Raw genomic sequence first — 121,896 nt, 5'->3', positions numbered from 1 at the left:
AGAACAAATACAGTATAAAATCAGTCTAAGATAACAACAAATTCCAAATACTCATTTTTTAAAATGAAAATATTTACTTTCCTAAATATCCTATAAATAAATGTATCTTCTATCCCAGGTTTAGAAACACTGATAATAAACATAATTCAGTTTATGAAAGAATTATGCTTTGGTATGTTTGATGTGATGATTTTTGCTATGCATAAAGAACTTTACCAAAAGAGCCAGGCCATCATTGTTCGAACCTTGACTCCATCATGACTGCTTTATGCGAGCCTATGCTTCCATCAGTTTCTACAGGGTTCTGACTTAAAGCACCAGATCAAGAAATACTTCTCATATCTTATAGCTGTTAGGTTATACTGCAGTGTTTTCTTGAGACCTGGAAGTAACTATTCATCCCTGGCATTTGAAGGCCTCCTCAGTGAACTTCCTCCAAGACTTCAAAGTAAAGCCTGAGACCTGGGCTCATTCCCAGGAGGGCTTATTAGCCGACTTTGCCATCTGCATGCAGGAAATGCTGATGCTGTAAAACGACTGAGATTGGGCAGAGGCCCCTGGTGCTCAGCTCTGAGGCTATGTGGACTTCAGTAGTTGTTTTTAAAAAAATAAGTAGTAAATATAGGCTGAGTCATAAATGCTAGAGACATGCCAAGAAGTATATAAAGAAAATGTAGGAAAACTGAACAGTAAATATAGTTTTAATTAATTGTGGTTAGCTCACAAAAGCCATACAGTAGGATGTATCAACAGCGGGCTTTTACATTTATTGACATTGGTGGAAGCTATTTTCCATTTTGGAACTTCCCAGGCATACAAAAAAAACCACAAAACTTCTGTGACTAAGCAAAAGGGGAATAAAGTGCTTTAATTTATTTTTAATATTAATAATTACATTTTCAAAAACAATTATTTTATATTTAAAGGTATCAATACCATAAATCTATAGCTTATAGTAGGAAATATAAGTGTAAACAGCCTATACACATTCTGCATTATTGATACAGTTTTATATGCATAACCCAATATACTAACCAATAATCTCCAGAGAAAACACATAAAACCCACTTGTCTAGACAGTAGACAACAGTTTTAAAAACAAACCAAAATAGACTCCCGTTTCGCAGCTGCATGTGGTGGAAATGTACATGTATGAAGATTAAATCTGAGGCATTTACTACACTGAAGATATTTGCTCCATGCCAGCCATGAGTGACAGTGCTAGAGATTCCACTGTGGGAAGAATAAAAATCGGTTAATAAAATAGGTTTAAATGTTTGAAAATGGCTAAATAGGCTCTAATAAATGTCTTGAAAAGTATTTAGAGACACTTTCTATTTTTAATTAAAATACTCATTACTTCTAACATACAATAAAGATGATAATCATTTATTAAATACAATTGAGAAAGTATGATTTATTTCTATTTCAGATCATTTTAGTTTTGAAAACAAAAAAAATCTGGGCATTACACTGAGCAAATCACATTTTTCAAAATGTCATAAAATCTGGCCTCAATTCATAACAAAACGCCATGTTCTGAGCTATGAGTGGAATCTCCTTGCCTACCAGTCACCAGTGCAAAAATGGACAAATGTATCAATGTTTCCTCTAACACATTTCTAACACAGTATGGTTTTTTTTTTTTTGGCCAGGGGTAAAAATGGGGGAGGCTGAGAGGTGGCAGTAGGGGCTTACAACAGTAATTTGTTTTTAAATACTTGCGTAATAAACAAATGCCTCTTCGTTGTAGAAGTCACACGACACAGGAATATAGGGCTCTAAGTAAGCACTGTGAGATCAGAACTTTCTCTGTTTTCCTGCCTGGCCGGCCCCCAGCTTCTTCACCACTTACGCAGAGCATTCGGGGAGGGCTGGGGGTCAGGAGGACTGGCTCTGCGTGCGCTCCTCTAGGATTCCAGTCTGCCACACCAACAACGAGTTTCTCTATCCTGGCAAACTATCCTGGCAAAGATTATGTGCCTCTGGCCGGTCACTGCCCCGCCTACCTGAACTGTGGGTGCAGCAGGTCAGCACTGAAGGGCTCATCTCATCCCAGAATTTATTTAGATTTCTTTGCATTCACAACTTTCTGATGATATGTTTTTGTTTGTTTATTCTATGTTCACTCGTTACTCTAACAGTATTTTAAAAAATGTTCAGCTACTTTTAATGAGCATATCACAATTTGAACATACAGAAATAGGGAACAAATTAGTCCTGCATACTTTTCCCAAAAAAGCTCTGCAAGAGGTATTACTTAGTCCTTTGTGTCTGTAGATTAAATGACTGTCTTCTCCCCATGACTCACCCCACAGACCTCTGTCTGCTTCACACACTGTCTGTGTACTGAACCGTCAGGCCTGCATTTCCTTGTGTAAGAGGCAGCCTTGGGAATTTTAAAATTGCTAAAAAAAAAAACAAACAAACACCCCCCCACCCCTGCAAACCCTATCTTTTGAAAAGGAATAGTTACAAAGGCTACACATGACAGTGAAGTGTACTGAAACCTATTCTGCCATCTGCTTTAATTAACAATGGTTTTAGAAATCCATTGGTGTAACACATGATATACTAGAAAGCAAAATCTTCAGTCTCAATGTTTTACAACTGATTCACTCACCCCACTGTAATTTGGGAAAAACAATTCAACTGCTGAGGGACTTTCCAGGTTCAAAGTGGTGAAAAATTCTAATTCTTCATGAGATCAGTACCAAAACAATAACAGGTAGACTTAGTTACCAGAAAATATAAAAGCAGTAATATTTTAACATAATACTCACGATGGGGAAAGGATCCTCTACAGACAGCTTTGTTTAAAACGGTTACAAGAAACATATGGCAGTTTTTAAAATCAGACTCCATTTTCTCTATAGATTCCATTCTAGGAAAGAAAGTAAATTTCAATTTAGGTAAATGCATAAGGAGTTACTAGGTAGGCTATAAAATACCTTTGGAGTAATTTCAAATGTGCTTCAGTTTAATTATGTAGAATCCTAACTCTAAAGATTCTAAAATAAAATATAAAATTTCCTGCCAAACTTTCAAAGAGTCTGAAGGAAAGTGTCATTAGGATACAAAACTGCTGCTTCAGGATGGTAGTAAGTTCTACAGTGAGGATAACTGAGGATATTCCCTTTTCTATTGTACAGTTCTATACTTTTACTTTTCACAGGCACACCTTCTTTCAAATAAACAGCACATTAAAGATATAAACCCTTACATTTTAAACTTACTAGAAAACTGTTATTATGGGAAATAGCAAACACCCATACCCAGCTTCAGTAGTCACCCCGCTGCAGGCAGTCCCAATTATACCCTTAGCCCCATATCTTTAGAAGCAAAGTTGAGACATTATAGCATTTCAGTCATAAATATTTCAGTGTGTACACACTAAAGATAAATACTCCTTTGAAATCATAGCCACCATACCATTTGCTTAAAAATTTCACCTTGCTTTAAAAATTTTTCACTTTCTGCTTTAAATGTGAATCAAGATCAGTTAATTTCCATAAACTGTGATGGTTAATATGCCTCTTAAGTCCTCCTCACCCCCTTGTTGAAGAAACAGTTCAATTTTAGCCAACAATATGCAGCAGTGTTATTACCTTCTCCTCCACCTGACAGTGACATGGAGGGGGAAGTCTGCTGCACACACTTGAGACAGCAATAATAAAGACTTCTGTTTTCACCCCTGCAATGAGGAATTTTATCTACCATTCAGAGTATTCTGACACAGCCATACGTTAAGATTTTAGATTAGTGCTATAACGAACTTTCGGCTCCTTACTAATAACAACTAAGTACAAGCTATTATCCCAACAGCCCAGTCAACCAGACTTGCTCTTTTAAATATATTTCAAGGAAGTAATAATAGCAAGATTACATTAATTTTATAAACAAGACAGGGACAAACTATTGAGCTGCACATTCAAGGTAACAGTAGAGGATGGTACTCTGGATAGGAAGAAAGAGCTCCTGGGTCCTCTTTCTATGTGATAGGTGTAGATAATAAACACCCTAAAAGTAAAATATACAATCATTCTTTTAGAGCTCTCTAAAATACAATTTTGGACTAGGATCTAGCATGATGTCCAGAATTTGGTTGAAAATAATTGAGTGAATGGGAGTGGGAGTGGGCAGTAAACACAAAACAGAACTGATTGTCACTGGCATCTGCTGAAGTGGAGTGATGGACCCCAGGGTCTGTTATGTTCCCCACCCGCTTCTGTGTATGCTCGAAGGCATCCATTAACAAAAATTTAGCAAACCTATACAACAGGAATGTAATTTAAGGATATTTGCTTGTTCTAATCAAAAGACTTCAGATTTTTCTTGTTTTACCGCTCAGAAAAGAATTGCATAATTCTTGATGTTGCCTAGTTTAGATGAACAAATTCAATTCTTCAATTCTTTCCATAATTATAAGTGTATGTGATGTGTTGCCAAGAAGAAAAACAAGGCTCCCAGAATGAAGCCAGCTAAAAGTGAAACTGAAATGGTGACAGCACAGAGGCCCCACAAGCTGCGTACTTACTGCCATGCCCCCAGGCCAGCCTGCCAACCATCTGCAAACATGAGGGCCAAGTTCAACACCTTCATGATGGCTTCCTTCACAAAACTGACCTGGAGAGAAAGCCATGGAAGAACATAGGCTCTGTGACCATGTTTGGACACTGACACCAACACTTTCACCTAATTTAAATGAGTCACAGAAAAAGCTCAGTGCAATCATTGCCTTCTAGGTATAAGGAAGGGTACTAGGCTCTGAACAAAATGCACTTGGAATTGGACCACACACCTACTGCACCCACAGTACAGGTATATCAGCAGCGGAGTCTGACCAACAGAGCCAGCAAGCTACCTTTTCCTGGGACAGCCATTTGAATTCACCAGTGAAATGGGGCAAGTTATTCCAATGGCTGTAAGATGACTTAATATATTCACATCAAGCTGGACACATTTCCTGACCAAAGCACTATTATTCCATAACTGCAGATAAAATTTTCGTATTGAATCCAAACACAGTGCTGAGTGCAGACTGTCACAATAAAGTTGTCAGCTGTTTCTCTTATATGTAATTTCCAGTCATATGGCACAAATTTGTAACCTATTTGATCTGGTCCTTCCTTAAAGAATATTTTGCAATGTCATGAAGAACCTAGGGGTAAGACAGGAATAAAGACACAGACCTACTAGAGAACAGACTTGAAGATATGGGGAGGGGGAAGGGTGAGCTGTGACAAAGCGAGAGAGAGGCATGGACATATATATACACTACCAAACGTAAGGTAGATAGCTAGTGGGAAGCAGCCGCATAGCACAGGGAGATCAGCTCGGTGCTTTGTGACCACCTAGAGGGGTGGGATAGGGAGGGTGGGAGGGAGGGAGACACAAGAGGGAAGAGATCTGGGAACATATGTATATGTATAACTGATTCACTTTGTTATAAAGCAGAATGTAACACACCATTGTAAAGCAATTATACCCCAATAAAGATGTCAAAAAAATATTTTGCAGATCAGAAGCTTAATAAGTATAAAATTCCAAAGTAGAGAGACAACTTCCCTTGGCTGGCTTCATTCCTGCCTCAGTGGCCAAGTTCACAGGTGACACCTCACATACCTTTTCTCTCAGCAGACATCGATCATGGATGGTTGACAAGTATCTATAGTGAATTTTAATCAATTGATCTAAATCCTTGGCTTCTTCGACTTGATGTTGAAACTCCAGCCCTGTACTGTGAAGAATCTTGAAAGATGACAAATTTAATCAATAGATTTTTTTCTTTGAGAACTAATGTGCCACACACAAAACTTTTTTTACCAACCTCTTCTACATTCACTTGCACAGGGAGGGAATGCCTCACTCTGGACTAACAGACTGCTCCTGTGTGGAGGGGCAAGTATATGAACTGTATAGGATATGCATTGATTTTTTAAAAAAAAGTCACCAGATAAATTGAATTTATATGTTTTAATAAATTCCACTGCTTACATAATGGTCTTTCTTTAAAAGGAATATAACTGTACTTCAAGTAGAAAACAAAAAACAAATTAAACAAAAACTTAACCATTTACTCTCAACAATTAAGGGCTTAAGGTTGGTCCTCTGAAGGCCACTAGTGCACGGGAAAGAGAGCACCTCTGCCATGTGTATCATGTATAAAACACAGGCTTCAAAGGCTCACTTCATCCAAACAAAAGTGGGTTCTTAGAACCTATCTATCAGAATGACTACAAATTTTTTAGCAACCATTATAATCCCAGTGAGTACTGTCCTCGAATAACACTGCTACTGTTCAAACATCTGAACTCCTCTTCAGAAGTTCCTCTAGAACTGGTTTTGTTTTAGTTTTTTTTTTTTTTTGGTGGTACGCGGGCCTCTCACTGTTGTGGCCTCTCCTGTTGCGGAGCACAGGCTCTGGACGCACAGGCTCAGCGGCCATGGCTCATGGGCCCAGCCGCTCTGCGGCATGTGGGATCTTCCCGGACCGGGGCACGAACCCGTGTCCCCTGCATCGGCAGGCGGACTCTCAACCACTGCGCCACCAGGGAAGCCCTAGAACTGGTTTTAATATGTGTAAGAAAAGCAGTTTTATTTACTCTACGAGTTACTTCTTATATTTAAGAAAAAAAGTATATAATCTGGCTGCATTTTCCTCCTTACACCCCATACTAGCCTGACAGATTTGTTTTTAGGCTTCCATTACAAAAAATTGAAGCCATTTTCCAGGGACAGCCCTGTTCCCACTGCTGACATTTAAAGGACTATGTGGCAAGTTCTGATGGCAAGTCCAAAAGAGGCGCTCTGGATGTGTCATCCCAAGGGGTCACTAGACAGGAGAGACACAGTGTCTGGAAAACATGTGCTCTGGCATGTTTTAAAAAACACTTCCCCCTGCTCCCATGTTATTTTATGATCAAGTTTTTAGTATGTGCTACCTTCACATTTACAGTCTATTAAGTATCTTGTGTGCTTGTTTGTATTTATAAATATATTACAAGTAATTCTCCACGAACAGATGTATACACGGTGACAGAACTGAGTGGATGGACAGACACGAACCCTGGTCATGATGTAGTTGTGTAAGCTGTTCACAAAGTGCATGAGCTTTACTCTTAAGAGGAACATACGATGAATCTGCTGTCTTACTGGCTCCTTCTGTGGTCCAAAATTAGTAGCTGTGTCTTGTCCACCTAAGAGTCCTTCAAGTTGTGGTTTTTCAGCAGGACTAGCTAGTTCTGTAAAGGAACGAAGAGAGGGGGTGGGAAGAGCATCCACTCAGACCCCACCTGCACCACTGCACAGAGCAGGACTTGCAATGGTGTGGTCGTCTGCCCTGTAAAGGGCACTCGGCTGGATGCACAGCAGGGACCCCATCCTCCCTATCTGGAAGGTGAAGCAGTTAAAGCTGCCATATCACCCTGATTATCACTGTCATCAAAAATATAAAAACAAAGTCCTATTAACTTGTCATTAAAACTTTTTCACATAACCTAAGAATTTTTATTCTGGCTAAATTCCTAATTTAGTTATTGTATTTCAGATTAACTGTACTCATTCAGGGAAGTTAATTCTGATGTCTGTAAAGCTATGGCCATAAATACATATCATTTTGGCACTTGTGTATACATAAAAAATGACCTAAGACTACCAACCTTTTTTTCAGTGCTAAAATTAAATTATAATTTATCTGTTGAAAACAAATCTTACCACCAAATAGTAAAACATCCAGACTATATTTTGCCCATTTTATTTGCAATAAGAGAAGAAACACCTGATTATAAATTTTTTGACATTCCAAACTTATAACAATGTCCACAGGCCATGGGACCTATGAAAACAAAAACAGAAAATTAGAATAGAAAGTAACCTATTACTCATATGTCTCAAATTTTTTTTTTTTTTGGCTGTGCCGCACAGTATGTGGGATCTTAGTTCCCCGACCAGGGATCGAACCCACGCCCCCTACATTGGAAGTGCGGAGTCTTAACCACTGGACCGCCAGGGAAGTCCCTTGTATGCCTTAATTTTAATAGAAAATGTTCTTAGAGTATCAGCACATACCTTATAGCTCAGGGTCAGACCATCTAAGATATGAACAGGGAGTTTCTTCTTAGCTGTGTCAACATTTTCAAAAGATATAGATAGACTAGATAAAGAAATATAAGTTTTAGTTATTTAGCACTTTGAGTTATTTAATTTATATATTCCAAAAAGACATTTCATAAAAGGAATGCAGATATTCCATATTTTTCTAAGCATATATTCCAGAATAGAAATCAGGTTTTAGAAATAAAGAAGGGGGGCAAAATTTTTAAATAATGCGTTTAGCTATAAAAAAGAAGATACTTATAGTAAATTACTTAGGAAAAAAGACAAAGTCAGGGAAGGTTAACTGTATTTGGCAGGTGCCTAGTCCTGGTAGAGTTCAGCGAGAGGCTCAGGAGACGGACACTCTGTTGGGGGTGGCAGGAGAGAGGGTGGGGAGAGACAGAGAGACAGAGAGAGAGAGGGAGAGAGAGGGAGAGGGAGTGTGTGTGTGTGTGTGTCTGGTGGCGGGAGAGGCTGTTCTCACCCTGGAGAGCAGGCATATGCAAGTGTGTGGGCAAGAATGGGGTCTGAAAGTGAGAGAGTGGCATGTACATATATACACTACCAAGTGTGAAACCGATAGCTGGTGGGAGGCAGCCGCATAGCACAGGGAGATCAGCTCAGTGCTTTGTGACCGCCTGGAGGGGTGAGATAGGGAGGGTGGGAGGGAGGGAGGCGTAGGAGGGAAGAGATATGGGGAAATATGTATGTGTATGGCTGATTCGCTTTGTTATGGGGCAGAAACTAACACACCATTGTAAAGCAATTATACTCCAATAAAGATGTTAAAAAAACAAACAAACAAAAAAAGAATGGGGTCTGCTTCTAAAGCAAAGGTGTCACACATGGCTTCATCCACTCCTGCCCAACTAGTCTGAGTGTGACTCTCAATAGAATGCAGCTACCATAGGGCATGGAAATGTTCTCGAGCCAGGCACTTATTTCCTTCACTCCTCAGAGCAGTTCTGTCACTGTGCTGAGAAAGGACGTGACTCTCCCAGGATACAGAGGCACCTGTGACGATGCCTGGATGCAGCCCACGGAAGGTTAACTTGAAGGCCAAGGCAGGAGTTAGCCTTACAACCAGAGATGTAAGGGTCGGTGTGTGATTTACGAGTTTAACCAATTCATTCCATGTCACAGACTAGTCAGAATTTTTTTAGCTTGTAAGTCTGTTACACGTGCATCTACCAAGTACTTAGTAGGCAGCTACTGAATACCTTGTCAAGTGCTGCACTAAGCAGGTGATAAAAAGCCAATCCCTGCCCCCCTCCAGGGGCTCATAGCCCAGAGCATACAAAATGTGCAGTCACCCTCCAGTCACCAAGCCAGAGGGGCAGAGCTTTGCAGGAGTGCAGACAACTGCTGGCCATGCCCATGGGAGAGCAGCTAACTCAGGTAACTGGAGGGTGCAGACACGTGAAGGCTCCTGGGGGAGAGAGTACAGCTCTCGGGGGAAAACAGAAATGTCCCAAATCCCTGAAGTGGGAAGTATGGTGGAGAGAGAAGGTGATGTGTCTGTCTCTGTGTGCACAAGAAGCGAGGTGGGGAGCCAGACAGTGAAAAGCTCTCTCTCAGATGAAGCTCGGCCCATCTGCTCCGAGGCGCCAAGCAGCCCAAGCGTGTGTGGGGGTGGGGCGGCTAGTGTCCTGTGTGGCCCTGGAGGGCCAAGTGGAAGGGAGAGATGCGGAGACAGCTGGTTAGCAGGCGGCAGGGAGGTGCTCTCCAGTGAGCGCTGAAGGGCATGGGGAATGTCATCCAGGAGGCAGAACCGAGGGACCAGGGTATGTGGGGGCCAGCAGAGAGGAAAGAATCTAAGGTGAGCTACACTGGGCACTGGGATGAACAGTGGTCCCATCCAGAAGAAACAAAGGGCTGAGAAAACGATGAAGCTCAGTTTTGGACACATGGCATCTGAGGAAAGTCACGAGGCACTGGTTGTGCAGACACCTGGGCTAAAGGTACTGACCTGCAGGTCACTAGCGGTCGCTGAAGCCATCGACATGGAACGAAGGTGCCCCAGGCAGGAGAGCGAGGAGCTATGCTAACGGTGGGCGGAGGGCAAGGGGCTCACAGGGAGGATGCAGAAGGAGCACCAGTGACAAGGGAGGGGTATGGGCAGGGCAGGGGAGCTTGGAACCGGGAAGGAGACCTGTGCGTGCAGACTCAGGGAGCCTGAGGGCACAAGACAGGCACCTAGAACACATGGAAGCCATAGGAGAAGGGGTCCCAATGGGGTGGCGCATTTGTCCTGAGTTAATCTATGAGTGGGAATCTCAATAAAAATATCACGAATGTTTTTGTTTTTGTTTTGGTGGATGGAGCTAGACAAGATGATAAATAAAGTACATTTGTTAAAATAAATAAGCAAGAATAGCCAGGAAAACCCTATTAATAAAACAGAAAGCTATTGGCATGTGAATAAACAGAACAGTGAAATAGGATGGAAAATTCAGAGAGAGACCCAATGCATATAACTCAAGTGCATATGAAAATTTAATGATAAAGGGGTATCAAATAAATGGGGAAAGGTGGGTTTTTTTTTTAAAGAAATAAGTGATGGCAACCAATCAGTCACTTGGAAAAAAGATAAAACTGGATCTATTTCTCATGTTTTTTAGCTGAATAAATTCCAAATGGATCAACACCTAAATGTAAAAAAATCCATTCAAGCATTAAAAGAAAACATGGGTGAATTTCTTTATACACTTGGATACAGTAAAACTTTCTTAACTATTACTTAAAATTCAGAAGTAATAAAAAAGATAGATACATTATAAAACTAAAAAATATCTTCATGACAAAACAAGAAATTGTTATACCATAAGCAGAACAAAAAGACAAATGCCAAACTGGGAAACCTATAAAAAGAGCTTCTAGGGAATTCCCTGGCAGTCCAGTGGTCAGGACTCTGCACTTCCACTGCAGGGGGCGTGGGTTTGACCCCTGGTTGGGGAACTAAGATCCCACAAGCCACGTGGCACAGCCAAAAGAAAAAAAGAGCTTCTAAAAATGGAGAGGATGAAGACCAACAACTTGATACTGACAGAAATAGTGGCAAAAGATATGGAGAGTTCACTTTTAAACAAATGCAAAAATAAGCGTATGAAAAGATAACTACGCTCACATGGAAAAATGTAAATTAAAACTACACTGAGACATCATTTTTCATCATCAGACTGGCAGAAATCCAAAAGTCTGACAACATACTCTGTTGGTGAGGCTGTGGAGAAAGCCTCATTGCTGGTGGGAATTAGAAAAAATACGGCCTTTATGAAGAGGAATTTGGTAACAGCTAGCAGACTTACACAGGTGTTTACCCTTTTATCTGGCAATCCCATTCTAGAAAAATACTCCAAAGTTACACTGGCAAAAATAAGAAGTGAAATGCACAAGACCAGTCACTGCATACATACATCGCAGAAGAACAGAATCCACGTGTCCACCAACAGGACACCTGGTTGAATGAACACAATCAGCTGTAAAGTAGTGAGGACAAGCTCTCTAGCCTGCAATGCAGTGGGTCTGGGATGTATTATCTACTTAAGAAAAGTTAAGCAGGTGTTACAGAGTGCACACTGTGTGCTTCCTTTTCTGTAACATGTGAGGAGAAAAAGGAATATGTACACATACGGTTTTGGTTCCAAAAAATAAACACTGGAAGGATAAAATAAAATCTAATAAAAAAGGTTATGAGGAAAGGGAGAAAATGGACAGGAATAGGAACAGAAGCCAGAGTTCCCTAAAAGTAATTTTGTATCAATGATTTTAACTTAAGAAATATATAGCTGTTTTATACAACTAAAAAACAAAATGGAATCAAGAAAAATAAAAATGAAGTGATTCCTAAAAGTAGAAAATAAAACAAATGAACCCAGCCCTATATTTGTGGTATAATCACATTGAGAATTGTTCCAGGTGACCCTGAAATACAGGATTCTGATGACTTGAAAGTACAGGAAGAGAATATAGTCACAAGCATGTTTTAAACTCTCAGTGGGCTTGTTGCTGTTATTGTTACTTTGGAACTATTATGATTTATTATAGAATAAATATAATAAATATTTATGTTCATGAGTTAGTAAGCACTCAAGGGAAGATACAAAAGAAAATCAAAAAAGTGAAATCCTATAATCTTTAATACATACTGGAAATATCAATATGAGCTTATGATTCATCTTCCTCTTTCTACATATCTCCTAGCTCCATCCACTGAGTGAGCCCAGAAGTACTGATAATCCAGTATAGACGAACACTCTGGGACACAGACCAAGGGCTTTTAAAGCCACAGAACAGACAGGACCAGTGATCCTGGAAGAGGTGCAGAGCCTGGGGCAGGAAGTGCACAGGATGAGTCCAGACATCCAGTCCTGAAAGCAAAGATGCTCTCCAAGATTACTAGAGTCAAGTGAAGGAGTTCCGTCTGGGTAAAGATGGGACAGTCTGAGCAAGAAAAAAAGAATAACTGTAATAGATTGAAACATACTAAAAATAACAAAATTCATGAGTTTCTATTGATAGTGAAAAATATAACTTTAGCCTTCCCTGGCCCCCCCTGGGGATTACTAGGCACTAATTCCTTACTATGAAAAGAATCTAGCGGTTACTCTGCTTTTACTAATCATATAATTGATGAAAATTCTACTTCTATGGAATCATCAAAGGTAACACATGACATAAATAAAAGGAATTATTTTATCTACTACTAAGTAGTAGATGGTCAGTAACCTGGCATGGCTGTGAGGAAAATAATGTCCTAAGTGGCATGTAATAAATGTTAATTATTATCATTATTACTTTTCAAGGGCCACTGAGGGAGCCAAGAAAGGTAGCCAAGCAAGGACACGGAACAGGAAAAAGGACGAACAAGCAGGGTGGAAAATGAGCCTCTGTTATACAAAGATTTAATGGCATCAACCCACAGACCTGGCCCAGGTGCTCAGCAGGCCGACTGACAAGGAGGAGGGAAGGTGAGTTCCCGAGCCGGGGATAAACCAGTACAACAGCTTGAAAACAGGCAATGCTGTCTGTGAAAAGTGGTGGAATCTATTTCCCCTCTAACTGGGCTGGCCTCTGACTTGGCCTGTGGTGGAAGTAAGGGTCTGTGAGGTGAGGCCTGCAGCTCAGGCCTTGGCCAGTGCCAAGGGCTCTGCTCTCACTCTCTCAGAACACCGCCTGTGACATCACAATGAAGGCTGGTGCAGCCGGCTGGAGGGCAAGGGTGGGGCAGGAAGGCGGCCAGTATGGACTCCAGCCATGTGAGCAAGGCCATCAGACCCTGAGAGACCACACGGTGCCATCTCACATCTCCTCTCATTCAGTGGGCAAGTCGCTGCTGTCTCAGCTTTTTTTTTTTCTCAAAATATTTATTTATTTGGCTGTGTCAGGTCTTAGTCGTAGCACGTGGGATCTTTGCTGTGGCATGAGGGATCTTTTTCGTTACGGCATATGAACTATTAGTTGCGGTATGTGGGATCTAGTTCCCTGACCAGGGATCGAACCCGGGCTCCCTGCACTGGGAGCCTGGAGTCTTACCCACTGGACCACCAGGGAAGTCCCTGCCTCAGTTTTCTAATGTGTAAAATAACATTAGTAAAACTCATAGGGGTTGGTGTGAGGATTAAATAAGATAACATATAAAAGAGAAGAGTTCGTGACACATGGATGATCTTATAATTTTTAAAATAAAAGGTCCTCCCATATTTTACCGTGAACTGTCTTCAGGATAACGCTGTCCTACTGCTTCTTGAAGCTGGACATTAAGAAAAGACACATTCTGCCAGGTTTCCTTTTCTCTTATTTTATCAAAAATTGACGTGTAGAAGTCATACATGGTATCTCCCCCTTCCATTAAGAAGAAATTCCTCATGGCCTGTAAGTACTCAACCAACCTGAATGAAGAGAAAATAAGTGACAGAAAAATCTTAGGCTCATAAGATAGGATTCTAGATCAGGATCAGGTATCATTTTTAGTGAAACGCGTTTACACTGTACATTTACTAAAATTAGAAATACTAATACATCTTAAAGATTTTCAAAAATAATAAAAACAGCATATGGTTTACTTTTAATAATCAGAAAGAAGTTATTTTTCTATAACATTGAAGAAAATTTGGCAAAGTCACAAAAGTGTAATAAAAAAAGTTAATCCAAATCTACTATTCATGATGAATTTCCACTGTTAATATTTAGGGTATTTCTTCCCAGTCTTTTTTCCATGCATTAAAAAAAATAGTTCCTACTATAATATATATCCTATTTTTTAAGATTTAAGAAACTTTACATTATTTAAAACTCTGTATAAACATAATTTGTATGAACTTTACAAAGTTCATACATGGAAATGAATATGCCATATTTTAATATGGATGTGCATATTTATGGATATGCCACAATTTAAAGAAGTTACTAAGTAATTTCATGTTTTTTCTCTGATAGCAAACTTCGTGACAAGCATTTTTGTGTAACAAGCTTTTTCTGTATTTCATTTGGGATAAATTCTCAGAAACAAATTTCACAATAAAGTTAGGAAAACACTGATGGTCTACTGATCTTCTCAAAAGAAAATTGTTTATTGCCTATCCATTCCCTACTCTAATAAAAATTAGCTTGAAATCTAGGTTTAAAAATAACTTCCGCTATTCTTGAAGTACAATAAACTACCGACTACCTCCCAAATGAAACCACTCCTCATACCTGTAATCTTTTTTTAGAGTTCGCATGAGGTTTCCACAGCAATCTAGATACTGTTTGTCAATATGAGGATAGAGGCAAGATCTCAGCGTTAATTCAAAAGTCTGGCAAGTCACAGATTCTGATGATCTATCCACACATATGTCTCCACCAGCAAACTTCTCGTGAAAGTCACTCTGTTCCAAATACAACCTTTAATATAAAAATATTAGTCTTCTTTGTAAGAGTTGCTGTCAACAGAATTCTCTTTTTAAAAAAAGACATCAATTCTTTTTTTGTCTTTTAATGGAGGTACAGCTGATTTACAATATTATATAAGTTTCAGGTGTACAACAGTGATTCACAATTTTTAAAGGTTATACTCTAGTTATTATAAAATATTGGCATATTCCCTATGCTGTACAATATATCCTTGTAGCTTATTTATTTTATACATAGTAATTTGTTATCTCTTAATTCCTCACCCCTATCTCGCCCCTCCCCCTTCCCTCTCCCTACTGGTAAACCAATATTTTGTTCTTTGTATCTGTCAGTCTGTTTCTTTTTTGTCATATTCACCAGTTTCTTGTATTTTTTATTTTTAAAATTTATTTATTTATTTTTTGGCTGCGTTGGGTCTTCGTTGCTGCGCATGGGCTTTCTCTAGTTGTGGCAAGCAGGTGCTACTCTTCATTGCGGTGCACAGGCTTCTCATTGCGGTGGCTTCTCGTGTTGCGGAGCGTGGGTTCTAGGCACATGGGCTTCAGAAGCTGTGGCACACGGGCTCAGTAGTTGTGACTCATGGGCTTAGCTGCTCCGCAGCATGTGGGATCTTCCTGGACCAGGGATTGAACCCGTGTCCCCTGCATTGGCAGGCGGATTCTTAACCACTGACCCACCAGGGAAGCCCTGTATTTTTTAGATTTCCCATATAAGTGATATCATACATTATTTGTTTTTCTCCATCTGACTTACTTCACTAAGCATAATACCCTCTAAGTCCATCCATATTGCTGCAAATGGCAGAATTTCATTCTTTTTAATGACTGAGTAGTATTCCACTGTACACATATACACCACATGTTCTTTATTCATTCATCTCAACAGAATTCTCTTAAATCAAAACTCTGGAGTCCCATATTTACCTTTAGTCGTAAAATTACCAATTACAGAAATAAAAATCTTTTTCCTCAAAGTATTCTTTGTGTGAAGCAGACCTTCACAGAGTTGCTTCTGCCTAAAAGATCAAGTACTGAGTAGGTCTTTCTAGCCCTTAGGGTTAAAAGTAGTGAATGACGGTCATTAGACAATAAACAGGGTATTGTGTGGGTATTAATAATTTATTTCATTGGGGCAATTATCTAAAAGCCCCTGAGGGCCAAGATACATCGGGAGGGTCTGACTCAACATGTCCCAGGACCCCTAACTTCCATGAGCGTCTTCTGTATGAGTGACAGCGCTGCCCATGGGCCTAGGGCTCATGATAATCTGTGGACTTTCACAAATAATAAAGAGGCTAAGTTATGTATCTGAAATAAGTGAATGCAATATATTCTTGTATTTCATTCATTAGAAAGGAGAGGCTACAAAGGTTTCTATTTTTAAGGCTGGAAAGCCCTACCTGGCAGAGATAAACAGTTACTAAATATTGCAGCACAGATTCTGCCATTTCAATCATTGAAAATCCTGCAGGTGCGTATCACCTTGCAAAATTAATCGCCAGCAGTGGATCATGAACATCATCCAGTTCAAGATGCCTCTCGGCAATGGACTGCATCTTAATGAGGGTCTCTCTGGTGGCCTGCTGCTCAGTGAGGGCCTGTGCAGTGGAGTCTTCTCCGTGTCGAAGACGAGACTGCACAGACTCCAGAAACAGGGTATACAGACTTTTTCTTTCTGCATCTGAAACATAAAGAAATGTGTAAGGTGCATTATGTTCTAGTAAATAACTAACATTAAGAAATATTAAGTAAACTTATCTAAATATATTATAGCCTGGTATTTTTCCTTTGGCCTATGAAGGTCTATCCCTGTTTTGTTACCCTTACAGTATAGTACCCTTAGTACAACTAAACATTTTTATAACCTCTGTTAGACAATTGCAAAGTTCATGGTTAAACATTCAAAGTATAAGCTAGTTTTTTTCTGAACAGAGTAACAGCTTAAGCAGGAAGCCTGAAAGTAAAGTTACCATTATACTAGATAGTACTATGATAACACTAATAGGAGTCATAATTACATTGGGAAAAACACTTTGAACAGTGGCCCTGGAAAGTTCTTTACGTTTTATTATTCAGTTAAAAAGGAAACATTCCACAAAGTGAAAATATTACTTAAAGTAGATATAATAATTTAAACTAATTAACGTAACATTAAGATGATTTACAAACAAAACAACTAAGGTCACATCTATACCTCTCAAAGCCTTTTTAGACAGTTGATAAAACCTTAAGTGTATTGCTTAAATTACATCCAAAAAGACCAGAAATTATATCAAGATTTTCTCAAAACCTATGATCAAGTCTGAACCGCTCACCAACAAATTCCTATCTGCCAGAGTTCATGTCCTCAGGTGCCAAATGCTGCTCTGCATTAAGAAATACCAGAGAATTATTGTCAAAGGACCAGTCCTAAGGCATCAAGAATAAGTAAAATGCATGTGGAACGTATTATCACTGCCTTTCAAACACCGTGATAAAAGTTTCCAACGAGGACAATCTTTTTTCAGTCAGAGCAGCATGATCTATCAATTTGATCATGGTGATCAGTTCCATGAAAATAAAATGCTTTGATTATTTTCAAACTGCAAAATAATGTCATATCTCAGAATGGCAAGCGTGAAGATTGGAGCAGCTGCTCCACCACTAAGGGGTTACCTCTGGCTGTGGCTTGGCACGTGGTGCTCTCCATGCACTGCAGGTTCTTCAGCAGCTGCATTGACTTGCCAGCCATTATGATCTGCTTAAGGACGGGTTTCAGGAAGGACACCATGGTGTGCTGCCTGCTGGAGGGCCCTTGATCACTGCCAGAACTCGCACTAGCGTTATCACTCATTTTTTCTTCGTTTTCTGTCTTTTCCGATACACTGTATAGCGTGTAAGTTGCATACCAAAAGTCTCTGTGATTTACCGGAACATTCTTGTTTCTATAGGGATTCAAAAGAATTTTAAACTTTAACTTCTCTTCCTTAAAAACAACAGTATATCTATTCTAGCTTAGGCATGTTGTCCAAACATTCCAAAACACAGTAATATCAATTATTAGTAAAACAATGCAATCTTTAGGTAAAATGGGACAGATGTTTTACCTGACTTCAGCTTAACATAGAAAAGTGGACAAATATTCTGAATGGCATAGGTAAAATCTAACTATGCAGAAAGTTTCCTGAATTGGAATTAAACAAAATATGATTAATTTGGTTCTCTTTAAAGGTAGAATAAAAGTTTACCCATCTCCTCTGAAAGTAAATTCCAGAATTCCACATCTTTTTTTCCACAACTATTTCCACTGGACTATTTTAACAATGAAACAAGGTGTACTCATCACCCCCTAAGGATAGTCAGAATCCCATTTTTACAAAAATCCTCATGTGCAACAGAAGAAACAAGACATAATGAGACCCAAGATTCAGCTAAAGAAAGGCCAGTTCTTTTATATGAGCACTGTGTAAACAGGGTTACCTTTCTGTAGCTCTAAGTTACTCTCCCTGATGAGTTAAATGGATAGCTATCAATAAAAACATGTATCCAGGGACTTCCCTGGTGGCGCAGTGGTTAAGAATCTGCCTGCCAATGCAGGGTACACGGGTTCGAGCCCTGGTCTGGGAAGATCCCACATGCTGTGGAGCAACTAAGCCCATGCACCACAACTGAGCCTGTGCTCTAGAGCCCGCGAGCCACAACTACTGAAGCTCGCATGCCTAGAGCCCAAGCTCTGCAACAAGAGAAGCCGCCGCAATGAGAAGCCCATGCACTGCAATGAAGAGTAGGCCCCACTCGTCACAACTAGAGAAAGCTCGCATGCAGCAACAAAGACCCAACACAGCCAAAATTAAATAAATAAATTAATTAAAACAAAACAAAACAATAAACATGTATCTGTACAGAGTGCAGAACTTAAGACTGAGTTAAGAGAGTACAAATAGTTCTACGTTGCAGTTTCCATGATTCTGTTCAGAAAAATCAATTAAGTGAAGGGGAATCATCATAGATTTTATGATGATCAAGATTTTCCTTAATTGTTTTATTAAATATTATACTAAAAAGGTAAAAAGAGCAGCTAATTAGGAGAAATAAATATATTAGAGGCATATTCTGTAATATTTTCACACCTTTTGTCTCATAGATAATTTATTCCCATTGGTTCCCTTTAATGAAGCCATCTGACATCACCTAATTCATTTTAAGGGACTCAGTGTGACTTTCACCATACCAGCCAGCCAAAAACACACTATCACTCAAAAATATAATTTGCTAATAAGCAAAGCTGTGATTGACATAAAACTTGGAAAAATATTTTTGCACTGGTACCTGATGTCTTCTATAAAAATGCAAAAGAACCTGCGTATGGATCAGGTGAAGCTAACAGAAGTGTACGATCTCCACATGGGAGAAGAGAGGTAAAGCCAGCTCCTGCTGTGCCTCCCTCACCTCTGGATGATGAACTCCCGGGCACAGTCGCACAGGTGCCCATGCACGATCCACTCATCTACAGTCTGCAGGTAGGGCCGCACGGTCTCCACCCAGAGCGAGAACAGCAAGGAGACCTGAGGAGACAGCGCAGCATGCACATCCATTCTCAGAACTCCCTCGTCTCTGGATTAAATGAGGTTCGAGCGTTTCTGAAGCACCTTTTAAAAAGTGATCCAATTTCTATGTTTTTTGAAACAAAGTAAGAAATTAAAAATCCTAACCATATGCTATAAAATCCTTATGAAAAACCTCACCTAAATATGAGAAGACCATATTGTCCATAGCAGGACCCTCTTAGGAGTGAAAGTTACCCAGGGACAACAGGTCTAAACTGGACAGTCCAAACTGGTATATGGTTATCCTATACAAATAGTGCTATTAGCAAAATGTCCATTAACAACAAGGAAGTGATTCTGTTCTACTACAGTTCCTAATAAAAAGAAATTACAGAGCTGAAAGAAATCAACTTTGTATTGAAATGCAGTATCAAAATGGTGAGGAAAAAGAGTCACACCAACAAACTAGGCAAAATGCCTAAATTATGTCCCCAAAGAAACATGCGGTTTTCTAGATTAAAGTCTAGATTTGTATTTTTTAAAATTATGGTAAAAAAAATACATAATATAAACTACACTGTCTTAACCATTTTAAAGTGTACAGTTTGGTAGTGTTAAATGTATTCATATTGTTATGAAAACAGACCTCCTAAACCTTTTTCAGGCTACAAAACTGAAACTCTGTACCCATTACCTATCCCATTTTCTCCTCTCCCCCGGTCCCTGGTAACCACCATTTTCTTCTCTGTTTCTATGAATTTGACTACTCTAGATACCTCATATAATAGATCTGTATTTTTATTTAAGAAAGAGTTATTACAAATATCTATAAAAATCAGCTAGGTATTTTTCACATCTTGCTTTTATGTTTTGTTTTATTCTTGCCTCATCCATCTGGTGATCTTGGCAATTATAGATGAAAAGCTGGTTTCCTGCAGCCTCAAATTTAGAATCTAATTTGAAAACTCACAACAACTGTCTGACATACTATTTTTACAAATATCTATGACAGGCTATTGACCACTCCTATGGCTGAGCAGAATTAGTCACACACGGTGGACTAGACAAGGATCCCCACATACAGTTTGCTCAGAGGCTTCTCCAACATTGTCATATTCAAGGATGGCTTTGTACAGGGTGTTGAGCAGGTGAGATGCTCGAACGACATTTCGAGTGTCAGGTGGAACTTCTGCAACTCCAGTACTAAACACTTTGTGCAGAACCTTGAGCTGAGCCAATCGAGGTGACAACTTGTCCACCACTATTGCAAGAGTTATTGTAGTATCTGCAAATATCAAGAAATCAAACTCATTAGCAAGGAAAAATATCTGCATTCAAAATGTGATATAAATGCTAACCTACTTATGGAAAGGCATGGCAAACCAGAGGATGGCAGGTTTTTTATTGGTTTTTTGTTTTTTTTTTTTCAGTACGCAGGCCCCTCACTGTTGTGGCCTCCCCCGTTGCGAAGGACAGGCTCCGGATGCGCAGGCTCAGTGGCCATGGCTCATGGGCCCAGCCGCTCCGTGGCATGTGGGATCTCTTCCCAGACCGGGGCACGAACCTGTGTCCCCTGCATCGGCAGGCGGACTCTCAACCACTGCGCCACCAGGGAAGCCCAGGATGGCAGGTTTTAATCTCATGTTACAAGGAACTGATTTCCCCCAAAAAAGAACCCCCTAAAGAAGGAAAAGACAACTCAGCAGAAAAATAATGAATAAAGGAAGTGACAATTCATGGAAAAGGAAATTCAAGCAATTCTTAAACATACAGAAAGATACTCAACCTCACTTATGAAAAATGAATGCAGAATAAAACTACTCTGGGCAAATACAAAACAGACTACAATGGGCTCCTGTTTTAGTGAGGGGAGGCGGAGAGGGTGACTACTAAAGGTAACAAGAGCAAGTCCCTTCGTCAGGATGGCACAGCTCTGAACCCTAAATATGGAGGTGGTCATAGAGATCTACACATGTGATAAAATGTAAAAGAACGGCAGAAAGATACTGCTTACCTCCTTGCAAAAAAACAAGGCCCTGCAAAACTGGTGAAACCCATGTCAGACCTGCAGACTAGTTAATGTACTACGCCAATGTCAATTTCCTAGTTTTGATAATGTCCTATAGGTGTCAACACTGGAGGATGCTGGGTGATGGGAACATGGGACTTCAATGCACTGTTTTTTGCATTAGTTGTAAATAAAAGTTAAGGGGGAAAACCTGCACTGGGTTACCATTTTCACCTGTCATATTGATGAAGACCCAAAAGTTTGATAACACACTGCTGGCAAGACTGGGAACAAACGGGTACTCATATATATTGCTGGCAAGGGTGTAAAGTTATTTATCTGTACCTCCGTGGAGAACAATGTGGCAATATCTACTAAAATCACATATGCCATCACATACTCTTTGACTTAGCAATTCCACTCTTAAGAATTTGTGCTATAAAAAAAAAAAAAAAAAAAAAAAGAATTTGTGCTATAGCTAACTTGGTGCACATGTGTACAATTACTTATATGTAAGTGGTTATCACTGCAGCACTGTTGCCAACAGGAAAAGATCAGGTACAGCCCAAATGTCCATCAAAAGGGGACTGGTCTATGATACATCCATACAATAAGATGCTCAATATGTAAAAAAGGACGAGGAGGCTCTTTCAATACTTGTATGGTATATTCCTCAAAATTTAAATTAGAAAGCAATTTGAAGAGAGCAGTTAAAAGACTACTAGGCATGTGTATATGAATACATGTTGCTTGCATATGTCTATAAATTATTTCTGGAAGGATGTACAAGAAATAGATCAGTTGGTTGTCTCTGGGCTGGGGAACTAACGCAGCAGGAAAAAATTTCACTGTAAATCTTTCTATACTGCTTGGATTTTTAGAGATATGAATGGCTTAAAAATACAAATTTAAAATAATTTTAAAAAATGAGTGTATCCAGGAGAATTACTTATTTGCCATGTAATTTTCAAATCTTATATTAATTATTAACCTAAATGGCATTCAAAATATGAGTTACGTGTGTTATGCGTAAAAGGGAAGAATATTTAAATACCATTATTGATGATGCACTTCTCAATTTCTGTAAGTTCCTCTTTGAAACTAATGAAGTATTTGTACAGGGCCCACATGAAAGCCTGGTATGTTCTAAAAGGTGCTTCTGTCGACTTCTTAGGAATGGAACCATTTCCAGGTAACATGCTTTCAGAGCTGTGCCCCATGATTTCATCAATAAACTCCTGGAGTCGAAACACAACCTGGCCATATGCTGCTATTTGTTCTAGCACTGATCGTAAACAGCTCTACAACAGAAGCAAACCAGAATGATTTAAAGTCAGTCTTCTGTAGGCATTCTAATTAATATTCCCCCACTGTAAAATATTTCTTTTGTGACTTTTTTAAACAGTATGCTTAGTAAAAGACAAAGTAATAAAACGAGTATTTAGTTTTACATTCAGAGGAAACAGTGTAAGCATTAATTTTTATAAAATATAGAACTGTGGCTTACACTTTTTAAAAACACAAATATAAGGTAAATGTACTGTAGGCAAAAAAATTACAGTAGACAGCTTTCTCAATAAAGAATGACAGAAAATACAAATCAAAACGAAATATGAACACCACAAACAATATAAAAGAATTCTCTAAGCACTATAAAAATACACACTTAATTTTGCCTTTTGGAACTTAAATATATTTAATAGTTAATTTTAATTTTGCAAAATGTTCTAAAGTTACATAACCATGATTTACATAAATCTTATTATTTAAATTTAATTACAATAAATACAAATAACTTACATTTGTCAAATGAGTTACTATAATGTTGTTCCTCACAGTTACCTTTCCATCTATCAGCTGAAATATAAAGAGCTTTTTTACCCCTGAAAGTAACCTGAAATAAAAAGATGAATGTACTTTAAGTTTAGAAAAATATACACTACAGTAATGCCTAAGAAATTTTAATAAAAGATTCAGAAGGGGAGGGTAAGGGAGGACAAAGAGGTCAAATAATTAGAAAACAAGACATCAGTCTTTTTATCTGATTACTTTAAGACTGATTATTTCAATACCATCTTTAAGAAAGTACAAAACAGTATTGTCAAAACATTTCCTCACATACATGATGGTCCAAACAGATCTTCCCACTTTTAAGCATGTCAGTATTATATTTTATGGCAGAGAGAACCAGAAACTGGAAATCTCAGTAGTAAGAGCACTACATGTTACATTCTTCATCTTCATTTTTGTGTGAACACAGTCTAAATTCTGAGATTCCTGGTTCCTAGGTACAGGGCACAGGTAACTCTCACTGATGTGCTCTGCCTAAAAAGCAGTAAGCAGAAAATTAGAAACCTTAACTTGAATTCAGATATTTAAAAAGTGATAGTCTAATCTTGGTTAAATCATATATGACAGTATTTAAATGGAAAAGAGGTAAATATACCAAAATCTCCATGGTCGACTCTAAATTTTGGGCTTACTGAGTCTCCCAATCCAAATTTAGGTGTCCACAGGGACCTGATTTGGGTTCATACCTAATGGTCTATTTCTAATATGCATGTGAAAAACCCTCAAACACCTTTCTTCAGAAAACCAAAATTCTGCTTCTCATTAATAAAGTCTTTAGACTATGAATTAGGTTAACAGGTCTTACCACAGGGTTTCCCGAATAACCTGCGTTTCAGTAACAAAAACTCTGTCATCTGGAACATATAATGGGTCACTGGTGTACAAGTGTTGGTCCCTATTAGATAACAAACATCAAATGTCAATGAAAAGATTTCTCATTAAGTAAAAGTAGAAGTCTCAAAGAGTATGTGTAATTTAGTGGTAATTTAACCAGTAATCGATAAGCAAATAAACATAATACATACTTTAAATTTCCTCCCATATTCATTTTCACAAGTCAACTGAAATACTCTCAGAGAAGCACTTTCAGAGCAATTTTAAGTTTATTGCCGACTTAAGCAAATATTTAAAACTATGTATTGTTGTTTTGGAAAAATAGTAACTATTTTTGCAGTAAGTACACTAAAACAGAAATCAAATAAATGGCCTAATATAAACCAATCCATTCACTTTGAAAATAACAAATCAAAAGACAGATCATAGTTAAATAATCTCACTTTAAAAATAATAATTAAATAACAAAACTGCTTAGGGCTTCCCTGGTGGCGCAGTGGTTGAGAGTCCGCCTGCCGATGCAGGGGACATGGGTCCGTGCCCCGGTCTGGGAGGATCCCACATGCCGCAGAGCGGCTGGGCCCGTGAGCCATGGCTGCTGAGCCTGCGCGTCCGGAGCCTGTGCTCCGCAACGGGAGAGGCCACAATGGTGAGAGGCCCGTGTAGCGCAAAAAAACAAACAAACAAACAAACAAACAAACAAACCCGGCTTAATTGGAATTGTTAAAAATTTCAAGGAAAAGCAGATTTGAGATTTGTTTTCCCTTCTCACTTGGCTGCCTTGTGAATAAACCCTTTCTGCTGCAAACCTTGGAGTTTCAGCATTTGGCTTGCTGCTCATCAGGCAAACGGAGCTAGTTCGATGAGGAACTGATCACAGGTTAAGTGGCAAGTGCAAAGTGTTATGAATAATAAGTGACTGAGGAGAGCGGCCAAGATGGCAGAGTAGAAGGACCCTAAGCTCACATCCTCTCGTGAGCACAGAAAAATTACAACTAACTGTGGAAAGAAAAACTGATAAAAAACACTGAAACATACCAGAAAATATTAAAGAAGGAACCACAACAAGACAGGTAGGAGAGGCAGACTCGTGATATAATCAAATCTGACACTCCCCAGGTGGGTGACCCACAAACCGGAGAATAATTATATTATAGAGGTTCTCCCGCACGTGAGGCATGCCCTAGTCTGGGGGGTCTGGCACCGGGAAGAGGAGCCCCCAGAGCATTTGGCTCTGAAGGCCAGTGGGGCTTGACTGCAGGAGCTCCACAGGATGGAGGGAAATAGAGACTCCACTCTTAAGGGCACAAACAAAATCTCATGAGCACCGAGACTGAGGGCAAAGGCAGCAATATGATAGGAGCCAGGGCCAGACCTACCTGCTGGTGTTGGAGGGTTTCCTGGGGAGGTGGGGGATGGCTGGTGACTCATCCTGGGGACAAAGACACTGGTGGTGGCTATATCAGGGAGCATTCACCTGTGTGAGCTCTCATGGAGGCTGACCTCTTGGCACCAAGACCTGGTCCCACCCAGTAGGCTGTAGGCTCCAGTGTGGGGATGCCACAGGTGAAACAAACTGGGCAGGGACACAGCCCCTCGCCTCAGCAGACAGGCTGCCTAGACTTCCTGAGCCCACAGCCACCCCTACACATGCCCGCAGATACAACCCTGCACACAAGAGGGACAAGACCCAGCTTCACACATCAGTGGGCAGGCACCAGTACCTCCTGCAGGAAGCCTGAAGAAGCCCCTGGACCAGTCTTACCCACCAGGGGGCAGACACCAGAAGCAAGAAAACCACAGTCTGCAACAGCTCACTGATGAAATCAAAGAGGAAATAAAAAAATACCTGGAGACAAATGAAAGTGGAAACACAACGATCCAAATCTACTGGACACAGCAAAAGCAGTTCTAAGAGGGATGTTTATAGTGATACAAACCTAACTCAAAGAAGAACAAATAAAAACCAAAATTAGTAAAAGGAAAAATCATAAAGCTCCACAGTGGAAGTAAATGAAATAAAGACAAAAACATAATAGAAAAGATCAATGAAACTAAGAACTGGTTCCTTGAAAAGATAAACAAATCTGGTAATTTGCTTATCAGACTCATCAAAAAAAAAAAAAAAAGAAAAAAAAGAGAAGGCCCAAATCAATAAAATCAGAAATGAATAAGAAGTTACAACTGACACCACAGAAATACAAAGGGTCACAAGAGACTACCACGAGCAACTGTACGCCTAATAAAATGAACAACCTAGAAGAAATGGACAAATTCCTGGGAATGTACAATCTCCCAAGACTGAATCAGGAAGAAATAGAAAATATGAACAGATCAATTTCCAGTAATTAAATTGGATCAGTAATCAAAAAAAGCCCCAATGAACAAAAGTCCAGGACCAGATGGCTTCACAGGTGAAGTCTACCAAACATTTAGACAAGCGTTAACACGTATCCTTCTGAAACTATTCCAAAAAATTGGAGAGGAACACTTCTGACTTCATTCTACGAGGCCACCATCACCCTGATACCAAAACCAGACAAAGATATCACAAAAAAAGAAAATTACAGGCCAATATCACTGATGAACACAGATGCAAAAGTCCTCAGAAAAATACTAGCAAACTGACTTGAACAGTACATTAAAAGGATCATATACCATGATCAAGTGGGGTTTATCCCAGGGATGCAAGGATGATTCAACATTTGCAAATCAATGTGATACATCACATTAATAAATTGAAGAATAAAAATTACATGACCATCTCAATAGATGCAGAAAAAGCTTTTGACAAAATTCAAATCCATTTATGATAAAAACTCTAAAAAAAGATGGGTATGGAGGGAACATACCTCAACATAATAAAGGCCATATACGATAAGCCCAGCTAACATCATACTCAAAGGCGAAAGCACTTCCTCTAACATTAGACACAAGACAAGGATGCCCACTTTTGCCACATTTATTCAACATAATTTTGGAAGTCCTAGCCACAGCATCAGAGAAGAAAAAGAAATAAAAGGAATCCAAATTGGAAAAGAAGTAAAACTGTCACTGTTTGCAGATGACATGATAATATATATAAGAAAATCCTAAAGATGCTACCAGAAAACAACTAGAGCTTATCAATGAATTCAGTAAAGTTGCTGGATACAAAATTAGTATATAGAAATCTGTTGTATTTCTATACACTAAAAATGAAATATCAGAAAGAGAAATTAAAGAAACAATCCCATTTACCATTGCATCAAAAAGAATAAAATACCTCGGAATAAACCTACCTAAGGAGGCAAAGACCTGTACTCCAAAAACTGTAAGACACTGATGAAAGAAACTGAAGAGGATACAAACAGCTGGAAAGATATACCGTATTCTTGGATTGGAAGAATCAATATTGTTAAAATGACCATACTACCTAAGGCAATCTACAGAATGCAATCCCTATCGAATTACCAATGGCATTTTTCACAGAACCAGAACAAGAAAATTTTAAATGTGTATGGAGACACAAAAGACCTTGAATAGCCAAAACAATCTTGAGAAAGAAAAATGAAGGTGGAGGAATCAGGCTCCCTGACTTCAGACTATATTACAAAATTACAATAATTAATACAGTATGGTACTGGCACGAAAACAGACACATAGATCAATGGAACAGGATAGAAAGCCCAGAAATAAACCCACACACTCATGGTTAATTAATCTACGACAAAGGAGGCAAGAATATGCAATGGAGAAAAACAGTTGCTTCAATAACTGGTGCTGGGAAAACTGGACAGCTACATGTAAAAGAATGAAATTAGAACAGACTCTAACACCATATACACAAATAAACTCAAAATGGATTAAAGACCTAAATATAAAACTGGACACTATAAAACTCCTAGAGGTAAACATAGGCAGAAAACTCTTTGACATAAATCGCAGCAATATTTTTTTGGATCCATCTCCTAGAGTAATGGAAATAAAGAGAAACATAAACAAATGGGACCTAATTAAATTCAAAAGTTTTTGTACAGTAAAGGAAACCATAAGCAAATCAAAAAGACAACCTACTGACAAGGAGAAAATATTTGCAAATGATGCAAATGACAAGGGATTAATTTCCAAAATATATAAACAGCTCATACAGCTTAATTTGAAAAAAAACAAACAACCCAATCAAAAAATGGGTAGAAAACCTAAAGGCACTTCTCCAAAGACATACAAGTGGCCAACAGGCACATGAAAAAATGCTCAGTACACTAATTATTAGAGAAATGCAAATCAAAACTACAATGAGGTATCACCTCATACCAGTCAGAATAGCCATCATTAAAAAGTCTACAAATAGGGCTTCCCTGGTGGCGCAGTGGTTGAGAGTCCGCCTGCCAATGTAGGGGACACGGGTTCGTGCCCCGGTCCGGGAAGATCCCACATGCCGCGGAGCGGCTGGGCCCGTGAGCCATGGCTGCTGAGCCTGTGCGTCCGGAGCCTGTGCTCCGCAACGGGAGAGGCCACAACAGTGAGAGGCCCGCGTCCTACAAAAAATAAAAAAAAAGTCTACAAATAATAAATGCTGGAGAGGATTTGGAGAAAAAGGAACCCTCCTCCCCTGCTGGTGGGAATGTAAATTGGTGCAGCCACTATGGAGAACAGTGCAGAGGTTCCTTAAAAAACTAAAAACAGAGCCCCAATGTTCACAGCAGCACTATTTACAATAGATAAGACATGGAATCAACCTACATGTACATCAAAAGATGGACAGATGAATGGATAAAGAAGATGTGGTGTACACACACACACACACACACACACACACACACATATATACACACAATGGAATATTACTCAGCCATAAAAAGAATGAAACACTGCCATTTGCAGCAACATGGATGGACCTAGAGATTATCATACTAAGTGAAATAAGTCAGACAGCGAAAGGCAAATATCCCATGATATCACTTATATGTGGAATCCAAAAAAATGATAGAAATGAACTTATTTATAAGACATAATTGCACTCATAGGCATAGAATAGAAACTGCTACCAAAGGGGATAGCAGACGCGGGGAGAGATAAATTAGGAGTTTGGGATTAACATATACACCCTACTACATATAAAACAGGTAAACAACAAGGACCTACTGTATAGGATAAGCAACTATATTAAACATCTTGTAATAACTCATAATGGAAAACAATCTGAAAAAGGATTATATATACACACACACACATATATAAATGTATGTATGTATAACAATCACTTTGCTGTATACCTGAAACTAACACAACACTGTAAATTCAATACTTCAATTTTGAAAACTGTTAAAAAAAAGTTCAAGAAAGCATTTGATTTAAGTCACAATTCAAAACCAAATATTAAAATATCCAAGTTTCCTCTATCAACACATGAAACGGAAAATAGCTTCTTACCAGACAGCAGCTAGATTGGAGTGCAAATGTAAACTATGAGGAAACCTCGAGGACCTGACTGTCCAGTACTGACGGACCACATGTTGTTCCAGCCAGCTTCGGGCATCTGACTCATCTAGTGGAAGGGAATTTATTTACATTTAAGTTATAAGAGTTAACAACAAAATACTTGATCAGCTTTGCTACAAAATCTGGACTTATGATTCCATTCAAATATTCAATTGACAAAGGGTCTTTAAAATAACAGCTACCCAACATTTACATATGTAATCATTTACTTAAAACCATACACACACACACACACACACACACACACACACACACACACACACAGAGAGACATACAAAATTTAACTGTCACTGCTAGAAAGTAAAAAAAAAAAAAAAAAAAAATTACTCGATTTTAAAATGACCCATGAATAAAAAGACACAATCAGTATACTTGAATAATTCAATAATCATAAAAGAAATTGAAATGGTAACTTAAGATGTTCCCAAGTACCCCCAAAGCCTCAGGACTAGTAGCAGGGTTTGAAGGATTAGCTATCTTATACAGATTGTAGTAGAAAACAGAAAAAGGGAGAGCTGTCTAACATTTTATGAGGCCAATATAACCCTGCTTCCCAAACCAGATAAAGACATGATAGAAAAAGTAATTCATCGAAGAATAAAGATTAAAAATTCTCAATTAAAAAAGGCTAACCCAATCCAATACTATAGTAACAAAATAACAGAATGATCAAGGAAGTTTAGCTCAGGAATTCAAGGATGATTCACTATCAAAAAAATCTATCAGTAAAGTACTAGAGTAAAAGTGATGAATTATAGAATTATCTCACAGATAAAGAACAGCACTTGATAAAGTTCAATACTTATTTATAATTAAAGACTCCTAGAAAAACAGGAATAAAAGTCTTAATTTTACAAAGGACACATATCCAGAACCTATGCCAAAAACTATCACACTTAATTAAGGAATTTCAGGGGCAACCCTCTTGGGATAAAAACCACTCCAGGAAACCCATGCTCATTGCCACTGCTTCCTCTGCAGACTAGAGGGCTGGCCAGGAAAGAGACACGGTTAACATGTTATTAAGAAGATATAAGATATAAGAACTGGCAGGAGGGGCTTCCCTAGTGGCACAGTAGTTAAGAATCTGCCTGCCAATGCAGGGTACACGGGTTTGAGCCCCGGTCTGGGAAGATCCTACATGCCACAGAGCAACTAAGCCCGTGTACCACAACTACTGAGCCTGTGCTCCACAACTACTGAGCCCACGCGCCACAACTACTGAAGGCCACAAGCCTACAGCCCGTGCTCTGCAACAAGAGAAGCCACTGCAATGAGAAGCCTGCGCACCACAACAAAGAGTAGCCCCCGCTCGTCGCAACTAGAGAAAGCCCACAAAGCAACGAAGACCCAACACAGCCAAAAATAAATAAATAAAATAAATAAATTTATTAAAAAAAAGAACTGGCAGGAGATAAAACTGTCAATATTTGCAAACAATACTGATTGTGTACGCAAAAAACCTAATGGAATCAACAATATATAAGCAGTATGAGAGTTCAGCAAGAATGCTGGATATAAGAACAATTTACAAAAAACAAGTGTCCCCCTACTCCAGCAATAAATAAAACAAAAAAAGACACTATTCACAATAAGAACTATTAACATACATAGAAATTAACAAAGACTTAAGGTCTTTACAAAGAAAATTTCCAAAATCTGGTAAGACATTAAAAAATTAGAATAAATGCAGATATTTTCATAGTAAAGATGTCAGATCTCCCCAAGCTAAATCTATAAATTCAATGCAATCCCAATAAAAATTCCAGCTGGATTTTTAAAAAGGAACTTTTAAAATGTCTTTAGAAGAATAAAAACCCACAAATAGCTAAGCCTATTTCGAAAAAGAGTAAAGGAGGTGAGGGGGAAACTTGCCTTCTATGTGTTGAAACACAGTACAAAGCCATATAAATAAAAAGTCTGTTCCTCCACAACTCACACTCAGGGAAGAGAACTGAATGTTCAGAAATAAATAAGTGTATAGATACATAACAATGTTAGAACCACAAAGCAATGTGGGAAGAATGGACTGTTGGGAAATCTGCTCATGACATGGGAGAAAAATAAGCTGGACCTTTTAACCTCACTTCATACATAAAAGAGGATCTGGTGGTCACTAAAGAGCTAAACACAAGCTCTAAAAAAGCAAACAGAAGGAAAATACAGGGGAATGTTCTTTTAGAGAAAAATATCAAGGCCCAAATTCTAACCATATCATGAAAAATTCAGATTTGAGTACAATAAGGTATTTTTAAAAATCACAGATTCTGTTTGAAGGATACCATGAACATACAGGTGACTAACTAGAGGAAGAAAATTGCAATGTCTAAAACCTAGGAATTACTATCTAGATATACAAAGAACTCTGAAGTGTGGGGATGGGCAAGAATGACATGAAACTCCAAAGAAAAGCAAGCAAAGGATGTCAATGGATACATCGTAGAAGGGGCAAGACTGATCCCAAGTACTTATCCTGTGTAGTCAGACAAATGCAAATGAAAACAGCAGACCAAATCAGAGGCGGGGTCCTAATCAAGTAGGGATGAGATTGTGGACCAGGTCCATGATTGGGCATGGCATTAGGGAGAATGGCTGAAGGCAGTTCAGGCCTGTCCACGAGAGAAGCAATTACAGAAATGAGGTACTGCAAACTGCAGCATCCTACTCAGCCATTAGGAACAACAGAAGAGATATGCACAGAGTGACATGGACAGATTAAAACAGAGTTAAATGAAAAGAAGAACAGAACAGAGTTTACACATAGCATAATACCAGTATGTAATTTTAAAAAAGGAATACAACCAACCAAAACAATGTACTTTACAAGAACTCAACATGTTTGAGAACAGATATCAAATACATTAGAACAGGAGCCTGTCACTGGGCTGGCAGAGAAAAGGAAAGGGGAGTGAGAATCAGAAAGGGCAGAAGAGAAGAAATAAACTAAACCAAAAGGCCCTGCACGGGCTGCTGCTGCTGCTCACATGCTCTGAGCTGATTAACCCACACTCTACCCTAAAGGTCCAATTCAAGAATAAAAAAGAAAGGGAAGAGAAAAGAAAGCAGAAAATCGTTAGCATGCTAAATCAGCTTTAACTACTTTATGTGCATTTGGCAAGGTTCAGGTACAATGAACAGGGCTAGGTCACAGACCCCAGTTTCTGGGGTTAGCTTCCCGGCTGTGACCGTGGGAAAAACACTGTAACCACGCCTCTGTTTTTTATCTACAAAATGAGAAGTAGGATTAGATGTTCTAATCTCTAAGGTTGTTTCCAGCTCTTTCTGGATTCTACCAATTCATATTTTTTTTACTAAAAACTGAAAAAGCAGACATTCAAATTTAAAATTAAATTGTATGGATCTTTTCCTTTTATTTAGTCACTAACTTTAGCAAAGCCAATCCTTCTCAAAAAAAAAAAAAAAAAGAAAAAGAAAAGAAAAGAAACAACCATTTAGGACTAACAAAGTTCTCAGAACTGTATTAAAAAAAGACCAAAATTGCACTGTAAATGCCCTTTCAACATTAATTCTATAGAGCTACTTCTTAGGCACTACAGAAGAAAGATCTACTAATGGTTTAAAAAGGTTTGTTTTTAAGGACGGCAGAGCTTACCAATATTTTAAACCACATGGAACTGATTCTCAAAGCTTGCCTTTCCTTCTAGAGAATTCTTCTATCAGAAAATGATGCCAGTATCTAAGAACACACACTACCTTTCCAGCTGACTTGAAGTCCCAGCTTTTTGTTTTGATCTTGTTCTTCTAATGGTGTCCTGTCCACCTGAATCCCAGAGTCCTCTCTGCTTAAAGGCTGTTGATCATCTTCATCTTCACTTTCTTCAGACCAATTCTGATTAAAAGAAGGCAATACACCTTACCCTTAGAGCACCTAACAACTGGAGCTATTGAGACTAAAAGATCAAGAAAATTTCAGAAGCAAAAACTTTATCAAATAAAACCTTTTTCTACATATCTTGAAAGTTACTATTATAGGATGGAATTAGTTTTGGTGGCAAAATCCCAAGATTTACAGCTCCTTAAGGGATACATATATTTTCTGATCAACTTCCTAGTACCGATGTTTGGGTGCAAAATCTTAATAAAACTTCCATAATAAACCACTCTAATTTAGTGAAGAGTGTTCCTGTTTTAGATAAGTTGCTGTAGGGCAGAAGGACCCATAAAAATCATCTAAATAACTTGGCATGTATTTATATTTTCAGTAGCAAAACCACTGCTACTTACTGGTGTGTCTACATTTGGGCCAAGGTCAATTTCTTCACCTTCCATCAAGTATTTTCCCCAGTCGAAATCGTCTTTCTTTTCTAAAATACAGCAGAAGAATTTCATCAGCTTGATCAAAAATATGTGGGAAAAAAACCCCAAATTACAGTAAAAAGTCCAACAAAACTCATAATAAAATACACTTGGGAAATGAAAGTTCAAAAATATTGAAACATTCAATAAGTTGACATTCTAATACATTAAAAAATTTAATTTCTTTATCTTCAAAAGTGATTTTTCTCTTTATATAACTGAAAGTTTAACTTACAAAGTCAGAACTCATATTTTAAAAGAAAATTTACAACTATAATTGCACTTAAGACAACAGAAATATTTTAGTTTCAGATTTTTTTTACAACTTTTTATAAAATCTCAAAGTCTGGTAATTAAGTCATAAAACCAATTTCTCTTTTATTTGTTATATATATGAAAAGCATTTGGTAACATACCCACTTCTTTATCTCTTGGTGTTTCCACATAATTGCTGTTTGAAGGAGAATCAGACAGACATAGAAGAAGTGACAGTATGGAATAATGTGCATCTGTCTTTAAAACAAGAAATGAAAAATATGAATCACTGAGGTTGGTAAGAGCTTTCTAAACTAGTTTGAGTAAAGAAAAGATAACCCCATGACAGTTATGTCCTCAATTTTTTTTCCTGGTTTAAGAAAACACAAATCATACCTAAATAAATCTCAAACTCTAAACTTGTTTTTATAGTTCAAACATGTACAGACAAGGAACCTGTCAAATAATGCACTACCTGAATCATAATGAGGAATCTCAGACAAACCTAAACTGAGGGACAAGCTACCAAATAATTAGCCTGCTCTCTTCAATAATGTCACGGTCAAAAAAAGAAAGGGTGAGGAATGTTCCAGATCAAAGGACACCAACTGGTGAACCCAACCAAAAAGTACACAGGAGTTCCTTTTAGTATTCTTCAACTTCTAAGTTTTTTTAAAACTTAAATTGTATTTTAAAAATCACATTTAAAAAAGCTGCCAAAAATGAAAAATACTCCAAATATGCAAATAGTCATAAACTATGCATGGAAAGGAGAGAGGAGGTGAATTAAAATCAAGGAAGGTAAGGAAGTCTCAGGTTACCTCTCCCTATTATATGTTCTATAGTACTTTATGTACAGCTTCATAGTGTTTATCGTAATTATAATTAAATAGCTATTCACAACTACTTGGGTAGTGATGATCATGTCTTGTTTATTCCGTATTCCTACCACCCAGTGATGACAGGGACACAGTAGACACTTGGTAAACTTTCCTGGGAATGATAAGGCAATATATCACAAATTCTCTGCTTAGAAATGCGTTAAATTCCTTTAACAAAAAAAAAAAAATTTTCATTCCATAGAGAAGAGTAGTCTAAAATGTAAATACTTGAAGAAAATAACTCCCAATATATAAATCTATTATTTAGTAATAATTGCTAACATCAGATTGCTTATTTTGGAAGAATTCTGCACACCTGAAACAGGTGAATGTTACCAGTGAAAGAGGAGAGAACTATGTACAGTAAAAGCAAGAGCACACACAGTGCCCTTGCAGACCTCCCTACTTTGCCAAGGACCAGAACTACCGCCCTGTAGCTGCATGGTGATGCACAAAAGCAGCACATGGTCCTGGGAAGAGGACCTGGATGAGGCCATTCCCCTACCCCTTGTTCATTTTTTTTGCTAACATCTGTAAGGGAGCTTGACACCTAGAAGACTGATTAATTGAGGTAATCACTGAACTAAAAATTAGCATTAATGGCTAAAACATAACCTATCAATCAGCTAATATCACGTTTTAACTGAAGTCACTAATAGCATTAAAGAACAAAGAAGACTGCTGCTAAAAGTTAGGGCCCTGGAACTTAACATTTAGATGATACAGGAGACTGTCCAAGATGGCAGATTGGGAAGACCTGCACTCACCTCCTCCTACGGGCACACCAAAATTACAACTATTTACAGAGCAACTATCAGTGAGAATGCTCTGCAGACTAGCAGAACAGATTTTCTGAAGCTAAAGATACAAAGAAGGAACCACAATGAGATGGTTAAGAGGGGTGGAGACATGGTATAGTCAAGACCCATGCTCCCATCCCAGGTCAGTGACCCACAAATAGGAGGATAATTATAACTGCAAAAGTTCTTCCCAAGGAGTGTGGGGTCTGAGCCCCCTACTGAGCTCCCCTGCCTGGGGGTCCTGCATTGGGAAGACAAGCCCCCAGAATGTTTGGCTTTGAAGGCTAGTAGGGCTTATATTCAGGTGACCCAGAAGGCTGTGGGAAATATAGACTCCACTCTTAAATGGCACACACAAAATCTCACATGCTCTGGGACCCAGGGCAGAAGCACTAATTTGAAGGGAGCCTGGGTCAAACCCACCTGCTGATCTTGGAGAACCTCCCAGAGAGGCAGGAGGTAACTGGGTCTCATCCTGGGGACACAGATGCTGCTGGCAGCCATCGTGGGGAGCTTGTTCTACCACAAGGACATTAGTGTGGGCAAGCACCATTTTGGAGTCCTCCTCTAGCTTATTAGCACAGGGGGCTTACCTGTCCACCAGCCAGTCTGTAACAATTCCAGGGCCCCCAGGCCAGCTGCCAGCCATGTGGAGACCCAGCCTTGTCTACCAGTGTGCCCACGACCCAACCCCACCCACCAGTGGGCCAGACCCAGCCCCAGGACCTCCTGGGTCCTGCAGCCAGCCGTGCCAGGACCCGGCATTGCCCACCAGCATCCGGGCAGACCTAACTGAGGCTGAGTCTGGCAGCCAACTGTGCTGAGGACCGTCCTGTGTACCACTGCACCCACAGTAGTCAGCCCACCACAACAGAAGGGTCCATGCAGCCCATAGAGGGGGCACCCACAGAACAAATAGCTCTGGTGACCAGAGGGGAGTGGTCTGCTGGGCCCCATAGGGCATCTCTTATATAAGGCCACTTGTTCAAGTTTGGGAAACGTAAGCATTCCACCTAATGAACAGAAGTGAAAACAGAGAATTAGGCAAAATGAGGTGACAGAGAAACATGTTCCAAATGATAGAACACAATAAAAGGCCAGAAGAAAGAAGCAAAGTGGAGATAAGTAATCTACCTGGTAAAGTTTCCAAGGCAATGACTGTAAAGATGCTCAACAAACTTGGGAGAAGATTGAACACAATGAGAAGCATAACAAAAAGTTAAAAAATACAAAGAAAAACCAAACATAGGTGAAGAATACAATAACTGAAATAAAAAATATACTAGAAGGAATTCACAGTAGATTAGATGATACAGAGGAATGGATCAGTGAACTGACTGCAGTGGAAATCATGCAAACTGAACAAAAAAAATTAAAAATAAGGACTGTTTAAGAGACTTCTGGGACAATATCAAGAGTACTAATATTCACATTATAGGGGCCCCAGAAGAAGGAGAAAGGGGCAGAGAACTTATTTGAAGGATAACAGCTGCAAAATTCTTTAACCTGGGAGAAAGGAAACAGACATCCAGGTCCAGAAAGCACAGAGAGTTCTAAACAAGATCAACCCGAAGAGATCCACACCAAGACACATTGTAATTAAAATGCAAAAATTAAAGTTAAAGACAGATGGACTTCCCTGGTGGCGCAGTGGTTAAGAAACTGCCTGCCAATGCAGCGGACATGGGTTCAATCCCTGGTCTGGGAAGATCCCACATGCCGCGGAGCAACTAGGCCTGTTCGCCACAACTACTGAGCCTGTGCTCTAGAGCCCGCAAGCCACAACTACTGAGGCCCACGTGCCTAGAGCCTGTGCGTCACAACAAGAGAAGCCACCGCAATGAGAAGCCTGTGCACTGCAATGAAGAGTAGCCCCGACTCACCACAACTAGAGAAAGCCTGTGCACAGCAATGAAGACCCAATGCAGCCAAAAATAAATAAAATTTAAAAAAAAAAGTTAAAAAGAGAATCTTAAAGGCAGCAAGGGAAAAACAAGTTACTTACAAAGGAATTCCCGTAAGGCTATCATTTGACTTTTCTGCAGAAACTTTGCAGGCCAGAAGGGAGTGGCATGATGCATTTAAAGTGATGGAAGGAAAAAAACCTACAACCAATACTCTACCCAGCAAGGCTATCATTCAGATTTGAAGGAGAGAGCAAAAGTTTTACAGACAAGCAAAAGCTTAAAGAGTTCAGTACCACCAAACCAGCTTTTCAAGAATTGTTAAAGGGACTTCTTTAACTGGAAAAGAAAAGGCCACAACTAGAAATAAGAAAATTACAAAAGTAAAAGCCTCAGTGGTAAAGGCAAATATACAGTAAAGGTAGTAGATCAACCACTTATAAAGCTAGCAGGAAGGTTAAAAGATAAAAGTAGTAAAATGATCTATATCCACAATAAGTAAATTAAGGGATACACAAAACAAAAAGATATATCATGATGTCAAAAACATTAAATGTTATGGGGAGAGGAAAAATGCAGGGTTGTGAAAATGTGTTCAAACTTAAGAAATCAGCAACTTAAAATAATCACGTGTATATATTAGCTTGCTATATACAAACCTCATGGTAATCACACACCAAAAACCTATAATAGATACACACACACAAAAAGAGAAAGGAATCCAAACATAACACTAAAGATAGTCATCAAATCACAAGAGAAGAGAACAAAAGAAGGAACAAAAAAGAAATAAAAAAACAATCCCAAAACAATTAACAAAATGGCAATGAGAACTTACCTATCAATAATTACTTTAAATGTAAGTGGACTAAATGCTCCAATCTAAGGATACAGAGTGGCTGAAGGGATACAAAAATACCCATATATATGCCACTCCTAAGAGTCTCACTTCAGATCCAAAGACACAGGCAGACTGAAAGTGAGGAAATGGAAAAAGGTTTTCCATGCAAATGGAAATGAAAGCTGGGGTAGCAATACTTAAATCAGACAAAAACAGACTTTAAAACGAAGACTGTAAAAGGAGACAAAGTACATTACATAATGATCAAGGGATCAACCCAAGAAGAATATACAATACCTGTAAATATATATGCACCCAACATAGGAGCACCTAAATACAGAAAGCAAATAATAACAAACATAGAGGGAAAAACTGACAATAACATGATAATTGTAGGGGACATTAACAGCCCACTTACATAAATGGACAGATCATCCAGACAGCAATCAATCAGGAAACAGTAGCATAAATGATACGTTAGACCAGATGGACTAAATAGATATATGTAGGACATTCCATCCAAAAAAGCAGAATACACATTCTTTCAAGTGCACATAGAACATTCTGCAGGATACATCACACACTAGGCCACAAAACAACTCTCAGTAAAATTAAGAGGACTAAAATCATATCAAATATCTTTTCCGACCATGCTGCTAAGAGACTAGAAATCAACTACAAGAAAAAAATTTGCAAAAACCACAACCACATGAAGGCTAAACAACATGCCACTAAAGAACCAATGGCTCACTGATGAAATCAAAGAGGAAATAAAAGAATACTTGGCGACAAATGAAAGTGGAAACACAATGATCCAAATCTACTGGACATGGCAAAAGCAGTTCTAAGAGGGATGTTTATACTAATACAAACCTAACTCAGGAAAAAAGAAAAATCTCAAATAAACAACCTAACCTCACACCAAAAGGAACTAGAAAAAGAAGAACAAATAAAACCCAAAGTTAATAAAAGGGAAAATCATAAAGCTCTACAGCAGAAGTAAATGAAATAAAGACAAAAACATAATAGAAAAGATCAATGAAACTAAGAGCTGGTTCCTTGAAAAGATAAACAAATTTGGTAATTTGTTTATCAGACGCATCAAAAAAAAATGAAAAAAGAGAGAAGGCCCAAATGAATAAAATCAGAAATGAATAAGAAGTTACAACTGACACCACAGAAATACAAAGGGTCACAAGAGACTACTATGAGCAACTGTACGCCTAATAAAATGAACAACCTAGAAGAAATGGACAAATTCCTGGGAATGTACAATCTCCCAAGACTGAATCAGGAAGAAACAGAAAATATGAACAGATCAATTTCCAATAATTAAATTGGATCAGTAATCAAAAAAAGCCCCAATGAACAAAAGTCCAGGACCAGATGGCTTCACAGGTGAAGTCTACCAAACATTTAGACAAGAGTTAACACGTATCCTTCTGAAACTATTCCAAAAAATTGGAGAGGAAGGAACACTTCTGACCTCATTCTACGAGGCCACCATGACCCTGACACCAAAACCAGACAAAGATATCACACAAAAAAAGAAAATTACAGGCCAATATCACTGATGAACACAGATGCAAAAGTCCTCAGCAAAATACTAGCAAACTGACTTGAACAATACATTAAAAGGATCATATACCATGATCAAGTGGGGTTTATTCCAGGGATGCAAGGATTCTTCAATATACGCAAATCTATCAATGTGATAAACCATATTAACAAATTGAAGAATAAAAATTACATGATCATCTCAATAGATGCAGAGAAAGCTTTTGACAAAATTCAACACCCATTTATGATGAAAACCCTGCAGAAAGTAGGCATAGAGGGAACTTTCCTCAACATAATAAAGGCCATATATGACAAGCCCACAGCCAACATCATCCTCAATGGTGAAAAACTGAAAGCATTTCCACTAAGATCAGGAACAACACAAGGTTGCTCACTCTCACCACGCTTATTCAACATAGTTTTGGAAGTTTTAGCCACAGCAATCAGAGAAGAAAAGGAAATAAAAGGAATCTAAATCGGAAAAGAAGAAGTAAAGCTGTCACTGTTTGCAGATGACATGATACTATACATAGAGAATCCTAAAGGTGCTACCAGAAAACTACTAGAGCTAATCAATGAATTTGGTAAAGTAGCAGGATACAAAATTAATGCACAGAAATCTCTGGCATTCCCATATACTAATGATGAAAAATCTGAAATTGAAATCAAGAAAACACTCCCATTTACCATTGCAACAAAAAGAATAAATATCTAGGAATAAATCTACCTAAGGAGACAAAAGACCTGTATGCAGAAAGTTATAAGATACTGATGAAAGAAATTAAAGATGATACAAATAAATGGAGAGTTGTACCATGTTCTTGGATTGCAAGAATCAACATTGTGAAAATGACTCTACTACCCAAAGCAATCTATAGATTCAATGCAATCCCTATCAAACTACCACTGGCATTTTTCACAGAACTAGAACAAAAAATTTCGCAGATTGTATGGAAACACAAAAGACCCCGAATAGCCAAAGCAATCTTGAGAACGAAAAAAAGGAGCTGGAGGAATCAGGCTCCCTGACTTCAGACTATACTACAAAGCTACAGTAATCAAGACAGTATGGTACTGGCACAAAAACAGAAAGACAGATCAATGGAACAGGATAGAAAGCCCAGAGATAAACCCACGCACATATGGTCACCTTATCTTTGATAAAGGTGGCAGGAATGTACAGTGGAGAAAGGACAGCCTCTTCAATAAGTGGTGCTGGGAAAACTGGACAGATACATGTAAAAAAGTATGAGATTAGATCACTCTCTAACACCATACACAAAAATAAGCTCAAAATGGATTAAAGACCTAAATGTAAGGCCAGAAACTATCAAACTCTTAGAGGAAAACATAGGCAGAACACTCTATGACATAAATCACAGCAAGATCCTTTCTGACCCACCTCCTAGAGTAATGGAAATAAAAACAAAAATAAACAAATGGGACCTAATGAAACTTCAAAGATTTTGCACAGCAAAGGAAACCATAAACAAGACCAAAAGACAACCCTCAGAATGGGAGAAAATATTTGCAAATGAAGCAACTGACAAAGGATTAATCTCCAAAATTTACAAGCAGCTCATGCAGCTCAATAACAAAAAAACAAACAACCCAATCCAAAAATGGGCAGAAGACCTAAATAGACATTTCTCCAAAGAAGATATACAGACTGCCAACAAACACATGAAAGAATGCTCAACATCATTAATCATTAGAGAAATGCAAATCCAAACTACAATGAGATATCATCTCACACCAGTCAGAATGGCCATCATCAAAAAATCTGGAAACAATAAATGCTGGAGAGGGTGTGGAGAAAAGGGAACACTCTTGCACTGCTGGTGGGAATGTGAATTGGTTCAGCCACTATGGAGAACAGTATGGAGGTTCCTTAAAAAACTACAAATAGAACTACCATATGACCCTGCAATCCCACTACTGGGCATATACCCTGAGAAAACCAAAATTCAAAAAGAGTTATGTACCAAAATGTTCATTGCAGCTCTATTTACAATAGCCCAGAGATGGAAACAACCTAAGTGCCCATCATCGGATGAATGGATAAAGAAGATGTGGCACATATATACAATGGAATATTACTCAGCCATAAAAAGAAACGAAATTGAGCTATTTGTAATGAGGTGGATAGACCTAGAGTCTGTCATACAGAGTGAAGTAAGTCAGAAAGAAAAAGACAAATACCGTATGCTAACACATATATATGGAATTTAAGAAAAAAAATGTCATGAAGAACCTAGTGGTAAAGCAGGAATAAAGACGCAGACCTCCTAGAGAACGGACTTGAGGTTATGGGGAGGGGGAAGGGTGAGCTGTGACAGGGCAAGAGAGAGTCATGGACATATACACACTAACAAACGTAAGGTAGATAGCTAGTGGGAAGCAGCCGCATGGCACAGGGATATCGGCTCGGTGCTTTGTGACCGCCTGGAGGGGTGGGCTAGGGAGGGTGGGAGGGAGGGAGACGCAAGAGGGAAGAGATATGGGAACATATGTATATGTATAACTGATTCACTTTGTTATAAAGCAGAAACTAACACACCATTGTAAAGCAATTATACCCAAATAAAGATGTTTAAAAAAAAAAGAAAGACAGTTTAAACCCAGAAAAAAAAAAAAACCTAGAGACAAATGACAATGAAAACACGACGATCCAAAACCTATGGGATGCAGCAAAAGCAGTTCTAAGAGGGAAGTTTATATCTATACAAGCCACCCTCAAGAAATAAGAAAAATTGCAAATAAACAATCTAACCTTAAACCTAAAGGAACTAGAGAAAGAAGAACAAACAAAACCCAAAGTTAGAAGAAGGAAAGAAATCATAAAGATCAGAGCAGAAATAAACGAAACAGAAACAAAGAAAACAAAAGCAAAGATCAATAAAACTAAAAGCTGGTTCTTTGAGAAGATAAACAAAATTGATAAACCATTAGCCAGACTCATCAAGAAAAAGAGGGAGAGGACTCAAATCAATAAAATTGGAAATAAAAAAGGAGAAGTTACAACAGACACTGCAGAAATACAAAGCATCCTAAGAGACTACTACAAGCAACTCTATGCCAATGAAATGGACAATGTGGAAGAAATGGACAAATTCTTAGAAAGGTATAACCTTCCAAGACTGAACCAGGAAGAAATAGAAAATATGCACAGACCAATCATAAGTAATGAAATTGAAACTGTGATTAAAAATCTTCCAACAAACAGAAGTCCAGGACCAGATGGCTTCACAGGTGAATTCTATCAAACATTTAGAGAAGAGCTAACACCCATCCTTCTCAAACTCTTCCAAAAAACTGCAGAGGAAGGAACACTCCCAAACTCATTCTATGAGGCCACCATCACCCTGAAACTAAAACCAGACAAAGATACTACAAAAAAGGAAAATTACAGACTTATATCACTGATGAATATAGATGCAAAAATCCCCAGCAAAATACTAGCAAACAGAATCCAACAACACATTAAAAGGATCCTACACCATGATCAGGTGGGATTTATCCCAGGCATGCAAGGATTCTTCAATATACGCAAATCAATCAATGTGATACACCATATTAATAAATTGAAGAAAAAAACCATATGATCATCTCAATAGAGGCAGAAAAAGCTTTTGACAAAATTCCACACACTTTTATGATAAAAACTCTCCAGAAAGTGGGCATAGAGGGAACCTACCTCAACATAATAAAGGCCATACACGACAAACCCACAGAAAACATCATTCTCAATGGTGAAAAACTGAAAGCATTTCCTCTAAGATCAGGAACAAGACAAGGATGTCCACTCTCACCACTATTATTCAACACAGTTTTGGAAGTCCTAGCCACGGCAATCAGAGAAGAAAAAGAAATAAAAGGAATCCAAATTGGAAAAGAAGTAAAACTGTCCCTGTTTGCAGATGACATGATAATATACATAGAGAATCCCAAAAATGCCACCAGAAAACTACTAGAGCTAATCAATGAATTTGGTAAAGTTGCAGGATACAAAATTAATGCACAGAAATCTCTGGCATTCCTATACACTAATGATGAAAAATCTGAAAGAGAAATTAAGGAAACACTCCCATTTACCATTGCAACAAAAAGAATAAAATATCTAGGAATAAACCTAACTAGGGAGACAAAAGACCTGTATGCAGAAAACTATACGACACTGACTAAAGAAATTAAAGATGATACCAACAGATGGAGAGATATACCATGTTCTTGGATTGGAAGAATCAATAATGTGAAAATGACTATACTACCCAAAGAAATCTACAGATTCAGTGCAATTCCTATGACATTACCAATGGCATTTTTTATGGAACTAGAACAAATAATCTTAAAATTTGTATGGAGATACAAAAGACCCCGAATAGCCAAAGCAGTCTTGAGGGAAAAAAACAGAGCTAGAGGAATCAGACTCCATGACTTCAGACTATACTACAAAGCTACAGTAATCAAGAGAATATGGTATTGACACAAAAACAGAAACATAGATCAATGGAACAAGATAGAAAGCCCAGAGGTAAACCCACGCACATATGGTCAACTAATCTATGACAAAGGAGGCAAAGATATATAATGGAGAAAAGACAGTCTCTTCAATAAGTGGTGCTGGGAAAACTGGACAGTTACATGTAAAAGAATGAAATTAGAACACTCCCTAACACCATACACAAAAATAAGCTCAAAATGGACTCGAGACCTAAATGTAAGACCGGACACTATAAAACTCTTAGAGGAAAACATAGGAAGAACACTCTTTGACATAAATCATAGCAAGATCTTTTTTGATCCACCTCCTAGAGTAATGGAAATAAAAACAAAAATAAACAAATGAGACCTAATGAAACGTCAAAGCTTTTGCACAGCAAAGGACACCATAAAGAAGACCAAAAGGCAACCCTCAGAATGGGAGAAAATATTTGCAAACGAATCAATGGACAAAGGATTAATCCGCAAAATATATAAACAGCTCATGCAGCTCAATATTAAAGAAACAAACAACCCAATCCAAAAATGGGCAGAGGACCTAAATAGACATTTCTCCAAAGAAGACATACAGATGGCCAAGAAGCATATGGAAAGCTGCTCAACATCACTAATTATCAGAGAAATGCAAACCAAAATTACAATGAGGTATCATCTCACACCAGTTAGAATGGGCATCATCAGAAAATCTACAAACAACAAATGCTGGAGAGGGTGTGGAGAAAAGGGAACCCTCTTGCACTGTTGGTGGGAATGTAAACGGATACAGCCACTATGGAGAACAGAATGGAGGTTCCTTAAAAAACTAAAAATAGAATTACCATATGATCCAGCAGTCCCACTACTGGGCATATACCCAGAGAAAACCATAATTCAAAAAGACACATGCACCGCAATGTTCACTGCAGCACTATTTACAATAGCCAGGTCATGGAAGCAACCGAAATGCCCATCGACAGACGAATGGATAAAGAAGTTGTGGTACATATATACAATGGAATATTACCCAGCCATAAAAAGGAACGAAATTGAGTCATTTGTTGAGATGTCAATGGATCTAGAGACTGTCATACATAATGAAGTAAGTCAAAAAGAGAAAAACAAATATCGTATATTAACGCGTGTATGTGGAATCTAGAAAAATCGTACAGATGAGCCGGGTTGCAGGGCAGAAGTTGAGACAGAGATGGAGAGAACAAACGTATGGACACCAAGGGGGGAAAACTGTGGGGGGGTGTTGATGGTGGTGTGAATTGGGCGATTGGGATTGACATGTATACACTGATGTGTATAAAACTGATGACTAATAAGAACCTGCTGTATAAAACAAACAAAAAAGCAAAAAAACTAATACTAAACTTTCCTTGGGTTATTTGTATGGAAATATATCAATATAAATGTTTCAGCCGTTACATGAAATTCCTAAAAATCTTATATATTCTGGTATAATGTTATAAATCATAATTCTAGTTATTACTTTAAAATGTATATCTCAGAAATAACTAAATTTCCTTGTCAACTGTATTATTATGAACTTTCATCAAATCTTTAACCGTGGTCATTTTTAAGTGTTTTGTCATTTACAGACAGTTCTGGGTATACTCTGATGCTTTTGCAAAAATGTTCCTGTAAAAGGGTTTCATCTTCAAGGAATTCATGGAAAAGACTCTGACAAGTACAGGTTTCTGGCAACTGACTATACTGCTGAAATATAGTGCTGAATGAATAAGCATTTTCAGAACTCTAATGGAAAACTGATGAATTCATAAAAGTGCTAACAAAAGATCAAGATGAAAAAAAATTAATTAATGGGACTGAGTGAACTGATGAGGATGATTATAATTTTTGTGACTTTGTTTGAATTTTAAAAAAAAGTTAAAAAAAAAAGGCAAAAGCATTTCCTCTAACATCAGACACAAGACAAGGATGCCCACTTTTGTCACTTTCATACAATGTAGTCCTAGCCACAGCAATCAGAGAAGGAAAAGAAATAAAAGGAATCTAAATTGGAAAGGAAGAAGTAAAACTGTCACTGTTTGCAGATGACATGGTAATATATATAAGAAAATCCTAAAGATGCCACCAAAACACTGTTAAAACTATTTCATGAAATCACTAAAGTTGCAGGATACAAAATTAATATACAGAAATCTGTTGCATTTCTATACACTAACAATGAACTAATGAAGGAAAAATTAGGAACTCAATCCCATTTACAGTTGCATCAAGGAGAATAAAATACTTAGGAATGAATCTAACTAAGAAGGTAAAAGACCTATACTTGGAAAACTATAACACACTGGTGAATGAAATTGAAGATGACACAAAGAAATGCAAAGATCTACAGTGGTCATATACTAGAAGAATTAATACTGTTAAAATGACCACACTACCCAGCAATCTGCAGATTCAATGTAATCCCTATGAAAATACCAAGGCATTTTTCACAGAACTAGCACAAATAATTCTGAAATTTGTACAGCAACACAACAGACTCTAAATAGCCAAAAGAATCTTGAAAAAGAAAAACAAAGCTTGAGGTATCACATGCCCTGATTTCAAACTATATTACAAAGTGATAGTAATCAAAACAGTATGGTACTGGCACAAAAACAGACACACAGATCAGTGTTACAGAACAGACAGCCCAGAAATAAATCCACATTTATATGGGCTATTATTCTATGACAAAGAAAGCAAGAATATACAATGGGGAAAGACAGTCTCTTCAATAAATGGTGTTGGGAAAACTGGACAGTTACATGCAAAAGAATCAAAGTGGACAACTTTCTTACATCATGAACAAAAATAAATTCAAAATGGATTAAAGACTAAATATAAGACCTGAAACCATAAAATCCCTAAAAAAAAATAGGTAGTACACTCTTTGACATCAGTCTTAGCAATATTTTTTGGATATGTTTCCTCAGGCAAGGGAAACAAAAGCAAAAATAAACAAATGGGACTGCAGAAAATAAAAAGCTTTTATACAATGAAAGATAATATCAACAAAATGAAAACGCCACCTACTGAATGGGAGAAGATATTTACAAACCATATATCCAATATGGGTTTATATCCAAAATACACAAAGAACTCATACAGCCAATATTAAAAAAAACAATCAGATTAAAAAATGGGCAGAGAATCTGAATACACACTTTTCCAAAGAAGACAAAGAAATGGCCAGACACAGGAAAACATGCCCAACGTCAGTCATCATCAGGGAAATACAAATTAAAACCACAAGATATCACCTCACACTTGTCAGACTGGCTATTATGAAAAAGAAAACAAATAAGACGTGTTGGCAAGGATGTGGAAAAACGAATTCTTGTATACTGGTGGTGGGAATGTAAATTGGTATAGTCACTATGGAAAACAGTATGAAGCTTCCTCAAAAAATAAAAAATAGGGAGTTCCCTGGTGGCCTAGTGGTTAGGATTCTGGGTTTTCACTGCCATGGCCCAGGTTCAATCCCTGGTCGGGGAACTGAGATCCTGCAGCTGTGCAGCACAACCAAAAAAGAAAAAACAAAACAAAACAAAAACTACCATAAGATCCAGCAATTCCACTAAACAGAAACACTAAATTCAAAGAATATATGCACCCCTGTGTTTATTGCAGCATTATTTACAATAGCCAAGATATGGAAGAAATTTAAGTGTTCATTGACAGATGAATGGATAAAAAAGATGTGGTGGTGGTATTAATGGACTATTACTCAGCCATTAAAAAGAATGAAATCTTGCCTTTTTCGACAACAGGGATGGATCCAGAGGATACTACGCTTAAGTGAAGTAAGTCAGACAGAGAAAGACAAAGACTGTATGATTTCACTTACATGTGGAATCAAAAAGCAAAACAAATGAAAACCAAAACAAACATACAAAAGAGAAACTGAGTCACAGATACAGAGAACAACAGGTGGTCACCAGAGGGAAGAGGGATGGGGAATAAGTGACATAGGTGAGGGAGATCAAGAGGTACAAACTTCCAGTTACAAAATAAATGAGTCATGGGGAAGAAATGTACCCTATTGGGAACATAGGAATAATATTGTAATAACTTTGTATGGTGACATACGGTAACTAGAAATATCAAACCACTGTACTGTGCACATGGAACTAACATAGTGTTGTAGGTCAATTATACTTCAATTAACCTTTAAAACACGGGTTAATTTGCTCTTTTATGCTACCTGTTCGCAAAGAGATGAAAGTAAAGAGTTAGAGCTTCATCTCTAAATCAGTCACGTGTCCCTTCATAGTCTGTCTTATGAAGACCTGCACAATCCCTGCTACTTTATGGAAAGTCAAGAAATACATGTACATATATATTGAAAGAGCAATTCCATGTGCTATACATTCATTATATCAGAGGTGGCCTTGAATCTCAAAGTTAGAAATAATTTTCTACTTCCACATCCTCTGAAGTCCAAAGCTACAAAGAGCCAGAATTCCTAGTTCCAGTGGCGTTTTACAGATATGCCAAAGTCTTTGCTTATTTCTTCTAGAATAACAAATAACCCTAAATTCTCCTTTGCCAAACATCGTTTCAAGCCTGGAGGTAAGGTGTCCTTTACTGAGTAACTCCTATGGAAACTACGTCTATCTATTTGTAAATCTAAGTAAAGTGGGGTTAGAGATTCGCTTCTGGCATGATGGAGGAAGATGGCCTTCAGATCTTCTCCCCAAAAAGTAACTGTAAGTCTGGACAAGATTGCCAAAGACAACCATTTCAGTGCTCTGGATCAAGCATAGGTATACAAATGCAGTGTTTATCCATGAAAATAACCTCAGGTAAGAACAGTGTGAGTTTGAGGCATGTATGCCTAAAGCTATCTCCCTTCTCCCACCAGCTCCATCAGAGTGGTACTTCAGCCAGGGCTGGACAGCAAGTGAACACTAGCAGCTTTGCTGCCATTGTCTTAGTGGTGATCGCAGTGGCAAGTGAGTGGGGAAACCAGCAGTTGCAGACCTGAGTGTCGGGCAAGCAGTGGACCAGCAGAACAGTTGAGGGTTTATCAGGGAGCTCCTGGATGCAAGACAATGAAAGGGGGCTTGCTAAGCTCTCCACATGTCTTGGGTTGACTAGAAGCTGTGATGTGCACAGCAGAGACTGGAGTGGACCCAAGCCACCCACATCTTTGGCCGATGGAGACTGAGTTCATGTGCAGAGATGAGAGAGCCCACACAAAGTATAAGCCAAGACAGTCTTGAAAAGAGCTTAAGTAGGAATGTACTTCTCAGTCCACACACAAGTAAATCAGATTAACAACCAAAAATCATTTAATGTAATACACTATATCTTATGAACTGAACTATGTCCCCCTCAAATTTATATGTTGAAAATCGAACTCCTATTGTGATGGTATTTGGAGATGGGGCCTTTGGGAGGTAATCAAGTCATGAGGGTGGAGCAACTGGTCCAATGGGATAAGACCAGAGAGCTCTCTCTCTCTCCACCATGTGAGAAGGCAGCCACCTACAAGCCAGGAACAGTCCTTACCAGGAACTGAATTGGCCAGCACCTTGACCTAGACTCCCAGTCTCCAGAAGTGTGAGAAAATAAATTTGTTTTTTAAGTCACCAAAATACCAGCGTGTGGTATTTTGTTACGGCAACCTGAGCTGACTAAGACACATGAATAGGATTCAAGGCAAAAAAAGATATGATATCTCAAAGACACAGAAAAAACTGTGACAAAATCCAACACTCATTCATGGTAAAAACTTTCACCAAACTAGGAATACAAAGGAACATCCTCCTTCAGATAAAGGGCATCTGTGAAAATCCTAAAACTAACATCATAATAAATGGTTGAAACTAAAGCTTTCCCTTTAAGACTGGGAACAAGGCAAAGATGTGAACTTTGGCTTCTGTTCAGCATTGTATTGATACCAGTGCAATAAGACAAAAAAACAAAAAGACACCTCCCATTGGAATGGAGGAAGTCAAACTGTCTTTATTCAGAGATGACACAATCCTAAGTGTAGAAAATACTAAGGAAATCCAGAAGAAAATTACTAGAATAAATGAGTTTAGCAAGGCTAGGCATAAAAAAAATCAATATAAAAATGAGTTCTATTTTTTACATGCTAGCAATAAGCAAACCACAAATGAAATTAAGACAATTCCATTCATAATAGCACCAAACAGAATAAAATATTTAGGAATAAATGTAAAAGAAATGAGGTAATTGGTGAAAAAATTAAAAATGGTCTAAGTAAATGGAGAGTTCATATTTGTGGATTAAAAGATTTAATATTGGGGGCTTCCCTGGTGGCGCAGTGGTTGAGCATCTGCCTGCTAATGCAGGGGACACGGGTTCAAGCCCTGGTCTGGGAAGATCCCACATGCCGCGGAGCAACTAGGCCCTTGAGCCACAACTACTGAGCCTGCGCGTCTGGAGCCTGTGCTCCGCAACGAGAGAGGCCACGATAGTGAGAGGCCCGCATACCGTGATGAAAAGTGGCCCCCGCTTGCTGCAACTAGAGAAAGCCCTCGCACAGAAACGAAGACCCAACACAGCCAAAAATAAATAAATAAATAAATAAATAAAATAAATACACTGCATTATTAAAGAAAAAAAAGATTTAATATTGTTAAGATTGTGTGTTAGTTTCCTAGGGTTTCCTTAAAATACTACAAACCATGTGATTTAAAACAAAAGGAATTTATTCTCTCTCAGTTCTGGAGGCTAGAAGTCTGAAATCAAGGTGCTGGCAGTCTATGCTTCCTCTGAAGGCTCAAGGGAAGAATTCTTCCTTGACTCTTCCTAGCTTCTCATGGTTGCTGTCCATCTTTGGCGTTCCTTGGCTCATAGCTGCATTGTTCCAATCTCTGCCTCTTTCCCTGCATGGTGTTGCCCCATGTGTATCTCTGTATTAAAATTTCTATTTTCTTATAAGGACACCAATCAATGAATTAATCCAGTTTGACTTCATTTTAACTTGCTTACATTGTCAAAGACCCTATAGTAAGGTCACATGCACAGATTATCAGGGGATAGGATTTGAACATATCTATCTGGGGGACACAATTCAACCTAACAAATGGCAATACTTCCCAAACTGATTTATGGATTCAATGCAATCCCTGCCAAAACCCCAGCTGGCTTTTGCAGAAGTTTAGTTGACCCTAAAATGTGTATGGAAATTCAAAGGGTCTAGAATAGACAAAACAGTTTTGAAAAAGAAACAAGTTGGAGGATTTATATCACCTAATTCCAAAACTTACTATAAAGCTACAGTAATAAAGACAGTGTAGTATGTAGTATTTGTGTAAGGACAGGCATACAAGATTAATGAAATAATTGAAAGCCCGTAAATCCTTATATGGTAAATTTGTTTTTGACAAAGTTGCCACGACAATTCAATAGGAAAAGAATAATCTTTTCAACAAATGGTGATAGGACAGAAGAATATATTCGTAGGCAAAAACAAAAAAACAAACTTAGATCCTTTCCTCACAACATATACAACAATTTACTCAAAGTGGGTCACGAATCTATGTGCAAGTACTAAAAGTGCTAGAAGAAAACAGAGGAGAAAAGTATATCTTTGGGTTAGGCAAAGAGTTCTTAGATATGACATCAAAAGCATGAGTCATGAAAGAAACAAATAGCTAAAACGGACTTCATTAAAATGAAAACATTTTTTGAGTTTCAAAAAAACATCACTCAGAAAATGAAAAGATAAGGTAGGGTCTAGAGGGAAATGTCTGTAAATCATTTTCCTGATGAAGAAGTTGCATGAGAAATACACAAACAACTCTGAGGATTTAATAAGAAGACAATCCAATTTAAAAATGGTTAAAAGACTCGAATGAATATCACAGAGGCATACAAATGGCTAAAAAGCACATGAAAAAATGCTCAACATCGTTAGTCACTCAGGAAATGTAAATCAAACCATAGGAGACATTACTACCTACTCTCTAGGATGTCTACAATCAAAAAGACAAACTATAACAAGTGTTGGAAAGGATGTGGAGAAACTGGAACACTTAAACACTGTTAGTGGGAATATAAAATGATACAGCCACTTTGGGAAATAATTTTGCAGTTTTTTTAAAGGTTAAACCTAAGCTTACCATTTAAACCAGCCCTTCCACTCCTAGAAATCTACCAAGAAGCGTGAAGAAAGCTCATATGAGAATATACACAGCAGTTCATTACTCATACTAACCAAAAACTGGCAGCAATCCAAATGTCATCCACTGGTGATTAAGCAAAATGTGGCCATATCCATACAATGGAATACCATTTAGTAATTAAAAGGAATAGAATATGGCCACATGCTACACATGGATGAACCTCAAAAACATCATGAAAGTAAAGCAGACACAAAAACTGGATATTGTACAATCTCATTTATATGAAATATCCAGAAGGGCAAATTTATACATACAGTAAGTAGATCAGTAGTTGTGTGGGGTTGGGGTGAGAGCAGGCATTGACTGCAAAAAAACTGGGCTTGAGGAGAGCTTCTGGGGTGACGGAAATGTTTTAAAACTGGACTGTGGTTGCATAACTACGTATCTACTAAAAATCAGTGAACTGTACATTCAAAATGGAGGAACTTTATAGTAAGTTATATATCAATAAAGCTGAAGAAATGTGACGTTATTGCTGCACTACAAGAGATGTGTCAAAGACACCACAGCAAAGGAGAAAAGGGCAACCAACCAACTTTGCCTGTGTAAGTGGGGAAGAAGCCAAGGACAGAGAGGAACAGCAAGGCAGAAAGGAATACACAGATTTATTTCCTCAACGAATATCTATTGTCTACTCTGTTCTAGGTGCCTGAGAACACATCAGAAGCAAAGTCTACACCTGTAAAACTCCTATGTTAATGGGAAGATAGGAAATAAACAATAACAAACATGATAAACAAGTTAAAAGTATGTATAGGCAATATTTGAATTTAACATTAAATGATGAGATTCCTCAGGCACAAGGGGAAGGGCAGGTACAGGACATAGGATGTGCCACAGAAGAACTAGGGTATGTGGTTTCACTGTGTTCAGTGAGCCCTGTGACTGGGGGTGTACAGAAAAATAACCAAAGATGGCAACAAAAAGGTCAAAGTAGGAATCAGAAGTGACACTCAATGTTTCATTTAATTATTCTGCACCACATAGGTATTTTCATTGGTACAGATGAAACTGAGATTAGGGCATTTGCCTGGCAAAATGATAGTAACAGTATGCACTGAAGATGGTCTTTATTGGACTAACAGTGCTTGGCACATAGTAAATGCCCTAAAAATGCTTGCCTTTATGTTTATTATTAATATTATGGTGTCATAGTGCCTAAATTATTAAGTTCTATGGTCTATCCAGAAAGCTATACAAAATGAATCAAGAAGAGATATAAAAAAAGATTTGCCTCCTTCTCTTTCAAAATGATCCTTGCAGGAACAGTACACAGAAGTGTATTTCTAATCCTTAGGGCATGGGTTCATAGCACTGCAGTTCTCTCCTCCAGAAATACCTTTATAGCCCTTCCTTAAATTTATGGACAGTTTTAAAAATTATCTCAAGCTTTCTTTCTTAGGCCACAAACTCAGTGCAGACAAAGGGAAAGTCTATCAATAACAGAATACTCCACAGAGGTTATTGTGAAGATTGAGTTAATATATGTATGCACTAAAGGGTTAACTCAGGAGGCCTGGGTTGCCCAAACCCTGAACATCTCAAAGATCTTCAGGACTGGCCCTTGACCGGCTCCTGAGATATCCTCTGAGCCCTTGGAATACCCTGCTAGTACAGTATATTTGTATGCCATTCTTTGGGCCACACTGTTATCAGCCTGACCAGACAGTTTATGATAACAATGTGACTTATGGTGAACGATTTTGTAGGCCTGAAGTCCTTGGTTTGACCTCTGGGAGTGCTGGAGATTGAGTAGCTAAGGTCAGCCACATGGGCAAGAAAATCCTGGACACCAAGAAAATCCTGGACACCAAGACTCAGGAGAGTTTCCCTAGTTTGCAACATTTTGTCACTGGGAGAGTTAAGTGCATCCCCATGCAAGTTCACTGGGAAGGGACATCTGGAAGCTTGTGCCTGGTTTCTCCCGGACTTCACCCCATGCCTTTTCCCTTTGCTCATTTTAAATCTGTATCCTTTCACTGTAATAAACCATAACAAAAAGGAGAGCAATTTTTTGGGGGGGAGCTCTGCGAATGCTTCCAGTGAATCATTGAGCCTAAAGGTGGTCTTGGGGACCCATGACAGAATATGGAAGTCCTTAGAAAAGCACCTGGCATCTAGTGAGCAATATATGGATAATTATTATTGCCAAGTACAGAGAAGTCATTTAAAAGTTTAAGGATAGCCAGAGAGTGCTATTATTTCTGCCAATCTCTGATCTCAATTTCCATAGTAGGTTGGGGCTAAGATGATTATACAAGAACATACTTCTTTCATCACAAGCTTGAGACACACTGGATTTGATGGCAACACTTAAGTCAATTTCCAGGAGATTCTGGTTCTAGTTAGTAGACAATACTAAAACAGAATGAATGTTTAAATGTTAATAGAAACAGGCTGACAATAATCAGATTAGAAACAGTAAAATACAACAGAGATCTCACAATATAGCATACCTTGATTTCCTTTATGCTTGGAAGTGATGCATTTAGAAATTCCTCAGTTAATCTCTTCCAACTAGCAGCTTTGCTGAGATCAGAATGAATGATGAATTTTTCATAAATCCTAAAACGTTAAAAAAATATCAACCGGTAACTGTAAAACTATATTAACAAAAAGGTCTATAAGAAAATTCATATATATCTGAACATGCACATATATATACACACATATAAACTTACCCTTCTATTGTCTTTTCTACCTTGTGGCTGTTGACATCTAAGAAACGATGAAATCTAAATGAGAAAATGTAATTCTTATAACAATCTTGTCATATAGCTATGCAGATTAGTCTCACAACCATGCACATCTCCCCGACACCCTATCCTCAGCTATATGTTTCCAGTGAGTGCACCTCTCTCCCTGTATCACCTCTATCATTCATGCAAACCACCACTGAATCTGAGAGACTGCTCAAGCATTCTTTCCATAGGACACAGGCTGTCCTGAGCTACCCAACCCTGTCCTCTGGCTCCTCTGTCTTTTCATAATGCCATGTGTCTAAGTCCAGCACAATACATTCTATAGCAGGGGTTCCTAACCTTTTTATGCCAGCGAAGCCCAGTGAATCCTAGGGACCCCTTCTCAGGGGTTAATTAATTATGGGGTATGATTAATGCTTTTAATCATAAAATGAAATACAAAAGAAGCCAAGCATAGTGAAATACAGTTGTGAAATATTTTTTTTACTTTTTATTTTTTTTGCGGTATGCGGGCCTCTCACTGTTGTGGCCTCTCCCACTGCGGAGCACAGGCTCCGGACGTGCAGGCTCAGCAGCCATGGCTCACGGGCCCAGTCGCTCCGCGGCATGTGGGATCTTCCCGGACTGGGGCACAAACCCCCAGGGAAGCCCTATATTTTTATTTATTTATTTATTTATTTATTTGTGAAATATTTTTTTAAAGTTTGTGATGCAGTAAGAGACATATATCTTTGTTACAGCATTAAATAACAAAATCTAGCAGTGGGTTCATAACTATGTAACAGTAAATGACATTTAAAAATATCTGCAATAACTACAATATGGCAGTGAAATATGTGATTTCTGCTGGTGATACAGTCATATAATAAGTAACGGCCTGTTGCTTTCATTCATAGTTGAAGGAAATGCTACTTTTTAGTTAGAGATTAGTGTAATTTTTTTCTTGTCCAAATCCATAACATCTGAATTCTATCTTCAGGCCCTCAGGTTAAGAAGTCCTATTCTACATCATATGTAATTAATTTTTGTCTGTCTTACCGAAGGACAGAAGCTTTATTTTGCCTATCTATGAATTTCTAAGGCCTAGAATGTGGTCAGTTTTTTAAAAAACAAACATGAATTGTTCATTTTTCTGATGGATTAAAGCATCATGAAATTATAGTATAACTCACTCAACTCTAGTTTTTCATCTTTTAGTATCAAAGCCACATAATCTGTACTTGAAGTAAATTATACTACTAAATAACATATCAAATTCGAACCCAGTAAATGGCTGAGTGAAATACCACTTTACTTATAATAATTTAGTTTCTCAGTGTGCAAAAGTAGGTAATAACTGCTAATGTCTCTCTCAACACTAAAATAATGTCTACTTATCTACTGTCATTTAGAAATAATAACATAAAAAATTATTTGAGATACAGCATTTAAATTTCTCTATTTATATCACCTATTCAGGCATTGTTATATTTATAAGTTACATTTAAGAACTGAGTATTTTATTTCAGAAACTTGGGGGGGCTGTTAGACTCATCTATTCTTATTATAAACCAGGTAGGCACTTTATGATCATTAAGGTTGATAATCAAGATTACAGATTTTGCAAAACTGTTTACTATTCAAGAAGATTTCTATTGAAATTAAACAGGTAGAATATTAACAATGACTAACATTCTTCTGATAATTTTTTAAAAATAATAATTTAATTACAGGTAATGATCAAAACAGTATCGTCTAATTTACATGTTCCATAAAGAAAAATGGGAGCTCTGACTTCACCTAAGTACCTAAACTGAATAAATCTTTAAAAATTAATTACATGAAAAACTGTATTAGAAGTTGCATTAGGTGGCCTGGTGTACTCTATGCCAAGAACTGTTCTAGGTGCTGGAATAAGAACTGAACAAAACAGACGAAGATCCCTACCCTGGTGGAAGCTGTATTCTGCATGAAGGTGGGGGAGGAGACGACAAACAGTAACAACAGGTAAGTTATCCCATGTGTCATGCTACGCGTTTTGGAAAAAGAAAAAGAGCAGGGTAAAAGAGATCTGGAGTGGCCCAAGCAGTGAGGGAGAGTCAGCGAGAATACAGTTTTAAATTGGGTATGGCCATTATTTTGCTCTAAAACTTTACTCACCCATCCATTCAAAAAATTATTTGATGGGCAGTGGCCCGCGCTAAGCGCAGTGGGCGGGGCAGGGAACTGGATAGACAGAACCCTTCCCTAGGGGCGCACTTCTAAGACTGGAGGACGACCCCCAGCAACCCACAACCCACTGTTCGAGCTTGCGTGTGTCACTGCGTCAGGGACCCAGAAGGCGCGAGGTCACCAAGCAGCTGGAGCGGCAAGGCGCGCTGGGGCTCTGCCGGTCGCGCCACGCGCCGCACACCTCACCAGACCCCTTCCGTCCCCGGCTCCGGTGCCGCGCCCGCACCTGAAGTTGGACCAAGCGAAGTGCAAGGCGAGCTGGAAGTTGGGGTCCGCCTCGTCCTGGACGCCCGCCACAAGGCGGACGAGCTCGCGCACGTCGCGTTCTTGCCGTCGGTCCAGCCGGCTCCAAGACGGCGCCGGAGACGCCATACCTCCGGCGCTCCCGCAGTCCTTCGCCCGGTCGCGCCCGCTCTCGCGAGTGTTCGAGCTACCGCCTAGTTGAGCGAGGCTGCGGCCTCTCTCGCGAGAGTTCGCGCTGCAATCGCGTTGAGCCCTGGCTCTGATATTTGTTGGTGGCTTGGGTCTCACGTGGTTAAGTTTAGGAACGTTTTAAAAGGGGTAGACGTTATTAGTAGTTTTATTAATAATAGTCTCTGGCTAACCTTGGTTGATGGGTAACTCCTAATGTTTTGAGAGCAGCCACTTCTCATTCGGTGTATCTGTTTGCACCTGAACTTTCAGGTACCATGATCCGTTAGTTGCCCATTGTTCTCTAAGCTTCAGTTTCTCCTAGAGGTGATCTCCAGTGATCTTTCGGTCCCTCTCTGCCTACAAGGGCCACAGTACATGGCCCACGCTCCGGCAGGTGTAAGGAAAGTGCGTTGTCCCCTACACAGGCTGAGTGCTACACCTCCTGCTCTTGCCAGTGACTCCCAGTGGCCAAAGGAGAATTTGGTAAACCTCGTTGGCCAGAGGTAGAGTAATGTCTTTGCTGTTGTTCGTAATTAAAACTGTACTTTAAAACTGTTTCCGTTAAGAATTGCTCGTAACCATTCCAAGACTTGTTACATAGAACTCTTTAATTTTTTCTTTTAGGGATCTACTGGGTTTTCATGTGGTTTATTACATTGCATTACCGTAGTAAAAGATAGCTGATACACCACTGTCTCAGTCTGTTTGGGCTGCTGTAACAAAGTACCACATACTGGGTGGCTTATAAACAACAGAAACTTATTTCTCATAGTTCTGGAGGCTGGATTTTGAGATCAGGGTGCCAGCATGATTGGGTGAGGGCCCGCTTGCTGTAAGCTGACTTCTGGTTGTGTCCTCACATGGTGAAAGGGGTAAGGGAGCTCACTGGGGCCTCTTTTATAAGGGCACTAATTCCATTCTTGAGGGCTCCACCCTCCTTTTCTAATCACCTCCCGAATACCAGCATATTGGGCATTAGGATTTCAAATTATGAATTTTGAGGGGACACAAACAACTACCTAAAACATAGGCTGCACACAACTGCATAAATCCCACAAGAAGGTGAAAATCATAGCAGTAGAAATGATTCTGTGAAATGGAATTTATACTCTCTCCCTAGGCAGTCTTTTCTACTCCAGTCTCAACTATCATCTGTGTGTTTATAACTCTCAAATTTGTGTATGCAGCTCACATTTTCCTTAGCACTCCAAATCTATAATTGCTTATTGTACATCTCCAAAATCAAAGTATACATACACACTTACATGTGTCTTTCCTGCCTCCCTATGTAGCTGGTTGGTCTTGACCTCTGGAGGGATACTTAGAAAACTTTCCACAGGGCGCTCCCAATGACTTGGACCCAGTAGGGACTGAGCTACTCTCCCAGACCTCCCTGGCTGGCCTGGGCCAATGTTCCCATTCTGGAAGGGGAATTGGAAATTTTTTCTAGAGGTGCCTCTGATGACTGAGCCCCATTCAAAATACAGTTGGCCCCCAGATATCCTCTGTGGGCCTCAAAGGCTGGTCACCCACTCTGCAGGGGATGTGGAAACATTTTTGGAAAGAACATACAAAGACAGGATAGCAAACAGGCTGGGTGCACTGCCATGTGTCCCTTGCTGGCCTAGTCCAGTGCAGCCCTCCAGAATGGCCCTTGGATAAATTTTCTGGAAGTGCATGCAAAGAATAGGCCCCAGGCACCACTGCAGCCTGGCTAAGGGTGCCATCCCCATCCTCCTGTCCAGCCTGTCCCAATGTCCCCTTTGGAGGGACTTAGAGATATTTAAGGGGTGTTTCTGTTGAATGTGCCATATATGGGACTGTGCCAGTCTAGGGATGCCTACCACAGATCTACATGCCCAGCCAAGTTGGACTGGCTTTTAGAGGGAACTTACAAAAATTGGGGGGAGGTCCAATGCCCTTCCCTTCATCCATGGCCAGCCTGAGGTGATGCCCACCTCTGGAGGTGAAATTGGAAATGTTTGGGGGAGATATAGCCAGTGACCAGGACTGATGCAGGATTGTGGTCAGAGTGCCCTCACCAGGCCTGTCTGTACTAATGGGGCTGGTCCTGGCCTTGGAAGGGCAATTAGAAACTTTGGGGGTGGGGATCCCAATACCAGGACCTATCCAGGCTCCTTCTCCAAGCCTCCCTGGCCTGCCCAGGCCTTTCCACACCAGAGAGAGGCTTAGAAATGTTTTGAGGTATCTCCAAGGACCAGTCACCAGGCAGGAGCACAGCCAGGGCCAAGGTGCCTCTGCAGCCTCCAGGCTTGTCTTGGTGATGACCCCCCTCAAGAGGGAGACATCAATATCTTCAGAATGTGCACCCACCTTTTAGTCTCCAAGTGGGACCATGGCCAGAACTGGGGTGCCCCCTGTGGCCTCCCTGTTGACCTGGGCTGGTACCTGACTCTGAATGAAAAGGGTGCCTCCCCAAAACGTTTCTCAATCCCCCTCCAGTGGCTGAGATGTGAACGGCCTGCCAGGGAGGCCTGGGGAGGGCTCTGGGCTCTACCACAGTCCCACAAAGGCCCGGCTGTCAGCAGCACCCACCTGAGTGTTCCTAGCCCCACTCTGGCCGAGACTGGCCCGAGCCAGATGGGAAGCAGGGGAGGGCAGCGTGGACACAGCTCTGGTCCTGCATGGGCCCAAGTCATTAGTGTGCCTCCAAAAACATTTCCAAGTTCCCCTCAAAGGGTGGGTGTGTGCCACCATGAGCCTGCCAGGGAGGTCTGAGAGGGCACTAAGGGTCAGGCCCTGGTCCTGTGTGGGTCTGGTCATTGGATGGCCTCTGGATGTTCACCTCTGAAGGACGTGGGCACTGGCCCAGGTCAGCAAGGGCTGCCCAGGGAGAGTAATGTGTGAGGTCCAGTTTTTGATGTGCCCCCAGAAAATTTTATGTCCCACTTTGGTGGTGAACACCAGCCTGTGACCGACATGGAGGCTCCAAGAGGGAGTCTTCATCTCAGCTGTTGTTTCTGTATCCCCCTTACAAATGGGGATTGGTCTGAGCTGGCCAGAGAGGCCCCTGGAAGGGTGCCTTATGGGGCCCAGTCGTAGAAGGCACTCCTAAAACATTCCTAAGACCCATTCCAATGATGGGGAGCCAGTGAGAATCAAGAAGGACGTGCCCAGGCCTGGTGGTATCCCATGTGGGCCTGGTCGTTTCATGCAGCCCCCCAAATGTTTTCATGTCCCAACCAGAGAAGGGGGCACTGCAGGCAGGTCAGATGCACCCTGAGATCCCACCGAGACTCCATGAGGTCCTCTGTAGGGCAGGTCACTGGAGGCAGCACCCAACCACTTTCCTAATCTCTCATCAGTGGTGGAGACTGGCCTGGGATGGCCAGGGAGCCCCACGGAGTGTCCTGAGCATGGTCAGGCATGGGCCCTGGTCAACTGTGGAAAATATCTCCAAGTCTTCTCTATGCGTAGCACTGGGTAGGGATGCCATGGGGTGGTACTGGGGCCTAGACACAGTCCTGCGTGGGGCCTGGTTACCACATGTGTCTGTTGAAATTTTTACCAAGTCCCTTTTGGAGTCAGAGACTGATCTGCGTTGGACAGGGAGGCCCAGTGATAGCACCGTCCTGACCACAGTCCTAGGTGTGGCTTGGTGGTCAGATGTGCCTCCAGAGACACACAGAGATGTGTGTCTCTGGAGTGGCCAGCCAGAGATGCCTGTGGAGGGGCAGATGGTCCAGCCACAGTCCCACATGGGCCCCTGTCATCACACGCCCCTTTAGAAAATGTTTCCATGTCCACTTCTGGACCTAGGGAGGCTTGGAGAGGAAGTCTGGGACTGGCTTCCCCAGCGTTGGGAGCACCTCACACAATGTTTTGTACAGTCCTGGAATGATTCAGGCAGAGAGGGGCAACTGTGGAAGCTGTCCATGCACACACCACACCACTGCACAGGGCCCACTCTCTGAGGCCCAGAGAGTAAGAACTGCAAGAACTCATGGCACAGAACAACTCCATCCAAACCCTTCCACTAAAAGACTTGAGCAAACTGTGGCTTGTCTTTTGGCAGCATGTGTCTCTAGGATGACCCCATGTCCCACCCACCACCCACCCCAAACAAAATACCTGCTTGGGAACGCCCAGTGCTGACATGAAATGTTCCAGCCGACACCTGACGATTGGCCCCTGCCCTCCCTTTCTTAGAGGACTTACTGAAAGGAGTCTGTAATTGTATCTATCTCTTGCAACTCAGAAGCATCTCTCTCAAGGACCTGAGAGCCATTCCTTGGAAATGTAATCACTAAGATAAGGCCTCTGTCTCCCAGTCTCTGTCCTAACTTCCAAAACTGCCAGTGAACAAACACAGATGAACACGTTGCATCTGCACTGAGCAACCCTGTGTACTTCTTCAGCTCTCTGACTGTGCCCAGTCGTCACACGCCCCTCCATCATTCTCCCCTAAAATGCCCAAATCAGCTCTGCACTTATTGGAACAGAGCTCAGCTCTATCCCCTACTGTCAGAAGTTACTGAGTAAAACCTGTTTTCTGGCTTTAACTAATGTCTCGCTGTGTTTATCTTTGACAGGGGGCACCCGGGCCTGGCTGACTCTGCTTGGTCAGTGCGTTTCCCAATGTTTTCTGTCCCCCTCTGGTGGTGGGGACAACCCAGGATGGACAGGCAGGCCCTGGGGGCACCAAGGTGAGGTGAGGGGCTGGGCACGGTTCCACCTGGGCCCTGGTGAGCGTATGACTCTCCCTTACCATTTCCAGGCCACCCCCTGGAGTGGGGACAGCGGTCTGGGTTGGCCAGGGGTCCTAGAGGTTGCACACCTGGTCATGCCTCAGTCCTGTGGGGTCTCAGTAATGAGCAGCCTCCACCAAAAAATGTCCAAATGGCGGGGGGGGGGTGGAGGACCAGGACTGTTCAGAGAGGGCCAGGACTGGGCCAAGGAGGTGCCCCAGTCCCACCACGACCCTTCACAGGGTGCAGGTGTTGCACACCATGAAGATGTCTCTGTCTCTCTCTGGAGGGGGGCCAGGAAGTCCTGGGGAGGGTGGTAGGGACTCCACCAAAGTCAGCTTGTGTCGGGTGTAGGAGGATATGGGACCCTGTTGCAGGATGCACCTCCAGAAGGTTTTCTGTGTTGCTTCAGAGGGGAGATGAAGCCAGCCAAGACGGGCCGAGAAGTGTCCACGTGGCCCTTTTTATTGAACCACCTTCAGAAGATGTTTCCAACTCACTGTTTAGAAACACACGTATATGAAACTGTATTTAGTGTTGTGTGTTTGTGGCAGACACTGTGTTGGGTGGGCTTTGTGTGTGAGACACTGTGAGTATGAGGGCTCGAAGCTTATTGGAGTGGAGTGTGTGTGTGAGAAAGAGAGAGACACTGTGTTGAGTGGTTTGTGTATTTGTGATCACTGTGTTTCGACCCCAGGAGGGCTCTTTTAGCTGTCTCCACCCTGCTTTGGGTGGTGAGCCAGCTGGCCATAGTTTGCTCCTTGCTCTTAATTAAGAGGGTGATTGTTTTCAAGTATCCTTGGTCACTTCTCTGGGTGATGGGTGGACAAAGGAATCCCCCAACTGCTCAGCTGCACAAACCAGGAAGTTAGCTTCTTTACTTGGAGTTGCAGGGGATGAGAAATGCTGATTCTCCCAGTGAAATGCTGGTCAGTGGGGGGCTGAGGGGAGTGGAGCCCTGCCTTCTTGGCCACCACCTGGAGAGGAGCTTTCAGCACACTGAGAAGGCTGGGGAGGAAGAGAGCTGGTTGTGCCTCAAATGCTGTAGACTGTTGCTGTTTTTATTGAGTGTTAATTGATTTAAAAAACAAATGTTGGGAATTTCCTGGTGGTGGTTAGGACTCTGAGCTTTTACTGCCAAGGGCATAGGTTCGATCCCTGGTCAGGGAACTAAGATCCTGCAAGCCACACGGCACAGTCAAAAATTAAAAAAACAAAAGTTTCTTCATTTCCTGTACAGTATGTCCTTAGGACTATTTTCAGATATTTTAAATGTTTTCACAGCTCCGCTTGTTTTGATGGCCCACAGAGCCTCTCATGCCAGCATCACATAAGTGGAACCCTTGTTCATCTTTCTTTCTGATTTATCTACTTGTCTGTGTGTCTGAATGCTTAGTTATTTTCTATTTATCTGCGTCTGTATTCTGTTTCTCTGTCCATCCATTTATACATCTATTTGTCTATATCCCTTCAATATGTCTGTCTTCTGTCTGTCTAGATGTCTTAATCTCTGTTCACCTATCTGACCGTCTGTTTACTCTGTTGGTTTTCTGTCTGATTCTCTGCCTATTTTTCTGTTTCTCTATTTCTAAGTCTCTCTCTGCTCCCTGTCTATCTATATAGCTGTCAATATGTCTCTCTGTCCATCTGTCAATACGTCTATTTATCCATTTCATCGTCTATCACTGTATCATAATATTGATCTGTCCTTCTGTCTCTTTTTTTCCTGATTTTTTTTCTGTTTCTGTATCTTTCTGTGTGTCTGTATCTCTGTCATTCTGTTTGTCTAGATCTGTCTTTCTGTCTGTCAATCCTAGTAACTGTCTATCTGCAGGTCTCTGTATGTCTGTCATTTTGGCTTTCTACCTATCTTTTTGTCTATATTTATGCCTACTTTCTATCATCTCTGTTTTTGTTTCTTTCTTCCTATTTACCTACCTGTCTGTCTGTGTGAATGCTTGTATGTCCATCTATCTATCCCTCTATCTAGCCATCTGCCTGTCTCTCTATCTATCTAACTCCCTATGCAAGTATGTACGGAGTATCTACATACTCTCTTTCTATATGTGTTTCTATGTGGCCACTTGTCCATCTGTCTTTGTCTACCTTTACACTATTTGTTTATCTGACTGTCTGTCCATCTTTCAACTATATTTCTGTTCATCTGTCAGTTTTAAACCTATTTTTGTATTCATAAGTTCATCTGCCATTCTGGTTTTTTAAACAGTTATAGTAAGATATTAACTCATCTACATATACTTCACCCATTTAAACCATATGATTCAATGGCTATTTTAGTATAGAGTTGTGCATCCTCACCATAAACAGTTTTAGAAAATTTAATTTTCTAAAGGAAATCCTGGATCTCTTAGCTATTATCTCGCAACCTCCATTCCCTCCAGCTTTAGGCAGCCACCAATCTACTTTTTTGTTTGCTTATTCTGGACACTTCATATAAATGGATTCATGCAATAAATTGTCCTTGATGACTGGCTTTTTTCACTTGGCATAATGTTTTTAGGTTTATCCACGTAGCATATATTAACTATCAATACTTAATTTCTTTTTTTCCAAATAATTTTATGATACCACTTTTTTTTTTTTTTCGCAGTACGCGGGTCTCTCACTGTTGTGGCCTCTCCCATTGCGGAGCACAGGCTCCGGACGCACAGGCCCAGCGGCCATGGCTCACAGGCCCAGCCGCTCCGTGGCATGTGGGATCCTCCCAGACCAGAGCACTAACCCGTGTCCCCTGCATCGGCAGGTGGACTCTCAACCACTGAGCCACCAGGGAAGCCCTATGATACCACTTTTTATTTACCCATTCATCAGTTGATAAACATTTGAGTTGTTTCCACTTACTGGCTCTTATGAATAATCTTGCTATGCATAATTGTGTACAAGTTTTTGTGTGGCTATATGTTTTTATTTCTCTTGGGTATATGCCTAGGAGTGGAATTTCTGGATTATTGAGGGAAAGTACAGAAAGTGTACCCCATCTCTCCTCACCCCTGTACAGTTTCCCTCTTATTGACATTTTGTATTAGTGTGGCACATTTGTTACAATTGAAGAAATGATATTTATACATTATTATTAACTAAAGTCCATCATTTACATTAGGGTTCGTTCTTTGCATTAAATAGTTTATGGATTCTGACAAATGTGTATGTCACTTGTCCACCATTATAGTATCTTACAGAATAGTTTCACTGCCCTAAAAATCCCCTGTGCTCCAACTATTCACCCCTCCCTTCCTGGAAACCTTTGGCAAGCACTGGTACTTTTACTATCTTTATAGTTTTGTGTCTTCATGAATATCATATAGTTGGAATCACACAGTATGTAGCCTTTTCAGATTGGTTCCTTTCACTTAGTAATATGCATTCAAGTTTCCCCCATGTCTTTTCATGGCTTAATAGTTCATTTCTTTTTATTGCTGAATAATATCCCATTGTATATATGTATCATAGTTTTTTTAATCCATTCACCTAGGACATTCACCTGTTTCCATTTTTGGCAGTTATCATGTTGAGCATCTTTTCACGTGCTTATTTGCCATCTATATATTTTCTTTGGTGAGGTTCTGTTCAGATCTTTTGCCCATTTTTATTGAGTTTTTGTTTTCTTATTGTTGAGTTTTAAGAGTTCTTTGTATCTGGTTTCTCACCATTAAGTATAATGTTAGCTGTAGGTTTTTTTGTAGATGTTTATTATCAAGTTAAGGAATTCCCCTCTATTCTTATTTTACTGAGAGTTTTTAATATGAATTGGTGTTAGGGAATTCCCTGGCGGTCCAGTGGTTAAGACTCTGCACTTTCACTGCCGAGAGCCTGGGTTCAATCCCTGGTCATGGAACTAAGATCCCACAAGCCACGCAGCATGGCCAAAAAAAAAAAAAAAGAATTGGTGTTGGATTTTGTCAAATGTTTTTTCTGCATCTATTGATATAATCATATGATTTTATCTTTTGCCTGTTGATGTGATGAATTACACTGATATTTCAAATATCAATTACTTGTTGAATTAGACCTGCATACCTGTGTTTAAAAGACATGTATAGGTAGAAAGTGAAAGGATAGAAAAGGTACTCTGCACAAACAGTAATCAAAAGAGAGCAGAGGTGGCTATCTAATATCAGACAAAATAGACTTTAAGTCAAAAACTGTTATTTGAGACAAAAAAGGACATAATATATTGATAAAAGGGTCAAATCACCAAGAAGATATTAACAATTATAAATATATGTGCACCAAACATCAGAGCTCCTAAATATGTGAAGCAAACATTAACAGAATTGAAAGGAGAAATAGTTCTACAACAGTAGTTGGATACTGCAATACCCTACTTTCAATAATAGTTAGAACATAACAGGTATATACAGAACACTCTGCCCAAGAAAAGCAGAATACACATTCTTCTCAGGTGCACATGAAACACTCTCCAGGATAGACCATATGTTAGGATACACAAATCTTAAAAATTAAAAAAATTGAAACCATACAAAGTATATTTTCTGATTGCAGTGGAATGAAACTAGAAATCAATAGCAAAAGGACAACTGAAAATTTCACAATATGTGGAAATTGAACAACATACTCCAAATAACCCATGAGTCAAAGAAAAAATCACATGGGAAATTAGAAAATATCTTGAGACAAAATAAAACAAAAACAGCGCATACAAAACCTTATGGAAGGGGCTTTCCTGGTGGCACAGTGGATAAGAATCCGCCTGCCAATGCAGGGGACACGGGTTCGAGCCCTGGTCCGGGAAGATCCCACATGCCACGGAGCAACTAAACCCATGTGCTACAACTACTGAAGCCCACGTGCCTAGAGCCCATGCTCTACAACAAGAGAAGCCACTGCAATGAGAAACCCGTGCACCACAACAAAGAGTAGCCCCTCCTCACTGCTACTAGAGAAAAGCCTGCACGCAGCAACGAAGACCCAACGCAGCCAAAAATAAATAAATAAATTTTATATTAAAAAAAACCTTATGGAATGCAGCAAAAACAGTGCTCAGTGGGAAATTCATAGCTGTAAATGCTTACATTAAAAAAGAAGGAAGATCTCAAATCAACAACTTAATTTCACACATTAAGGAACTAGAAAAAGAAGAACAAACTAAACTCAAAGATAGTAGAGGGAAGGAAATAATAAAAATTAGTGCAGAGATAAATGAAATAGAAAATAGGAAAACAGTAGAGAGATCAATACAACCAAAGTTTAGTTATTTGAACAGATCAACAAAAGTGATAAACATTTTTTAGCTAGATTATGAAAAAAGAAGACTCAGATAACAAAAATTCAAATAACTAAAATGAAAGTGGGGATATTAATATGGATTTTACAGAAATGAAAAGGGTTATTAGAGAGGTATACAACTGTACCATGGACAGTTGTATGCCAAAAATTAGATAACCTAGACGAAATGGACAAATTTCTAGAAAAACAGTCTACCCAAACTGAATCACGAAGAAATGGAAAATCTAAATAGACCTATTACTAGCAAGGAGATTGAAACAGTAATCAAAAACTTCCCAACAAAGAATGTATTTTACCACATTTTTTTAAACAATCACAAAACCTCCCAACAAAGAAAAGGCCTGGACCAGATAACTTCACTGGCAGAATTCTACCCAACTTGTAAAGAAGAATAAACACTAATCCTTCTCAAATTCTTTAAAAAATTGAAGAAGTGGGGATACTTCCAAACTTATTCTGAAGCCAGAATTTCTTTTATACTAACACTGGACAAAGAAACCATAAGAAAAGAAAACTACAGAACAATATTCCTTATGACTATTGATGCAAAGACTCTCCACAAAATGTGCTGGAGGAAGTCATTGAGAAGATGTCACTGCTGATTGACCCATGAGCTAGACCCAGGCAATCTGAGGCTCCTCATCTTCTACCCAGTCCTTGGATTGTTTATTCACTTGCCTTCCCCATACTAGAAGTTGCCACAGGGACACAACTTTCAGATAATAAAGTGCTGTTGAGACCATCTGGATGGCATACGTCTGACGGAACTCAGTTAAGACATCTATATAAACTTTTAAGATTCTAGTGGGTGAGTATGGAGGTCTACTTGTGGCTGCCCAAGACAAGCCTTGTATGCAAGTTCCCTTCCTTATTAAACCTGCTACCTACCAATTTAGAGTGTCTGCCTCTTTCTTTATTCTCTCCGTACCATCTGTGTATGGGGGCCCATTTCAAATTTCACCCAGGAAACTCCTGAGTGTGTGAACGAACAATTGGTGAGCCAGCCAGGCGACCAAAGAAATGGGCCTTGGGAAAGAGGCATACTCAGGGGAAATCCTGAGTTGGCCATCAGTCTCTATGTGGGGAGGGTGATCCGTATGTTAGGTGCTTGTGAACTGCCACGTGAATATGGGGATGCACCAAATGCTGGCTGGTCTAATTCACTTGTTTGAGGAACTGTGCAGAGCTCACTGTGGCAGAGAAGTGGAATGCATGGCTGCACAGTGGGCTGGCCACCAATGCCCAGCTAGAAGCTGAAGGTCAAGTTAGAATGTTGGAAGAAGAGCTGAGGTTAGAGAATGACTTGTGGTGTCCACTGCTCTGCTGGCTTCAGAGTTAGCAGACTAGGTGGGAAAGCAGGATAATAAGTTGCAGACCTTAGTGTGTTGTTTTGCAAAGCTAGGAGGGTGCAAGCTGCTAGGGATGAAAATCCAAGCATTTGTGATAAATCCTGATTGGGACACTAAGAAGTGAAATCCCTGGGAAAGTGAGGAGAGTGAATTGTTATATTAACAGTGAAATGGTTGGAGCGCCCTGTGCCCTAATACAAAGGAAAAATTTAAATAGTAATTTCCCTAGACTTCTGATAGTAGAGGAATATACCCCAAAATTCTTGGGAGAAAACCTCATTGTTTCCCTGTCCTTTGCAGTTGTAAATCTTATCATGTCTTTGAAATGTAAACATGCCAGGAGATAACTCAAACACTGCTCACAGATTCTCAGGGAAAAAGGGGGTAAAGAGACTTTTTAAAATACAGAAGCTTTCTCATCCCAGATTTAGTCCACAGCCTCCATAAGGTTATTTGTCATGAGCAAATACAAATATTAAGTCTTCTCTATAAATATTAGTAAAATCTTTAGCTGTATGAATGGGTAACCTTAACTCATTCTGCCTGCTAGGGACACAGTTTGGATTCAACCGTTATTTATAAACTAATGAGTTTTGTATTGTTATACCTGATGTATGGCTAAGGTTTTGGAACGAATGCTATGGGGTCTCTGTGTCTGTCTCTACGTTTATGTATATCTATGGATATATGTTATGTATATGTGATTTTTTTTAACCTTCAGAGGGTATTGCCAAAATTAATTTGTAAAAGGTCTCTAATTGGTTTAAAGGAAAAATAAGCTTTGATATCAATAGTGCACTTATGTAAAACTAAGAAGTTAATTTTCTTTCATCTGCTAGAAGCACAAACTTTTATTGGACTATTGGTCTGTTCTTGATGGGATTTTGAATGGCTTTTTTTTTTTTACCTTTTAAGTAATTTGCCTAAAAACAAAGATTCTGTGTTCTAGTAAAATAATTTCCTGTGCTTCATGTTGTCTTTATCAGGTTTTTGATTACTTAAGAAAACTGTTAAAAGAGTTACTTTTTTTTACAACTATGTAACTTTCTATATTTGCCTAGTTAAATGGATAACTAAATATTGTTTCACAGTGAACGATGATCCTATTTAATCAAGTGTTTTAAAACCTTTTGATATTTTTGACAAGCTTCCCCAAAATCAAATTCTAAATGAGGTCTTGTTGACCTTGAACTAACTTTGGGATTTTCCAGAGGGTCCCTGAACTATCTCAAAAGATATGTTCTTTTTCCTTAAAAGAGAGATATTAAACTAATTGGGCTTATTTTATATGTTAAATTACTTGGGAAGCAGATGCTAAACTTTGTTTAGGGTATATTTGTATGAAATTCCTAAAAATCTGATATATCCTGGTATGATGTTATCATTCATAATTTTTAATTGTATGTCACAGAGATAAGGAAGTTTCCTTGTCAATTGCATTATAATGAACTCTCATCAGATCTTTAACCATGGCTATTTTTAAAGTCTTTTCTCATTTATAGACAGTTATTGTTTATTTTGCTGTTTGCAAAAGTTCCTGCAAAAGTGCTTCATCTTCAAGGAGATTCATGGAAAAGACTCTGACAAATACAGGTTTCTGTAACTAAGATCAATTTGCCTTCATGTGAGAGGGACAATAGTGGGCCTTTCAAGTGGTTCCTCAAGGCTGCCTGCACAGCCCCACCATATGTCATGGATAGTAGCCTGAGACCTGCCCCTGTTCTCCTTCGCACATCAGTAGAACAGGCCCCTTACATTGATGATATTATGTTGAATGTAAAGACTTGCCTGTGCTGCAGGACACTCTGCAGACTTTGCTAACATCGGCAAGGGAGAAGATGGGTGGTGAGCCCACAGAAAATTCAAGGCCCAGGCAACATGATAAAGTTTTGGGGAGTTGTTTTGTTGGATAAGATGTACATTGTCTCAGAAGCTGTGATTGGTAAGGTACAAACCTATCCAATCCCTAAGAATGTAAAAGAGGTGCAAGCTTTTGTAGGAATTTTGGGGTTTGGAGGACTTTCATTCCCCATCTGGCACAATGCCTCCATCTCTCACCATCTGGTAAAGAAAGGCACATATAGGACTGGGTATCAGGGCAACAAGCCACCTTTGACAAGGGAAAGATGTTAGTGAAGCAGATTAAAGCTCTAAGCACCTCCCAGTCAGGGGTACCACTTGAATTAGATGTATCTGTGACCCTGGAAGGTATGTGTTGGGCACTGGGGCAGACAAAACCAAAGGAGAGAGTACCCCTTAGGCCTCCAGAGAGGTCTCAGCTCTGGAAGGGGGCAGAAACACAATATATCCCCATAGAGCAATACCTCCTAGCACAATGCTTTTCCAGGTAGAGCCTCTCACAGAGAAACAGTGTCTCATAAGAACTTTCCTTTGAGACTTCCCTGGTGGCACAGTGGTTAAAAGTCTGCCTGTCAATGCAGGGGACATGGGTTTGATCCCTGGTCCGGGAAGATCCCACATGCCGCGGAGCAACAAAACCCGTGCGCCACAACTACTGAGCCCGTGAGCCACAACTACTGAAGCCCACGCACCTAGAGCCCGTACTCCGCAACAAGAGAAGCCACTGCAATGAGAAGCCCACACACCACAATGAAGAGTAGCCCCTGCTCACACCAACTAGAGAAAGCCTGTGCATAGCAACGAAGATCCAACTCAGCCAAAAATAAATAAATAAAATAAATATTTATTAAAAAATAAAAAAATAAACAAAAACTTTGAAGTTTTTAATTTTTTTTTTTTTTTTTTTGCGGTACCCGGGCCTCTCACTGTTGTGGCCTCTCCCGTTGCGGAGCACAGGCTTCGGACGCGCAGGCCCAGCGGCCATGGCTCACGGGCCCAGCCGCTTCGCGGCATGTGGGATCTTCCCGGACCGGGGCACGAACCCGTGTCCCCTGCATCGGCAGGCGGACTCTCAACCACTGCACCACCAGGGAAGCCCCTGAAGTTTTTAATTTTTATGGGGTCCAATTTGTCTATTTTTTCCTTTTGTTGCCTATGCTCTTGGTGTCATATTCAATGCCATGAGGTTTTCCCCTGTGTTTTCTTCTGAGTTTTATACATTTAGCTCTATGTTGAGTTCTTTGACCCATTTTGAGTTGATTTTTGTATGTAGTGTAAGGTAAGATTTCAGCCTCATTCTTTTTATTTTTTTTTATTTTTATTTTTTTGCGGTACGTGGGCCTCTCACTGTTGTGGCCTCTCCCGTTGCGCAGCACAGGCTCCAGAGGCACAGGCTCAGCGGCCATGGCTCCTGGGCCCAGCCGCTCCGCAGCATGTCGGATCTTCCCGGACCGGGGCACGAACCCTTGTCCCCTGCATTGGCAAGCGGACTCTCAACCACTGCGCCACCAGGGAAGCCCTCAGCCTCATTCTTTTACATGCGGATATCCAGTTTTCCCAACACCATTATATAATCCTTTTAATAGTCTGTTAAATTATGTTTGCTAGCATTTCGTTGGTTCACACACTCAGGGGCTTCCTGGGTAAAATCTGAAACCTGCCCCCTTGGATGGAGGGCAGAGAGAAACTGAAGCAAGAGGCAGACCACTCCAGACTGGTAAGTGACAGGTTTCATAAGCAAGGGAACTTACATACCAGGCTTGTCTTGGAGCCCATAAGACAAGTGTAGATCTCTGCCTGCCAGAATCTTAAAAGTTTGTAAAGAGGCTTTTCTTTTTTCTTTCTTCTTTTCAGGCATTTCACATAACAAAGAATATAGTCTTTACAAATATAGTTTAGAAAAGTCACTAAGCAAACACTCTACAGTGAGTAGCAACAAGAAACTCTGGAGAGGAGGGAATATCTGATTTCTAGATTTGCCACATTATAATATTCAAAATGTCCAGTTTTTAACAAAAAAATTGTGAAGCATGTAAAGAAACAAGAAAGTATGGTCCGTTAATAGGAAAAAAGAAATTAACAGAAACTGTCCCCAAGGAAGCTCAAACATTGGACATAATAGACAAAGACTTTAAACCAACTGTCTTATATATGCTCAAAGAATGAAAGGAAACCATCCACAAAGAAATGAAGGAAACCAGGAGAAACATTTCTCACCAAATAGAGAATATCAGTAAAGAGATAAAAATCATAAAGGAACCGAAGAGAATGCTACAACATGGATGAACCTCGAACATTAAAAAGAACAAATATTGTATGATTCCACTTATATGAGGCATCTAAGATAGGCGGATTCATAGAGCCAGAAGTATTGTAGAATAGGGATTAACTTGGGGTGTGTGTGTAGTGAAGAGTGGAGGGTTATTGTTTAATGGGTGCAGAGTTACTGTTTAGGATGATTAAAATGTCCTGGAAAAAGATGGTGGTGATGGTTACACAACATTGTGAATATACTCAATGCCACTTGTAATAAAGTTTTTATAAATGCCTTCTTGACCTAGTTTTGAGACCCTGGCTAGAGGCTGGTCAGTTTCCCTTCTTGAGCAGCCAATGAATTCCACACCCCCAACTACCTACCTTATCTGACTCTCACACTCTGACTATCGACATGCCCTAATCACCCAGGGTGAGGTACCAGATAACCAGGGACAGCCCCTATGCCCCAGAGCTGGTGAAAGTATTCAAACTAGCTAATGAGCCTGCTTATTCTGCCCTGCCTGTTCCTTCCTGTGGAAACCACAGTAAAGTGCCCACAGTTCCCCTATCTCTCTCTGCCTCCCGACTGAACCCGATACTTCCCCTGAATGGGCCTGTGTGGCATGCACATTCTCTCAGAGGACTCTGAGTATAACAAACTGTAAAATTCTTCCCATTTTCCCTCCCTTGATCTGCCCTTGACCTTACCACACCTCACCCAAGGTTTTATGGTTAAAACAATCTGCAGTGAGCAGGGTGGTTTGTCCCCAGAGACAGATGACACCTGATTGCTCTTGCCTTACTAACAGGATTTGCTGAATGGTGGAGGCAGCCTGGAAGGCATCACTCCCCGCTGGAGTGCTTGTGCTTTGACCACTGCCACCGTTTGCTATTTGTCTGAGGTTTTGCCATGACCTGCACCCTAACTGTAGCACTTGTAAGCTGAGTTTTTCCTGAGTTTCCACTGTTGTAAACACAGCAAAGGAACTGCTGGCCTCAACAACATTGTTTTCTTTCCCAAGGTGCCCTATCAAATCCCAGGGAAAAGGTGCCCCTGTGGACTCAGGGCTTCCAGATGCTCTGTGGGCAGTCTTCCAGTGCTCTATCAGAACAGGCAACAGGGAGCTAGAATTTGACTCAGATATGCCCAGCTGCTTGCTGGTGGCTCAGTGATCTGATCAAGCCCTTCAATGGCATGAAGTGGGCAGCCCCACTCTGCTCCCTTGTGAGAATGGGGCGCTCATCATGGGCCCCTAATCCCTAAGTGCTTAGGTACCAGTTGCTAGGTGAGTTCACGTTACCTGTGCTTAGGCAGTGCAGTGCTGTTGAGGTCAGGGGCTCCATGTTGCCAGCCTTGTGCCTGTTACTTCTGTCCCAGACCAGATGGGCTCTTGAGGCACACACTGGGGTGATTGTTGAGTTGTGATTTGTACTGTTTTTTTTTTTTAATGAAACACCATTTTTACTCAGAAGAACAACTGTGATAAAGTATTGTAATAGGGAAGAACATTTTGTATTCTATTACAAGCTAATCACTACAAGGGATGTTGCCTATAAGCTTAAATAATACATAATTGTCCATCTCCGGGAATCTTCCCAGGTAATGAGCATTAAGCTCAAATACCTTTGTTTAGCTTACAGGAAACATCCTGACCAGGCCAACCTGTGAATGACTGCAGAGAGGAAGAAATTAAACTCTCGCTCTGGAGGCTGATGGGAACCAGGAAGTGTTTGACTTTTTTTTTTTTTTTTTGCGGTATGCGGGCCTCTCACTGTTGTGGCCTCTCCCGTTGCGGAGCACAGGCTCCGGACGCGCAGGCTCAGCGGCCATGGCTCACGGGCCCAGCCGATCCGCGGCGTGTGGGACCTTCCCGGTTCCGGGCACGAACCCGCGTCCACTGCATCGGCAGGCGGACTCCCAATCACTGCGCCACCAGGGAAGCCCCAGAAGTGTTTCACTTTATTTCCTCCCCTTCTAGTATAAAAGGAGCCTCAATTCTAACTCAGGCAAGATGGTTCTTTGGGGCATGGGCCCACCATCTTCTCGGTTTGCTGGCTTTCCAAATAAAGTCTTATTCCTTGTCGCAAAAACTCGTCTCGATTATTGGCCTGTCGTGCGGTGAGTAGTGCGAGCTTAGACTCCGTAACACTGTGAATATTCAGACTTGGGTGTTTGGTAGTTATTTTTTAAAAATAATCAGAGTCTCTGACTTCAAGGAAAACAACTGAAAGAATGTGTTGCCAGTGTTAAAATCTGGGCTTGGAAGGAAAAATTATAATTTTGAAATACTTGTATTCACCATGAGCTTGACGGCTTCCCAGTCCTTAAAGGCTTTTCTATTCAACAGTGAAGCAAATGTAATTTTTGATATTGGATAAGGAAGTATATTAATACTTGGAATATCTGCATAACTCAGTGAACCCATATTTTTCAAATGACCAATGCATGCTTATATTAGTTGGGGTTCCCCAGAGAAACAGAATGTTTATGAAGAAATTGGCTCGCGATTATGGAGGCTGAGAAGTCCCAAAATCTGCAGGCTAGAGAGAGACCCAGGAGAGTTATGTATCATTCTAGTCTAAGTCTAAAGACCTGAAAACCAGGAGAGTGGATGGTGTAAATTCTAGTCTGAGTCCGAGTCTGACCAGAGGAACTGTCCCAGCTCAAAGACTATAGGCAGAGAGAGCAATTCTCTGTTGCTCAAATTTTTGTTCTATTCAGACCTTCAGTGAATTGTATGAGGCCTGTCCACATTGTAAGGACAATCTGCTTTACTCAGTCTACTGCTTCAAATGTTAGTTTCATCCAGACATACCCAGAATAATGTTTAACCTTATATCTGGGCACCCTGTGGCCCAGTCAAGTTGATACATAAAATTAACCATCACAGTGATGTTTTACAATAATTTATGGGTAAAAAATCCATCTAAAGTGCAAGATAAGCCAAACCGTAATATAACAGAATCCACAAAGTTCATTGTTAAGGCTTCAGATTCCACACTGTAATTAACCTTTAAGAAACTACAGCTAGTTTTGTTTTAGTGTCATATCAAAGAAGAGTATCCACAGTTACCTGAAAAGATAAGTTAAAGTAAGCCAATCATTAAAGAGATTTGCAAAAATTTAAAACATTGCAACTCTTCTTACTGATTTTTGTTTTGGGAAAATAGCTTTTCATTATATTACTATTTTTTGTTAACATGTAATTGGTATATATAATTTTTACACAAATCAGTAAATATTTTAAAACTTTTGTTTTAATTTCTAATTTAGTAAACATCCATAGATATATCCCACTGCATAGTCAAAAATTTAACTTTGCCCAAAGAAAGTTCTGCCCTTTGCCCTTAGCTTCCGGGAGATAACCTTTGTTTGCTTGCAAACCTTGGGTCCCACTGGATAGTCTAACAGTATGATTTAGACCGGGCGCTGGCTACACCAGAAAGACTATCAATGTGTGAGTGGGGTCTTTCTTTGTGTCACCCTCGGTGGGGCTGGAGCCTAAGATCACCCATGCCTATTTAATACATCCCCAGTAAAGACGCTGAACACTGACACCTGAGTGAGCCCACCTGGTAGGTAGCACTCTGTGCATGCTGTCACACATGCCAGGAAGGTGAGGCATCCTGACCCCATGGCGAGAAGACTGTAGAAGCTCCAGGTGTGGTATTTTTCCTGGACTCTGCTCTTTGCACTCTTCAGTAAGATGATTTCAATCTGTATTCTTGTAATAAGCTATAATCATGAGTATAACTGCTTTCAGTGAATTCTGTGAGTCTTTCTAGGGAAATATCACACCCAAGGGTGATCTTAGGGACCCCTAAACTTGCAGTTGTTGACAGAAGTAAGGGAAATCTTGTGTACTGTGTTCCCTCTAATTTCAGAGTTGGCTAAACTCTTGTACTCACATAAACCTCTTTGGAGTATTTACTACCACTACTATTACTACTAGAGGTTCAAAGAGTTTAAGAACCACCAGTCTGGGAGTAACACTGATAGGTTTATCTGGCAAGATGTGCACGGTTTTTGCCTGTTTCAAAGTTACATTTTAGTAGGTCCCCTTTGGTCCTGTCCTTCCTGCTCCCTTGAACTGAAGCCACAGGCTGAACCTCTGAGTTCATTTTGGCATGGGGACAGAGGCCTAGTAGCTCAGGATCCTTTCTACCCACTTAGAAGCTATTTCTGCCTGGGGCATTGTGGGGTGGGGCGAAGGAAGGCATGGTGGAATAGATTCACCCTGGGATGGCAGTCAGGTACATGAATGCCTTTTAATTGAGCCAAAGGGATTCAGGGGTGGGGAGTATGAAGTGGGGACAGCACAGGGGTCAGGCAGCCTTTGAGCCAAAGCTTGAGGGATGGCCAGGCAGTACACAGGTCTGAGGCAATCTTAGGTACACTGGCTTTATCCCGGTAAAACCACTTCAGTTCTTAGACAAGAACGTTGTCTACTCTACTGCCTTTGTCTACTCTTTTTCCATCTCTATGTCTCTTCCCATAATGAAACATCATTCCCATGACTCCTTAGCATGCCTTAGAATAATGCTATTATCAGAAGCGTATTTGGAAATGCTCTGTGTGATTTGAGACTGAGAGTAAAGCCTCGAGATTAGGTGATATTTGCACAAACCTCCCATGAAGAGACCATAGGCACTGGAATAGGACAGAGCTCTGTTGGAATTCTGGCTTTCCTCTGTCCTTAACCTGGGATCTTGAGCAAATTACTCAAACATTTTAAGCCTGTTTCCCCATCTGGAAGGTAGATATAAAGTGGTTGGGACAATTAATCAGAACATCCATGGTAGCACAGGGCCAGGGACGAGGCAGTCACGTGGTAAATACTGATTATTTTCCCTCCTTTCCCACCACCTCCCTCTCTCCTGCAGAGACACTCAGTCTGGGATTCAGTGATGACCAACCACAGCTGTGAGGTCAGAGCCATCCTGGCTTTAGTTCCTGGGTTAAGGTAAGAAGTTAACTAGACTAGAAAACAGAATACATGCCATATGTGAATAGCCACTTTAGTAATTTTCTTTTAGTGACAAGTCAGTAGAGCACAGAGATTATTATCAGAATTTGTGGTGGGATAATGAGGCCACATTTAGTCTGCTTAAGGCATATTCAGGGAGTGGGGACTTAACTTGGGATTTTATGGAGACAACAAAAGGATTAGTTGAAAGTGGCTGAGAGTCTTCAAACAGAACAGGAGCTACATGCAACTGTCCGTACAGTTAACTTGGAAACGATATTAGACATACTATAAACAATTTTCCCAGAGATTCTGGTTTCAATTCCAATTTCCTAATGAATGTTTCTGTATTGTGCCTCTGCTTATATGTTTGCTCAAAATTTAAGAACAGAGTCCTAACCTGTGGTGTTACAGAGAAATCTGCTTCTACTAGTTCTTTCAAACGTTTATTGCTACTTATTCTCCAGGGAGTGGCCTCTCTTTTTCTCTTTCTGTCTCTGTCGCTTTCTGTCTCTGTCTCTCTCTCTCCTATGTCTCCTCCTCTCTCTCCTCCTCTATCTCTCTGTGTCCACCACCTCCCCTGTATTGTTGACCCTGAGGCTGAAGTCAGAGGTTTGACCCTATAGCCAGCCATTCCTGCTTTTTGTGAAACTCTTATTGTACTGTGGTGAAGGAAAGGATTTATCTGGTTCACTCTTTGGTAGGAAAAAGAATTTCCCAATTCGGGGTAGGAGCTGAACGTGAAAACCCGTCAAAAAGAAGGACATCACAACATTTTCTGTTTAGTACCATTTAAAAAATCCCCACCCGCCGTCTTCTGCAAGGGCTCCAAGAGGATGACTGCTTAACTATTTTATATCTACCAGTGAGTACTATGGAAGCACCAAAATAAGTAGAAATATCTTGCCTGTCTTCATATCACACATAATCATAATATGGTTTTCAGTTCCTTTGGCTCTGTAACATCAAGTGGCAGCAGCTGTAGCATATGTTTCTCCATTAGAAATGACTGAAAGAGGGCTTCCCTGGTGATGCAGTGGTTGAGAGTCCGCCCGCCGATGCAGGGGACACGGGTTCGTGCCCCAGTCTGGGAAGATCCCACATGCCGCGGAGCGGCTGGGCCCGTGAGCCATGGCTGCTGAGCCTGCGCGTCCGGAGCCTGTGCTCCGCAACGGGAGAGGCCACAACAGTGAGAGGCCCGCGTACCGCAAAAAAAAAGAAATGACTGAAAGAAAAAAAAAAAAGGCATTAGTAAAATGGAAGCAGCCAATAGGAATAAGTCCCAAAACGAGTGCTTGCCTCTTCAGAACTGAAGTGGGCAGGCATGATGGACAGCAAGAATGGGTAGGAGAAGAGGCTCCTGAGGGTGCAGGGCTGTGAATGCAGAGTTTGCATACCTGTGCTAGAAGGCCCAAACCTCAACTTTCTACAAGAGCGTCACTGCCCAAACCAAATTAAGTTCTCAGTGAAAGAGGCCAGTACTATTATAAGGAGTTATGATTATCCCTATGGTTCAGATGAGGAAACTGAGGGTTAGAATGGCTAATAACTCACTTATTGTAGGTTCTGTGGCTGCTATGTGTCAGGTCTTACTAATTCTAAAGCCTCTGATCTCAGTTACTGTTCTCTGTGGCCAGGGGCTGTTTTTGTGAGGGTGGAAGGATGCAAAGAGGACTTGGAACAGCACATCATATTCAATGGCCTACCTAGGTGGGAAGCTCAAGGTCCTGGGGGCTGGGTCTTCACTTGGCAGTGCCTCAGTCTCAGCATGGGGTTGGTGGGAGCTTCAGGTTGTCTCTGAAGAGAAGGAAGCAGCTTCTCCAGTGATGCAGCTATCCTTGGACCATGGGGGAGGAGAAAGCCTGTAGTCCTGGGGAACATCAGGCCTGTGGGATCACCACCACCTCTTTATGCTCCTCTTCCCAATGCTCCAATGAGCCCTCTTAAATCTTTCTTTCCCTGCAATTGAAATTCTCCTCGTCCTCAACTTCCTTCCCAATTTCCTAAAGTCCTGCTCTACCTCCTGGTTTTCCCTGAGGGTATTGTTCCCTTGAAGCCCTCTGGAACAAGTCCTGATAATTTTTCTGCGTATTCCCAAGTTCCATGAGCCCAGCAGGGCTGTTGTCTTTCTTTCCTTCCCACTTTTTACTTTCAAGCCATCATTTACCTTGCATTAAGCAATAGCCTCCCTCCTTTGAGGTTCATACTATTCAGCTCTACCTACCCTCCTGTGGGCTGCTGTCTGCCTCCTTGAGTCAAAAATGATGAGGCGACGTAGGGGTCAGTTATGGATAAGACAATGTACTGATAATGGAAACACAAAGAGTCAAAGTAGAGCCTATCTCCAAACATAATATTGCTGAAGCCAATGTAGTCATGAAAAAGAGTGATCATATGGAAAAGTTTCCATAGGATCATCATTATTTGTCATTAAAATTTTAATATATTATCTATATTTTTTAAATCTTAGAATATAGATGCTCATAACTTTACCAAAATATGAAATATGTTAGGCATTGAGGCTAAGAGATTAAATTTATCCAAGAACATTATCACCCAGAATTCATTGAACAGAGACATCGTAGAAAACTACTTAAAGGGACTGACGCTGACTGATTTCTGAGGGATCTTCTAATTCTAATGAGGACCTCAGGGAGCAGAGCTGGGTATCCTTCCTCACTGTCCGCAGGGCACAGAGCCGCTCAGCAGGATTCTAGTCTACTCAGAAATCTTTCTACTTTGTGATATTTGATGCTATTATAACAAGGAGAAAACTAGTAGTTTATTAGTATTCACAAGCCAAATAAAATTTGAATTGCTTTTTGTTATATTTTCCTGCCAAATTGCTGGTTCTTTGACTATGACAACCCCATCAAGTCTGGGTTGTGTGAACTCCCTGGTTTATATGTGTTGCATTTTAACACTGGCTTATCATATGAGAATGTGGATCTAAGATATGGTGTCCAAGTGTATCTTGGATTAAAATAATCACCATAGGCCCAATCTAAAAATGCATCTTTATTGCCAGATTGTTGGATTTATAGAGCTCTGGAGTCAAGTGCACCAGACACAAAGCATCATGGATTGGGACAACCACCAGAAAGACAAAGGAATTTTGTAGAGATCTCAAGATTGGAATCACAATTTTAAGACATATACATGGTTTGAGAATATCAGCCTTATGTAACATTAGGTGAGTTCATAAAATTGAGAAGGTCTAAAAGTAGAGTGATCACCCATCCTGGTTTGCCTAAGGCTGATGGGTTTCCTGGGATGCAGGAAATTCGATGCTAACTGAGAAAGGGCTAGGCGTTGATAATAGAAACACAAAATATACTCTGAAATATGAGTGGTTACCCTATCTAAAATACGCCCTCATGAATTACCAATTAGAAGTTGACTTCTAATCTCAAAGGACACATAGTTTCATAAGAAATTAAGATTTTTTTTTTCTAGAATGGGAAAGGAGGTTGGTAGCAGATATGCCAAGAAGAGCTCACAACTTTTCCAGTGCTTTATAAGTTGAAACAAGCTCTCTGGGAACTTGGTTGTTGCTATGAAATTCACAATGAAGCAGGCTTTGAAGTCACTGCTGTAATACTGAATAAACTTGAAGGACTTACCCGGTGGTCCATTGGTACATTGGTAAAGAATCCACCTTCCGATGCAGGGGACATGGGTTCGATCCCCGGTCAGGGAACTAAGTTTCCACATGCCGCGGGGCAACTAAGCCCATGCACCACAACTACTGAGCTTGTGCCTCAACTAGAGAGCCTGACTGCCGCAAACTACAGAGCCCAGGCACCCTGGAGCCTGTGCACCACAACTAGAGAGAGAAAACCTGCACACCACACTAGAGAGAAGCCCGCACACCACAAGGAAGAGCCTGCGTGATGCAAATAAGATCTGATGCAGCCAAAAAAAAAGAGAATAAACTTGAGAAATCCCTGAGATGGATTGTGGCAGCTAGTCTCCAAATATGTCTCCCTGCCCGGTCAGTCCACACAACTCTGAGAAATAATAAGAGAGTATAATTTTAAGCCAGTAAAAATTTTAAATTGTGGTAAAATATGCATAACATAAAATGTACTATCCTAACCATTTTAAAGTGTACAGTTCAGTGGCATTAAGTACATTCATAATGTTGTGCAGCCATCACCCATCCATCTCCAGAACTCTTTCACCTTGCAAAACTGAAACTTTAGACCCATTCAGCAATAATTTCCCATCCTCCCTCCTGCAAGGCTCTGGCAATCACTGTTCTCCTTTCTGTTTCTATGAATTTGACTCTTCTAGGTCTTCTGGAATCACTGTATTTGTCCTTTTTTTTTCTTTTTTTTTTTTGCGGTACGCGGGCCTCTCACCGCTGTGACCTCTCCCGCTGCGGGGCACAGGCTCCGGACGCGCAGGCTCAGCGGCCGTGGCTCACGGGCCCAGCCGCTCCGCGGCACATGGGATCCTCCCGGACGGGGTGACGAACCCGTGTCCCCTGCATCGGCAGGCGGACTCTCAACCACTGTGCCACCAGGGAAGCCCTGTATTTGTTCTTTTGTGACTGGCTTATTTCACTTAGCATAATGTCCTCAAGGTTCATCCATGTTGTAGCATGTGTAGAGTTTCCTTCCTTGTAAAGGCTCCGTTTTATGGATATACCACATTTTGTTTATCCATCCATCTGCCGATGGACACTTGGGTTGCTTCTAATTTTTGGCTATTGTGAATCATGCAGCTATGAATATGGGTACAGAAATATGTATTTGACACTCTATTTTCAATTCAAGCCACCAAATTTGGAGGTGGTTTGTTACATAACAATAGACAAACAGCATGCTGAGTCATGATTAGATCACACCATTGAAATGGTACAAGGATGATGATTGTTGAAGGAGAGAAATGTGTTTCTGTGTGAGTGGATGGAGGTCAGCCTGAAAACTGTGTGCTGACTTAGTGTCCCTAGGACCTCTGCTTTGGAACCCCTCACTTCCCTGGCTGCCCTGGAGAGAGGGTAAAGCGGGCTGCAAAGTAGCAGCATTTATATACTGGATTGAAAGCTGTGTGTCAACAGTACGGAAAGACTACTCCATGTTTGTACTCAGATTGGACAGTCTGCTAAGGTGCTTCCTCCACCAGGATGGTGCTAGAGCCCAGCTTGGAAGACAAAATAAACAAATTGTGACTGATTGGGTCAGTAGTGCAGGAGAGGTGAGAACAAAGAATGTTGAATCAATCTCGGATTCCATCACAAGCCAGAGTGGCTAAAATCTCGCTCTTGTCCAGGTTAATCAGGGCTGAGGAAGCAAAAGAAGAAACCATAGGATTTTCCTGGAACAAGTTCAACAAATGAAGGTCAGATCTAGGTACCTAGGTGCACTTGGGGATCCTGATGTGATGCAGGTGAGCCTCACCTTCTTGAAGGTGGACCCCTGACACTGATAATAAAGATAAGTGGTTTTCCAACTGTTAAAAAATACAGTGTATTAGTAGAAAATTTGAGGGTTTTAGTAAGGGCAACAGATCAGGAGACAATTAGCATTGAAAAGATACTTGTTACTCACAGTTCCCAAAAGGAGGGGGCACACCCTGCCACAGGGAGTCACACGGGGAAGCACCAGCTTCAAGAGGCAGGGGGAGTGAGGAGAAAACTTTTATTGTGGTTTCCATGGCAAGTAATGGGCAAGGCAGGGGAAGCAGGATTAAGATTGACTACTTTGAATAATTTCAGTGGGCTCTGGGGCATAGAGGCTGTCCCTAGTTGTCTGGTACCTGGACCTGGGGTGATTAGGACAGGTGGATATTGATATTGACCCAGATAAAGTAGATGGGCAGTGGAGGGTTGGTTGGTTTGCAAATGAAAGGTACACTTTGCAGAGAAGTCATTTACTATCTCTAGGAATTAGCGAGCCCTGAGAGAGGAGGCCATCCCTCCAGAGTCAGCAAGGCCCCAGATGTCAAAGCATCAGAAAACAGAAAATAAAAAACATGTTTAATACATGCTACAACATAGATGAAACTTAAAAACATTATGCTTAATTCATTTTGATATGAAATTCACAGTGAAGCAGGCTTTGAAATCACTGCCGTTAATAGTGAAGAAATCCGAGAAATTCCTGAGATGGATTCTTGAGCAAACACACAAAAGGCTACATATTGTATGATTTCTGTTTTGTGAAATGTCCATAACAGGGGACTTTATAGAGCCATAAAGTAGATTAGTTGTTGATAGAGGGAAGGGGGAGGGGGGAATGGGGACTGCTGATGGGTACAGAGCTTCTCTTTTGTGGCGATGAAAACGCTCTGGAATTAGATAAGAGTGATGGTTGCACAACATGGTGAAAATACTAAAAAACCACTGAATCGGCCACTTTAAAAGGATATATTGTGGTATGTAGACTATATTTCAATTAAAATAATGTGAAAAGAGAGAGGTGCTCCTACGGCTGCTGGAAACTGGAATAAAGGTAGTAATGGTGATGGAGCAGGTTCTAGAACTTTTGAAACAGTGGAATAGAATTTGGTGACAGGTTGGGTATGGGGCAGGAGAGACAGGAGTGGAGGCTGGTTCTCAGGATCCCAGAAGTGGTAGCCTGTGTGGATGGGAGTGGCATTGGGCCAGGCGGGTGAGGAGCAGATTGAGTGGGCACTTCAGGAGGGGGCGCTGCATGTGCAGGGAAGACTCACGGATGCACTGCTTTGAGGTGGAACTTTGATGTGGCGGTGGCCGGTGGACAGAAGCAGCAGTCTGCCTGAAATGTAGATCTGGGTGCTGTTAGCAGGTGAGTGGAACCCAAGCCAGAGAGTCAGGGACATCTCCCAGGCCACCATCCTGTTTGTTCCTTTGTGTCTTAGGCATGTAGCCCCCTCCATCCTGAGCACCTTTCTCACCTTCTTTACTCCAATGCCGAAAGTGAATATTTTCACCGAAAGTGAATTATTCACCGAAAGTGAATGCTGAAAGTGAATATTTTTTAGTCTGTATCCCCCACCAGGACAGGGATCCTTTTTTTTTTTTTTTAATTTTTGTATCCAGAACCAAGTGTCTCTGACTCCCAGGCTAGAGGTCTCACCCACCATCCTACACTACTCATTTGCCCATGCCAGAAACCTCAGGGTCGTCCTCAATGCCTCCCTCTCACCACTTTTGCCCAACCCAATGCCAGAACCTGAAGATTTGAGTGGCTCTCATATTAGCTCCTGTTCAAACCTCTGCCCTGACTTACTTCATTAACTCCCATCCTCACCTGGATGCAACCATCTCCTAACCAGTCTTCCTCTTGTCAAGTCAGTCTTACATTTAGAAAAAGTGATTTTTCTACAACACAGATCATGTCACTCCCATGCTAAAAGCTTTCAGTGACAATCCCCAGCTTTCAAGATAAGAGCAAGCCTTTTCACTGAGCAACAGGCCTCTGTTTCTCTAGCATTATTTTTTTAACATCTTTATTGGAGAATAATTGCTTTACAATGGTGTGTTAGTTTTTGCTGTATAACAAAGTGAAACAGCTATACATATACATATATCCCCATATCTCCTCCCTCTTGCATCTCCCTCCCACCCTCCCTATCCCACCCCTCTATGTGGTCACAAAGCACCGAGCTGATCTCCCTGTGCGATGCAGCTGCTTCCCACTAGCTATTTTACATTTGGTAGTGTATAGATGTCTATGCCACTCTCTCACTTCATCCCAGCTTACCCTTCCCCCTCCCCGTGCCCTCAAGTCCATTCTCAACATCTGCGTCTTTATTCCTGTCCTGCCCCTAGGTTTGTCAGAACCATTTTTAGATTCCATATGTATGTGTTAGCAACCGGTATTTGTTTTTCTCTTTCTGACTTACTTCACTCTGTATGACAGACTCTAGGTCCATCTACCTCACTACAAATAACTCAATTTCATTTCTTTTTATGGCTGAGCAATAGTCCATTGTATATATGTGCCACATCTTCTTTATCCATTCATCTGTCGATGGACACTTAGGTTGCTTCCATGTCCTAGCTACTGTAAATAGTGCTGCAGTGAACATTGTGGTACATGACTCTTTTTGAATTATGGTTTTTTCAGGGTATATGCCCAATAGTGGGATTGCTGCGTCGTATGGTAGTTCTATTTTTAGTTTTTTAAGGAACCTCCATACTGTTCTTCATAGTGGCTGTATCAATTTACATTCCCACCTACAGGGCAAGACAGTTCCCTTTTCTCCACACCCTCTCCAGCATTTATTTTTTTATTTTTATTTTTTAATTATTTTATTTCATTTATTTTTGGCTGCATTTGGGTCTTCGTTGCCGCGCGCAGGCTTTCTCTAGTTGTGGCGAGCGGGGGCTACTCTTCATTGTGGTGCGTGGGCTCCTCATTGCAGTGGCTTCTCTTGTTGTGGAGCACAGGCTCCAGGTGCATGGGCTTCAGTAGTTGTGGCACATGGGCTCAGTAGTTGTGGCACACGGGCTTAGTTGCTCCGCGGCATGTGGGATCCTCCCGGCCCAGGGCACGAACCCGTGTCCCCTGCATTGGCAAGTGGATTCTTAACCACTGCGCCACCAGGGAAGTCCCTCCAGCATTTATTGTTTGTAGATTTTTTGATGATGGCCATTCTGACTGGTGTGAGGTGATACCGCATTGTAGTTTTGATTTGCATTTCTCTAATGATTAGTGATGTTGACCCTTTCATGTATTTGTTGGCAATCTGTATATCGTCTTTGGAGAAATGTCTATTTAAGTCTTCTGCCCATTTTTGGATTGGGTTATTTGCTTTTTGACATTGAGCTGCATGAGCTGGTTGTAAATTTTAGAGATTAATCTTTGTCAGTTGCTTCATTAATGTAGGTATTAATCACTATAAACTTCCCTCTTAGAACTGCTTTTGTGGCATTCTATAGGTTGTGATATTTTTTGTTTCTATTTTTCATTTTTTCACGATATTTGACTTTTCCCTTGGATTTGTTCTTTGACCCATTCAGGGGTGTGTTGTTTAATTTCCAAGTATTTCAGAACTTTCCAGCTTTTGTTCTGTTATTGATTTCTAGTTTTATGCCATTGTGGTTGGAAAAGATACATTGTATGATTTCAATCTTCTTAAATTTTCTGAGACTTCTTTTGTGACCTATCACATGACCTATCATAAAGAAGGCTCCATGTGCATTAAGAAGAATGTGTATTCTGGTGCTGTTGGATGGAGTGTTCTGTACATGTCTGTTAGGTCCATTTGGTGTAAAGTATAGATCACATTCAATGTTTACTTATTGATTTTCTGTCTGGATGACCTATCCATTGTTAAAAGTGAGGAATTGAAATCCCCTACTGTTATTGTCTATTTCTCCCTTCAGCTCTGTTAGTATTTGTTTAATGTATTTGGGTGCTCTGATGTTGGGTGCACATATATTTACGAATGTTTTATATATATAATGATAAAGAGGTCAATTCATCAAGAATTTGTCTTTCTCTTGTTACTGTTTTTAGTTTAAGATCTATTTTTGTCTACATGTAGCTGCTTCTTCTCTCTTTTGTTTACCATTTGCATGGAATATCTTTTTTTCATCTCTTTAAGTTCTCTTCATCTCTGATAAATTACAATTTCTTTGGTCTTGCTGCTTTTAAGATTCTCTCTTTGTCTTTGTTTTTTGAGTTATATTATAATGTGTCACTGAGAGGAACTCTTTAAGTTGATTTTGTTTGGTGACCTGTGAGCTTCATAAGCTTGGTTATCCAAATCTCTCCCCAGATTTGGGACATTCTCAGCTATTATTTCTTTAAATAAACTTTCTGTCTCCTTTTCCCTCTCCTCTCCCCTTGGAACTCTGATAATTTGCAAATTGGCTCTATTGATGTCATTCCGTAGATCAAATAGGCTTTCCTCACTCGTTTTCAGTCTTTTTTTCTTATTTCTCCTCTGACTGGATAATTCCAAAGTTCTAGTCTTCTATCTCACAGATTCTATCTTCTGCTTGATCCATTCTGATGTTAATGTTCTCTATGGCATTTTTCATGTCATTCATTTTATTCTTCAGGTCCAGAATTTGTGTTTTTTTATGATTTCTATCTCTTTGTTAAACTTCTCATTTTGTTAATGTATTATTTTCCCTCTTTTATTGAATTGTATTCTGTGTTTTCTTGTAGCTCACTGAATTTCCTTAAAATAACTATTTTGAAATTGTATTTGGTAAATTGCAGATCTCCATGTCTTTGGTGCTGGTTACTGGAAGATTATTGTGTTCCTTTGGTGGTGTCATGTTTCTTTGTTTTTTTAAAATAAATTTATTTATTTATTTATGGCTGCATTGGGTCTTTGCTGCTGCACGCAGTCTTTCTCTAGTTGTGGTGAGCAGGAGCTACTCTTTGTTGTGGTGCTCAGGCTTCTCATTGTGGTGGTTTCTCTTGTTGTGGTGCACAGGTTCTACGCGCGCGGTCTTCAGTAGTTGTGGCACATGGGCTCAGTAATTGTGGCTTGCAGGCTCTAGAGTGCAGGCTCAGTAGTTGTGGCACATGGGCTTAGTTGCTCTGTGGCATGTGGGATCTTCCCAGACCAGGGCTTGACCCGTGTCCCCTGCAGCGGCAGGTGGATTCTTAAACACTGCGCCACCAGGGAAGTCCTGGTGTCATGTTTCTTTGATTTTTCATGTTCCTTGAAGTTTTTCATTGCTGTCTTTGCATTTGAAATAGCAGTCACCTCCTTCAGTCTTTACTGCCTTCAGGAGAGAAATACCTTCTATCAGTGCTGCTAGTGATTCTGAGGCTTTCTCCAGCCTTTTGTGGTTACACCTTCACCACCCCTCTTGTTCCCTCTTGGTGGTAGAGGGAGTGTAAAATTCTTAAGATTGTATGCCTGCCCTCAATCCTGCAATGCACCAGCCTGGATTTTGACAGTCTTTGTTTTCCATAAGGTGGCACTAAAACTCAAGTTTGTGGTCTCTTCCTGGCCTGATCTGGTTCCATTATCTGTGCATGCCCACCAGCTGTCTGCCAAATCTCACTCTTGCTGCTGCTGTCTGGAGTGTGCCTGTGTTGGGAGCTAGCCCCAGGGGCGGAGGGGTGAAGGTAGAGGAAAAGTGAGGCATACTGAGTGCTGGGATGCCTGTGGGCCATTCAGAGTATCTTCAGGTAAGGTGCTCCCAGAAGCTTGTGGGCAGGCTTCTTGATAGAACTTGTGATGCAGTTAGTAGGATCGGTGGCCCTTTAATTCTCTCAGAGAGTGCCATCTGCCACTCTCCTAGTCTTTTCCCACCGTCCATTCTTGCAGCTCATGACTCAGTACTCCTCTCCATTGCACCCAAACTCATATGTTTTTGTTTTTGTTCCAGTGGTGTGCTGGAACTTCTCTTCTGGAAACCTGGATTTCCACAAAAGCTCTCTCATTCTTGGGTCATTGTCTAAAATATTGTTTTCCAGAGGGTACTGGACCATGGCCAAGAGCAGTTAGAGCTGATCCATGGGCTAGGACCACAGCTAGGACCGAGGTCTGTATGCCTATTACCCGATTCATGGGTGGGTGAGATTCTTCCCAGGTCTCTTGATATATGGTGCTGAATTCCACAGCTCCCTCAAAGGCACTTGCATCCATGGACAGATGCCAAATAATTCTTGTTGAGAGGGGCACAAAAATGAGACATTTTATTCTGCCATGATGCTGACATCACTCCACAGTAGAAATTTCTCAAGGTGCATATGGGTTAAAATGTACCATAGATGATTATACTAGAGTGACTGATCATTCCACTTTGCTTGGGACTTTCCCAGTTTTACTATTAAAATGAAAACTTTAAAATATTTTTATGTTATTTGATTTTTATTCATCTTGAATGGCTCGTAGTTTTAAATGGTAGTTTTCAACCGTACAGAAGGAAAATGTACCAGAATTAATAAGCTAACTTTTTAAAGTGCAGAAGACCCCACTCCCCACCCAACCCGGGTAATCTAATGTTTAGATCTACATGTGTGAAAAGGCTCCCTGTGGTTGTGCATACATTATTCATCCTCCAGCTCTGATCCTGCCCCCTTCCAACTCATACACATACACTCATGTACATTGGAGGTTACTAATAGTTTTGTGAAGGGATAAACTAACTTAAAAAAGTAAATTTGAGGCCCAAAGTGTTCAATCCATAACTATTATCATAATCATTACTATTTTAGTGATTATCTCAATTGGTTTTATTACCTTAATGGGATGGAGTTTTGCTCTGAGAGGTCTAAGAGAAGTAAATTATCTTTTCCTTTCTGGTTTCAGATTATTACCATTACTGTCCAGTTCTTAGGGGAGAAAAAGAAAAGAACTGATGAAGTTGTGTTATGCAATTTATTTCCTTCTGTAGTATCCTGTTTTTTAAAAAAAATCCGGAGGGTTTTTTAACTGTAAAAAACTTTTATACATACCATAACTGAAAGATTTGTGTCTACTTTAATCTGAACTACATTGATTTTATTTCCATTAGAAAGTAGTTTTGTAAATTAAGGGAAAAGCATTAGTAAAGTGTATATGCATTGAAAGCCTTTTAGTCTCTAAGGCAATCATTCAGTTGGTCACATCGTGTATTTTGAGACCATTTATTGAAATTCCAGAAACAATAAAAAATATCCAGAAAGTAATTCAAATATTGAGGCTTTCATCGTTTTAGACTTTCTTCCAAAGTAGAGGCTAGGCTCATGGTTCTCTACTCTGGCTGCAATTTAAAATACTCAGGGTAAATATTTAAATATGCTGCTATCCAGCCACACTGCTGGAGACTGCTCTAATTGTAATGTGATGTGATGTGATTTGATGGGATGTGATGGGATGGGATGGGATGGAGTCTTATATTAAGCTTTATTTGTTTGTTTGTCTGTTTTTGTTAGTTTCCCCTGGGTGATTCTAATGGGAAGACAGGGATGAGAACCACTAAACTCGGAGCGAGAGGATAAGAAAAGTGTAGCTGATCTCAACTTTTAAAACTATGTTTGTTATCTCTACTTTGTCCCTTCTGTCTCCAAAACATAAACACACAGACACAAACCTCTCCTATCCTCACCAAGAATCCTTCCTCTAGATTTCATTATATTTGAATGGCTGTATTCCAATCAGCAATGCTAGATTCTAATGGGTTTTCCTCTCTTGTCTCTCCCATCCATCTCTTGTTAGACTTTTCCCACTGAACCCCCCCTCACAAATGTTTACCAGAGCACAGGGTCTGTGGCCACTCTTTTCAGGATTTCACAGTGTCTAACAAAGGGACCTGCCCAGACGAAATCATAAATATTTGTTGCACTGAATTATTGAACTGTCTATTTGCAGGGTCTTGCTAGTTGTTTTTTCTCTGTGATGGGATGGCAGAGATATGTTCTCATTTTCTGGTTCACTCTTAACACATCCCTTAGTTTCAGGCACAGAGATGCTATGATCTCTCTTGCATACATACAGATATATATTCTCTTCCCTGTTTATGTTTTCTCTCTGTCTTTCAGCAGTAGAAAATAAATGTCTCTTTTCAAACCAATGCATGAGAAGAATATCATGGGATAAGAGAATGCATTATCCACAAATCCTTGATCAATACCCTGCCTGATTTGTATCCTGTCTCTGCATCTCACCTTTTGACCCTCTCTCCATTGTTCACTATCCTCTGATCATGCCAACTTTCTTGCAGCTTCTTGAACACACCAAGTTCTTTCCTATCTCTGGTACTATCCTCTCTGCTTAGAATACTCTTTTTCCTGCTCATCACCTGCACATCCCGCAGGTGTTATCATTCCCTCAAAGAGAACTTCTACACACCCCTTATGTGGAAAGGAGGCTAATTTAAATGGAGAAGTCAGGATGGCCTCTGACCTTTTAGCTGGTAGCTGTGCAGGTCCTCCCTCCACCTCAGTGCCTGACACAGTTTAGGTGCTCGACTGATGTTAGTTGAATGGATAAAAGACATGGACATTCTGTTGGAAAATTAGTCCCTATAGACATGGAGGAAAACCTGAACTCAGTGAAAATGTGAGTGTTGATTTTCTTTTTTTTCTTTTTGTTTTTTTGCGGTACGCGGGCCTCTCACTGTTGTGGCCTCTCCCGTTGCGGAGCACAGGCTCCGTGGCCATGACTCACGGGCCCGGCTGCTCCGCGGCGTGTGGGGTCTTCCTGGACCGGGGTACGAACCCGTGTCGCCTGCATCGGCAGGTGGACTCTCAACCACTTCGCCACCAGGGAAGCCCTAAGTGTTGACTTTTTAAGCTTTATCTTTAGTGTTCTAAAAGAGATCAAATGTAAGGGACTCAGCTATCCTTCAATCTAATTTTCAGATATATCAGTAAGCAAAGGGGAAAAAACAAAGTAAAGGCTATCAATATTTTGGATTGAAGGAAGGTCAATATTTTGGATGTAAAACAGTAGTTGGTGAACAATTTATGCTATGTTATTTCTTTTCTTTGCAACTTCATTACTTTATTATTGTTATTTCTTAATAGTAATTAAAAATGCCCTGTTAGAAACACTGACTGACCAAATGAGAAACTGAAATTTCATAAACTTATTATAAAGACTTGGGTTACCTGGAAATAAAAACACTTAGAAGGGAATTGTAATGTTAAAACATTACCTATTTAATGATCACTATGAATTAGTTAATTAATAATTAAGTTGGTTTCGCTACCACCTATATGTATTTATTGAATTTTAATAAGTATTGTTTACAGTTTAAAATTGTTTATGAAATTCCAAAGATGAGTTATATAATTTTAGTGAACTACTAACATGGAATATAAAAGTGTATATTGGAAAAGAAGTTGGAAGAATAAAATATATAATTAAAGTTTGCTGATAGAACATCTACACAAAAAATCAATATGTACATAGAAGGTTTCTGAATGACACTATTAATCTTGACACAATTGACTTTTATCGGCTATTCCACCTAACTACTGTAGAAAAAAATAACATTTTTTCATAGTAAACATGGAAAATTCACTGAGATATTCTGGGTCAATGTATACCAATATATTAAAATATTACAAATTATGTTCTCTGACCACACTGGAATTAAATTAGAAAACAGTAATAATAAGATGTCTAGAAAAGCCCTAAATATTTGGAAATTGAACAATACACTTCATAAAACTCCACGCTTTAGAGAAGAAATAACAAAGAAATTATATAATATTTCAAATAATGATAATAAAAAGGTAACATATCAAATTTGGTAAGATGTAGCTACAGTGGTGCTTAGAGGGAAATGTGTAGCTTTAAATACTTACATTAGAAAAAGAAAAAAGGTAAGTTTAAAACCAGTTATCCAAGTTTCCTCTTAAGAAGCTAGAAAAAAAAAAGAGCAAATCAAACCCAAGTAAGTGAAGTAAATAAAAAGAGCAGAAATTAGTTAAATAGAAAATGAATAACCATAGAGAAAATTAACAAAGCCCAAACTTGATTTATAAAATCAATAAACCCCTAGGAATAATGATCTGAAAAAAGAATGGTTGGTGTAGTGGTCACCTGCTGGAGTGCCCATGTACCAACTCCTTGGTCTCTAAGAACTTTCTCATTCTGACAGACCTTCCTGTTTTTGTAAATAGGTTAAACCAGTTGAACTAGTGATTTTAAGGAAACTATTTCCCCTTGTGTTTTCATATTCACTTGGAACCCAGGATAGTGACAAGGAACCAGAATGTAGACCAGAAAAAAAAGGAGTGTTATGTACTAAGGAACTGTACTTCACTGTTGCAGCAATAAAGGGTACTTTTTGTGGTACGCAGGCCTCTCCATGTCGCGGCCTCTCCCGCTGCAGAGCACAGGCTCCGGACGCGCAGGCCCAGCGGCCATGGCCCATGGGCCCAGCCGCTCCGCGGCACGCAGGCCGCGGAATGTTCCCGGACCGGGGCACGAACCCGTGTCCCCTGCATCGGCAAGCGGACTCTCAACCACTGCGCCACCAGGGAATCCCTGGAAAGCCCTAAGGGTACTTTTTAAATAAGAATTCAAGTAAGCACCCGAATGTTTCTCGACCACCTCATATATGGGTCAGTGAGGTTGGATTTAAAGTCTAGGTGGACAGTGTTAGCATATCAAGTATCCAAGTGGCTGATGCATGCCTTTGAAAAAACCATAACTAGCTGGTTTCTTATTCTGGATCTGTTGACCTTGGACTCATCTCTCACACTTTCATTTACTTATCTATAAATTGCAGTTCAAATGATCTCTTGAACTGCAGTAATGATACTTAAAGTGTGACACTTCACAAAGTCCTCAGAGACTCATGGAACTGAAACAAAGAGAATCACACAGGGTCATTCTCCTTCATGACTAAATTGCCTGCACTTATCACTGCAATTATATGAGTCACATATGAACCATTTTATTCCCCTTAATTTGAAGATGTGGGATGGAGGTCACTTTCAGCACATGGAAACTACATATTTAATGGTAGTTGTAAGAAGTATTCCAAATTTCACGTCAGCCATTGGTTCATTTTGAGCATACAGTTTGCTAGCATTGAGTACTGTGTTCCAGTTCAGCTCAGACTTGCTCCACCCAATGGAAGCCAGCCAGGAAGTCCAGAGGGCAGTAGCCCAGCCTTTCCTGCAAACCCACCATGCAACCCACCCAGACCAGAACCCTGCCCACAGGTGGCCAAAAGAGGAGAGAGGAGGGGAGAGAGAGAGAGGGAGAGAGGGCAAGCTGTGGGGGAGAGGGCAGCTCCCCGAGGGAGGGCTGTCTGCTCTAGCTGGGCCAGGAAGTGTTGTGGCTGCCCCTCACAGGGTGCCTGCCAGCCCCACCCGCTGCTCTGTAAGAGCGATATCCATGAGCACGCCAGCGGGGCCTGAGGCCTCAGATAGGTCTTATGTCCTTGGGACCTAAGGGCACACAAAGTTTGTACTATGGGGTCCAGGTGCAAAAGGACATTCGTTCTCTTGGCTTGTCCCTGTCTTGCCAAGGGAACGTCTTTCCCTTGGGAAAGGGAATGACTGTGTTGGAGTCAGCTGTGGCCTGCAGCCCCTGCCTTGTGAATTTCTTGGAGCTCCCAGTATAGGAAGAACTCAAGGACGTAGGGAGCCTGCTGCCCGCACGTTAGGGGTCCCCTCAGTCAGTGCCCCCGCCCACCCCATTGCCCTGAGTCTGGGTGGGGCTGTGAGGTTGAGGGGCTGGAATGCTGCCTCCTGCCAGTGTTGCCGTAGGGGGCCACCGAAGGCCACTGGGATGTAGCGGGCAGGTGGGATTTTAGGATGGGGAGGGCAGTGGCTGGAGGGCGGGGAGGGAGGACGGACGGGGGGGGGGTCTTTGGAAAGAGCTGCGGGAGAGGGAGGGGGTGGAAGGCTAAAGCCTTCAGCAGCTGGTGTCCCCAGGAGGTCTGCAAACCAAGTAATAACCAGGTCAGTAACCCTGCTCCTGAGGTCAGGGGAGATTGGGCAGGTTCCAGGTGATATGTTCTGACGCCAGGGCCCCAGAAGCCCATGGCCTGCTCTGGCCACTCTGGCTCCCCACGTGGCTCTGGACCAGGCACAGCGAGGTCCCTGCTTGCCAGGTCTGGGCGCACCACCAGCCGGCCCAGGCGCTAGGCCTCGCTTCTGCTGCCCATGCCTCCTACTAGCTGCGTCTGGAAACTAGCAGGCAGGCCAGCCTGCTGTGTGCCTGAGACCAGGGCCTCAAGCATTTCGAGGTCCTGGTGTTCTCCGTGCCCTCCCATCATGGGATACTCCAGATCCAGCCCTGCTGGGTTCCGAGAGCTCACGAGGTCCAGCTGCTGGGGCTGAGGGGGTAGGGACTTCAGGGCCTTGGGCCCTTGGTCGTATGAGCATCCGCCGGGCCATCATGCAGCCCAGCCAGAGCCCTGACAGCCTCTACTGCAGGGCGCCACTTGCCCCAACCCACCTGGAGCCAGCAGGGCGCAGAGGGCACTGCCCAGCTCTAGGGCCCTTCCCCACTTTTCTTTTTCATTCCCTTCTTCTCTTTCCACCAGAACAGGCAGAACTGAATGATGAAGGAATGAGCAATCCCAGACCTTACATAACCTGGGTTATCTTGTCGACCTGTCCTTGCACAGTGTTCTGAGAGGCTGTTCTTCAAGAACCTTCTCTGCCTGAACTCTCACTCCCCTTTGAGGCTTATTGAAACCTAAGGAGCTCTGTGAACTCTGTCCAGTCCAGGCCTTTCTCTTGCTCTGGAAGCCTGTTTAGCACTTGGTCATTCTCTAATTGTTCTATGAGTATTTGGCTGGTCTCTCCAGTAATGAAGTAGGACTCTCAGATGCAGGGACCCCTGGGTCATGCTGACCCAAAATATGCCTCCACCCCAAACTGCTCACTCCTCTCCAAACATATTCAGAACTTTCTTTTTTAACCATATTTCTGATGAGTAGAAATGAAAGTGAAAAGTTATTTCTGGGTAAGCAAGATGTAGATGTACCTTAAAAAAAAAATTTTCCCCCCAGCTGGGTCCAAATTCTACTTTAGAAATTTCAGAGGCTAGTAGAAAACAGGGAGAAAAAGTTTTGAATTTTGAAAAAAATTGGAAACAAGAGTTTCCAGATGCTGGACCAAGGTCTAGTAAGGATTTTGAGGTGCCAAGGGCCACCCTCCAGGAGTTTGCTATGCCTCTATAGAGGATCCAGCTAACTTCACTGCCCACTTAATCTCATTCTCTTGAGCCCGGCATACATTCTCTAGGAGCATAGGCTGGGCTGAAAGTTCTGGCCCACCCAGAACAGCGCCAAACCTCCACAGAAGACAAGCCCACCAGTTCTGGGGACTGGTCCTGAAGATTTCCTGCTAATTATTAAAAAAAATTAACATTGAGAGGGGGGCCAAAATGATTTCCTTCCTTTTTATTTAACTGGAATTACAGGCTGTTAGGGCTAGAAAGATCATTAGGGTCCTGGCATCTGTCCTTTCCACTCAAGCAAAGACCCAAGCTGAGGGAGCTGAACACAGGCAAAACACTCTTTGACATAAATCATACCAATGTTTTCTTAGGTCAGTCTATGAAGGCAGTAGAAATAAAAGCAGAAATAAACAAATGGGACCTAATCAAACTTATAAGTTTTTGCACAGCAAAGGAAACCATAAACAAAATGAAAAGACAACCTACAGATTGGGAGAAAAATATTTGCAAACAATGTGACTGACAAGGGCTTAATTTCCAAAATATACAAACAGCTCATACAACTCAATAACATAAAACCAAACAACTCAATCAAAAAATGGGCAGAAGACCTAACTAGACATTTCTCCAAAGAAGACATACAGATGGCCAACAGGCACATGAAAAGATGCTCAACATCGCTAATTATTAGAGACATGCAAATCAAAACTACCATGAGGTACCACCTCACACTGGTCAGCATGGCCATCATTAAAAAGTCTACAAATAACAAATGCTGGAGAGGGTGTTGGAGAAAAGTGAACCCTCCTGCACTGTTGGTGGGAATGTAAACTGGTGCAGCCCCTATGGAAAACAGTATGGAGGTTCCTCAAAAAACTAAAAATAGAGTTACCATGTGATCCAGCAATCCCACTCTTGGGCATATATCTGGACAAGTCCAAACTCTAATTTGAAAAGATGCATGCACCCCTATGTTCATAGCAGCACTATTTACAATAGCCAAGACATGGAAACAACCTAAACGTTCATTGACAGATGAATGGATAAAGAAGATGTGGCATACACACACACACACACACACACACACACACACACACACACACACACACACACACAAAATGGAATACTACTCAGCCATAAAAAAGAATGAAATAAGGCCATTTGCAGCAACATGGATGGACCCAGAGATTATCATACTAAGTGAAGTAAGTCAGAAAGAGAAAGACAAATACCATGTGATATCACTTATATATGGAATCTAAAATATGACATAAATGAACTTGTCTACAAAACAGAAATAGACTCAGAACAGACTTATGTTTGCCAAGCAGAAGGGGGGTGGGGGAGGGATGGATTGGGAGTTTGGGATTAGCAGATGCAAACTATTATAATATATATATGTATAACTAGGGACTTCCCTGGTGGTCCAATGTCTAAGACTCTGCACTCCCAATGCAGGGGGCCCAGGTTCAATCCCTAATCAGGGAACTAGATCCCACCTGCCGCAACTAAGAGTTAGCATGCCGCAGCTAAAGATCCTGCACGCCACAACGAAGATCCCGCATGCCACAACTAAAACCTCACACGGCCAAATAAAATATAAATAAATATTTAAAAATATTTTATATATGTATAACTGAATCACTTTGCTGTACACCAGAAACTAACACAACATTTAAAATCAACTATATTTCAGTAAATTTTTTTTTTTTTTTTTTTTTTTTTGCGGTACGCGGGCCTCTCACCGCTGCGGCCTCTCCCGTTGCGGAGCGCAGGCTCTGGATGCGCAGGCCCAGCGGCCATGGCTCACGGGCCCAGCCGCTTCGCAGCATGCGGGATCCTCCCGGATCGGGGCACGAACCTGCGTCCCCTGCATCGGCAGGCGGACTCCCAACCACTGTGCCACCAGGGAAGCCCCTCAATAAATTTTTTAAAACAGAAAAAAAAATGGTTATGATGGTAAATTTTATGAAGTATATTTTATCTCAATAAAAATTTTTTTTAGGGCTTCCCTGGTGGCGCAGTGGTTGGGAGTCCGCCTGCCGATGCAGGGGACACGGGTTCATGCCCTGGACTGGGAAGACCCCACATGCCGCGGAGCGGCTGGGCCCGTGAGCCACGGCGCTCCGCGAGCCATGGACGCTGAGCCTGCGCGTCCGGAGCCTGTGCTCTGCAACGAGAGAGGCCGCAACAGTGAGAGGCCCGCGTACCGCAAAAAAAAAAAAAAAAAAAAGCAGCTTTGGCTACAGCAACAACATGCCAGCCAGCAGCGTGCGTGCTGCTGCTATCTGGAAGACCTGTTAGAAAGTCAAGATCAGTCATTCGGTCTGAGATCAAGCCATTCTGCTTGCTGGACCAATTGTTTAAATGTTTTATTATTATTACTTAGGTATTGTAAGGCCAACAGATCAGGAGACAATTGCCACTGAAAACATAGTTTATTGTGCTCAACATTCCCAAGAGAGGGAGTAGGGACGCATGTGGAGGCATGGGACACAGAGAATGACCAAGGGGAAGTCAAGAGGCAGAGGCAGAGGCAGGGCAACGGGATATAGGATTGGCTAGTCTGAATAATTTCAGGGGCTCAAGGGCATAGAAACGGTCCCTGTTTTATCATCTGTCTTTTAAATTTTTGTTAAGAGCTACACATGATGTATCAGGTAGAAAGAACTGAGGTAAATAGGCTTTTAGTGTGAGCTTTTGTATTTTTCTGTCTAGGAACCAGGCTGTATTTATTGTTTGCTCTAGCTGTAGGTGTCAGAGGCTAAAATTTCCTCCAGTGTTCTTATTTTTGTGTCTTGTGTTGTCTTTGGCTTTCCCATTAGACCTCTTACACAGATTCTGAGCCTAGCAGTTCCTTCGGCTATAGTCCCCTATTATTGTAACGCAGGAGCTTTAGTTATGTGGTGGTAAGAGCTGGGCGGAGGGGAAGTGTCTAGAATCCTATGGTTAGGGCTTAGTCTTTTACTGAGCATCTGCCCCTGGGCTGTGACGTTCACAAGTGTTTCTGAGCTTCTGTTCCTCCCTTTACGACGAGAGAGGGCTGGAGTTCAGTATCTCCCTTCCCCCAAGTTGGGTATGCTCTGGTAACAGTTTCCCTGAGGATGGGCCTTTGTTAAGGAGGACAGGCTGCGCTGGTTCGTTTCCGAACGGTTCCTTTCCCCCTCCCCTTGCCAGAAGCACCGGGGGCTTTTTCTCCAGTCCTGACCCGGAGCACCTGGTAGGGCTCCTGGAGTAAAACCCACAAGTGTGACGCTCAGTGAGCCTCCAAGTTTTCCTACAAGTTGCTGACTCTGGCAGCCGCTTCTGAGGCTGGTGAGGCCTGGCTCTCTGTCCTCACTCTTCTCTCCAGTTTTCGAGGCAGCAGTTGGCCCCGCGACCTCAATTTCCTCATGATCCAAGACGAGTGGCTAAACTGTTGTTTTCTCAGCTTTTTCCTTATTGTGAGGACAGAAATGGCTTCCAAGCTCTCTGCATGCCAGATCAGAAACCACTGTAACCTACTGTAACTTCCACGCTTAAAATTAATATGATTATAGGATAATCCCCGCCCCCCCCGCGCAGAAGTGTGAATGAATACACGCGTGTGGTGGTGCGCTACTGGGGACAGGGCCTCGGGCCTGCGCGTAAGCTCCCTGGATTAACTGATCCGACAGGGTAAAGGGATGGAAAACGGAGGAAGGCGTTTTCTGACTCATGTTTGTGGCTTTGGCTCCCCTTTCGAAGGGAAGTGTGCCCGGGCTGGGATGCAGAGGGCGTGGCGTGCGGGCGCGGCCCGCAAGCCCGCGTTGCCCCCGTGAGAACCCAGGACCCCTAACCACTGGACCACAGGGCAAACACAGCGGCCGCCGGGACAAAGAGAGCTAAAACTGTCGGGGAACGCTCCGGTTCCCTCCGCAGCCTGCCGCTCGCCCCTCCGCGGACACAGCTCCGCAGCAGCGGCCCCACCCTCCCCGCAGGCCCGGGAGCCAGGCTGCGGCGGCGCCGCCCTCGAGGGAGGGGCCGGGCCCGGGGCGCCCTTCACGGCGGTGGTCTAATACATACTGGAGTAAACATTTAACCTGTAACTACTACTATTACTCACACCTGTAGTGGATATGGTACCGCATGTAACTCACTGGTAGAACTAGTCAATGACGTGATGCAAAATCGACACTTCCGATTAATACGCTGACGGATGGGGCCCAGAGCTTCCCGGGCCTCAATTTCTCCAGGTTTAAATGCAGAGAGACATTTAATTTGACGTGAGGTGTGCTAGTGGAAAAAAACCAAACTGTGGCAAGTTGAAAGAGTAAGAAAAACAACTGAACGTTCCCATACCGGGAGTCGAACCCGGGCCGCCTGGGTGAAAACCAGGAATCCTAACCGCTAGACCATATGGGAACTTCCGAAAGTCTATCTTCCTCGATGCGACATATATTATTTGCGTCAGCTTGTCGTCAGCACCAACACACCACATCTGCGCACCTCAGGCCTTGCCCCGGCTGGTAGAAATCTGTGCTGACTGCGGCTGCGCAAGCCCGAACTTCACGGACCCGCCTGCCTACGCAGCGCCGGCCGGCACATCCGGGCCCCTCCCAGGAGCGGGAACTCCTCCTCCCGGAAGTGTTCCCAAGAACCGAAGCGAGGGTGGCGCTAGTCGTAGTCACCGTGCGTACTAGCACACCTCGCTGGGACCCTGGCCGCGCCGCCACCGAAACCCAACTTCAACAGTAAATAACGGAGGGCTAGTGCTTGTCCTTCGATGTCAACTGACATCTAAAACAAAAGACACCTCTTCTCCCCCCGCCCCAATACCGGGTTCCCCGTGAAAAATCTTTTCCTCAAAAAGCAAAAACGGGGTGTTATCTTTAACTCATTTAAGCTTGAAGATCTCACAGGTTGGCACTTCGTTGGTAACAGCTTTTGGCCTGAAATTCAACCTTTTGTGTGGATGGAGGGATGCCCTTTTTTCCTCCGGGCACATCGTTTCCTTTTCAGTGCTTCGATTAGGCTGTTTCACAGACAACTCAAGCTCAACGTAGTGCCCCGCCCAGCCCCTGCCCGGCCAAAAAAAAAAAATTCCCTCCAACCAGAAAATGTGCGCTTACAGCGGTTAAAGTATGTATTAAAGGCTCAAGAATTAAAACAGTGTGGTTCCTGTGTCTGACATTAAGATCAATGAAACAGAATGGAACCGCCAGAACATGGTACAGGTATACAACATTGGGATTAATCGAAAGAAAAAGGTGGCATCACAAATCAGCGATAAGGGTGGTCCCCTGTATGTGGATCTGTGGTAGAAAATAGGAAGTTGAGTGCAGGACTCACCCTGTACCTCACCTGAAAACACAAAAGTTCTTGAGGAAAACACTGGCGAATTCCCTTACCGTCACATCAACTACAATCCCAAAGCAGGAAATCATAAAATAGCTGAGTGATAAATTCAACTGTACTAAGAAAACTGACTTAAAAACACAAGAGCTGAGAGATGCTCATGATAGTTTTCACCTTGCTCTTTGAGCTATTCATTTGGTCTGTGCAGTTTAATGTAATGTGTTTTATTTTATAATAAAAAGTTTGCTTTGTTTTTTTTTAAAACCACCATAAGCAAAATTAAAAGACAAACTGGGAAAAAAAATTTACATCTCATATTATGAACAAAAAACTAACATCCACCAAACATAACAATCAGCTCCTAGAAACTGCTAAAAATATCAACAAGCCAGTAGGAATATGAATTGACACAGAGTTCCTGGCCCTTCAACAAATTAAAAGACTCACTCTTGGAAAGATAAAGGCAAGTTTTTAAAAACCTGAATGGTCTCTTGAAAGATTTCCCTTGAAAATCTAGGTCCGATCCTTTTTACTTTCTGGCTTAAAACCTGCCAAGCGCTGCCCATCTACTTGGGTGTGTGTGTGTTTTATCGATGAGGAATCATTCTGTCCTCATCTGTTAGCTGTGTATGGTTTATTCCTCCACCAAAATCACTTTTAAGGATCTAGTGAAACCGAAGCACCTACTTCTTGTCCTTCCCTGCCATTAACTGTTCAATATTTCATCCTTTAATGAAAAACCACAGCTGATTTATGCATCAGGTTGTTACAGTTGTTCAGTGATACGAACTAACCTAACAGGTGTTTGTGCCTGCCCCACATGAATACATCCTGAGACAACAGAAGTCTAGAAGTGGTTTCAGAGTAGTGGCTTTCAACATTACTCACTTTGTCCCTTCAAACTTCCCCACCTAACAAAGTTGGAAACATGCAGACCAGAGAAGTATTAAGGAGGGAGGAATAGCTGGGGTGGGGGGCAATCTGTGAAGGAAGAAGGCCGGAGATAATGCAGCCACATCGAAGAACAGCGGTGCTCACTGCCTTGCTTTTGTGGTGGCAGGTCAGGGAGCCCCGGGCTCCAGCTGCTTGAGTTTCTCCTGCAGCCCCTGGAGCTGGCTTCGACCCCAGTCGATGCGGATCTGAAGGTTGGCCATGTCTGCAGCCAGCTGCAGACCTAGAAGAAGAGGAGAGACTGTCACCATGGTATCTGTGGTGACAAATGACTCAGGGGGCTCTGGACATCCCCAGGCCTCTCTGGCCTTCACACTCTTCCTAAAACATTCCAGGTATAGCCTTGCATTGGCTCCTCGAGAACCTCACTGGACCCATACCCTCATGTCCTTCAGGTCATTGCTAAAATGTCACCTCCTCAGGATACTTCCTTGACCCCCTTATATCACCCACCAAGAACTAAAAATTCACAGATCATAATATAGTCTCATGCCCTTATTTCCTTCCTTGTTTTCTCCATTATCACAGCCCCTCACTGCTCTTGTCCTCTCTCCTTCTACCTGTTTTCTCTGCCCCCAAGATTGGTCCACACTCTGGATCCACCTCTACGTTGCTTTCACCTGATGCTTCTCCTGGAGCAGCTGCTGTCAAGTCCTCTGGGCCATCCACACCACCCAGTCCACTGGCCAGTCCTGTCTTCAGCCTAACTGCCTGGCAGCAGAGCTGGCCACACACCTGATCACCTCCCTCCAGGGCACATCTTACCCTCTTGGTGTTGCTCCTGCCTCACTGTTGCTTCTAAGTCTCCTCGACTGGTTTCTTCCCTTCTTTTTTCTCTTACTTCCTGTCCACATTCCCAGGACCTCTGCTGATCTTATCTCATTTCAACCTTAATGCTGTGTCTGTTAGCAACTTGGGAATTTAAAACCAGTGTTATGCAGTGGGTTCCCAAATCTCTCTCTCCAGCCCAGTCCTCTTCCAAACTCCAGATGCATGTGGCCAACCATCTGATCAGAATCTCCACCACACAGTACCAGGAACACCCCCACACCACTCCTGACTTCCCCTCGGCTGTTGCTGCTCCACAGCCCTCCCACTCAGGTGAGGGTATCCACCCTTTTAAGCATTCTGGCTAGAAACTGTGGGCTCATCCTTCACTCCACTCCTTCCCTTACTGCCCAGTTGATCTGTCAGCAAATCCTGTGGCTTTTACTTGAAAAAACATGCAGCTTTCCACCACTTACCCGATCCTCCACTGCCCTCCCCCCGCCCCCCTCCACTAGACCACTGGCCTCCTCTCTGCTATTCCAGATCCAACCTTGCCTCAGAGCTCTGCCCTGGCTGGTCCCTGCACCTAGAACACTGTCCCCCCAGATCACCAAAGCTCTCTCCTTCATCTCTTCAGAGGCCTTTCCAGGCTACCATTCAAAAAACAGCTTCCCCAGCCCACTCCATACTCTACCTTATTTTTTCATAGCAAGTCTCATTACCTGGTATTATATTTAGGGCCTACTTATTTGTTTGCATGTTGTTTTTCTGCCCTCAATAAAATAAACATCCAATGAAGCTGTCTGTCCCTTTTGTTTACTGCCAGCACCTAATATGAACCTGGAACTCTGCCAACAGCGAATAAACGCTTTTTGAAAAAACAGAAGGTGTGCAACAAAAGTCTGCAATGGAGAAAACCTGCAAAGCCCTTTGCAGACTAATCCCAGCCTTGGCATTAGTGCTCAAGTGCTCCCTGTAGATAGGGGGTCCACTCACCCTCCCGGAAGCTGGCTTGAGCTTGCCGTAGACTGTGAGGAACCAGGATTCCAAACCAGTTCAGAGGGTCCTGGGGAGCTGGGGAGGGGTCTGGCTCCGGGGTCCTCGTGAGACCCTTGCGCCTGCGAAGAACTGTAAAAAGAAAGGCTGGAGGTTGGGGGGATTGTTACCTGGCCTTTGTTTTCTCAGTGACACAATGTTAAACTTCATTTGAGCTCATGATCCTAGAAAATACCGATAGTTGGAAAATCCTCTCAACCTTTTATGTTCTGGAAAACAGCTTACTACAAAGAACCACCCTTCCCCTTGTGGTTCATGTGAATCTGTCCACTCTTTCCCTTGACTATCATAAAACCAGCAAATGACACCCCTTGTTTACCCGTGAAAAAGCCACACACTGACTTTTCCCATTTCGCCTGAACATGCTGAAAGGCCAGACAGACCCTTCAACTCCCTGTTCTTTGTCTCACGAATGATTAACTGAGATTAGAAGCTTGTCCCGCTGAAACTAGCTAGACAAAAATATCTTCTGCGCAGCTGAGACTTCCTCTGATTGCAAAACAATCCCAACTGTAAAGGACCTCACCTATAACTTTCTCTCTCTCCCTGTAAAAGTCTAAGGCAAAAAACCACTCTGCTGAGACATTCTACATTCTGATCTTCAGGTCTGGGGTGCTCTCTCTATCGTTAACAGCCTAAATAAAATCATCTCCCCTGTTGTCCCATGCCTTTTGTCTTTGACATCGGAAGGGGCCCTACGGGAAGAAGGGGCGGGGGGACTCACCTGCCTCGCGGGGTCCCACCTCCTCTGGAGTCTGGGTGCCGCCTCTCACCATCCAGAACTTCTGGGGTCCGTCCTGGGCCTCGCTAAAGAACGAGAAGGGAGGCTAGACCTTTGGCGGCCCCGACCTGGCCCCTGCCTGCCCACCCGCTGCAGCGTGAAAGGGACCTCACCTGGTGCAGACGCGGACCTGGGGCTCCATGCGGGAGGCATACTGCAGAGGCCCTACCGACTTCGCACCCATGGCGTAGCGAGCTTTGGAGAGCGAGAGCCAGCCCTGGGAAGAGAGAGGAGAGCGGTGAAACTCAGTAACCTTCACGTGCCGGCCCGCCCGCCCCAGGCTCCCACCTCCTCCACCCGGGCGTTCAGCGCCGCCCGCTTCGCCTCCAGTTCCTCCAGGTCCCCGAGCAGCTGCAGGAGAAGGGAGTCCAACTCGGCTCGCGGGTCCCGCGCCGCCATGGGCTCCACACACAGTCAGTAGCCGGCTCCCCAGGTTGCCCAATCAGCGTCCGCCGTGCCAGAAGGACAGCCAATAGGCGCGTGAGGTCCGTCCCCCGAGGGGGCGTTCCCAACCTTGGGCCGAGACGCCCACTGGGTGGAGGCGACTCGCTGAGTTCCTTTCAGGATAAGCACCCTCAGAGCAGCGGCCCGGGGAGGTGATTAGCGCCTCGTCACGCGAGCACCGGAAGGGGATCAGGCAGCCGGACAGTCGGCGAGAGCTGTGGGTGTCTCCGAATCGCTTTTGGAATCGGCCGTTTTTTAAAGTACGGCTGTCGCAGTGGCGATGGAAGGAGGCATAGCTGTTCGGCAACCATTTTAAGGGAGGAGCGGCTTTAAATTCAATTCTAGAACCGGCCGCTAGGCGATCATCCGGTCAATCGCTGTGCAGCTTTTACAGTTGCTGCACTATTTCGAGCCTACAATTATGATTATTTTAGCTGTTCGTCGTCTTCTAATTAACATCCCGTTCCGCACGTTAGGTAGTGAAACCATGACCGACGCCTTTATTAACGGCCGTTCTAAGCCACGTGACAGCACCTTGACCACCCCACCCCACCCCCCCCCGCCTAGTGGTTGCTCCAGCTTCGGGCTGGCCAATCGCCTTGCGACTCCCAGCCATTTTAACTTTGGGCATTCTCGGCAGCAGCAGAGTCTAGTGAGGCCTCTAGCGGCCTTCTCGGTTGAGGGCGGAAGGGACGACTGCGTGGTGCCCGCGGCGCCAGAAGAGAACTCCTGGACTCACGTGGAAGTTGCGCCCAGGATGGTAGGAGGGATGTTTAAGCTCCTGTTTTGGAGGTCGGGGGCTCGCGGAGGCTGGGGATGTGGCCTGTGGGCTCGGGGCGGGTGTTTCCCGGGCCCGGTCTTGCGCGGCGAAAAAGGTTTGCCTGAGCGGATCTGCTGTTTCCCAGCTGCGCCGCGAGGCCCGCCTTCGCCGCGAGTACCTGTATCGCAAGGCCTGTGAGGAGGCTCGGCGAACAGCCCAGGAGAGGAAGGACAAGGTTCGGCGTGCGCTCGAGGGTAAGTCTGTCCCCGCCCCCCAGTCACGGTAAAGACCCTTGGGCTTTCCTGTTAAAACCCAATGGGAAAAAGGCCAGTGGTGTCAAACGCTTTTAATTAGCATTTAGTTGTGTTAGTATGGTGAGTGTCTTTTCAAGTATTTACTGGTCATTTTCCTTTCCTGTTGGATCTTCCTGATGGGTTGCAAATGTCGTTTGCATGATGGTGTGAATTACTTGTCATTTATGCTGCAGTATCCAGATTTTACAACTTGCGTAGTGATTTTATTTACAGTGTCTAGGTCTTCCCAAATTTAAACATTTCACGTGGTCCTATATTTATTTCCCCTCTGTCGTTTTTATTCTTGCTACTTTTTTTCACTACAAGAAGAATATCTTATTGTCTTTTAGTGCTGTTATGACTCCCTTGTATTTTAAAACTGTTCACTCGTGTAGAACTGAATTTTATTTGCGTTGTAAATTAGGAATTTAACTTTGCAATATTTTCCCCGCTTTCCATTTGCCGTACTAATGAAGAGCCTGTCACACATGCCTGATTGGAAATGCCGTATTTATCTGTATTTTGTTGGTTCTCATGTTGGTGGAGCTCTGTTTCCTATCTGATAGTACATCAACTCCATATCTCTATTTTAGATTCACTTTGATTTTCTTAGGTTTTAGACATATAAAGTATATGAGGTATGTGTATGTAGTACTTATGTCAAGCATAAAGTTAAACACCTGTGACCTATCTGCCCGTGTTAAGAAATGAAAAATGATCAATATATTTAAATTCAGAAATATTTCCCCCAATTTAGATAAACGCAGTATTGAATATTGATTAAAAATGAACCATTTCCTTGCTGTTCTTTTTGAGGATTATCATGCTTGTTTGTATTCTTAAATCATATGGGTCGATTTTTAGTTGTAAAGGTAGTATTAGGTTGCGTGTATTCTTTTGCAGCTTTCTGTTTTGGTTCAGTGTTGTTTCTAAGATCCATTGAATGTAGGTGGGGCTCCTGCAGGTTAATATTCCATGGGGTCTTCATCCGTTTCCCTGTGGGTGGTGTTGAGCTTATTTTTAGTTTGGGGCAGGCCTGCTGCTGTGAACATTCTCTTCCATGTGCAAGAGTTAGTCCAGGGCATGTTGGAGGGACCTGCTGGGTTCAAGGGCATGCTCCAAAGTGGGCATGCCCACAGCCTAGCTCCTCTGCCAAGTCTAGCATTAGTTCACAGAGGAAACCTCTGACCCAGAGCATCACGATTAATGATTTTATTGTAAGAGGGTTTCAGGGTTTCTGGTCCACCTTTGTATAGAAAGAGCAGTTTCCATTTATTCTTTAAAAATTAATTGTTAGTTTTTTTCTAACTACGAAGGGAGTGCATACTTGTGATTAAGTATTTTAGAAACCCTTCAAGTCTTGAGACTCAGGAACCATAGTAAATGAAATCTCCTATAACCACTGTTAGCAGGTTGGCATGTAGCCAAAAATAGTTTCATCCCTCTCCACCAGTTACGTATCACCTCTCTGCTCAGAAAGGAGTAAAAGGGGTATTTTTCCATCAAGTTTGTTCAGTGTTGTATAAACTGAAGGCTCCATGCATGTGTCTCACTAGCCCCTCTGTCTTCCCTCTGCAGAGAACCGCCTGATTCCCACCGAGTTACGCAGGGAGGCTCTGGCCTTACAGGGTTCCCTGGAGTTTGATGATGCCGGCGGTGAAGGTGACCTTCCCTGACCCTGTGAGCCAGCCTCACTCCCTGCCGCTGAGCCCACTGGCTTCCATGTCATTCCTCAGACACCTTGAAGAAAGGTTGTGCAGCTCCCACTCCTGAAACTGTCCCCCAGGTGCCCTCGTGGCTCTGTACAGATGACACCTCAGGGGACCTCTCCCTGAGTGCTTCCAATTCCATTTACATGACACAGTATTACCCCACTTTCTGCATTGCTTTGTCTGTTGATTGTCTCCCTTACTAGGACGGTGGGCTCTGCTGGGGCAGAACAGTGTCCATTTTGTTCATTGCTGTGTCCTCAGCTGTCAGCACTTCATTGGCACTCAGGTGTCTCATTCACTGCATCATTCAACAAATATGAAAGGAATCACAAACATTATAAATATTTGTTATGAGAGAATGGAGCCTGATACCTTTGGCCTTAACAGAATCTGGACTTGTGCTAACGTGGTAGCTACTAGCTCCATGTGATTACTACAGCTTCAATGAACTAAAATTAAATCAAATATAAAGATTCAGTTCCTTGGTCACACTTGTGTTTGTAGCCAGTGTGGCTGGGGGCCACCCTGTTGGCCCAGAGCAGGTAGAGAGCCTTTCCATCCTTGAAGGTATCGTCAGTGCTGTTCTAGGTGGATTTGGCCACCCCAAGTTAGCATTTCACTTCTCTAGACAACGTCATGTTCTTGCGCCTCACACTCCTAACAGGTGTGACCAGCCACATGGATGATGAGTATCGATGGGCAGGGGTTGAGGATCCCAAGATCATGATCACTACTTCCCGAGATCCCAGTTCCCGCCTCAAGATGTTTGCAAAGGTACCAGTAGGTGGGAGTTAGTGGGAGATGCCCAGGCCCCAGGAGCCCCAGTCCTAACCAAAGGGAGTTCATATGCAGGAGCTAAAGTTGGTGTTCCCAGGCGCCCAGCGCATGAACCGTGGCCGGCATGAGGTAGGGGCGCTGGTGCGAGCCTGCAAAGCCAACGGGGTCACTGACCTGCTGGTTGTCCATGAGCATCGAGGCACACCTGGTAAGACTGAAGGGAGGGAGCAGGGTGCTGCCATGATGGCTGGCTGGGAGCAGAGGGTCTCTGACGGCTTACCTGGCCCTGCCAGTGGGGCTCATTGTCAGCCACCTGCCCTTTGGCCCAACCGCGTACTTCACGCTGTGCAACGTGGTCATGCGGCATGACATCCCCGACCTGGGCACCGCGTCGGAGGCCAAGCCTCACCTGATTATGCATGGCTTCTCCTCCCGCCTGGGTAAGCGGGTGAGTCTGAGGCCGTGGGGTGAGGACTGGGGGCCTGGAGTGCCAGGCTGGGCATTTGCCACTTTTCTTCCTTCTGCTCCAGGTCTCTGACATACTCCGCTACCTGTTCCCTGTGCCCAAAGATGACAGCCGCCGGGTCATCACCTTCGCCAACCAGGACGACTACATCTCCTTCCGGTGGGTCAGTGGGCTGGGCCCGAATGGGGTCTTGACCTTTGTGTCCCTGTGCTGTTTGTTGTTGACCCCGAAGCTGCTCCCTGCCTCCCCTCACTCCTGCCCTGCCCCCCTTGCCCCAGGCACCATGTGTACAAGAAGACAGACCACCGCAATGTGGAGCTGACCGAGGTTGGGCCTCGCTTTGAGCTGAAGTGTGAGTTTGCGGCTTTATCCCACATCTGGTGAGGGGCATGCTGGCTGTGTAAGTGACCATATCTCATCCCCCTTCGCCAGTGTACATGATCCGTCTGGGCACGCTGGAGCAGGAGGCCACAGCAGATGTGGAGTGGCGCTGGCACCCCTACACCAACACCGCGCGCAAGAGGGTCTTCCTGAGTGCTGAGTGAGCCCACTCACCAGTCAGGATGTGGACCTGGACCCGGGAGCTGGGGAGAGGTCAGAATAAAGTCTGCTTGCCACAGCACCCTGCTAGCCTCTGAGTGGCCAGGACAGGGCTGTCAGGCTGAGCGTGAAGGATGCGGGGTCCCCTCAGCTGGGGACCTGATAGCTCTGGGACATTCTCAGGCCTGGTGGTGACATCGTGTCTAGGACAAGGCAGGCCTGATGTGCTTTCTTGCCCCTGGGCCACAGAGGGTTTGCTGCTACCCTGGGAGATTTGGTGCTGCTCTCTGTCACTCAGGAGTCGGGGGCCTGTGACTTCATCTGGGAGTGGGGATAATAATGTGAGCACGGAAGTCTCACTTAGAGCAGGGCTTGGCGCTGGGGCCAGCTCTCAGCCAGAGACAGACAGAAAATAAACAAGAGGCAAACCATTTATTCACTTCATTGTGGCCTCCTTTGAGTGTAATTAAAGTTCCTCAGAGAACTCAGTGCACTTGGACTCACTAGCAGTGGAAAGCTTTATAATGACCATCTTTCCCTTTAAGGATCTCCTTAGGCTCTCCCTGGATTACCGAGGATATTTCTAGGTTATCTAGGATGTCTGGTATGTGTGGATTCACCACTCTTTGATGGTCGCACACTCAAGTTGTTTCCTATTTTTACTACCACAAACGTTGCTTCAAGAACATTGAACATACCTCTGTGCATATTTATGCGAGTATATCTGATGAGTAAACTACTGCAAGTGGAATTGTGTCTTGCAAATGATTATAGATGCTGCAGAATTGTCCTCCAGGAGGCTCTCTCTCCCAGCCACTATCATCAGATCTGAGTGTTTCCTGTGTCCTTGTAGGCACTGTGAACTGTCAGACTTTGCATCTTGCCCGAGCTCTAGGTGCAAAATGGGTCCTCAGTTGAATTTGCATTTCTTTAATTATGACAGAGGTTATGCATCTTCAAATACTCATTGACTATTAGTGTATGTGTATTCTCTGTGACCTGTTAGCTCTTTATAGAAACAGTTGTTCACCTCTATGTTGATTGATTGTTTTAAGTCTTTTAATTGTGGAGAATTCCAAACATAAGAGCTGAGAGGACTGTACAGTGAGTCCATGAGCTCATCTCAATGTTGACCAGTCTGGTTTCCTTCATAGCCCCACCCACTCCCTTTATCCACTCCATTCGTTTATTTTGAAGCAAATCCCAGACACCATATCATTTCATCCATAAATATTTCCATATATCTCTGAAAGATAAGACTCAACAGGAATAATAATACCACTGTCGCACCTAAAAAATCAACAATTATTCCGAATTCTACATATTAATGTTCAGTTTTCCCTGATTACGTTATGTTTGTTTGAACTAGGATCCAACTTGGGTCCATTCATTGCAAATGATTGACAAGTCTCTTGTCTTTTTAAAAACAGCTTTATTGAGATATAATGCACATGTCCCACACAGTTCACCTGTTTAAAGTGTACAATTAAATATTTTTTTATCATATTCACAGGGTTGTACAACCATCACCACAGTCTAATTTTAGAGCATTTTTGTCCCTCCTAAAAGAAACTCCGTACTCTTTAGCTGTCACTTCCCATTCCTCTCCAACCATCTCCCAACTCCCAGCCCCCAGCCCCTTGTAGCCACTAATCTACTTTTGGTTTCTATAGACTTGCCTATTCTGGACATTCCATAGAAACTGTAATAGGAAAGAACCTTCTGTATTCTATTACAAGCTAATCACTAAAGGGATGTTGCCTATAAGCTTGAGTTATACATAATGGCTTATCTCTGGGAACCCTGCTTCCCAGGTAATGAGCTAAAATACCTTTGTTTAACCTACAGGAAACATCCTGACCAGGTCCACCTGTAAATGACTGCAGGGAAGAAGAAATTAACACATCCTCTCCAGAGGCTGATGGGAACCAGGAAGTGTTTGATTTTACTTCCTCCTCTTTTAGTATAAAAGGAGCCTGAATTCTAACTCGGGCAAGATGTTTCTTTGGGGCATGAGCCCACCATCTTCTCGGTTTGCTGGCTTTCCAAATAAAGTCTTATTTCTTGTCCCAACAACTCGTCTCTCGATTATTGGCCTGTTGTGCGGCGAGCAGTATGAGCTTCAACTTGGAACGGAATCATACGATATGTGGTGTTACTTAGCATTGTTTTCAAAATTTATCCATGTTGTAGCATGTGTCAGTACTTCATTCCTTTTTTTATTGCTAAACAGTATTCTATTGCGTGTGTATACCTTATTTATCCATCAGTTTATGAAATTTGGTTTGTTTTTCACTTTTGGGCTATTTTGATAATGCTGTTATGAGCATCTGTGTATAAGTTCTAAGTCTCTTTTATCCTATAGAATTCTCTCCTTTTAATTTTTTTTCTTTGTAATTTATTCAGTTAGGAAATTGGTTTGTCTTGTGGAGCTTCCAGAGTCTGGAACAAAAGCCCTCCCAAAGGCAGCTACCTCCAATCACTGGTGGATGCAAGCTGCCACTTGTAACTGGAGAGACTGGCATTTTTCCTTTTTTGCCAAATGCCAGACTTGTAGGTGGGCCAACAGGTCAGCCCACACCCAATCCAAAAGTTTGTAAGAGTGGAGCAGTGGGAGAATTTTTTCAAATTTTTTGTTCCCTTTTGTGGCCTAGCAAAAAAGGAAGTCAGAAGAACTGTTCAATAGGGATGTCAGTAGTCTCAGACTATCTGCGCATAGGCCTTCTAGGTGAGGGTGGTGTCGGCCAGGTTTCTCCACTGTTTAAAAGTTACTATTTCCCCTTTGCAACATCAGCGCAGGCTGGGTTCTTCACAGTATTGCAAAAGCTTCTCCGAGTACCTTCCAGCACCCTGTCCACTTGGCTCTGTTGGGTGGCCTAGCACTCTGAGCTGGGAAGCAGGTGGCAGACTGGCATGTGGCATGCGGGCGCTGGGGTGCTCAGGATCTTCAGGACAGTGCCAGCTGCTCCCACTGCTTGGGACTGCCGCCAGTAGGGTGCGCAAGAGGGCCAGCAGCAGCAGTGAGTCCCACTGCAGGAACACAGCTTGCAGTTCTCTGGGACAATGGAGAGGGGTGAGCCAGGGCTGCTGGTGGAGGTCTTGGGGGGTCTTTCCATCCCCTACACCCAGCCTGAGCTGAGCAGAGGGAAAACCAGGAGAATTTGGATGTTGGAGAGACATGGAGGGATGCTCAGTGTCAGGATGGTGGTCCGGTTAAACAAGAGGAGGGTGTGTAGTAGGAGGTGGACGTGCAGCTAGAAAGACAGACACCCAACCCTGGTGGAAGCATGGCAGGTGGACTAAAGTCTCAGCCACTCTGTTCACAGGCCAGATAGGCAGAAAGATTCCCAAACAGGCAGGCAAACAGACACATAGATCCCTGGCAAGACAGACTTCTAGATAGAGTCCCAGGGAGAGAGAGACTACAGCAGGACAGCCAGACAAATGGACAGATTATTGGACAGGTGGGAAGGTGTTCAGCCAGGCATCCAGAAAGACCTGTGTCCAGACACATGGACACCCCTCCCACCCCACTTCCAGCCAACCAAAAGACAGAATTCCTCAAGGTTAGACAGAGCCCCACAATTGTACAGAGAGACCATTAACTCAATGGAAAGACATTCCACTACCCAGTCAACTAGCCAGCCAGACCTTCAGCTTGACAGACTTACTCTTTGCCAGTAGGACCCAGCCTATGAGAAAGGCAGGTGGGTCCTCAGGATAGACAGATGTCTCCTAAGCCAGGGGGACAGATAGACATATACACCCCACCCCATCAGACAAATAGACCCTCCGCCCCTAGTGGAACAGAAGATCCCAGAGTGCCAGAACCCAGTTGCTGGGTTAGTTGCTCTGCCTCCCAGTCATCACCATAGGTGATATGGATGGCTCACTGACCCTCAATGTTGCCTCTGCTCCCCAGGTAGCACTGGTTTCCAGTGATCATTGACATCCAATGACATTCACTACCAGCAGGGTCCATAAAGCCCTTTCTTGATCCCACAGTGGCTGTTCCCCCTTTACTCTGGTATCCACTATACCCAAATGACTGCCATTAGTATCCATGATTACTCAGGGACTTGAGTCTCTGTGACTCCTCCAGTGGGCCTCCATATTTTCTCAAAGTTCACTGATACTTCTGTATCCTGCCACCCTGAGTCTCCAAGAACCCATGACCATCCAAGAAATCTCAGTGATTCCACTGACATTCACTATTGAGCCCTGGTTGGGGGTCCTCAATGACCTTCCCTGACTCTTTTGACCCCTCAGTTATTTAGTAAACTAACATTCCAAGTCCCAATGGCTCCTCAGTTACTTTCAGTCTCTCACTGACCTCCCAGTGACTGCCATTGACGTCTACTGACAGTCTCCATGAACATCCAAGGAACTCTCACTGGCCTCCAATGAATTCACTATCAATGTCCATCCTCAGTGATCACTGCTGACCACCTTTGAACTCTCAAAGATGACAGTGATAAACACTGAGTCAACAGTGACTCCTACTGACCCCTCAATAAGTGAAACATCCCCACTAACTGGCTTTTTGACCTCTCAGTCACTTAAACTGGGGTCAGCAACCCACAGCCTGCAGGAAACACACACACAAATCGTGACACATGAAATTAAAATTTAAAGTCCACGAAGTTTGGGACAAAGCCATGCTCATTCCTTTACATGTTGCCTATGGTTGCTTTCACCCTGCATAGCGGAACTGAGTAGCTGGGACAAGGACCAGAGACCCAAGCCCTTTAAGAAACAGTTTGCCTGTTCTTGACTTAACTCTGATGAATTAGGTCCACATTCCTCACCCCCTAGGTGAAGGATGGGCTAGCCCATCTACACTGGCCAATCCTTGGCAGGGGCCGTAGGCTTCTCTCTGCTCTCTCCAGCCTCCCCTTGGTAGCCCTGGGAGCTGGGACAGCAGCTGTCCTCCAGTCTTCTCCACATTTTCTGAAGACAAGGGACGAAGGAAAATAAGCCCCTTAAAAGCACTGAGAACACCTAGTCCCTTGGAACCCACTCCTAGAGCCTCGATTCTCAGTTTCCCAGAAGGTTTATGCGGGTTGAAATCCTCAAATTAGGACTGGATGCTGGCGCCCCCAGTTCATCCTAGCCCGACCCAGAAAAAGAAGGAGCCTCAGGAAATACACGGATTCAGTCTTTCTCACAGCCCAGGTGCCCGGGTGTCATTTTCCCCCTCGGCTACCTCCCCCGACCTCCCTCGGACCCCGCCGAAGCGCAAAGCGCGGGATGGTCCCCACCCGGGGTCCCCCAGGCAGGAGTTGCAGCTCGGTCTCGGCGACCGTCTTTACTCACAGCTGCCACGCCACCCCGGCTCGGATCCGGACACAGCCTAGCTCCCAGAAGACACAGCCGGGGAGGCCGGGCGAGGGCATGCAGCCATCCGCCCTGCCCGGGCGCGGACCCCGGGTCCAAGAGAGAGGAAGTGGCCATGGAACCGTGCGGACTCAGCCAGCTCACGCGGAGGCCATAAAAAAGGGAAGAGCCAGAGCAGGATCCACGTCCCTGGCCCACCCCGGGTGAACCAAGCGCTCAGGCAGCCGCCCCGGTCCGGGAGCCTGTAGGCGAGGCTGGGGCGGGCTCTGAGTGTCATTGGCCGAGGGGAGCGCCCTGTCCGCCGCTGCGCACTTCCATTGGCTGGCGAGATCTGAGGCGGGGCCTCGGCAGCCTCCCACGGAGTCTACACTAGGTGGGAGCGCGGAGTGCCACAGGTGGACTGGGCATCGCTAGCCGGCAGCGCCATGAGCTGCAGCTTGGACGCGGCGAGGAGCTTCTTGGAGCAACTGGAGGCACGGGGAGTCCGGGAGGGGGCGGTCCTCGCCTACGAGTTCAGCGTGAGTGGCCGAGTTGGCCGGCAGCGCGCCGCGCTTCGGCTCCTTGCCCAGGATGGTCCAGACGTCTGTTCTCCTGTGCGCCCTGCTGCGCTTTGCCTCTCTCTCTCTGTCTCTCTCTCTGTCTCTCTCTCGACCTCCAGGGGCATCTCCTCGCCTCGAGATCTCTCTGTTTTTCTCTCCCCAGCACCTCTCTCTGTCGCCCTCTCTCCCTGTCTGTCTTCACCCTCTGCCAGTAGGTCCCAGAGGGCTATGTCCACGGCCGGGTCGGGCGGGGCCGCACACGCCCTCGGGTCCCTGCGCCCTTGCCGCGCTCCCAGAATCGTCCGGTTGCTGAGCAGGGCAGGCGCTCACCTGCGCTGGACACGCGACGCCCGGCCGCTCCAGGCGACCAGGCAGTCACTCCTGTGGTCCTGGGGAGGAAGGGGCTGGGGAAAGAGGAACCAAGAGGCCCCGCTGCGGCGAGTGTGTGGACGCCGGCTCTAATAGGCGCTGTGGCCTGTGGCGCTTTATCCGGTCCCTCTGGCCTCAGTTTCTCCTTGGGTGAAATGCGGACATTGATGACTCAACTGGCCTGAGGATTAAAACAACCGGTGTGGGTAAAAAGCATTTAGCACATCTTGAGCTCTCACTTTGTAGGCGCCTTTGTCACTAGTTATAAATATTCTAAACTTTACAATGGGGTAGTGCAAGCTGTATGTAAAGAATGCTAACGCAGCAGCGGCGTAGGCATCGCATCTACATGTACTGAGGTATTTTAAATATAATAACATGGAAACGTGCTATGCAAATACAATATATGGTGACATCTCAAATTTAGAAATAAGTTTGGTAAATATATGTATGTATCTAATAAATGACTATATATCGTTGAGTATAATAAAAATAGATAACAAACATTTATGAAATAATTTTATTAATAAATAGAAAATATATAGTGAATATGTATAAATATGATTGTAAACTATAATTTACACAATAACATTAGTTAACTTCTTAAAACAGTAGAATACACATAAATACAACATAGAATTATAATTTATCAAATAAGCAGTTATTGAAGTTCCTAAGTAATAAAATATGTAATAAATAGATAAAAGAAGTTTAAGATAAATCTAAATTTACACAAATATAAAAATAAATATCATATATAAGAAATGCATAATAAATGCAAAATATATAATTTATTCAATATGAAAATGTACATAATAAATGTAAACATAATATCCAGGTAGTACATGACATCATGTCCATCCGGGTCTGGGTCCAGTCTGGGACAATAAGCAGTGCCAGCTGCTGGAGGCCACCCTCCTGCAGGCAGCCTCCTGTACTCACAGGAGTCTTTGGGTCTCTCTAGGCCTTGGTTTCCTCATCTATATAGTAAAAATATTAATAGTGGTACCCACTACACTAGTGTGTCCACGAGGATGTAAATGACTTGATGGGCATAAGAACACTTAGAATGGTGGCTTGCACTCATCAGGGGGCTTGGTAGGTGTTACTTATTATCATCATGATTATGAATACTTGATGATGGTAATGCTATTCACTAATTATAATAATGGAACAGTAGTAAAGCACCTATAGTATCTAGTTACATAAGTAGTGTTATTCATTATAATTCATATGCATTGTATATTGTCTTATATATTGTGTATCACCATGTTTGTTATTTTAAATGCATAATATATTACAATTATTGTTCACAATACAATGTAAATACACATTGAGTGTACAGGGGGTAGATGCTCAGAGGTCTGAGTTCAATACTCACTCACTCACTGTGCCACTTCCTGGGTGGGACTTTCAGCAAGTCACTCAAACATGTGGTGCCTCAGCTTTCTCACCGGCATGATGGGGACGTCAATAATAGTACCCACTTTGGAGGGACCTTGCAGGTGGTTCAATGCCCTCACACAGAGCCTGGCACAGAGAAGGCACTCTGAGTCGCTACTATTATGGAATCATAATTAGCAGGCCCTGTGCTATCTGGGCACTGCACTCACCTCTCACAGGCCACGTGCTGTGTATCCCTGTGAGAGTCTCAGTGTCCCAGGACCCTAACCTGTCTCCTCTCTTGCTCTCTCCTCCCTCTCCCGGGTCTTCTTTCTGTCCTCCCACCAGGACATCCGGGCCCGCTCAGCCTCCTGGAAGACAGACAGCGTGTGTTCCACTGAGGCCGGCAGTCGACCAGAAAATGTGAGGAAGAACCGCTACAAAGATGTGCTGCCATGTAAGTTGGGGGTGGGAGTGGGGACCTTCTGGAGGGAGTCGGTGCTGCTTTGCATGCCCGCACCCCGAGGCAGTGCAGGTGTTAGCCCGGATCCCCGTGCCACCACTGGGCCCCCAGAACTCTCCCTCCCAGGGCCTTGCTGTGGCTGCATTTCTCTCCAGCAGTCTGCGAGTGCACCTCGATGGGATCCCTGCTAGGTATGCTGTCCCCTGCTGGCTTTCATCTGGGAGGTCGTCAAGGCCCCTGTCACCCACAAACTCCACGTTTCTCACCTCTCCCGCTGGCAGACGATAAGACACGAGTGATCCTTTCCCTGCTCCAGGAAGAGGGACATGGAGACTACATCAATGGCAACTTCATCAGGGTCAGGCTGGGCGTTAGGGAAGAGGCAGAGGTGGTGGAGGGGACAGCGGGATCTCCATAGTGAACTTAGCCTTTACCAGGGCACAGATGGAAGCCAGGCCTACATCGCCACGCAAGGACCCCTGCCTCACACCTTGCTAGACTTCTGGCGCCTGATCTGGGAGTTTGGGGTCAAGGTCAGCTTTGGGGGTGTGTGAGGTATGTCCAACATTCTGGGTCCTCCCTTGGCCCTGATAACCACACCCCCTAAACCAAATCTCCTCCTTTTCCCCTTACCCCTCTTGTCTAGGTGATCCTGATGGCCTGTCAGGAGATTGAAAATGGGCAGGTAGGTGTCCTCAGCCCCTAGAATGCATATCCTTGTGCAGAGAGGAGACAGGAGAAATCTTGCTAGCTCCTCTTCCCTGATGCCATGACTCAATGGCCCAGTTCTTGGTGTGACCCTCACTGTACCTCTGCTAAGCCCACTATTACTATCTTTAATTTTTTTGTTGATCTTTTACCTTTTATTCATGGGGCTCAACCCCTCTCCTGCTGATCTTCCCGCCCCATTCCATACCATAGACCATAAGGCCCTATAACTGTGGCTTCCCCAGTACAGCTCTGATCTCTCTTTCCACCTTTCTCCCCTTTATTCACTCCACTCCAACCACCCTGGCCTTTGTTCTGCCTCGGGTCCTATGCTTTGTTCCCACTGCCTGGGACATTTTCCCCTTGGCCTGCTCCATCACCACCTTCAGGTCTTGGCTCAAATGCTACTTCCTCAATGAGATCTTCCTGGATCTCACCCATTTGGAACTCCAAGCACTCTCACTCTCCTTCCCTTGTCCTACTTTCATTTTTTTCTTCACAGTTCTTACCAACTTCTAACATACAAGATAATCTACAAATGTGTTATGTATATTGTTTATTCTGTCTTCCTGATAAGAAGAAAAGTTCCATGAGGGCAGGGATCTTTGTTTTGCCCATTAGCATAAATTAGTTACTCAAAGAATGTATGTCAACATTGAAGGCACATGGTTTCTGCATCCTGGCGTGCTCCATGGACAGGGCTGGGGGTGGCGTAAGTACTGCCCCGGGATGGCTGGCTGATCATGGAGTCTGTACAATCTGTAGTGATGTACCTTCTTCATTCCTAATTTTGATAGTTGGTCATCTGTCTGTCTCTCTCTCCTACATTGGTCTGGCAAGAATAAAGACAAGCAAACTTTAGTTGTTGTACTAAATCTGTCCTGCTGCCTGTTTTTGTAAATAAAAATGTATAAGAACATAGCCACACTCATTTGTTTACATAGTGTGTATACCTGCTTTCATGCTACAATGGCCAAGTTCAGTAGTTGCAAGTTAAGTACATTGTATGGCTCACAAAGTCTAAACTATTATTATCTGGCCATTTATAGAAAGTTAGCCAATCTCTGGGCTAGAGGCTTATCAATTTTATTATTTTTTCAAAGAAGCAGCTTTGAGTTTTATTCATTTTCTCTATTTTTTTCATGTTTATTTCATTAATTTCTTCCCTTTATCATTTCCTTCCTTCTGGTTTAGGTTTAACTTGCTCTTTTTTTTTCTAGTTCCTTAAGCTTAGATAATAGATTTGTGATTTTTTTTCACATATAAGTATTTTTAAAAATATTTATTTACTTTTTGGCTGCATGGGGTCTTAGTTGCGGCATTGGGGATCTTTTTGTTGCGGTGCGTGGGCTCTTAGTTGCGGTACGCAAGCTTCTCTCTAGTTGTGGTGCGCGGGCTCAGTAGTTGCGGCATGCGGGCTCTGGAGCATGTGGGCTCTGTAGCTGTGGCGCACGGGCTCCAAAGTGCGTGGGCTGTAGTTGTGGCACATGGGCTCTCTAGTTGCAGTACATGGGCTCTCTAGTTGCGGCATGTGGGCTTAGTTGCCCTGTGGTATGTGGGATTTTAGTTCCCCGACCAGGGATCAAACCGGCATCCCCTGCATTGCAAAATGGATTCTTAACCACTGGACCACCAGGGAAGTCCCCACATATAAGTATTTAATATCATTCATTTTTTTCTATGCAGTGCTCTAGCTACATCTCACAAACTGGTATGTAGTGTCTTTTTTTTCAGTTAGCTCAAAATATTTTCTACTTTCCCTTGTGATTTCTTCTTTGACCAATGGTATTTGACCATGGCTGTGCTTAAATTCCAAATATTTGGGGGCTTTTCCATATATCTTCCTGTTATTAACATTCAGTTCCATTGTGGTCAAAGAACAACTTTATATGATTCAAATGTACTGAAACTTGTTTTGTGGCCATGAATGTGATCTATCTTGGTAAATGTTTTGTGTGCACTTGAAAAGAATGTGTATTCTGCTTTGTTGAGTGGAGTGTTCTATAAATATCAGTTAGGTCAAATTGATTGTGTCTTTTTGAAAGAC

At 42.1% G+C, this 121,896-nt stretch overlaps 4 protein-coding genes and 1 non-coding gene across 14 annotated transcripts in view; 2 read left to right on the top strand and 3 right to left on the bottom strand.

The window, feature by feature from the left end:
- Positions 1-683: 683 nt before the first annotated feature.
- TUBGCP5 (tubulin gamma complex associated protein 5) lies at positions 684-58,239 on the bottom strand. Of its 4 annotated transcripts, none has more exons than XM_004276892.4 (23): positions 58,050-58,237; positions 55,592-55,645; positions 55,367-55,475; positions 34,427-34,523; positions 33,939-34,018; positions 33,408-33,543; positions 29,625-29,739; positions 24,181-24,270; positions 23,325-23,418; positions 22,579-22,825; positions 20,599-20,801; positions 19,419-19,534; positions 17,646-17,914; positions 16,473-16,671; positions 14,794-14,982; positions 13,806-13,988; positions 8,071-8,155; positions 7,717-7,837; positions 7,069-7,244; positions 5,626-5,751; positions 4,538-4,626; positions 2,784-2,884; positions 684-1,233 (listed from the first exon to the last, which is right to left on the bottom strand). In XM_004276892.4, the coding sequence occupies exons 1-23, from the start codon at positions 58,193-58,195 to the stop codon at positions 1,178-1,180; spliced, it is 3,081 nt and encodes a 1,026-aa protein (XP_004276940.1). In that variant the 5' UTR covers positions 58,196-58,237; the 3' UTR covers positions 684-1,177. The 4 variants fall into 4 exon arrangements, with proteins under 4 accessions (XP_004276940.1, XP_033256107.1, XP_049568533.1 ...); XM_033400216.2 differs by having other exon boundaries at positions 55,592-55,628; positions 58,050-58,184; XM_049712576.1 differs by lacking the exon at positions 55,592-55,645 and having other exon boundaries at positions 58,050-58,238.
- A 43,258-nt stretch (positions 58,240-101,497) lies between these two features.
- TRNAE-UUC (transfer RNA glutamic acid (anticodon UUC)) lies at positions 101,498-101,569 on the bottom strand. The gene has a single exon. It is a non-coding gene; the product is annotated as a tRNA-Glu (tRNA).
- A 698-nt stretch (positions 101,570-102,267) lies between these two features.
- CCDC115 (coiled-coil domain containing 115) lies at positions 102,268-106,604 on the bottom strand. 2 transcript variants are annotated; one of them, XM_012535605.3, is made up of 5 exons: positions 106,347-106,604; positions 106,172-106,275; positions 106,002-106,084; positions 105,218-105,364; positions 102,268-103,676 (listed from the first exon to the last, which is right to left on the bottom strand). In XM_012535605.3, the coding sequence occupies exons 1-5, from the start codon at positions 106,455-106,457 to the stop codon at positions 103,564-103,566; spliced, it is 558 nt and encodes a 185-aa protein (XP_012391059.1). In that variant the 5' UTR covers positions 106,458-106,604; the 3' UTR covers positions 102,268-103,563. The 2 variants fall into 2 exon arrangements, with proteins under 2 accessions (XP_012391059.1, XP_004276941.1); XM_004276893.4 differs by having other exon boundaries at positions 105,218-105,349.
- Positions 106,605-106,622: 18 nt separating this feature from the next.
- IMP4 (IMP U3 small nucleolar ribonucleoprotein 4) lies at positions 106,623-113,126 on the top strand. The gene is made up of 11 exons (XM_012535599.3): positions 106,623-106,762; positions 107,146-107,262; positions 107,408-107,516; positions 109,134-109,217; positions 109,932-110,041; positions 110,120-110,252; positions 110,338-110,492; positions 110,575-110,669; positions 110,789-110,862; positions 110,943-111,104; positions 112,899-113,126. Exons 2-10 carry the CDS (start codon positions 107,260-107,262, stop codon positions 111,053-111,055), a joined length of 876 nt encoding a protein of 291 aa, XP_012391053.1. The 5' UTR covers positions 106,623-106,762; positions 107,146-107,259; the 3' UTR covers positions 111,056-111,104; positions 112,899-113,126.
- Positions 113,127-116,743: 3,617 nt separating this feature from the next.
- The window catches only part of PTPN18 (protein tyrosine phosphatase non-receptor type 18), a 17,139-nt gene continuing 11,986 nt past the window's right edge, over positions 116,744-121,896 (top strand). Inside the window, exons 1-6 of one of the 6 annotated variants that reach the window (XM_049712204.1) lie at positions 116,749-116,905; positions 119,027-119,135; positions 119,297-119,332; positions 119,423-119,499; positions 119,579-119,674; positions 119,788-119,826. In XM_049712204.1, the coding sequence (XP_049568161.1) occupies positions 116,813-116,905; positions 119,027-119,135; positions 119,297-119,332; positions 119,423-119,499; positions 119,579-119,674; positions 119,788-119,826 (450 nt within the window). In that variant the 5' untranslated portion in view covers positions 116,749-116,812. Of the gene's footprint in view, positions 116,906-119,026; positions 119,136-119,296; positions 119,333-119,422; positions 119,500-119,578; positions 119,697-119,787; positions 119,827-121,896 lie in introns of those variants that run through there. The other 5 variants (XM_049712203.1, XM_049712202.1, XM_004276895.3 and 2 more) reach the window with 5 other exon arrangements.

The sequence above is a fragment of the Orcinus orca genome, chromosome 7, assembly GCF_937001465.1.
Source record: "Orcinus orca chromosome 7, mOrcOrc1.1, whole genome shotgun sequence".
Classification (NCBI taxonomy): Eukaryota; Metazoa; Chordata; class Mammalia; order Artiodactyla; family Delphinidae; genus Orcinus; species Orcinus orca.
The sequence above is the reverse complement of the archived record's forward strand: the minus strand, read 5'-3'. Positions and strand labels throughout refer to the sequence as shown.

Excerpts from the sequence above, each read along its gene's own strand:
- TUBGCP5 (XM_004276892.4), bottom strand. The coding sequence starts at position 58,195 with ATGGCGTCTCCGGCGCCGTCTTGGAGCCGGCTGGACCGACGGCAAGAA. Across the intron at positions 22,826-23,324 it reads TAGTAACTCATTTGACAAAT|AGCTGTTTACGATCAGTGCT; the intron begins GTAAGTTATTTG and ends CTTCTGTTGTAG. Across the intron at positions 20,802-22,578 it reads GAAGTGCATCATCAATAATG|ATACTACAATAACTCTTGCA; the intron begins GTATTTAAATAT and ends TGATATTTGCAG.
- CCDC115 (XM_012535605.3), bottom strand. The coding sequence starts at position 106,457 with ATGGCGGCGCGGGACCCGCGAGCCGAGTTGGACTCCCTTCTCCTGCAG. Across the intron at positions 106,276-106,346 it reads TGAACGCCCGGGTGGAGGAG|GGCTGGCTCTCGCTCTCCAA; the intron begins GTGGGAGCCTGG and ends CTCTCTTCCCAG. Across the intron at positions 106,085-106,171 it reads CAGGTCCGCGTCTGCACCAG|CGAGGCCCAGGACGGACCCC; the intron begins GTGAGGTCCCTT and ends CTCGTTCTTTAG.
- IMP4 (XM_012535599.3), top strand. Across the intron at positions 110,253-110,337 it reads TGAGCATCGAGGCACACCTG|TGGGGCTCATTGTCAGCCAC; the intron begins GTAAGACTGAAG and ends TGGCCCTGCCAG. Across the intron at positions 110,670-110,788 it reads GACGACTACATCTCCTTCCG|GCACCATGTGTACAAGAAGA; the intron begins GTGGGTCAGTGG and ends CCCTTGCCCCAG.